Source organism: Ceratotherium simum, chromosome 24, assembly GCF_057802395.1.
Source record: "Ceratotherium simum simum isolate JZ-2026a chromosome 24, ASM5780239v1, whole genome shotgun sequence".
NCBI lineage: Eukaryota > Metazoa > Chordata > Mammalia > Perissodactyla > Rhinocerotidae > Ceratotherium > Ceratotherium simum.
In genome coordinates, this window is record NC_141923.1 from 4,496,721 (window position 1) to 4,618,616 (window position 121,896).

At 47.0% G+C, this 121,896-nt stretch overlaps 3 protein-coding genes across 3 annotated transcripts; 2 read left to right on the plus strand and 1 right to left on the minus strand.

Annotated features, from left to right (window-relative positions):
• Positions 1–14,815: 14,815 nt before the first annotated feature.
• Positions 14,816–20,860, plus strand: HSP90AA1 (heat shock protein 90 alpha family class A member 1). The gene is made up of 11 exons (XM_087447923.1): positions 14,816–14,962; positions 15,518–15,679; positions 15,770–16,136; positions 16,507–16,640; positions 16,958–17,278; positions 17,496–17,661; positions 17,846–18,036; positions 18,142–18,289; positions 18,509–18,777; positions 19,124–19,457; positions 19,727–20,860. The coding sequence occupies exons 2-11, from the start codon at positions 15,518–15,520 to the stop codon at positions 19,834–19,836; spliced, it is 2,202 nt and encodes a 733-aa protein (XP_087304049.1). The 5' UTR covers positions 14,816–14,962; the 3' UTR covers positions 19,837–20,860.
• Positions 20,861–40,158: 19,298 nt separating this feature from the next.
• Positions 40,159–45,559, plus strand: LOC101389474 (uncharacterized). Its single transcript, XM_004434382.3, has 5 exons — positions 40,159–40,233; positions 40,872–41,017; positions 42,113–42,163; positions 44,641–45,153; positions 45,399–45,559. The coding sequence occupies exons 2-4, from the start codon at positions 40,907–40,909 to the stop codon at positions 45,145–45,147; spliced, it is 669 nt and encodes a 222-aa protein (XP_004434439.1). The 5' UTR covers positions 40,159–40,233; positions 40,872–40,906; the 3' UTR covers positions 45,148–45,153; positions 45,399–45,559.
• A 1,927-nt stretch (positions 45,560–47,486) lies between these two features.
• On the minus strand, positions 47,487–121,530 carry DYNC1H1 (dynein cytoplasmic 1 heavy chain 1). The gene is made up of 78 exons (XM_004434264.3): positions 121,153–121,530; positions 112,878–112,965; positions 110,401–110,574; positions 109,910–110,165; positions 109,333–109,519; positions 107,466–107,737; positions 107,149–107,376; positions 101,381–102,457; positions 100,464–100,643; positions 98,649–98,798; positions 96,823–96,969; positions 93,703–93,843; positions 92,902–93,078; positions 92,655–92,765; positions 92,451–92,570; positions 91,671–91,910; positions 89,754–89,909; positions 89,498–89,611; positions 88,914–89,024; positions 88,625–88,834; positions 88,302–88,448; positions 87,925–88,091; positions 87,652–87,825; positions 86,887–87,052; positions 86,615–86,803; positions 86,327–86,521; positions 85,370–85,652; positions 85,018–85,118; positions 84,209–84,368; positions 82,821–83,064; positions 82,464–82,647; positions 81,967–82,179; positions 80,931–81,169; positions 80,574–80,730; positions 78,145–78,372; positions 77,406–77,636; positions 76,979–77,119; positions 76,512–76,745; positions 76,217–76,423; positions 76,004–76,125; positions 75,355–75,520; positions 74,044–74,207; positions 71,547–71,676; positions 69,901–70,034; positions 69,282–69,396; positions 69,019–69,180; positions 68,723–68,937; positions 68,416–68,620; positions 67,111–67,284; positions 66,882–67,001; positions 66,543–66,663; positions 62,750–62,945; positions 61,791–61,908; positions 61,490–61,705; positions 60,546–60,758; positions 60,278–60,405; positions 58,051–58,204; positions 57,338–57,484; positions 57,094–57,244; positions 56,446–56,699; positions 56,224–56,358; positions 56,040–56,134; positions 55,693–55,867; positions 55,409–55,484; positions 54,538–54,698; positions 54,230–54,341; positions 54,067–54,127; positions 53,849–53,972; positions 53,605–53,718; positions 52,746–52,916; positions 52,313–52,530; positions 52,115–52,218; positions 50,155–50,366; positions 49,502–49,655; positions 48,648–48,790; positions 48,321–48,489; positions 47,984–48,111; positions 47,487–47,847 (listed from the first exon to the last, which is right to left on the minus strand). The coding sequence occupies exons 1-78, from the start codon at positions 121,406–121,408 to the stop codon at positions 47,719–47,721; spliced, it is 13,941 nt and encodes a 4,646-aa protein (XP_004434321.1). The 5' UTR covers positions 121,409–121,530; the 3' UTR covers positions 47,487–47,718.
• Positions 121,531–121,896: the final 366 nt, after the last annotated feature.

The following is a 121,896-nucleotide window of genomic DNA, read 5'->3' on the forward strand; positions in this document are numbered from 1 at the left end:
AAAAACCCCAAGCCAGCCCTGATGGCCTAGTGGTTAAAGTTCAGCACGCTCCGCTTCAGTGGCCCAGGTTCAGTTCCTGGGTGTGGAACCACACCGCTCGTCTGTCAGTAGCCATGCTGTGGCGGTGGCTCACATAGAAGAACCAGAAGAACTTACAACTATACACAACCATGTACTGGGGCATTGTTGGGGGGAAGGAAGGGGAAAAAAAGGGAGGAAGATTGGCAACAGATGTTAGCTTAAGGCAAATCTTCCCCTGCAAAAAGAAAAAGAAAAAGCCCAGGGAAGGACTCTGATTGGTCTGATTTCAGACTGATCCTATCCTGAACCAGTCACATGGCCAGAGTCACAGGTTAGGATGGATAAGGAGCACGCAAAAGAACAAAGGTACTGACACCAAGAAGAACGAGGGAGGAAGGAACGCTGGGAGGACAGAAACAGCAGCATCCACCACGCTGGTGGGTGACTGTCCTCCAGGCTGCTGTCCTGCTGGTCTCATTTCCTCCGCTGCCTCACCATCACTGTAACCCTCACAGCCTGTGGAGGGCGGGAGGGCCGATTTGCCAAAGCTGTTGCAGAAGTGGGACACAGCATGCTGCAGACTCTAGAACAGTTTAGGGCTGCTAAGCAGGGCTCTGTCCTCACAGCTCTGTGTGAGCAGTGATTCCTCAGGAGGTGGCAAAAGCACCACTCCAGCAGGGCCACACCCCCACCAGGCCATGCTCAGTCTGGGGCCCAATCACACCCCACATAATCTCCCTGGGGCCCCAACGAACAGCTCGTTCGGCCCAGGCACATGCCATCCTTTCCCCCAAGGTGTGTCCCACAGCCACTTGCTGTGCCAAGAGCCAGCCCTTGCCCAGGATTCCCTCCTCTGATCCCCAGAGCAGAGGCCATCCCTTCCTCTCCTAGCCCTGAGCTCAGCTCTATTTCCGTTTTGTTTTGTGTGTGTGTGTGTGTGTGTGTGTGTGTGTGTGAGGAAGATCAGCCCTGAGCTAACATCCATGTCAATCCTCCTCTTTTTTTTTTGCTGAGAAGACTGGCCCTGGGCTAACATCTGTGCCCATCTTCCTCCACTTTATGTGGGACGCCGCCACAGCATGGCCTGACAAGGGGTGCATCGGTGTATGCCCAGGATCCAAACCTGGGCCACCAGCAGCGGAGCGCGTGCACTTAACCGCTAAACCACAGGGCCGGCCCCCGGCTCCATTTCCTAATCCAGGTGGCTTTTCGTTCCTTTCAGGAAAACCCCACCTTGTTACAGAGGCTTGTTCACAGGAACAACTTCCTTCATGATGAGAAGCAATAGTCCCTCCTAAGAGGTTGTTTGTGCTGTTTCGTGCTGCTTCGGAGCCTACGATGAATCTCAGACCAAACCAAATGCAGCACATTAACAACTCAATATCAACTCCCACTTCTTGAGCTTTTATTATGTATAGGCTTTTTCCCATACCTCATCTAATTTAATCCCCCAAATAATTGCAGGAAGTATCATTATTCCCATTTGACTGATGAGGAGAAACTCTCACAAGGTTAGTATGTGACAGAGCCTCAATGTGAGCCCAGGTATTTTGGTTCCAGGGCCCTTCAACAGAGTATATTAGTTTGTGATTCACAGGGCACTCACGTCATTGATGCATTTCCCTTACTGAAGCCCACGCACGCACACACAGCCGTCTAACTGTGCAGGAATCATGCCCACTGCTGTGCCCATATGCCCTGGTCCTCAGCAGCCATGCCCTCATGTGATTCCAGTGAGCGAACAGCCTTGTTTTTCTTACAAGTTGGCTCCTAAAATCAAGTTATCCACGCCATCCAGTGCTCAGAGAAGAACCAACACCAGTTTCAGGCTGGAGGAAAATCCGTTGCACACATCTACAAAGAGCCAACCTGCCAGGCTCCAGCGAGATGCCTTCCGAAGGGGCTTCAAGGGGGATTGTCCCTGAGCCACTCCCTCTGGAACCCAACCAGAACTTTATTTATTTATTTATTTATTAAATATTTATTTATTTTTTCCCCCCAAAGCCCCAGTAGATAGTTGTATGTCATAGCTGCACATCCTTCTAGTTGCTGCATGTGAGACGCGGCCTCAGCATGGCCGGAGAAGCGGTGTGTCGGTGCACGCCCAGATCTGAACCCGGGCCACCAGCAGCGGAGCGCGCGCACTTAACTGCTAAGCCACGGGGCCGGCCCCAACCAGAACTTTAGACCCTTCAGTTCAGCTCGCCTGCATCATCAGAAGCGAGTTCTGCACGGAGCCTGGAAGAATAAGCACTAGTTCTGGGTTTTGCTGTGGGTCCTCTAGGGCAGTCCAGGAGAGAGCGCCCCAGGGCAACATAAGTGCCACCTTCCTCAGTCACATGGGGGTCCAGGATGAGCCGACAACGTCCTCAAAGTCACCCGGCTGCCTTTACTCTGCCTCTGTCCATCTTTCAGATCCTCATTCAGATTCCCGAGGTGGCTCTCCAAGCAGGAAGAGAAGATAGCACGTATTTTAATCCACTTGACAGTTACCAGGAAAGTCTAAGGAAGGCAGGCATGTCCTTCTGGGGCAGGTCCGTCTTCATCCTGTCCTGCACATGGCACCCAGGGTCTGGCACATGGCAGGTGCTCAGTACTTGTGTGGTAAATGTATTTCTACCTAATACAGGAGGGTTCCCTCCCACAAAGCTTCTCTCACCCTTTTCCTTCAAGCCAGTATCGTTTTTTCTACTGCCAGCTTGTGTCTGGGGGATTGCTGGCCACAATCCCAAGGTAGGCTTCCAGGTGTTGCTGTTGTTTGGGCTCGAACACTTTTCTTACTAACACTTGGAGAAGTCCTGGCACCACCCTCACTGGGATCTGCCTCACCTTTACTGACAGATGATTTCATGGCTCTATTGTGTTTGGTCTGGGAGTCCAGAAGATTGTGTGTGTGTTGCCAGCAGGGCACTTGTTCACTCGTACCCAAAAAAGGCCCAAGTGTTCCCCGGGTGTCAGACGTGTGTCTGGATCCTCCGCTTCAGTCTGTCTCTGGAAACAGCCCTTCCAGGTTTCTGCATTCTGCATCAATGCGTCATTGGGCTTCAGCTGGAGCTAAGCACAGGGAAGTGCTCTACGAGGATCAGCAACCGTCAGTATTGTTTATATTGTTTCTATTGCTAATGGTAAGTGGACCAAGGTTTAAAATCACTATCCCAAATGTTTCTAGTTAAAGTTAACCAGCCATCCAAACCAGCTTCGGTGAGGGTCACAAAATGGCAAACAACGTCGTCATCTTTACTGTTCACTCCCTTGTCTGCCTGTTCTTTCATTGCACCAGCATCTCCTGAGGGCCCACTATGGGGCCAAGCCATGCCCAAGAGGGTACCAGGTCCCTGCCTGGAGTGCACCTGACATAATTGCAATACAGGGCTATAGTGCAGGCATGAAAAGTGCTGTGGGAGAAAGACGTCAACTCCCTGGGTTCCCAGAAGAGGTGGCTCCCAAGCTTCACCTTGAGCACCTGCTCACAGGGGAGAATGTAAGCAACAGCGAGAAAGAGCACAGATGGGAGTGGGGGGAGGAGTTTGGAGTGACTGGATCTTGCAACAGTGGTGGTGGCAGGAGTGGGGTGGGCAGGTGATGTAAGCAGGGCCCGGGCAGGCTGTGCTGAGTTTGGACTTGACCCTGAGGTCAAATGAACCACGGAAAGGGGTGAACCGTGGAGGGACAATCACACTTGGTGCCTTGGGAATGTCCCCCTGACCTCTGGTTCGACACGGTGGGTGGGACATTTGTATTCACCTCTACTCCTTCCAGGGCCCCACATATGGCAGTAAAGATTATACATGTGTATCTCATGCAGCCACAGAACAAAACTGAGGGAGGAGAAAGCACCAGGAGAGACAAGGGCACCTCATTTTGCATGCTGGGAAGCAGATGGACAGGCAGTAGCTAGCCTCTCCTTACTCATCTCTATGCACAGCCCCCAGCCAGTGCAGCATCCAGCACATGGTAGTCTGAATGAGAAAGGGAGGTGCTAATATACTGATCAGAACTTTTCTTTCTTTTTTTTTTTTATAGTTTTATTTATTTATCTTTTCCCCCAAAGCCCCAGTAGATAGTTGTATGTCATAGCTGCACATCCTTCTAGTTGCTGTATGTGGGATGCGGCCTCAGCATGGCCGGAGAAGTGGTGTGTCGGTGCGCGCCCGGGATCCGAACCTGGGCGGCCAGCAGCGGAGCGCACACACTTAACCCCTAAGCCACGGAGCCAGCCCAGAACTTTTCTGATTTGCAGGAAATACGGAGCAGTTTCTTGGAGGATTCCCACTCCCCCCCAATGTCTGAGTCTGGTCAGCTTCTATAGTGAGGAACTTTACAGGTGAGGAAACTGAGGCACACAGAAGTTAAATAACCTCCCCCAGGCCACAGAGCCTAATCATGGAGCAGGGATTCCAACCCGTGGCCAGTAAAAACATGAGAAGATATGATTACTAATCAAGGAAATGCAAATTAAAGTTACAATGAGATACTACTGCACACCCACCAGATTGGAAAAAAAATTTAATATGTCATACCAAGTGTTAGTGACAACATGGAGCAAGACAGACTCATTCTCTGCTGGGAGTATCGATTGATAACATCATTTTAAAAACAATTTGGCTATATCTGCTAAAATTGAAGAGTTTAATACCCAATGAAACTAGGAAACATTACTAGAATATCCACAGTAGCATTGTTTATAATAGCAAAAATGTGGAAATAACCCAAATGTTTACCAACAGAACAGATATGCAAATTATAGTCCAGTCATATAGTAGAATACAGTGGGAAAGAGGAATAAACTGCAGCTATACATACAAGTCAATTAAGAATAAATTTCACAAACATAGTGTTGAGAAAAAAATGTCACAGAATATGTGTGATAACCATTTAAGTTCAATCACATCCATCATTTAAGGACACACACACACACACACACAATGTGGTAAAACAGAGCACCTGAACATTATTTGTAGTGTTGACTCACATTAAGCAGGGTGGCAGTACACAGCTGCTAACATTATCATCTCTCTTTATAGTGATACGATATATGATAGATCCGAATCCTGAGAGAATTCACCGTGAGCCTGCTCCCCTCCCTGCTGCAATCCTCCATCAAAAAAGAAAAACGTTGGGAAGCTCGCTAACTCTTCTGTTTTAAAGGGGGAATTTTTAAATAATCATTTTATTTATAGATTTTAAAAAAATAGAAATTAGAAGAGGTACCATGAACAACAGGAACACCAAGGCCCCAGTGAGAACTGAGGCACAGGCTGGGGATCCATGGCTGGGTGGTGGGCACAGCAGCCATCATGAAGTGCCCAGCTCCTCACCTGTAAGAAAAACCCCAAGATTTGTACAGAACGTTATTCCTCACCAGCCCCTTCATACACTTGTCGGGTTTAATTCCCTAGTTGTTTTAATTTGGATTTTAGCAAGATTTAACAACACTGAATGTTGACTGAAATGCAGCGTTGGGCGGATTTACTTATCCTGTATTTTTAAATGAAATGCAAAGTTGTTGAAAGGGTTCTGAATTTATAGGCAGCGTGTTGTCTGCTGCTGTAGTGCTGCTCAGAATACTACACTGTGAAGTAGCTTAGAAATTGAAATTGCTTTTTCTATTTCCATTAGCAACTTGAACTACGAATTTAGCATTATGATTTGCCACAACATATTCATTGGTACACAGTCATTTAAGTAAAACATTTACACAATGCTTGTTGGCCCCAACTTCAGAGAAGGTACAGGGTATTGGCAAAGTGTGGAAGTTTCCAGTAGCTCACTTATTGCTCAGTTCTATTTAATAATGCACTTCTACCCTAGTTGATCTGTCTTTGAGTACAAGAATTTAGAGCCACATCAAGACAAATGGAACCTCGTCCAACTATCCTTACCCCTATTTTCCAAATGAGGAAACTGAGGCTTAAAGAGATGAGACGAGCCCCAAAGTCAACAGAGGAAACAAAAGAGGGACAAAGAAGCAGACATCGCCTCTCCCTGGAATGGCAGGGAGCGGGTAATGTTGATCTGGCTCTTAAAGAGGAGTGGGTGTTTTCCAGGCGGGACTAGAAAGGAAAGGCAGGAGCAGTCGCATGGGCGCAGAGCTGAGAACTAGCAGGATTTTATTGCAGGGTTTCGAGGTGAGGTGGAGAGGGGTGAGGGCCTGGGGGGCCCAGCTCAAGAGCCTATCACGGAGTCAGTGCCAAAATGACAACCCCATTTGTGGCAAGGTGGCCAGACCAAGGTGTCCATCACATGGTCAACTGGCCACATGGGCAGAGTCCTAACACAGACAAGTGATCCCTGGCTCAGTGCAGATGGAAAGGAACTGTCCGCTCCTAGGCTGGCCAGGGACATCGCTCCTGCTCATCACCCTGCCCCCAGTTTCAGTTTCTGACCCCCTCACCCCATCTCCAGGGCTTCTGAGCACCGAAGCTCCTCTGGGCACCTGTCGGGGCCAGCTGGGCCTGTTCTTCCACTGGCTGAACAAGAGGCTACATTTGGGTGGGTCTCAGCCTGACGGCCTCTGCCCTTGTGCTGGCAGAGACAAAGAAGGGAGTGGGGAGGGCAGAGCCGGCTCCACCGGCCCCGGCTTTATGGCCACCACCCTGAGGTCCCACAAGATCCCAGCAAAGTTTAGGAGAGAAACAGGAAGGGCTGGACACACCCCTAACTCTCCTTCTTAAGACTCAGACAATTCGAGTTTTGCATTTTTTTTACCCTCCCATCTTTCTTCATGTGTGTGGGGTTTTAGCAGGGAAATACGTATATATATTTATTATATATAATTTTATACATATAATGTATATTATATAAATATATGTATATATATATATTTTTTTTAATTTAAAAAAATTGCCTCCTGTTCTCTTACAGTTTCATTCCTACTCAATGAAAGGCTGGAAGCTTTGCCACTAAATTTTCAGGGTGAGATGTTAATGATGGTGATCTATACTGGATCTCACATAATGCTCTCTTTCCTAATTCTCCAGTTCATGAGAAATAAAGAAAAAATGAAATTCCTAATCATCAAAGCTATTTCCAGTTGGAGGCCCCAAACACAACCCACCCACTGGCCAGTAGATGGCACCAAAGGTTACTCACTGCCTTTGGGCAGAAGGGTCCAGTCCGGTGCCTTCAAACACTGCTCAGTTCTTCATTCTGCTCCTAGGTGGCCGCCTGCCACGTGCCTGGTCTTTTTTTTTTTTTTTTTTTTTAGATTTTATTTATTCAGTTTTTTCCCCCAAAAGCCCCAGTAGATAGCTGCATGTCATAGGTTCACATCCTTCTAGTTGCTGTATGTGGGACTCGGCCTCGCGTTGGACGGAGAAGTGGTGCCTCGGGGCGCTCCCGGGATCCGAACCCGGGCCGCCAGCATCAGAGCGCGCACACTTAACCGCTAAGCCACGGAGCCGGCCAACGTGCCTGGTCTTGAGCTGGGTTTAGGGGATAGAGATGAAAAAGACAAAGTCTAATTTCAATTCAGCCCCATGGGCTAAGAGCTGTGAAGGAGGCATCTAGAGAGAATTTGGCCAGAGGTGATTTCCAAGCTGAGCTGAGCTTGGTAGACAAGTGTCAGCCTAGAGAAGAGGAGAAGGGTGTTCCAGGAGGAGGAACTGCCCTGAGGTTCCAGGTGCGTTTGGGGAACAACTGAGAGTGGACAGAGAAGGGTCTGAGAGAGAAGATCAGGGCCAGATGGTAAAGTTCCTGAGTTGCTTCAATAATCTTTGGTCAGCGAATGGATGAAAGGGTGCCGTGAAGATGTTTCATCTGAGGGTGATGGGCCCTGACGTGCATTTAGTGGGATCATTGCCGCTGCCCAAGGAGGTGGGGAGGGGGCAGAGAGAATAGGGGAGGGAGGCTGGAACAAAACCAGAAAGCAATGCAGCAGCACATTCTCGGTGCACCCACCCCCCACCCCCACCACATTTTCATGATCTGTTCTTCCTCCCTCCATATGTATCTCTCTGCTATATTCTTCTCAAATTCCAGGTCACATGGTCAGGGCCGACAATGGTGCCTCCTCCTCAGACAGTCAGCAGCGTTGTGGGCAGGGCCAGCGAGGCCTGGGTGACGCGTGGGTGTCTGCAGCTAGCATTCTAGGTCTGAGAGCACCGAGGTCAGGCGTGGAGATGGGGAGGATGTGGGTCGACGTCACAGAGCGAGTGGTCGGAGGAGTGAGGGGCCCAGAGATGAAATGAGCTGGGCAGCTGGGCCCTGGGGTTTGAATGACTAGAGAGGGACTGCTGGCCTGGTATCCGGGGCGTTTCTGCACTGGGAGATGGGCAGATGGAAACAAGAACGTAGGAGAGATAAAGCCAGTGAGAGCCAGCTAAAGGTGGCCAGGACCTGGGGGACAAAGGCCTGGATCAGGGTGGGATCCTGAGCACGGAGAGAGAGCACATTTTAAAAGAAAAATTCACCAGACTTGGCAGCTGTCAGAATGTGGGGGCTGAGGGATGAGTCAAAGATGACTCACAAGGTTTGAAGGTGAGTTCAAGGGAAAATGACTGACCACCGACTCAGAGCAGGTGCAGGAGACACAGACCAGGGCTTCTGCAAGAGAGAGACTAAGGAGGGCAGGAGGGGGCAGTGAGCGAGTCCCTCATCCCCCACCCCATGGCACACTGGACCCGGGCACCCCACACTGGACACCCCTCGCAGGCACAGCCTCCTGTCCACAGTTCCCTGTCAGTTCCCAGCTCTTGGGCTGTACTGAGACTGCTGTTGTCCTTGGGACATCCTGTGCCTAAGTGCCATCTATCCCTTACTTGCCATCCATCCCTCTGCTGCGTCCTTGCCCACATCCCCAGCACCTTGTTTACTGGACGTCCATCTACTTGGATGCCCCACAGATGTTTAGGCCCAACACAGGTGACACTGAACCAGTCACCTGCTGCCCCATGGTGACCACAGCCCCACCCACAGAGGATCTGTGGGGCTCCTTCACCTCACCCAGCCTGTTATCTCGCTCTCCTTGGTCTCTCCCAAGCCTGCCCGCTCTCCACCCACCAGCTCTGCAGGTGCAGGCACTCCTCGGGTCTCACTGGCCCCGACCTTCATCCACTCCACAGCCAGAGGGGATGCAGGTCTGACCTGGCTCCTGGGAAGGCTTCCAATGCCTCCTATGATCCTCGGGCCACATTTCAAGTCCCCTGGCCCAGTGCACTGCACAGTCTGGCATCTGCCTACCGCTTGCTTCAGCTCTGCTGGCCACCACGCAGGCTCTGTGTGCCCCACCACACGGAAGGGATCTTCCAGCCTCCACTTCCTTTCCTACCCCACCTGCTCACTCTTCTCTAGTGACTCCTAGTCTTCCTCCTAGATTTCACCTTTGCAAACACTGTTCCTTCTCCGAGATGCCCTTCCCCACACACACACCCTGGCACCAGCGGCCAACACCTACCCACCTCAGCTCTCAGAGAAGCCTCCAGGAGACCTAACTCAAGTAGTGCCCCACACCTTCCTAGCACTCATCAGTTTATAAATGCATGTATTTGTGTGGTATTGGCTTCACCTCTGTCTCCACCATGAGGGCAGTGGCTGGATTATGTGCCCACTGGTCCTGGGGCCTGGACACGGGCTTTCAGTCAATAAGCATTAAATGAATGGTGCTCGTTAAACAATGAGAGACCATTTCCCCTATCAAAATGGCCAAACTTTTTTTCAGCCATACTCAGTGCTGACAACAGTGGGAGAGGATGGGGAGGGAGTGCTCATCGTGCTCCCTTCTGGTGATAGCGTGTGGCAAGCTGATGAGGAAGGGACCAACCCCATCCTGCACTTCCAGGAGTGACGGCCCAAGCTGGGCCTCGAAGGATGGGTTAAAATTTGTCAGGTGAAGAACAATTTTGGTATCTAAGTACCCCCAATTTTGTAGTTAGTCAATGGGAAGACTGGTTTGCTCTGCGGAAATCCACTTTCGGGCCAACTCTAACACACACATGGCCAGAAACACGGGGCTGGACACGTCACTCCCCCTTCCCTCGCTCACAGAGTTCATCATTTCCTTTGGGGCCCTGCTCTCAGCCGTCCCCTTCCCCCTCAAGCAGGGAGCCTAAGACCAGCAGATGGGCACAAGTGCAGGACAGCATCACGGTGGTTCAATGGCTGCCAGCGCAGGTCACCCTATCTCCCATCCTCCATCAAGAGAACAACAGCGAGTCCATCCACTGAGAGCTCACTGTGTGCCAGGCACGACAGGCTTCCCTGGGATTAGTTCACGGCATCCTCCCACATCCTTACTATGATCATCCCTACTGTGAAGATGAGAAGACTGAAGCACAGAGAGGTTGAGTAGCTTGCTCAAAGTCACACAGCCAGTGAGTGGCAGGGTTGACACTCACAATCCAGCTGAAGATCTCTACTTTAACCCACACCATCCTCCTCCGAGTCAACTGTGCCTCTTTCCAAAGTATGCACCACTTAATTTTCCTATATAGTTATAACTGGATTCTGAATATTTCTCCAAGGTCTTTGCTAAACATCAATTGTTTTAAAAACAGCTTTACGAGGTATAATTGACATGCAATAAACTGCACACGTTTAAAGTACAACTTGCTATGTTTCAACATACACTTACACCTGTGAGACCATCACTGCACTCGAGATAGCGAACACACTCATCACCCAGTGTCCTCGTGCCCCTCGAAATCCCTTCCTCCTGCTCCTGTCAGCCCTGCCTCCCACAGGCAACCCCTGATCGCCTTCTGTCACTATTAATTAGTTTGCATTTTCTAAAATTTTATATAAATTACTGGCATCTTTCCCTCAGCATAATTATTTTGCATACAGAACATGTACCAAGATAGACCATATTCTGAACCATAAAACAAAATAAAAATGAAAAGACTAAAATCATGCAAAGTATGTTTTCTAATCACAATGCAATTAAATATTAGAAATCAATAACAAAAAGATATCTGGAGGGCCTCCAAATATTTGGAAACTAACACACTTATAAATTACCCATGGGTCAAAGAAGAAATCAAAAGGCAAATGAGGAAGTTTTCTGTTTACTTTAATAAACATGTATACAGCAGTTACCTGGGACAGTTCCAAAAACAGAATGAGCTCAGTTAAGCCTCATAACCGTATGAGGAAGACATTTTCATACCCATTTTACAGATGCTGAAGCAGAGGCACAGAGAGAAGAAGTGACTTGCCTGGTCACACAGGTAGGCAGTGGCAGAGCTGGGATTTGAATCCAGGCCCTGGATCCAGAGTCTGGGCCTTGTATCCCAGCTTACTGGGAGGACACTGAAAGATTTCAAATGAAGGAGGAAAACTGTCAGATTCCCCTGACAGCAAGATCACTTTGGGACAAGTTCAACAAATATTTAGGAGCTAAATCTGTAGGACTTAGAGATATATTAGAAATACAGAGTTGAGGAGGCAGGGTAGGAAAGGAAGAGAGTTGGGGGTAGGAGAGCAGGGTTTGGAAGGCTCGATGACGTGGATGAGCAGGTGTGGTTCATGCCAAGAGGAAGAGATGCCCACATCCTGAGAGCCTGTTCATATCAAGGGATCCACTCGGGCCAAGTAGGAAGGGAAATGGAGGTGGGAAGAGGTCCCTGAGGAAATGTGTGAGCTGAGGGTCCACTAGGACATTAAATAGGAGAAAAAGAGAGAGAATGCTGTTCCAGGCGGAAGGAACAGCATTTGCACAGCCCTGTGGCAGTAGATCACGGTGTGAGGTGTACAAAGAAGAGTGACAGGGAGCACGGTGGGAACCGAGGATGAACGGGTAGGTAGGGGCACCCTGCAGGGCCTGGCAGGCCTGGTTAAGAAGCTCTTTTTCTCCTAGGAGTGATGGGGTGTTAGCAAGTGTTTGAGGAGTGTGTGGAGGAGGGGACTGACAGGGTCAGATCTGTGTTCTCACAGCTCCCCTTGGCAACAGGGGGGAGGCAGACCAGAGCAGACTCAGGAAGCAGTCAGCTGGCTATGGAGGTCTTCCAGGTGAGCTGATGGTTGTGTGGGCAGGGGTGAAGGGCCGGGGGGAGGGGGATGAGGATGGAGAGAAGTGGATGGATTCATAAAGTATTTAGGAGGCAGAAGTGGCAGGGCTCACGTCAGATTCCCTACGGGGTGTTTGGGGTTCTAGAAGGTCGTGGGATAGTCACCTGGCTAGTGAGCCCTAGAAGGCCAGAGAGGTGGGGGAAGTGAGCTCAGCAACCAGGTCTGGAGCTAGAAGAGTCCTGGCTGGGGCTTTTCTGTGCATCATCCGCACATAGGTACTCTCCCAGGAGCTCCAGCAACAGGCCAGGGAGAGGGGGCGAGTCTGGAGGAGAGAGAGGAGCAGCCAGTGCCCGGAGGGAAACCACAGCATGCTGATGGTGGAACCAAGGCAGAGGTGGAACCAAGGCAGAGGTCTCAAGGAGGGCAGTGGCGGTTAGTGTGGAATGTTACCCAGAGGTCACGGGGGACCAAAAACGTCCTTGTACTTAGTAACTGACGCGGGCAGGGCGGGGGAGAGCGGGAGGACAAGATTTGGAATAAGGGAGGGATATTGAAGTCGGAGCGTCCTGGAAAACAAAGGTTCCAGGAGTAGCCTTGGGGCAAGTTCTCTGGAGGAGGGGGGAGGTGAAGGCCTTAGAAACCGAGAATTTCACAGCTGGGGCTTTGAATGGCTTATCTTCAAGAAATCTTAAACCTCCTGGGCAATGGCGTAAGTGGGATAGAAAGGAAAAAGTGGGTCAGGCCTTCAAGTCTAGAAAAGAGGAGGGTGGCTGGTGGGCTACGGGTGGAGGAGGCGCCCGCAGCGGTGGAGACCTTGAACAGCTGATGGTGGCCACAAGGAACCCACAGCACTACTGCCCCTCCCCCTCCTCCGCCCGCCCCCCAACCCCCCCAACCCCTCCCAATCCCCGCGCCGAGGCGTCCGGACACAGCTGGGGTCAGAAACACATTTTACGTGCCCCAACAAATGCATAACAACCTTCACCTACCCTTACCATGTGGCTTCTAGTTCCCATTCAATTTTTCCCATTTTAACGGTAGTCAGGACGCCCTACGTTATTTCACACACTCCCAGTGGGTCTCAGGCCCCAGTTTGAAAACCCCGTTCCTGGAAAAGCTGGGTTTCCGCAGGGACAAGGAAGTGGAGGCAGCGTTCAGTCAAGTTTGTTTACATCGTAAGGAGCTTCCAGATTGTTCCCGAAGGCTCGGTGTGTAGCGGGGGGGGGGGGGGGGGGGAAGAGGAGGAGGACCAATGGTGGGAGGAGCTAGAGACAAAAGAGCCAGAGGAGGGCGGAGGGTTTCCGAGGGAAAGGCCGTGGGCGGGGCAGGGGTGCTCTGCGCGCTGGGCCTTAGTTTCTCCAAACGGGAAACACCCTGGTTCTTGAGCTGGGCCATGAGTAAGGACCCCTGTCCCTCCGAGACTTTTACAGCTTGGTCTGGCATTGTTCAAAACACTTAGAATTCCCATTTAGAAGGTGGTTTGGGGGCAAGTTAATCACCCAACCCATGAATTAGATACTTCATATAGAGATCTCATATTACGTAAAATAAGTAAAAAAGATGGGCTTTACAAAATCATGACGGGTGTAGCTAGGTGAACGCGCATTTGTTCACCAAATCTCCGAACTCCAGACTAAGGGACCCTCAAAACGTGAAGGATGTAGTTTTATGGCAAACCGAAGGTAGATAGAAATCCCCAAGAGACTGAACAGACTGCGCACGGGTTTGGAGAATTTGCGATTGTGTAAGTGTCCATTTCAGCATTTCCTCCTGTGTAGGCGTAAGGACGGCACCAGCCCCGCAATTTGGGCAGTGGCCAGTGTTTGGGGCGGGGGGGCGGACCTTCAGAAGTACCAGCTGGCGCTCCTCGCTCCCTGTCCCACCTCGGCCTCAGAACCAGCTGCCTGGAGCCCCACGACGCCCCGGCGGCTCCCCTTGTCCAAACGTGACTTCCACTTGCGTTGGGGGGGGGGGCTCCCATCTCATAAAGGCAGAAACCAAGGATCGGCCTTGCCTCCCCAAGCGCATGCCCTGGTCACCTCTCACAGCCCATCATGGACGGGCACCGCTGCACCCGCTAACCAGGCCAAACGTCCCGGGCCTCCGCATACCGAGGCTCTCGCAGGGGCCTGTTGCCCGAATTCCAGGGCTCGGAACCCATAATCGCTGCCTAGGGCGAACAGATGCGGACCCGTACCCCTAAACCCGGCCCTGGACCCCCCCAATCGCTACCCCGGGCCCTCAACTCCTAAACGTAGCCCTGAGCCTCTCTAATCACTGCCCTAGACGTATTAATGCGGCACCTGACCCCTCACGTCTGCCTCGAGCCCCTAAACAGGGCCACAAAGCCCTAAACCTGGCCCCGGGGCCCTGGTCGCTGGCACTGGACCCCTGACACTGCGCTGGCCGGCCCTCGTGCTGGGGGACCCGAAGCTTTCACAGCACCGGGACACTCTTTAAAAATTAAAAGTTGACTTGCGCGGATTTCATAAAAACACGAGCAGGGGCACTCAGCCCCTGGCCACACTCCCCGAGCCTGCACGGCGCCGACGGCGAGGGACCGCTAGGGGTGCCGTTCAGCACGTCCGGGAGCGCGCAGGGCTGGGAGCGCGGGCTCAGGGTTGAGCTGTCGGCGCGGGGACAGGGCTGGTCCCCGAAAGCGCGAGACCTTCCCGAGAATTCCGGACCGCGCAGGCGCACTGAGGCGGGCACGGCGGCGCGCGGCGGCCGTTGGGGGAGGGGCGCTCAGGCCGTTGCTGCGCGGGTCCGCGCGCGCCCGGGAGAGGGGCGGGCGGCGGCCAGGGCGCAGGCGCAGGCGCGCGGCCGCGGCGGCGGTTGGGGAGGGTGCTTCCGGAAGGTTCGGGAGGCTTCTGGAAAAGGCGCCGCGCGCTGGGCGGGCCCGCCTCTATATAAGGGAGGCGCGGGGGCGGCGCGCCAGTTGCTCCTGCGTCCTGGTGCTGCGTCGTCGCGGAACCTGTACGGTCCTTTAGCCGAGGTGAGGGGGTGGTTGGGGGGTCTCCGGGGAGGAAATGGGGTTCAGGGGACGGGCAGGCGGGCGCAGTCTGCGGGTGGCGGGGTTCGCTCCAGCTCTGGGAGCCCCCCGGCCCGCGGGCGTGGGGGCGGCCGTGGTTTCCTTTCCGAGGCCTCAGGCCTGCGCCGGCCCCGACCCTCCCGCCTCGGGAGCGGGCGCGGGTCGCCCCGGACGCGCTGCAGGAGCGAAGGGGCTGCCGGGGGCGGCGCCTCCCGCGGCGGAGGGCCGTTCTTCCCGCCCGGGAAGGCGGCTCGCCCAGGCCGCCTCCGGCCGGCCCGCGGGGCGGGGGCTTCGTGGCGGGGCCGGGCCCCCCGGCTGCGGCCCAGTCGCCCGGCCTCGGGTCTCCTCGAGGCGCGCGCACGCTCCTGTGATCGCAGCGCGAAATGAGGTCATCCTTTGTCGGCCGGCCGCCTGCTTTCAGTTTTCCTCAATTGCGCTCTAAAAATACCTGAAGGCGGGTGAGGCTTGCGCCGCTGTCGCCGTCCTGCGGCGTGTAACGTGGCACGGTGTCCTTTCCAGATGCCCGAGGAAACCCAGACCCAAGACCAGCCGATGGAGGAGGAGGAGGTGGAGACGTTCGCCTTTCAGGCGGAAATTGCCCAGTTGATGTCATTGATCATCAACACGTTCTACTCGAATAAAGAGATATTTTTGAGGGAGCTTATTTCAAATTCATCAGATGTAAGTCTCATTACCGTAGAACTGGGTTTTGGTTTCGGTATTAATTTCACCATTTAGGGGCTCGGTGTTTAACGATCTGTTTTGTAATAGGCTTTGGACAAAATCAGGTATGAAAGCTTGACGGATCCCAGTAAACTAGACTCGGGGAAAGAGCTGCACATAAATCTCATTCCGAACAAGCAAGATAGAACCCTCACTATTGTGGATACCGGAATCGGAATGACCAAAGCCGATTTGATCAATAACCTTGGTACTATCGCCAAGTCTGGGACCAAAGCGTTCATGGAAGCTTTGCAGGCTGGTGCAGACATCTCTATGATTGGCCAGTTTGGTGTTGGGTTTTATTCTGCCTATTTGGTTGCTGAGAAGGTGACCGTGATCACCAAACATAACGATGATGAGCAGTATGCCTGGGAGTCTTCTGCGGGAGGATCGTTCACAGTCAGGACTGACACAGGTAGGCACCTGATAAAGCATTTCCTGGGTGAGCCAGTCACGTGGAGGGTGGAGGGTGGGGTGCTCTAGGCGTGGGACCCCTGAGGATGCAGTGAAATTTGTGAAAACTTGTATCTGCCTGATATAATAGGAGGCAAACTAGTGAGCATGTGGTGGTGGTGTAGTGTGAGCTTGTGGTTATGTATCGTGGGCAAAGCAGTTAACTAGTCTGGGACTCTTCCTATCTATAGTAACGGTAAACCACGTCTCCTAGACTTGTTCACAAATTGTTAGGTATGGTGTCCAGAGCTGAATTGATTGTATGTACTCTTTGTTTCCTTGGTTTGGCTATTAAGATTAGAATTGAGTCAATTTCCCTATCTCCTTTTCAGGCGAACCAATGGGTCGTGGCACAAAGGTTATCCTCCATCTGAAAGAAGACCAAACAGAGTACTTAGAGGAAAGAAGAATAAAGGAGATTGTGAAGAAGCATTCTCAGTTTATTGGCTACCCCATTACACTGTTTGTGAGTTTATGTGTATCCTGTATGTAGAAAACTATAAGTGATTTAACTGAAATCCTTACTCCTTATATTTGCTGATAAGGAAAAGACCCAAACGTGTGTTTACTGGATTAGTCTGAATTCTTTTTAGTCTGACAAGGTACCAGGTACCCAGAGCCAGAGCTGTTAAGTTAGATCCATCAGATACTGATGAGTTTCCTGGCTTCTTAATGTTTCCTAGCTTGGCTGACTAATTTAGGCTTTGGTATAAGAGTGCCTACTCCATTTCGCTTTTTTTGGTTCTAGAATGCAGAGGTGATGTGATTTCGTGTTTTTTGAAGGTGGAGAAGGAACGAGACAAAGAAGTCAGTGATGATGAGGCTGAAGAAAAGGAAGACAAAGAGGAGGAAAAAGAAAAAGAAGAAAAGGAATCAGAAGACAAGCCTGAAATAGAAGATGTTGGCTCTGATGAAGAAGAAGAAGAAAAGAAAGATGGTGACAAGAAGAAGAAGAAGAAGATCAAGGAGAAGTACATTGATCAGGAAGAGCTGAACAAAACAAAACCTATTTGGACCAGAAATCCTGATGATATTACTAACGAAGAGTATGGAGAATTCTATAAGAGCTTGACCAATGACTGGGAAGATCACTTGGCAGTGAAGGTGAGTCACTGCTGAGTGCTTCAAAGCTAGTCTACCTCTGCAGGTTGTTTCTCTGAAATCGTTAAGGGGTGTTGCTGGCAGCTTTTCCATCCCAGCCCCTATTCCCTCCCCGAAAGTACTTTATGTTGTGTAATTAAGGTGTGTGTGTGTCAGGTTAAGCAGCTTTCAGTGAAAGTTGCTTGCACTGTGTGCTGATTTAGCGTGTATTTTATTACAGCATTTTTCAGTTGAAGGACAATTGGAATTCAGAGCCCTTCTTTTTGTCCCAAGACGTGCTCCTTTTGACCTGTTTGAAAACAGAAAGAAAAAGAACAACATTAAGTTGTATGTTCGCAGAGTCTTCATCATGGACAACTGTGAGGAGCTAATCCCTGAATATCTGAGTGAGTATGGTTGGGTATAAGGAATGATCACCGTCACTGGTTAAAGAATTTTATTCTGTCAACTCTAGATCTTCAGTATAAGCATGTGGGATGAAAAGTGGCTTATCTTTGGTTTTGGGGGTATATTTCTTTGTGAATTTTTGTCCTTAGAATGATTGAGTGCATTTGGTCCTTATTTTTTCAGATTTCATTAGAGGTGTGGTGGACTCGGAGGATCTTCCTCTAAATATTTCCCGTGAGATGTTGCAACAAAGCAAGATTTTGAAAGTTATCAGAAAGAATTTGGTCAAAAAATGCTTAGAACTCTTCACTGAACTGGCAGAAGATAAAGAGAACTACAAAAAGTTTTACGAGCAGTTCTCTAAAAATATTAAGGTTGGTATAAACACATTTGATCATTAGTAGCTGTAGTCACATAGGCTTCTCAAATTTCAAATGATTTTTAACACAGAAAATGTCTTCCTAAAACTTATTTTTCAGCTTGGAATTCATGAAGACTCTCAAAACCGGAAAAAGCTTTCAGAGCTGTTGAGGTATTACACATCTGCTTCTGGTGATGAGATGGTTTCTCTCAAGGACTACTGCACAAGAATGAAGGAAAACCAGAAACACATCTATTACATCACAGGTAACGGACAATAAATGGTACAATCACATCTTGGTTTTTTATAACCTCGTAGGAACTGTGGGGGTGTATTCTACCTATATAAGTTAGGTATTGATGAAGGCAAGATAGTTAACATGAGCTAGCCCATCTCTATGGTTAGATCTGACTTAGACAGGAAAAGATAAAAGGAAATGAAACCATTTCTGTCCAAAGTCTAAAAGTAATTTTCCACTTTCTCAGGTGAGACCAAGGACCAGGTAGCTAACTCGGCCTTCGTGGAACGTCTTCGGAAGCACGGCTTAGAGGTGATCTATATGATCGAGCCTATTGATGAGTACTGCGTGCAACAGCTGAAGGAGTTTGAGGGCAAGACTTTAGTGTCAGTCACCAAAGAGGGCTTGGAACTTCCAGAAGATGAAGAAGAGAAAAAGAAACAGGAAGAGAAAAAAACAAAGTTTGAAAACCTCTGCAAAATCATGAAGGACATCTTGGAGAAAAAAGTAGAAAAGGTGTGTAAATAACAATGTTTTAACCTACATTTCCTGATTGACTCTTCTTAGAAGCTGTTAGATGTTTTTCCAAATGTATCATACACAGTCCCTTTCTCCTCATAAGGTCTGAAATAGAAAACTGGAGCCTTTCCATTTAGTAATGGCTATAGCTTGTAGGATGGTTAGACCTGAAAAGTGTAGGAGAATGTACAGGAAGAAAACTGAATACGTAAATTTGCAAGTAGTATTTTTGATCCATGAATACTTGGGTTCTTTAGATTTATTTCATAATAAAGCTGATTAGGTGGAACTGAGAAGTTAGAAACTTCTTAGGCCTAGTTATCACTTAATTCTTTGATTATAGGTGGTTGTGTCAAACCGGCTGGTGACATCCCCATGCTGCATTGTCACAAGTACATATGGCTGGACAGCAAACATGGAAAGAATCATGAAGGCTCAAGCCCTAAGAGACAACTCGACAATGGGTTACATGGCTGCGAAGAAACACCTGGAGATCAACCCTGACCATTCCATCATCGAGACCTTAAGGCAGAAGGCAGAGGCTGACAAGAACGACAAGTCTGTGAAGGATCTGGTCATCCTGCTCTATGAAACTGCACTCCTGTCTTCCGGCTTCAGCCTGGAGGATCCCCAGACACATGCTAACAGGATCTACAGGATGATCAAACTTGGTCTTGGTAAGCCTTGTATAATACTATGTTATCAGGAAAAGAACCCTAAACATGTGGTTGTTGAAACGGGTGCTCAGCTATTTGAACAAGATTCGGTTATGTCATTTAGGAAACGTGTTAAAGGGGTAAATAGGCCTTCTCATCATAAGAGGTAAGGAATTGAGATCCGCTTTCCCTGTAATTGCTCAGCTTTGAAAGTGAATATAAACCAGCAATATTAGGCTAATTAGCTGGCTTTGAAGACATCTAGTAACAAAGGTTTTATTTCTTGAAAGGTATTGATGAAGATGACCCCACCGCTGATGACAGCGCTGCTGCTGTAACTGAAGAGATGCCGCCGCTGGAAGGAGATGATGACACGTCACGCATGGAGGAAGTAGACTAAACTCTGCCTGAGGAGTCACTTGTACACATGTTCAGTACTTTGTCTTCGTTCTCTCTGATAATATATTTGCAAGGATTTTTTCTTTATTTTTGTTAACATTTAAAAAACGTGTTATGGCATGACAATAACTACTTAAGGGGATAAGATTTCTTTCAACTTCTGAGTGTGATACTGTGATACTTTAGGCACTAAAGCAGAGCTAGTTTTTCTTTTCTAGTTTCATGTTGGCTTATTTTAACAGATTGAGGTAATGTTCGTTGTAAGACGTATGTAACCTAATGTTAGCTTTGTGGTCTGAAGTGTTTAGCTTCATCAAGCAGTTTCCTTAGTAGACCAAATCTTTTGTCGCTGAAGTGTTCTGAGATAGACTTTGATGTTTAAAGGAAAAACATTTGTTAAAACAACTTGCATCTTCTAGGATCTGCTTTTTAAACCTTCCATCCCCAGTAGTTATCAATTGCATGTACCAGTCCTCTAGAAATTAGTGTGTTAAGCTGAACGAACTTGATGGGAGTAACTATCCACTGGGCTTGTTTTCCAAAGAAAAGTATTGTGTAGAGTAGCACAAGTATAAGCTGCCCTGTGCGTGTGTGAAGCTGTTGGAAAATGACTCAGCAAGTTTTGTGAATGGCAATGTGGTGCCCAAGTCACATTTTGCTTTAAAATGTTGTAACAAATAGAAATTTAAAAAAAAAAATTGTGTTAAAACGTCTTCTTTGGGGAAGGGGGTATTACAGATGGCAGGGTGGCCCCAGAATGTAAAAACATTAGCAGATGTTAACACTGACTGCCCTAAGTCTTAATGTGCCTTTCCCACAGTACACACAGGTGGCAAGTGTGGGGTCATGAGCATGTTCTAGGAGATGAGAAGAGAGTGGATATGTCAGACAACATGCATTCCCTGTATCCATGTTTTGTATTCTAATAGACAACCATTCTCACTTTAGGGTTTTCATGTGCAAACTGCTTTTCCATGGTATTTGTAAAACAGTTTATGCTCTAAACATAGCCCCTTAATACTTTGGCTTTACGTCTCTCAATTCTTTACCAAGTCTACTTTATGCCATCCTACCTGAAATCATCTTGCCTTATTCATTTTGGTTCTTCGTTGACCCTCAGGCAAGATGACGTAGCAGTGGTTGGTGGTAGCTGTGAGCAGGAGATAACAGCTGGTGGCAGAGGGTGGGCATGGGTCTTACAAGATAAACAGTTGAATAGGTGAGGTCCCCACTGGGGGCAGTAATGGCTATTTCAGTCTTCTAATCCTAAAATGAAGTCATTTTTAAAGGACTTGGATCCTGAGCCTGAGGCCACATGTGAAACATGACAGGGATTAATGGGAGGGCAGGGAGAGGTCTCAGCATTCTGTATACTGTGAAAGGTGGGTCCCCTAGTGCTCAGTAGGTGTGAAGTGCTGGTAAAAGGCCATCACATTTAACCCCTAAAATCTTCTGAGGCAAAGTTCTTACTCCCCTTGGACAAATGAGAGGAATTACTTAAATTGAGGTGTCCATGTTTGAGTTCAGGTTTAACTCCAAAGTTGATTCTTTTGTGCTCTTTTGCTGCTTACTGAAAGATGTTCCCAGCTAGGAGGAAGTGTGAGATTACCTGGTAGAAGTAGGAATTGAATGGCAAAAAGGACAAAGGGGAAATTTCTATGTTTCCCGTGTCTAATAAGAATATTAAAGATTCTGTTCAAATCAACAGCAGGAATTTGAGGGAAACAACGGACTGAGGGTCTCTGTATAAATGATCTGACAACACGTCTTCCCCAAGTCGTTGGGAAAGCGTTTATGGCAAACAGGAGGGTCCTTACTGTGTATTTGGAACTGTCACCCATAGCCCTTATGGTACAGACTGGACCACCAAGAAGACATGCCCAGCCCAGGGGGTGAGAAGGTGAGCTAGACTATGTGTGAACAGCGTGCCAGCAGTGTCCTTCCACTGCTCAGACGTCCTCCGGGGGTCCCTAGCCTGCTTCACAATCCAGTGTTGCTTTACACCTTCCATAATTGAACCCCATCCTGCCTAGGAGGCTAGTAAGTGCTAAAAAGCAAAGACCTGTACAGACAAGAAAAGATGAAGACTTGATTCGCAGTCCTGGGATAGGAGATAAGTATAAAAAACCAATTGGGTTTATGTTAGCAACAATCATCATTAATTAAATCTTTAAAAATTCATTCACGGGCCAGCCCCGTGGCTTAGCGGTTTAGTGCGCGCGCTCTGCTGCTGGCGGCCCAGGTTCGGATCCGGGCGTGCACCGACACACCGCTTCTCCGGCCATACTGAGTCCGCATCCCACATACAGCAACTAGAAGGATGTGCAGCTATGACATACAGCTGTCTACTGGGGCTTTGGGGGAATAAAAGGAGGAGGATTGGCAATAGATGTTAGCTCAGAGCCGGTCTTCTCAGCAGAAAGAGGGATTAGCACGGGTGTTAGCTCAGGGCTGATCTTTCTTACAAAAAAAAAAATTTCATTCACAATAGCATACTAAATAGAAATGTCTTACAAAAGGTTTTGCAAGACCTGTACACTGGGAACTAAAAGACATTGCTCAGAGAAATTAGAGACGTCGGTAAAGGAGAGAGACACTGTTCCCTGTGTTGAAAGACTCAATCATGGATTCTCCTCAAAAAGCATCCTGCTAAGAAGCCAGACACCAAAGGCTATGTTCTGTATGATTTCATTTTAGTAAAATTCTAGAAAAGGCAGACAGAAAAAAATTTAGTAAAATTCTAAAAAAGGCAGATCTACGACAGAAAGCAGATCAGTGAGTGGCCTGGGACCACGAGTCCTAGTGGGAATTGGCTGCAGAGGGGCAAGAGGGAATTTTGGGGAGCAATGGAAGTGTCCAAAAACCTGAAGAGGTGATGACTGCACTGCTGTGTATATTTATTAAAATCCCTCGAGCTTAGTGCCTGGCCCGGTGGCGTAGTGGTTAAGTTCATGCGCTCCACTTCAGCGGCCTGGAGTTCACAGGTTCGGATTCCGGGTGCAGACCAACGCACCGCTCATCAAGCCATGCTGCAGCGGCATCCCATGTATAAAGTAAAGGAAGATTGGCAGAGTCGGAAGGTTGGCAACAGGTGTTAGCTCAGGGACAGTCTTCCTCACCAAAAAAATCCATCGAACTTAAAAATGGGTGAATTTTAATGGTGTGTTATATACTTAAATAGCAAATTAAAAAAAGCAAAGGAATAGAATCCAGTCTACCTGGGTTCAAAAGTGACCTTGAGCAAGTCACTGGACTTCCTGTGCCTCGTTTGTCAGTTAGAGATGATAATACCTTAAAAGGGCAATTCAATTTTCTAGGTGGTGGGCTTAGCAGGTGCCTGGAGTTTAACAAGTGCTCACAAACTGACAGCTTTTACTGCGGAGGACTCCTCCGTCTGCTCCGATGGGACCTTTCCTCCCTCTCCCATGAACTTCCTTACGCAGAATCACTTCCACCACATATATTGTTCTCCTGGAGTGTAATCTCCTGAAGCCCCAGCCTAAGCCTCACCCGCTCCAGGAAGTTTTCCTAGACGACTACTGCCCTCACCGTTTCTCAGTCCTCGGCACTTTTAGTAATTCCTACCAGGCATGTGGTCATCACATTTTTATTGTCCACCTACTAAAAACCCCAGTACAGTTCAGTGGGCCACGCAGAGGAAAACGGCCTCATCGGGGAAGGTTGGCAGAGTGAAACGAAGCAACAGCAGCCACAATGAAGGCCGGGAAGGTATAAGCACAGAGCAAGGAGGGGCTCACTCTGTTGGCGGGCAGGGTTTGGGGAAGCTTGACTGCTGACCTGATTTTAACAAAGAGGGAAGTGGGGAGGCTTCCCAGGACGAGGGAGAGGGCATTGCCAGGCTTGAGAACCTGGATGAGTTTGGTCTTGGGAAGGGACATGTGGGTGGTCTGAGTGACAACACAGAAAGCTGGAGGGTGAAAATTATTAACTCTGTGTGCCTTGAACATTAGTCACTCCCTCCGACCTGGATTGGAGACTGCTCAGCCACTTTCCTGGTGGGAAGGCGGTAGCCCATGGTCTGCTGTGGGTGGCCTCTTCAGTCGTGGGGCCTGTACCCACCCCTTGAAAAATGTCCTTCATACCAGGAATACTGAGGCAATTTCTAAGTCAGTTCCACCATCTTGTTCCATGAAATTGTCTCATCTTGCTGCCAGGTGGTCCCTTATTCCACTGTGGCCCACCCCATCTCATCTTACAGATAGGAAAAGCAAGCACAGGGAGAGTGGACACACGGGGCCACCTGGACCGAGGGAGGCCGGTACAAGGATGCCTGTACAAGGACGCAAGCACACCAGCTTCCACTGGGTCGTCTCCCCTGCACCCCCTGGGCTGGGGCCTGAGGACTGGGGTACACGTCCTTCGCTTGGCTCCGCCTCCAAAGACAGCAGTTTAGGAAGAGCCCATATGACCAAGCCTGAGTTTTGAGAATAGAGATGTCTGTCTGTTCACCAAATATTTATAACAGTGTCTGGCACATGGCAGGCACTCAAATATTTGTTAATAAATTAGCCTAAGTTGGGGGCCGGCCCCGTGGCTTAGCAGTTGGGTGCACACGCTCCACTACTGGCGGCCCTGGTTCGGATCCCGGGCGCGCACCGACGCACCACTTGTCCGGCCATGCTGAGGCGGCGTCCCACATACAGCAACTAGAAGGATGTGCAACTATGACACACAACTATCTACTGGGGCTTTGGAGAGAGAAAGGGAAAAAAAGGAGGAGGATTGGCAATAGATGTTAGCTCAGGGCCGGTCATCCTCAGCAAAAAGAGGAGGATTAGCATGGATGTTAGCTCAGGGCTGACCTTCCTCACAAAAATAAATAAATAAATTACCCTAAGCACTTCACAGTTTACAAACACTTGAACTTACAGTTTCTCATTTATTTTTTTAACTTTTATTTTGGAGATTTCCAAAACACATGCAAAAGTAGAGGGAGACAGATAATAACAAGTGTTGACAAGGATGTGGAGAAATTGGAACCCTCGTATGCTGTTGGTGGGAATCTGAAATGGTGCCATTTTGGAAAATAGCCTTGCAGTTCCTCAAAAAGTTCAACATAGAGTTATCATAGGATCATAGAGTCACCACAGGATCCAGCAATTCCACTCTAGGTATATACCCAAGAGAAATGAAACACATGTCCACAAAAACGTGTACACACATTTTCATAGCAGCATTATTCATAAAAGCCAAAAGGTGGAAACAACCCAAATGTCCATCAATAGATGAATAAATAAACACAACGTGATAATCCATACAATAGGATATTATTTGGAATATTGTATTATTGCCATAAAAAGGAGTGAAGTACTGATTCATACGATAATACAGATAAACCTTGAAAACATTACGCCAAGTGAAAGAAGCCACACAAGGCCACATATTTATTGTATGATCCCATTTATATGAAATGTCCAGAATAGGCAAATCCATAGAGACAGAAAGTAGATGCACGGTTGCCACTGGTTGTGGGGAGGGGGGATGGGAGTGACTGCTTAATGAGAATAGAGTTTCTTTGTTTTTTGTGAGCAAGATCATCCCTGAGCTAACATCCATGCCAATCCTCCTCTTTTTGCTGAGGAAGACCGGCCCTGAGCTAACATCCGTGCCCATCTTCCTCCACTTTATACAGGACGCCGCAACAGCATGGCCTGACAAGCGGTGCGTCGGTGCGCGCCCGGGATCTGACCCTGGGCCGCCAGCTGTGGAGCGCGCGCACTTAACCACTACAACATGGGGCCGGCCCCTGGAGTTTCTTTTTGAGGCGAGCAAAATGCTCTAAAATTGATTGTGGTGATGGTTGAATAACTGTGATTACACTAAAAATCACCGACCTGTACTCCTTAAATGGATGAATTGTATAGTACATGAATCATATCTCAATAAAGCTGTTATTTAAAGAATGTAGGAGTATAGTGGTCCCTCAAAAAATTAAACAGAATTACCACATGATCCAGCAATTCCACTTCTGTGTGTTTACTCAGAAGAAGTGAAAGCATGGATTCGAAAACAGATCTGTACATCCATGTTCATAGCAGCATTGTTTACAACAGCCAAAATGTAGAAACAATCCAAATTTTCATTAACAAATGAAAAGACAGACAAAATGTAGTATATTCATACAATAGAATATTATTCAGTATTAAAAAGGAAGGCGATGCCAGCCCCACAGCCTAATGGTTAAAGTTCTGCTCACTCTGCTTTGGTAGCCTGGTTTCGCGGGTTCGGATCCTGGGCACAGAATTACTCCACTTGTCAGCCATGCTGTGGCAGGCGTCCCACATCCCTTTTATCCCGTTTTGCCTCCCATCTAGCCTCCTGAAGTAGAGGTGACCTGAGAACACAGGTTGGCAACTCAAAACTGACGGATGCCCCTCTCAAGGCCTCCTCGCACCAGAGCTCCTCCGACTGGGATGGTTTTTTTTTAGTTGTGGTAAAATATGCATAACATACAATTTGCCATTTTAAGTGCACAGTTTAGTGGCACCAACCACATTCAAAATGTTGTGCAGGGGCCAGCCCAGTGGCACAGCGGTTAAGTGTACGCGCTCCACTTCAGCAGCCTGGGATTTGCAGGTTTGGATCCCGGGCGCACACCGATGCATCACTTGTCAGGCCATGCTGTGGCGGCGTCCCATATAAAGTAGAGGAAGATGGGCACAGATGTTAGCCCAGGGCCAGTCTTCCTCAGCAAAAAGAGGAGGGTTGGCATGGGATGTTAGCTCAGGGCTAGTCTTCCTCACCAAAAAAAAATGTGCAACCATCACCACTATTTCCAAAACTTTCTTTATATCCCAAACGGAAACCCTGTACCCATTAAGCAGTGACTTGCCTGGGATGGTCTTCATGCCCCTCTGCACCAGTGAAATCCTCCCGTTGTCTGGCCTCAGCTTACACACTGCTTTCTTCAGAAAAGCCCCACTACACTCCCTGCGTCCTCTCCCTTTCTTCGTGGCGTTTCTCTCCATTGTCTGGCACTGGTTAGTTTGCGGTCTGTCTTCCTGCCTCTCCGCTGCCTCTCCCCCTTGTGGGAAGGCGTGTGTCTTGTCTGCTCACTGTCAGCCAGCTGCACCTGACACATATTTGTGGCCTGAATAACTTGCACATACAACTGATATTTTACCCCTTCCTGTGGGATGGCAATTTGTTCAAGTAATTTTGTATAATTTAGGAGCTTTTGTTCCCTTTTCCAAGCCTTCAAGATCTGCTCAAACCTTTGAAAGTGTGATTACAGATTATTCTTGTATAGGAAAGAACATCATTTCAACTCCCTGGGAAGAACATTCCAGGAAGCAGGGCTTTTAGTGAGTCACGGTATATTAATAGCACCATCAAAATCTGAACAACAATTCCATGATGTTATTGCAGAGCCAACAAGCTGAGCATATTGTCTGCCAAGCGTCTGTGTCTGCTTGGAACATACATCATCTTCTTATGAAAGCACTTTAAGGCCTCAACACTTGACCAATGAAAGTTCTAGAGCTTGAAATGCGGTCTAAAAAGAAGCACTGTTGTTATTTTTTTAAGTTCTAGATTAAAAAAAAAACTAACAAATCAGAAAGAAAAAAATTGATAAATCAGCTACCCACTTTTTTTTTTTTTGTGAGGAAGACTGGCTCTGAGCTAACATCCATTGCCAATCCTCCTCTTTTTGCTGAGTAAGATTAGCTCTGAGCTAGCATCTGTGCCCATCTTCCTCTATTTTGTATTGGGACACCGCCACAGCATGGCTTGACGAGCCCTGCGTAGGTCTGTGCCCGGGATCCAAACCCGTGAACCCTGGGCCGCCCAAGTGGAGCATGCAAACTTAACCATTATGCCACCATGCTGGCCCCAAGCTACCCACTTTTTAAACAGTTGAATGGATGAAACCAAGAAAACATTTCATATTTGAATGCTATTCAATGCTATTCATTCATTTCTACAAAATTATGCTATTTTGCACTTCCCCTTGTAATAAAACAGATTTGTACCACCTCTAAGCAGTCCCTGAATCCTATGGATTCTGCTGGCTCATCCTCTCCCTTAGCCTGAAACGTCAGCAGACCTGTGAGAAGAGAAGACACCCAACCTCACTGCTGATCACAAAAGAGAAACCAAGCACAAGGAGATACATTTACACCCGTCAGAAGGGCAGAAATTTAAGTCTGACGATACTGAATTTTTGCTAGAGTCTGGCCAATGGGAATTCTCACGTACCCCTGGCGGGGGTGTAAATTGATGCAATTACTCTGGAGAGCAATTTGGCACATCTCATGAAGGACTTCCCCATCCTGGTGTGGACTAAAGTCTTGTCCACTTGTACAAGGAGAAATGTATGAGAACGTTCTTTGCAAGACTGTAGTGAGGGAAATTTGAAAACAGCCTAGGTGTCCAAAAACAGGAGAATATCTGGTAATTCTAGTTAATATGAAATACATAGGAAGAGGATAGAGGACATGCTAAACAACATTTTGAGGAAGCAGCTGGAAAAATCCAGAAGATTCTGCAGGATATTTGCCTTGGCTTCTTCCACAAATCAGTGCCATTAAAGTAAAACAAAGCAGTTCTAGGTTAAAAGAGACTTAAGGGACAAAACAATCAGCGTTAGCCTAAAGGCCTGTGGGTACCATGGGGATTGGGCACAGCCATGGCCGGGTTGGGGAAAGGTGTTTCTACCTGGTTGGTAGCAGGTACTCCAGCATTCTTGCCTGGGGTTCCAATTCCTCAATGGACCTTTCATTTCCCTTGATAGCCTACCCTTTGTTTCCTCAGTTCTTTCTTTTTGGCTCTACATATTCCTTATTGTACTTTTTTCTTTTTCCATTATGTGAATTTCAAAGGTACACAAAAGCAGACAGAACAGCATGGGACCCCATGTGCCCATCATTGTCCGCAGCCAACCAGTCATGGCTTGTTGTGCCCATCCACATTCCTTGCAATCTCCCTCCTTCCTCAGACATTCTGAAGCAATTCCTGGATTTCATCATATCATTTCATCTGTATTTCATCTTTTCCTTTCCAAACATACTCAAGGTACTTGGTACAACAATTAAATGCGCAATTAAAACCAAGACAGGATGTTCATTCTCGTCACTTCTGTTCACTACAGCAGGAGGTTCGAGCCAGGGCAGTTAGTCAAGATAAAGAAAAAAAGGCATCCTGATGGACAGAAAGGAGGAGAAATTATCTCTATTTGTAGATGACATGATGGAAAACCACAAAGAACCCACACAAACACACACATACCTATTACAACAAGTTCAACAAGGTTTTAGGATACAAGATTAACATACAAAAGTTAATTGTATTTCTATACACTAACAATGAGTAACCCCAAAACAAAATTAAGAAAGCAGTTCTATTTACAATAGCATCAAAAAAGTAAAATACTTAGAATAAATTTAACAAAAGAAATGCAAGACTTACATACTGAAAACTACAAAACATTGTTGAAAGAAATTAATGAAGACCTAATAAATGAAAAGACAGCCTGTGTTCATGGGTTGGAAGACTTCATCTTGTTAAGATGGCAATACTACCCAAATTGATCTACAGATTAAACATAATCCCTACGGAAATTCCAGCTGGCATTTTTGCAGAAATTGACAAGCCAATCCTGAAATTCACATGGAAATTCAAGGGACCCAGAAGCCATACGATCTCGAAAAAGAAAGACAAAGTTGGACGATCCATACTTCGGAACTTCAAAATTACTAAAACAATTAGTGACTGAGCAGCTAACATGATTTGTGGAATATTCAATTGGCCAGTTTTTTCCATCATTTGTTGAAAATATATTTTTTGAGCAGTTGCTGTGCTGTACAGTGTGGTGGAGCTTAGGATTGAAAGTCCCTAGGCTCACGGGATGACAGTCTAGGGAGCCACGTGGAAATCAATAGGCAACTTATACACAGGCTGGTCTTCTACACAGCGCAGAGGAGCAGCTCCTAACAAAGACTTGGGGGGGTCAAGGAAGGCTGCCTGGAGGAGGTGTCAAACTAAGACGCAGAGGTTAAGAAAGCCAGGGGTCAGGGCGGGGTGAGGGGAGCAGAAGACAGAGCTGCAGGTGCTTGGAAGGGGAGGGGGCTTGGAACTAGGAAGCAGAGGTGGGAGTGGCTGCAGCCGTGGGGCAGGAGCAGTTCTCAGGTAGGGACCGTAAGGATGCTGCTGGAGGGGAGCGCAGGGTGGGCTCATTAAAGGGTTTGAACATCATCCCAAGGCACAGGGGAAACATTCAAGGTTTTGTGGCAAAACTATGTCCTTAAACAGGCCTCTCTGGCCTCGAGTGGAGCCCGCGTGAGGGTGCCTAGCGCGGGAGGAAGGATCAGAGGACTTGGCGAAGGGGCAGCGGGAGCCGACGGGCCGGGCGATGGGGCCGGGCAGGCAGGGAACCGCCCGCTTCGTTGCCATGGAGATGCCTGTGACGTCACACAGGTCTGGCCCTCAGGACTTTCCTTCTTGACTCAGTGGTGATCACTCTGGGAACAAAATGGACATGCCATTCAGAAGGTAAGTGTGCAGCGACGGTCCTGTGCCCCGTGCACCCCACCCTGGCATTGCAGCCCCAGCTGCTCTGAATAAGCATCACTGCGGGGCCGACCTCACGGGAGCCGGACTCCTGGTGGCCCCAACTTAACAACAGGTTCCACTCGAGTCACCCTCAGGAACCAGTTCCTTGCTACACCAGGAGGCTGAATGGGGGCTGCTTTTCTGGGAGCTGGGGAAGCTGCGGCCCAGCCCCAGTCTCGGACAGGTGGGCGCGGAGGTGCGAGGCCAGGTGCTCCCGCCCCGCACGAGGTGCTGCCACCTGCGCCTTTCCCCGCAGCTGCTGGCCGGCAGATGAAGCCGCGTGGGCCTGGATAGGGCGCGGAAGGGCCTCCTCCAGCGAGAAGAGGCCCCAGCCCGCTAGGAGGGGCCCGAGGTGGCCGAGCCCAGATCCTGCGTGGGGGTCCCTGCCCCATGGGCGTGAGGACGGCACCCCCCCAAGAGGGTGTGTGGGGGCGCCCCTGCCTCATGGAGTAAAGAGTCCCCACCATGAGGGTGGGTGAGGCCCTGCCCTGTGGGAGCAAGGACAACACCCCACCCCCATGGGGGGTGGTCCCTGCCATGCAGAGTGAGGAGTGAGGATGGTGCCCAGCCCCTAGGGCTGGGGTCTCTGCCTCGGAGACCCTCCTTTCTTTCCTCCTTATGGAGGAATATCCCTCCCCCAAGGAGTCAGGCCTGTAGGGTGGATAGACCCTGGTGTGAGGTGGGGGCTGATACAGGGGTTACTGCATTTCCTCCAGGTTCACACCTGGGGGATTGGGAAGGGGCACCCCCAGCCAGCTTCCAACTGAGGTGGCCTGGGCCAGCTCTGCCCAGGGTGAGGGTGGGAGGGTGGCCCTGGGGCTGACCCTGCTTTGCCCTCCGTCGCAATCAGCCTGTGCTTCGGAAGTGTGGACAGTTCCCCCCTCCCCTGCCAGCCCACAGGAGAATTCTAGGACACCTGGGAATTAACCTGGGGTTAATTAGCGCCTGCATGCAAAGCTACACAGTATTTCTCCAAAATAAAATATTATTTTAACCTGTAGTTTCCTCTAGCACAAACTGGTTTAAAATGAGAAAAAAAATCCTGATGATCCTCTGCTCTGGATTTCTGTGGATTCATTTAGCCTGAACCACTGTTCTGTTCTGGTTGTAGACCTTTGTGATCTGATGGATTCTGATACCAGCCCATGCGCTCTGGAGGGGCTGACTCACAAGGTAAAAAGAGCATGCTGGCTGCGGCTGAAGTGCTTTTTCCTTTTAAAGCTTGGTCAACATGGTCTTGAATGGAGCTATAAGTTTTGACCTTTTTTTCAGATGGCATAAGGGCCAGGAGATTGCAAAATGGAAAAAAAGTTATTCCTTTTTAGTTTATTATATCTCAAAATAATTATACAAAAAAGTCTGATCAAAATAATACCAAATATGATATGAAAGTATCTTTCTTAAAAATTAACACTGGGGGCTAGGGGCCGGCCCAGTGGCGCAGCGGTTAAGTGTGTGCTCCACTGCGGTGGCTTGGGGTTCGCAGGCCCGGATCCCGGGCACGCACTGACGCCCGGCTTGTCAAGCCATGCTGTGGAGGCGTCCCATATAAAGTAGAGGAAGATGGGCATGGGTGTTAGCCCAGGGCCAATCTTCCTTAGCAAAAAAAAAAAAAAAAAAAGAGAGGAGGATTGGCATCGGATGTTAGCTCAGGGTTGATCTTCCTCACACACACACACACACAGAAAATTAACACTGGGGGGGAGAAAAAAGAAAGAAAATTCTGATTTGTGCACCAAAATACAGACCTTAACATTCCCCTTGAAGAACCTTACTCTGTAAGGGGCGGGACGTTTTTATTTGGAGCATCCATTCTTGTTCTATGGCAATTAGGAAAGGGGACGATTTTCAGTCTCCTAACTTCCCCACAGACTATTGCACTTGAGAAATTTTCCCGAGCACCTGCCCTGGCCCAGGGGCTGGTCATGGAGATGGTGAAGGCGTCCCCAGGAGGTGTTCACAGCCAGGATTGTTTCTTGTTAGAAGTGTGTCTAAAGGACATAGAGTGTGTGTGTGTGTGTGTGTGTGTGTGTGTGTGTGTGTGTGTGTGTGTAGGGGGGTGTTTATCCTCGGAAATGCGACCCTGAAAGGCTTCCTGCTCTCATGGGTTCCGGGTCCAGGAAAGGTGCTCAGATGTTTGAAGCCTGAACTAGATCTTGGTTTCAAGTGGTTAGAAAAATAAAGATACAGTGTCCTGTGAAACGACAGACCGTTTGAGTACTGCCTATCAACACTCGAATGAAGCTAATCCTCTTAGAAACCACTTTTGGGGAAGAGATGTTTGAGAAATCTTTCAGAACAAATTTATTTCAAGGAAAGAATGTCTTTTTAAACTAGAACTGTATGGGGCCGGCCCCGTGGCTTAGCGGTTACGTGCGCGAGCTCCGCTGCTGGCGGCCCGGGTTCGGATCCCGGGCGCGCACCAATGCAGCACTTGTCCGGCCATGCTGAGGTGGCGTCCCACGTACAGCAACTAGAAGGATGTGCAACTATGACATACAGCTATCTACTAGGGTTTTGGGGAAAAAAGGGAAAAAAAGGAGGAGGATTGGCATGGATGTTAGCTCAGGGCTGATCTTCCTCAAAAAAAAAAGAAAAGATGCCAGAAGATGCTGGGTCATAAATGCACTTGCTTGTCTTCCATTTCTGTTTTGCTGCTGAGCTTTTCCTCCTCCAGCTTAATAACTGCAGCTATGTGAAGCTGAGGGCCATGATGGGTGAGGAGGCGGGGCCAGGATGGGTGAGGAGGCGGGGCCATGATGGGTGAGGAGGCGGGGCCAGGATGGGTGAGGAGGCGGGGCCAGGATGGGCAAGGGGGCGGGGCCAAGGACTGGCCAGAAGTTGGCTTGCTGCTCCCTAACTTTTCCATTTTAAAACCTCAGGTTACCAGGTTATGACTTCCTGACACCTGTGAGGTCAGTCTATGAAAGTGACTTTTTCCCAGGTGGGCCCTGGAATTGATTGTGCTTTTTTAGTATAACGATACACCCCACATATACTTTATGTTCGGAGTCTTTCATAATGCATTTTAAAATTCAAATGTAGCATTGAAGGATGATATCTTTAAAAAACGGACCCATACTTCCACCCAAACTCCTTTCCTTTTTTCTGTGTTCCCTACCGTTTGGGGTATTTCTTCCCACGTATTGGAAATGTCACTTTAAATGATTGACGTCCTGGTGACCAAAATTGAATTCGGGATAATTTCATGTCTAGCCTGGTCTTTTTCTCATCCTTGCTGCTTAAATGTTTCACTACAGATGTCTCCCGCCCAGACTGGTGTGTTTCCCATTCTCACAGAGTAAACAGCGCCATGGTCTACTCTTGTTCTTCTGAACTTCAAATGAAAAGAACAGAATTCTTTAAGATCATGTCATTTTTCTCAGAGTACCAATCCTTAGACAGCATTCCCCCCTTATCTGTGGTTTCACTTTCTGTAGTTTCAGTTACCTGTGATCAACTGCAGTCTGCAAATATTGAATGGAAAATTCCAGGAAAAAACAATTCATTAGTTTTAAATTGCGTGCCATTCTGAGTAGCGTGATGAAATCTCTCGCCAACCTGCTTCTTCCTACCCGGGGCGTGAATCAGCTCTTTGTCCAGCGGATCTACGCTGTGCCCGATCCTTGCCATAGAGTCACTTAGTAACCCTCTCGGTTGTCAGATCGACTGTCGTGGTATCACAGTGCTTGTGTTCAAGTCACCCTTATTTTACTTAATTATGGCCCCAAAGTGGGAGAGTAGTGATGCCGGCAAATTGAATATGCCAAAGAGAAGCCGTAAAGTGCTTCCTTTAAGTGAAAATTGAAAGTTCTCGACTTAAGGAAAGAAAAAAAATCGTATGCTGAAGTTGCTAAGATCTACAGTAAGAACGAATCCTCTATCTGTGAAATTGTGAAGAAGGAAAAAGAAATCCTTGCTAGTTTTGCTGTTGCATCTCAAATATATATGTACTGCGGAAAAAACGTAGTATATATCGGGATTCGTACTATCCACGGTTTCAGGCATCCACTGGGGGTCTTGGAACGTGTTCCCCGCAGATAAGGGGGGATGACTGTACATACAGGGCATATTAGTTTCCTGTGGCTGCTGTAACAAATTAGCACAAACTGGGTGGCTTGAAACAACACAGATTTATTCTCTCACGGTTCTGGAGGCCAGAAGTCTGAAATCCAGGCATGGGTTGGTTCCCTCCAGAGGCTCTGAGGGAGAATCTGTTCCAGACCTCTCTCCAGCTTCTGGCGATTGCCAGCAATCCTTGGCCTTCCTTGGCCTGTGGTCGCGTCACTCCCGTCTCTGCCTTCTTTTCACATCACCTTCTCCCCTGGGTGTGTTTAAAATTTCCTCCTTTCTCTTATAAGGACACCTGTCATTGATTTAGGGCTCACCCTAAATCCAGGATGATCTCGTCTTGAGATCCTTAAGTTAATTACATCTGCAAAGACCCTTTTCCAAATAAAGTCACAGTCACAGGTTCCAGGCGTAAGGATGGGGACGAATATTTTTGGGGGGCCTCCATTTAACCCAGTACACAGGGCCTCCTCAGAGAATTTTGGACAAGACCCTCCCATCAAATAAGAAGCACTCTGTGCCGTGTGCAGACTTCCCCCACCCCTGTGGACAGGTGACACTCTGGTTTAAAATGTTACTTTTCCAGTGGCAGGGTGCCTTTGAGCCTTGTGATTCCCTTGGGTGGTGATTTGCATGGGGTGGGATGTTTAAGTGACACGTTTATCTCAGAGTAGCCAATGAAATCACAAACTGGCAAAGAGAGCAGCATGCTGACCCCTTTTCACATGTCACATCACAGACTCCTCATCTGTTTGCCCATCTTACCGACAGGGAAACTGAGGCTGGGAGAAGCTGCTTTAGACATCTGTGAAGTCATGAAGCCTGGTTGGTAGCAGACCTGGGTTTGGGACCCATCAGCCATTCAGCCTCCAGTGGTTTCTGGCTCGGGGGTCTTGGCTAGTGGAGACAGTTTAGCCACAGTGGAGGCTGCAAAAGGAGGGGCACGTCCGGGGGAAAAGCACTGGGTTTGGGACTTGGTAGGTGCGGGTCTTGGTGGAACAGACGTGCGTCCATCCAGTAAATATGTTTTGAGCACTGACTGCGTGCTCAGTGCCGTGCCAGGCTTTGGGGACACAGCTGTGGACAAAGAAGCAAAAAGCCCAGGTGATGGAGCGTGAGTCCCTTGAAGGGGCTGGTGATCCCGAGAGGCAGGAGGAGGACACAGAGAACGTTAGAGTGGCGAGGGCGAGGGAAAGACGCAGCAGGGGGGTGTGCGCATGCGTGTGTGAAATGGCAGTGTGAGGATGGGGGAGGTTGAAATGTGAGATAAGGGGCCTCCAGGAAGGGTGGAGGTGAGGGGACAGCCAGGTGGAGGTCAAGCGAGTCTCAGGCCTTGGGGTGGGAGCTCCCTGTGCTCCAAGGAGGGGGGGCGCGGAGCTGCAGGGGAGAGGAGGAGGCAGGGCTGTGTGGGGGGCTTGTCCTGTGAGGCGTCTGGGTGCCGCGAGGAGGGCTCGGGCTTTCTCTGAGGGACAGGGCGGAATTCCAGCTAAGCTTTAACGGCGCTGCTCCGGGCTGAGGATGAGCGCAGAGCCGTGGAAGTGGGAGAAGGGACTGCCCTCTGGCCTCGTTTGGAAGGCAGAGTCAACGCTGGCTGATCAACTGGGTGTGCGGTTTGGGAGAAAGGGGAGCCAAGGTGCTGTGCAGGGTTTTTAGCTTGAGCAACAAGACGCGGAGCTGCGCCCCCGCCCCCCGCTGAGCCGGGAGGGAGGACAGCAGTGGGGTTAGTTTTGGGAAGATCAGCAGTTTGATCTTGGAGATGTCAAGTTGGAAGAACCTATTGCGAGACCCCGAGGAGGCTGGGCAGTGGGGGCTGCGGGTGTGGAGCTGGGAGATGGAACCTGGGGCCGCCAGAGGTGGCGCGTGGAGCCTTGAGGCCAGATGATGTGTGGGTGTGGAGTGTGTGGACAGATGCAGGATGGGCAGTGGGCACTCAGGGTTCGAGCTTAATGGACGGGACTTGCTTGAAGGTAGAGATTGGTGGCTCTCAGGGCAGAGTTGGTGACCTCTAAATTCTTCATCAGGAAATTTTCAAACATACAAGAGAAGAGAATTGTCTAACATTGTCCCAGCCTCATGGATCCAGAATACACGGCCGATTCTGTTTCCTCCCCCCACCCCGGTGTGTCCCCTAGAAGGAAAGGCCTTTTTAGACACACACACAGCACCACCATCACACCTTCAGTGTTCGCCTGACATTGTCCCCGTCAGGCTGTGGGCTTGGCAGCGCCCCCTGGAGCTGGGGAGGCGAGAAAGCAGCTGCTCCTCCAGTGAAGGACCCTCAGCTGGAGCGGGAGGGAGGGAGGGAGGGTGTTATAAAGAGGCCAACGAGATAAGTGCAAGGTGAATTGGTCACTTAAAGTGACTGAGCCAAGAGGGGCAGAGAGCCAACTTCCAGGGGTGGAGGAGAGGGAGGAAGTGGGGTGAGGAAGGCTGGGGACCCACTTTGACCTTGGCTGGGAAGAAAGGTCGGGAGGAGTGGCCAGGAGGAATTGCAGAGGTTTGTGCAACAAGGTGACTTCAATCATAATAGGCTTGATTTCAAAGAATTCTCCAGTAAGTCTGACAAGGGCTTTTTAAAGTAACCTTTGAGGGTGGAGAGGGAGGGGGCACTGGAGGAGGCAGAGGGAGGAGGGGGAGAGTCCTGGGTAGCTTGTCTTTTCCCTCTGCTAGAGAAGCTGCCCTGCGAGGGGAGGTGGAGACGCTGGTGCCTGGGGGCCCAGGACGTCCCCGGGGTTGCTGTGCATGCGTGTGCGTGCATGCTTGCGTGTGTGTGGGAGCAGAGCAGCCACATGGCGGGGATTAGAACCAGCTTCTGGCCTCAGCTCTGTGCCTCTGGGCAAATCCGATGTTCTTAACCTCAGATTCCCAGCTGTAAACCGGCTGACACCGTCATGCCGCCGTCTGCAAGCTTCTGTCTTTTAATTGAGTTCCTACTGGCATCAAAACCGAGTTTTGGCCGGCCCGGTGGCGCAAGCGGTTAAGTGCACGCGCTCCACTGCGGTGGCCTGGGGTTGGCTGGTTCAGATCCTGGGCGTGCACTGACGCACCACTTGTCAAGCCACACTGTGGCAGCGTCCCATATGGGGTGGAGGACGATGGGCACGGATGTTAGCCCAGGGCCAGTCTTCCTCAGCAAAAAGAGGAGGATTGGCAGATGTTAGCTCAGGGCGGATCTTCCTCAGAAAAAAAAAACAAAAACGAGTTTTGTTTAACTCCCCAAACTACATGACTGGTGAGGCTGCTGGTTTGACACTGAAGTTCAGAGTGAATCCAAAGCGAGGATGCTTGGGATGGGCAAGTGCCTGTTGGGTCTTATACTCCGTATGGAAACTCTTCACAAGAGATTTCTGCCTCTGTGGGTATAAACGCTTGTGGGTGAGGGATTATAAAGGAGCCTGTGTGGGGAATTTGCACAGCGAACTCCTGGAGGATGTACGGGGGGGCCCGCAGCAGGGTCTGGGGGACCTCAGGTACTTACTGTATAACGTTTAATAGGACTTTTTGACCATGTGTGTGAAATGCCTTTGGATTAAAAGTATATAAGAGGTCCTTTAACCTGGTACCAACCAACTGGTCTAGAAAATAGGTCAGTGCTGATCCTGGTCCGCAGCTCCGGCAGGGAGGTGAGGAGAGAAGGGGGGTTGGGTTCCTCTACTTGTTATAATTTCACTTTTTTGGTGCATTTTTTCCTCAAGGTCACATTGGTTCATAACATTGTATAAATTTCAGGTGTATATCGTTATGGTTCACCTGCTGTATAGACTGCATCGTGTTCACCACCAGAAGTCCAGTTTCCATCCATCATCCTACACATGTGCCCCTTTGCCCTCCCCCACCCCCTTCCCCTCTGGTAACCACCAATCTGGTCTCCATATCTAAATGTGTGTGTTTATCTTCCACATATGAGTGAAGTCACATGGTAATTGTCTCTCTCTGTCTGAATTATTTCGCTTACTTTTTTGGTACTTTTATTTACACTGTTGATGCAAATAACCAATAACCATTCTATAGATAAGAAACATAAGGTGAGTTTTGTTTGAGCCACGCTGAGGACTAGCCTGGGAGGGCAGTCTCCACCCAGGAAGAAAGTGTTCCAGAGAAGTATGGTTTTCAGTACAGTTTTATACCTTTTTAGAACAAAGAACATACATCAAACATGTCCAGGATACATATCCCTCAAAGTTTCAAAGAGATATTTAGTTACAATTAGCAGATCAACACAACCCTGATGTCTGGGAAAGGAAACTTATCCTCAAATGAGTACTGGTACTGGCGTCGTAGGAAAGGAGGCATGCATCCGTATCTTCAGAGAGTGCACTCTTCATTCTGGGATAATGTTTAATTCATCCTTTACTTTAATGGTTTAAGTGGATGGACAACGTGTGTTTGACAGGCCATAAGTCAGGCTGGTTAGTTCACATACAGTTCAGGCAAAATCAGGTTTAAACCAGAATAGCTTCCCCATATACCTCAATATGTGAAAATTTCTTAAAATTCAGCCCAGAGAGAGTGCTAAGTACCTCACAGGACATGTTCCTTTGGAGATCAATATTAAATCATTTTGGGACACTGGACACAAAGGGACATGGGAGGCGGCCCAACAAGTTCCAGCCAAAGCTGGAGCAAAATAAATAATGTAGTATTTATTATAACCCAAGTATACAACGAATGTGAGTCCACGCTGATATGCGTGAATGGTTAAATCGATCAGTCAATGGGGGAGGAATCTTCCATGGCGAGGAATTTATGTAGCTGCTCGCCTCCAGGAGGTCCGCACAACTCGCTGCTCCCTGAGCATGGGCTGCGCAGAGGGGCTTCTTCCTACAGAGGACAGGATGGAAAGGGAGCCCGGCAGGCCCTATCTCAGCCAGGTGGTCACAGTGACGTGCCCTTGACACCCTTGCGATGAGAAGGGCACTCTACCTCAGTGGTCACCCTCCCAAAATCTGTAACCCCTGTCTATTCATAAGAAAAACATCAGATAAATCCCAATTGAGGGACAGCTTACAAGATGCTCCTCAAAACTGTCAAGGTCATCAAAAACAAGGAAGGTCTGTGAAAATGTCACAGCTAAGAAGGTGCCTAAGGAGACATGAAAGTAAGTGTAATGTGGTGTCCTGGATGGGATCCTGAGACAGAAAAAGGACATTAAGTAAAAACGAATGAAATTGGAATAAAGTATAGACTTGGGTTAATTCTTAAAAAAAAAAAAGGAGATTGTTTTTTGCTGGGAAACTTTCTAGCCTTTAAAATGCTAACTTGTGGGGCCAGCCCGGTGGCGTAGTGGTTAAGTTCAGTGCACTCCTCTTTGGCAGCCTGGGTTCATGGGTTCAGATCCCGAGAGCAGACCTACACCACTCATCAAGCAACACTGTGGTGGCATCCCACAAAATAGAGGAGGATGGGCACAGATGTTAGCTCAGGGCGAATCTTCCTCAAGCAACAAGGGAAAGATTGGCAACAGGTGTTAGCTCAGGGCCACTCCTCACCAAAAAAAAATACTAACATGTATTCTGCATAACACCCAGGATTCTTTAAGGTCTGGTTTGTAGCACTTCCTATTTCTCTGAACTTTGCCTTACAGGCCTGAGAACTGGTGTTCCAAGGAGCCCAGTTTGGGAAAGCCTGAGTTTATGGTGAAAAGCATGTCGCACGGGGGCGTGTGTTTATAACTGATGCACTTTCCCACAGGGTCTAGCGGGTGCCTTCCCAGGAGGATTCTTGAGGAGAGCAAGTGACATGAAACGCCAAGGAGGTTTGTAGCCTCTTGTTCTTAGTAAGTTTTTTTTTTGTTTTTTTAGAGTGGCTGTTCTCTCTCTCTGTTCTTTGGGTGCAGGGTTTTAAAAAAATTTTATGTTTTTAACAGCCTCATACTTCTTAGGAAAAGCTCTCTGAGTTTATGTTGCCTTGGGTGTGTCAGTCCCTAGTCTGGGATTAAATTTCTTCATCTGTTAAAAAACGAAACAGAAGGGAGGACATTTGAACCCTCCCCACTCTAATGTTCTAGAACTTTCAGTGTCAATGAATGTGTAATGTTTCCTGATGGGTTTTTATGAGAAGACAAAGGGGCTTTCCCCAAACTGATGTATCAATTGTGGGGTATCCTCCCACGCCACCAGCTGCCTGTGGGTTTTCTTTTAACTAAAAAATTTTTTGAAAACTCTCTAGATTTGGCTTACTGAGGTATAACTATTTGCAGTAAAATTCACCCCTTTGGGCGCACAGCTCTGACTTTTACAAATGCGTCCTGTGGAGCAACCACCACCACAATCAAGACAGAAGGGTTCCTTAGCTCTGGAAAGTTCCCTCCTGCCCTTTTGTGGTCAACGCCTCCCTCCCACCCCTTGCAACCACTGACCTGTGCTTTGTCCCTATGAACTTGATATTTTTTAGCCAAGTGAAAAGTCCATAGCTGGCCCCACTGAGCCATGGCCGGCCTGAGGTACGGCCGACCCAACTGCATCAGGGCAGCGTTCAGTGTGGCCAGCGCCAGGGCCGGCTTCCGGAAGAGGCAGAGAAACATGCTCCATCACTTCAAGGTGCTCATCTGCTCGCTGCCCCTTCCCTCTTAGTGGAAATGGGGGCGGGGAGGGGAGGGGTGGAGGGGGCCAATGGCCCAGAGCAGACCCTTGTGCCTGAGACCAGGAACCCTTGCCCTGGGCCTGGACCACTCCTTGGAGATAGTATTCTCAGTGGTTCTTAGCATCATTTTTACAGGTCTTTTTTCTTTTCCCCAAATTTAGAGGTGTTCAAATTCCTGTCCTTTGGGAGTCTTTCTTTTGATTAAGAAAAACAAAAACAAAAACAAACAACAGGCGCCAGCCCGGTGACGCAGCGGTTAAGTGTGCGCGCTCTGCTTCTGCGGCCCGAGGTTCGCAGGTTTGGATCCAGGGCGCGCACTTACACACCGCTTGTCAAGCCACGCTGTGGAGGTGTGCCATGTAGAGTGGAGGAAGATGGGCATGGATGTTAGCCCAGGGCCAATCTTCCTCAGCAAAACAGAGGAGGATTGGCATGGATGTTGGCTCAGGGCTAATCTTCCTCACAAAAAAAAAAAAAAAAAAGAGTTGCTTTTCCCATCAGGCTGGGTGTAGTGGGAAGTGTTCTGGAATATCTGATGCCAGCCCTGGGTTCTTCTGAGGGACCCTGAGCAATGCCTGGCCCCTCTCTGGGCCTCAGCTTCTGCATCTGTAAAGGAAGGGGTTGGGATGGATGATCTAGTATCTTCTGTGATCTTTTCTGGCTTTGGGTCCAGAACAAGTGCCAGGGTGCCATGTAGGTTCGATGAGTCATTTTTGTCTCTTCCTGGCGCCATGGAAACCAAATCTAGCTGGGGAGTCTGTCTCCTTGCCACATTCCTGGCTCTACTTTCCCCGGTTACAGTGGCCCAGGTTTGCGTTTTAGTCCCTCAAAGCAAACCCCCTGAGGGGTCCTCTACCTCCACTCAGGCTCCTGGGGGATGCTTCTCCTTGTCACCCCCGACTCTGCCAGGGCCGCCATCTGCCCAGTGTCTGGGTGGCAGGAACCGCTGCTGTGGGCAGTGGGCCCCTTTGTCCTTTGCCTTGGGACATGAAGCTGCTGTCTGCCTCCCTTCATGGAAAGGGTTAGTCAAGCTGTTTTTTCTTTTTCCCCAGGCCAATCACAAAAAGAATCACATGGACTTTTTTGAAGGCATCTGGAGAGAGGTATGTACTAGAATGAGCCATCGGCCGCCCTTACCATTTAGGGAATGGCAGGAGCCCTCCCGAAATCCGAGTTCCCAGATGGCAGCCAGGGGCCAGCCTTGCGAGTAAACCTTTCTAAGGAGAGCCGTCTCAGGACAGCCGCCTGCTGTGTGAACTCTTTTCTGCACAGTGGTGTAACTGTATTTTAGAAAAAACTTCACTTTGATATTTAAATGTTTTCCTCTTTTAAATTTTTTTAAATGAGAAAAAAAATACTCAGAGTAGTTTGCCTGGAAGATTACCAAGACCATAGGTTTGCAATTAGTCTCAAAATTAATCTCAATCAAAATTAAAATCAATCTCAATAATTAATTCAGGTGTAGTTAATACCTGGGCTCACGGGGTTTTAAGACGCCAGGTAATGTTGCAGAGCAGGGCACGTGCAGTTAAATCCTTCTAACCAACCCAGGGGTGCGTCACCCGCCTGGCATCTCTTGGTTTGTAAGAACTAATATGGCTGGTTTCTTTGCAGTGTGAGCCTGTTACCCCCACTACACACACACACACACGCACACCCACATACCCGCGTGCACAACCCCAGTCTGGGCCTTGGGGCCCCGCAGGGAGGCTCACTGCTCTGTGGTGGGGGCACAGAATGGGGGCCGGCTTGGTGAATTCCAACAACTCTGACCAGTGTTTGAATCTGAAATGATTACAGTTGCCTAGAGATTATGGTGTTTATTTTCATTTTTACCTATTTTTGGAAGAGATAACAGTATCAACTGTCCAAAGAGGAAATGAGCTCTCTTGGGAGGTTTTCCGTACCCAAGTGAGATGACCCCATGGCAGGGTGTGTGTGTGTGTGTGTGTGTGAGGAGTGGAATGACGGTGTGTGTTTAAGGAATAGAACGCCTGTGTGTGTGTGTAAGGAGTGGAATGCCTGTGTGTGTGTGTGAGGAGTGGAATGCCTGTGCGTGTGTGTGTGTGTGTGTGAGAGAGGAGTGGAATGCCTGTGTGTGTGTGTTTGTGTGCAAGGAGTGGAATGCTTGTGTGTAAGGAGTGGAATGCCTGTGTGTGTGTGTGAGGAGTGGAATGCCTGTGTGTGTGTGGGGGTGTGTGTGTGTGTGTGTGTAGTGGAATGCCTGGGTGTGTGAGGAGTGAAATGCCTGTGTGTGTGTGTGTGTGTGTGAGGAGTTGAATGCCTGTGTGTGTGTATGTGAGAGTAGAATGCCTGTGTGTGTGTATGTGACGAGTAGAATGCCTGTGTGTGTGTGAGGAGTGGAATGCCTGTGTGTGTGTGTGTGTGTGTGTGGGTGTGTGAGGAGGGGAATGCCTGTGTGTGTGTGAGGAGTGGAATGCCTGTGTGTGTGTGTGTGTGTGTGTGTAGTGGAATGCCTGTGTGTGTGAGGAGTGGAATGCCTGTGTGTGTGTGTGTGTGTGTGTGTGTGAGAGGAGTGGAATGCCTCTGTGTGTGTGTGTGTGTGTGGAGTGGAATGCCTGCAGCTGCACCTACATTTCGCCGTCTCTGCCGCCGGGTTGGTTTCCGGTCCTCACGGTCCTCTCGTGTCTGGAAGGACGTCTCCGCGTGGCACTGGCAGTCACTGAAGGCGCAGCTCGTCCGTTAGTGCAGGAAGGGACAGTGACAGACAGTCGCAGGGACTCAGACTTCGGAGACCTTCGCGGCAGGGCCACTCAGTTGAGAGCACGGGCAAGGAAGGTGGAAGGAAGAGGAAGGAATAGGAAATTGTGGTACAAAGGCCAGGGGTGAGGAGAGTGTTACTAGACGTCCAGAAAACTTCACAAACCCTCTTCAGCCAGGGTCTTAGAGGGAAGAGGCGTCTGGCTGCCCTGGGGTGAGGGGGCTGCATGGCCGGCCGCTGCTGCTCAGACCTGCTGCACCCCAGCCTTCCAGAACAGACCACAGACACCTTTGAAAACAGTGAGCGATTGGACTTGAATGCTCATTTCAGTTCCTTTTAGCCAGCTTGGGCGGCCCTCTGCGCGGCAGCAGGGGACACGTTTGCGCTTTCTGCCCAGGCTGGCCAGAGTCTGTCCTTCAGCAGGGACGTGGTGCTGTGCTCTTTGAGGGGACGTTGGGACGAAATGAGCTCAGACGCCCCAGTCCCCAGCGCTGGGACAAGGGCTTCAAATGACAGGACTCAGGCTGAGCCCCCAGCGCTGGTGGACCCCTCAGGCTTTTGGATGCTATGGGATATTTGTCTAATGCATTTTTATTTTTTATTTTTTTCCAGAAATAAACATTTTTTTAGATGAAGATGCTCACATTTATTTTAGATTTTTTTAGTTTGTTGAATTTTTTTTTAATTTCAGGCATACCTAATTTCATGTAATGCATTTTTAAAGATTTATTTGCAAGGCAGAGCATGCAAAGTTTACCAACATCAGTGATGAAAGGAATAATGTATGCATATAAAGGGTATGTTATACCCGTCCCACTGCTAGAAATTTCTAACAGGCTCAAATACGTTTGTCATCAGTTTTTAGATCCTTATGGCGACTCAGAAGACACCCCTAGTCACTCCCCCTACGGCTTCAAAGACGGCTCTCTGGGCAGCGTGCACTGTAATGTGCCTTTGCATACACCGAAGTCCAGGAGTCCAGAAGAAGAGAACTTGGAAGACCCTCTCTTGTTGAAAATTCCAGACAGTGTCATGAAAGCTGCCAGCTGGGCCCCTGCATCCCTGGAGGCCAATGATGTGGACATGCCGCCCGTGGAGGCCAGCAGCCCCGAGATGCGAGGGTGGGCAGCCAGGCCTTTTGGGTCTCCAGAGGACTCGAGAATGACAGGGGAAGACCAGGGCCCCAGGGCAGCCAGCCCCCTGCTCCCCGCCATGGGCCCCCTCAAAGCCAGAGCATCACAGCCACCACCCAGACTCGGGAGTGAGAGGGACAAGGGGCCCAGGCTCTCACTGTCCAAGAGGAAACTGGAACTGTTACTTGTAGAGCCTGAAAAAAGCAAGAGGAAGAGGCAGTACGTGGCCTAGAGTGAGGTGAGCAGTTAGCTCAGGATGGGGGGGGGCGGGGGGGGCGGACCCGCGACGGGGGCCAGCGGGTCAGAGCGGACGTCGATGAACATCCAGGTTCAGTGAAACCCTTGGCCCTTTTTCTGTCTCAAATAATAAACACCTGGGTACCCACCACTTCGCTTAAAGTGGGGTCCAATGCAGGGCAGGCCCCGTGTGGCCCTCAGGGACCCACCCCCTGAATCTCAGAGAATTTCTGTCCTTTTCCCTAGACATTCCTGTAGCCGGAGGACTGCCTGGTTGACCTGGCTCTGTTGTGGTTCTCATCCTGCCCCCATTGCCCCCCAGGTTGTCATCACAGCCACCTCCAGGGGGGCCCAGCTCTCGGAGTTGATGGTAAGACCACGAATAAAAATATTTAAAACAAGACAAATGGGCCCAAAATCAACGTGGAGATGGAGGCAAGGCCACAGAAGGACCACTGGGGGCGGAGGACAGGTTGTGAACAGTCCTGGCCCCCTGGGCGTGTCGCCCTCCGCTCTGTCCTCATGTCCCTTCCCGTCAGGCTGTTCAGGAAGCTGCAGATTCTGAGCGGTTGGTTTGGGCTCAGTCTCCACATGGTAATGTCTAAAAATAACGGGTGGCAGAGGCTCTTGTACCCTTTTCCAGGTTTCGCTGAGCTTTTCACTTCCTCTCAGGCATGACCCGAGCGTGGGTCTGGAGTCGGTGGCAGTGCGTGGCCGCCATCTGCAGGCCCCAGGCCGGTGCTGTCCTGATGAAAAGGGTCTAATAAGAGAGGGGAGTTTGGGGGTGGGTGGGTGGAGGGGCTGCCCCAGGCGGGTCTCTGTTCACACTCCCCTCCTCTGCCACCCACCCCCGGCCCCCTAGGCCCCTCTTCTGCCAGCTCTGTCCGGTGAGGACAAGTCAGGCTGGGGTCCACTGTCCAGCCTGACCCTCCAACTGCAGGGTGAGTGGGTGGTCCCAGAGGCAGGGGGGGTCCCCCTCAGGCCCCATGGACTAAGCTCAGTGTGGTGGCGGGGGCAGGGTAAGACTCCAGGGGGCTCTAGCCCCGGGCGCCGCCCCATGGGCGTCAGGAGTGAGGCAGCAAGTCTGACCCCCGTGGGGTCCACACGGAAGCCCTGGACCGGGGGAGCATCAGTCCTGGACGTGCAGTGACCTGCCCCCGTCCCCCAGGCGGAAGGGGTTGGACAGTGTCTCAGTGGCGTCTGTAGCTGGGCCCTTGCCCTTCGGGCTGGAGTTGGCTCCCCCAACGTGTTCCCGGAGCTTACTTGGCACTCCCTCCACTGGGGCCTTTAGGGTTCACAGGACTGCCTTCCTTCTCTTGGGCTCCAGAATTCTCACTTGGTGCCACCTTAGCCTCTGTGCTCCGGACCCTCACCTGGAAACGGGGCGAGCAAGGAATGGTCAGGCGGGAACACGCATCCACGTGGCCTTTCGTGGGCTCTCCTGGTCATTACCAGGGCCTGGCCCCAGCTCTATCTCAGGGGAGAGCCTGCAGTGCTGTTCAGCACTCCCACTGTAGAAATGCCCAGAATCCTTATTTATTGGTTCAGAGAAAAACATTTAAAATGGGCCCTGATTTTCAATTGAATACAGCCTTGCACTGCAATCAAGCCACCTAGGGATCCCTGATGGAATGTTCCAGAACTGGGTAGGGAGGCAGCTCTGACTCTAGCGCTTAGGCCCTGCAGACGCTTAGGCCCTGCAGACGTCTGGGGCCTGGCAGCTCATAGACGCCCTGGGGGTTGGGTGGGGGGGGTAGGGCTCCCACGTCCAGTCAGGCTGACTCACACCATCAGTTGCTGGTGGGCGGGGCATGGGGCATGGGCCGCCCACAGCAGGATGGACAGGTTTTGATCACAGGGCCTGTGTGAACGCCTGGGCTGATCACCACGAGGCACTGAAAGGCCAGACACCTGTTTTCACAGGGAGACCACACCCATCACTTCCACGTAAGCAGCAAGCAGTCAGCCAAGCCAGACTGCCTCTGCGTCCACTACCTCAGATCTGTGGGAATGAACTTGCCAGGAGGGGACGGGGCAGGTGGCAGAGCCGGACGAGGGCATCAACCTGTGACCCAGGGTCTCTGTGCCAGGCTCCACCACGAGGGGTTGCAGGCCAAGTCCAGGCGCCACGTCCCCCAACTTGGTCTGGCCTCAGGAGGTGTCGATTATGATCCAGGATGGACCAGAGCTTTCCTAGGAGCACCGGCTGGTTCTGCGTCCATGACGGGGTTGCCAGGATCTTAACTCAAGAACCGTGGCTGCTTTGGGGTGGAGCGGCGCTCACTGGTGCCCGAGGCACTCAAGAGAGCCGAGACAGAAGAGGCGGGAGCCAGCTCATGCTTAGTGTTTTATTTCATAAAACAGCCACACTAGCGACCCTCTAAAAACACGTGCGTGCAGCCTTCCATCTCCACCTCTGCCACCGTCAGCCATCCTTCAGTGTCCTCCAACCTCAGACCAGCGACTTTCCTTTGACAAGTCCATACCTTCCGAACATTTTAATAATGAATACATGTTAAATATTGAATTTTACTATTACAGAAAGGGGTGCTAGAAAATTGTAGGTTCACTCGGTGCAGAGGACTGCCACGCCGCGCTCGTAGAAGCTGCGAGGGTCTTCCTTGGTGGCGATTTCAAAGTCCACGGTGAAGATGAGGTCTGCCCGGGTGAAGTTCAGGTAGACGGGTAAGGTCACCTGCAAGAGAGGGCAGGGCTCACTGTGGACTCAGGACAGGTGAGCAGACTGCCCAGAGACGTTGCAGGCGGCCTCGGTGATCGAGCGCTTCAAACTGAGCGCACCCGGAGGACGGAGGATGGAAGGAGCCACTTACCACGTTAGCCTTTTTCTCTGCATTCGTCTGCTTGACCCAGCGCAGCTGTGTTAGGGGAAGGACCGTGGAGATGGCATTGGAGAGCGAGAGCTTGTTGTTATTGCACGTGGCCCCCTGGAGCTTCAAACCTGGGAGGAAGAAGTCAAAACCCATCTCAAGTGGAAACAGCCGCTACGCCAATCCATTGGTCCCGGGGATCTCGGGGCTGACAAAGTGCATAGCTCTAACTTGCCGCCATCTGCCCACCTTCAACATTTGTTTAGGAACCACTTTTGAGGACCCAGGCACCTGAGAAGGTGTGCTGGCTGAGTCTGCATATTCTGTGACCCCAACTCACCCGTGACCCCAAAGCTGCAGGCATCGAGGGTGGCACTCTGGGAGGTGGTGACGTTGACTTCCAGGCAGAGCTCCTCCAGAGACCAGCTGTTGGCCTGGGCCACGTACTGCCTGGTGGCGGTGATGTAGGCCTCGGGCACAAACAGGCCGCCCAGGCACACGTGGATGTTCTGTGGGAAGAGACAGCCCCAGCTGAGGAGTGAGCCCACTCACTCTCTCGGGTCCGACCCGGGCCTCTGCTCGTCCCTCGGGCTGCCCGGGTGCTGCTGATCCCAAGCCCAGGACAGCTGCCCCCCACTCCCCTAGGCTTCCCAGGAGCGTCCTTCACCTTTAGCTCCTTGGCGCCGCCAGATGCAGCTGCCAGGGAGATGTTCTGGAGCTGTTTGATCCTCTCGCTGAAGTCAGACACCCACTGGATGACGGTCATGCCGGCGGGCACTGTGTAGTGGGACCAGCTCCGAGGCAAGATCCCTGCAAGCCAGGAGACCCCAGGCGGCGTCAGTTCCCGCGATCCCCCCACAGACGGGGCGAATCTGTTCGTGCTCACTTGCGTCTCCAGCTGTGCCCACACCTGCGAGCCCTGCCCACCTTCCCCGCCTGCACCTCACGTGCCCTGGACGGCCCGCCATCACCTCTGCATCTGCTCTGTGCTCAGTCCCGTGTAACTGACCGGGGTGTGCCTGGGGGGGCCAAAGTCACTCCCCAGGGACACCACAGCCACAAACTCCCGTCACACAACTGGCTCAGCGTCACCAGCAATTCAGGCTCTCAGGGCCCACGGGAGACACCTGGGGGCCCCTTGTGCTTTTGGACCCAAGCCCCCCCATTTTTCCTTGGTCCTGCTCCCCTACCCCCTCAAAATTGTAGAAGCTGTGTAAAGATTTTAGTAAATGTTCAGTGAACCAGCATTATGAGAAAAACAAGCCCTTGGGCACTTCTAGGCCTGCCCCCCAGGTAAGGGCACCGAGCTGCTCTCAGAGGCAAGTCTGCAGAAGGAAATGCGAGCGAGGCCTGGCCTGAGACCTGTCAACACTCTGAAGAACTGCGGCCGTGGGCCCCAAGCACGTCCTGCACTAAGCGCAGCGAGGGAGACACAGCTGCGGTGGGTGAGGCTGGGGGGCTGAGCTCGCAGGTGCACGTGAGAGGACCAACACCTCAAATTCAGTCCCACTGAAGGCACACCTTTCACCAGCTCATTGATAAGTGTACGCAGGTAGTTGGTCTGTTTCTTCTTTCCTTCACACACTTGAACGACATCAGCAAGATCCTGGCGCACATCCTGAAGTAACTTAGCTCCCATCTTCACCTCTCTCTCAAAGAATCTGAACAAAGGATCCTGAAATTGTTCAAAGAGAAGAGAAGGCCAGAGTGAAGGGAAGAGAGTCTAGGACGAGGTGCCTTCTGCAGCAGAAAAGAGCATCAGACAGACAGACAAGACAGTCAACCTGGGGAGCCCCAGAATCCACAACCTGGTCCAGGTGACTCACAGCTTCACCTGAGCACCATCTGGGACTAAACCTCGTACAAAGCTGACGGAACCCTGTTGTAGCCCCTGCCTGACCCAGCAGCTCTGGACAATTCTCTAAAGAGGAAGAACGGCAGCTGCCACTTCCTCTTGGAGAGTCATTTACCTAGCTCAAGGAAGACGGATGGCCTGCTAGGGTTTTTCTGGCCAGTTGAACGAGGGTCAAGCCCTCTTGCCTGAGCCTGGGCTCAGACGTGCGCCTGCTCTGAGACAACACTAAGTACGGCCTGTCTGCCCAGCTGAACTTTCTAGGACCATCCGGAGCCCATGGACACCGCAGATGGCCCCGCCTGCGCCCCACCCTGGCCACCTTGATGTTCTCCACTGTCCGTTTGAGATGGCTGAGCGTCGGGGGGATGAGGTGCAGCCAGTTGGAGGCAGTGGTGTGCAGCGTCCTCATCCAGGCGGGGCGCCCATCGGACGTGGAGTCTGTCCTCGTCTTCTTCTCAGCCTCCGCGTAGGCCAGGTCGTCCTCGTCTTCCAGCATCTGCATCTTCAGCATTTTACTGATCATGTCCACGCCTGGGCCGCAGTCCCACCAGCGGCAGATGGAGGGAGGGGGTGGGCAGAAGATCAGAGGGAAAAAGGGCTTGAATGTAAAGGCCACATAATGAGTCTACCCACAAGGTACCAAGGGGTACATGTGTCTACAGCACAGAAAATGGCCTGGCCAGAAAGACGAGGAGGGAAAAACAGAAGAAAAACTGCTACCAGGTCAATCATGACTGCTGGGCCTGCAGCAGCAGCCTTAGTGCAGACAAGAGTGAGGCTGCTCCAAGACTCTTGTGTTCACCGTGGAGCCTGGTGCAGCCCGGAGAGGGGTCATGAGGGAGGGGCTGGGGCATACCAGGCCCCAGGCGGGGAGCCATCTCTCCTGGTAACGTGGGACCACTTCCACTGAGACTACACTGAGCGACACGGCAGCCTCCCGTGTGCTCCAGACTCCACCCACGACCACCTGCCCCCTCAAACACCTGTCCCCATTCTGTGTAAGCCTTGGTGTGCCTGATCTCACCCTGTCCTTGTCCCTTACCCGCTAGTGGAGTGCTGAAAGTCCAGTACAGAGCAGCGCTGCTGCCTGGAGGCTGGACGGAGAGACGGGGCTCAGCTCTCCTACAGACAGGCTCCCGTGGGCTCAGACCTGGGGCAACCTGTTAGCCCCGGGCCCTCAGTGCTGCCCAGAGAGCAGTCACTGTAGTATCGAGGGGGCATTCACAGGGACCCAGCAGCTATTAGAGGGCAGTGAGTGACAAATCCTGCAAACACTCCCCTGTCACAGAGGCCAGGTTGGGTCACAGCAGTCGACCCCAAGTGCTGATTAATACTCTAAACGGTCTCAGTACACACTCTTGTACAAGAGAGTGCTCCTACCCAACCCTCCGAAACGTGCCTAGCATCCAGGCCTCAAACTCTCAACTGTGGACCAGCCCGACGTTCATTCTGGTCGCCTAGGGGCTACTGCCGCCTCACGATGGCAGGCAGGATCTGGCAGCATCCAAGGCTGTCCGCAGGCAGAAAGCAAGCCCCGTAAGAAGTGGTTCTCGTTACAGAGCTGAAGAGACAGCCTGAAACGAATCGTCTGGTTCTGTCCTATCAACTAGTGGCGAGAGTTTGGGCCACTCGCTAGTCCTTTCTGGGCCTGTGTCCCATAAAGAGAAGTCTCGTTAGACCAGCAGTTCTCACACTCGCATGTGTACCAGCCAGCGGGAGGGCCCCCAGCACCCCCAGTTCTGATTGAGGAGGTGTGGGCGGGGCCTGAGAATCTGCATTTGTACGAAGTTCCAGGTGAGGAACTGGGGACCACACTTTGAGAAACACTGGATTAGATGATACCTTCAAGAGTCTCAAAGAAAAAAACATGTTGTAAGTAAAAAGCAACAAGTTCTAAAAAAAATGTATTCCAGTAAAGAGACTAATGTTTTTAAAACATCACTTAATACCAAATACTTTTCAACTTTTTAAAGAAGAAAAAATTAAATTATTTCTGAATGTAAGATGAAATCCTAAATGCAACTTCCAGACCTCACTGATGTAACTATCAAGTCTCTTGCCCAGAACGCAGCCTATACTGCAGAAACCCCCGCTGGAGCCGACTGTTCTCTTTGCCTCCCCTGGGGGCGAGTTAGGAGCAGCTAGTAACGGGAACGGGGCGGGGGGTTGGTGGTTGGAGGGAGGGGGAAGTTGAGGCCGGACTGGACTAAGCCACAAAAGGGAGAGGAAAATGGCCCAGCAAATGCAGAGGCGGAGGACCGGGCGAGTGGGGTACCCACCCTGGGTGGTGAGGAGGACTCGCTCGGCGTTGTTGGGCAGGCCCAGCCAGGAGGGCGTCTGGGTGTCAGGGAGCAGCTCCACCCACTGCACAAACTCCTCTCGCCTGGAAAACCAGCACATTGGGAAATGCTGTTACGTGTGACACCAGAAACTGCCTGGTGCCTTGACCATCTCAGTCATGGGAGGCAGGCTCATACCTGATGCCATCTGGCATCTGAATGTCTTTATGCCCGTCGACCTTGCAAGCCAGTTTAAATTCACTGTCGAAACTCTTCGTCGTGAACAGACGCTCCAGGAAAGTGTTGAGCAGACGCTGGTCAAATTCATTGTCCACACGCCCGCCATAGATCGACTGGGCCATCAAGGTCTTCAGTGCCGACCACGGGATCTTATCTGGTGAGATGTTCTGTCTCCCCTGGGTGAGGACAGGCTGGTTACGTTTGTGCAGGTTGGAGGGGGCATCAGCACACTCGGGCTCTCCACCTTGTGGGGTTCCTTTCCTTCACCCACATCAAATAGATGAGACTCGCTGTCTGCTGTGTATGTACAGCTGGGCACATCACCTTGTACCATAACCAGGGATGTTTCTAGGTGTTTCCCCATCTCTGACACGGCCCAGCCCACACTTGCCTTTGCTGTGTCGTCCAGCCACGTGTCCACCGTGTCGCAGGCTGACCGCAGGTCAGATTCCCCAAACTCATACTTCTTTGACCACCCCAGGGGTGCGTATCGTAAGCGTTCCTGGATGATGGCATGGAACCAGGCCAGCAGGAAGTACAAGCGAGCACGCTCGTTGGGAGACTACATCGGGAAAGTTACCAAGGACAGAATCACCAGACAGCAGTGCCCCTTTCTAGCCAAGAAAATAGTGCAGATCCTGTCAGAATCAGAGCTTTAAAAAGAGCTTTCCATGCACTAACACTGGAACCACCCTGACCTGAGTAAGACCAGGGCCTACTATGCAGCAAATTAATACAAATATTGTTGCTAGGCAAAAAGTATGCCAAATTTTCTATTAATAAAGATGTGATTCAATGACAATGTTGAGATAAATTATTTAGGAGAAGACAAGTTTTCTAGAAATGTCAGGAAAGGTGGATTATGGCACAAAATAAAATAAGATTCCCCTTCCTCCTGTCCACGAGCCTCAGTCTCTGGCACCCAGGAGAGCACTGCTTGGCCTCAGGGTGGCCCGTGCTCGGGAGAGGAGGATTCCCAGATGCCTACTCTGGGGTACAAATCCGGGTTCTGGCCAGAGCTTCCCCGCAGGCGTGTCTGCTCACCCAGGAGCCTAACCGTCACAGCCATGCAACAGAAGACCGTGTAGAGTACCTTTCAAACCGCTCACGGGGGGACGTGTGCTGCAGTTAAGAAGTACAATTACCTGTACCATTAGCCATTCTGTGTTGCTGGGAAGCATGGAGACCCGCCTCTGAACTCAGTGACGGGACCCCACCTCTTGGGCTTATACAGAGACCACCGTCTTTACCTTGCATATCCGCGAGACAGGGATGCTGCTGAACGTCCTCAGCATGTTGGCCTTCACCCCTGGAGGCGGCTCAAACACGAAGATGCGGCCTGCTCGGAGCAGATTCACAGGCACCTGAAGAAGACACGGCTCCCGTCACCACTCCTGTTCCACGTGCGCTTCAGCTCAACCACACACACAATCTGAACAGAAAGACGTCAAACCAGCATCCAAAATCAACGCCCCACACCCTTGAACCACCCACCTTGGGGTTGATCTCCATGGTAAGGAAGAGTCTGAAGCAAGCGTGCGGCTGCAGGGAGTGCAACTTCTTCTCCAGCTGCATCAGCCACCCGGGAGCCAGGTGGACGTTCTTCAGCATCACCCACCTGCTCAGGCAAAGAGAAAGCCACGGTGGCACTTCACGTTTCCTGTCTCAATTTTGGGGACCAAGGCTTTCTGAAACACAACAAACAGGCCTACCTGCCTGACTTCACGGCTGTGTTTATTGCCTTATCTGCTTGGTTGAAGCCTTCTGCCGAGCCTGGTGTCAGAAAGCTTCGTGTCAGCATGGCAGAGTTGGACTCCAACGCCCACCATGAATTCTGTGGGGCTTCAGCCCGTGAAATTGATCAAGCACCCTTACCAATTGCAATCGAAGTGATCTGTGTGTTCTGTTCAGCTGCAAGGTCTTCAACATGCCCACTAGCATCATAACCAGGCACAGAGCACATGAGGACAGGAGTATTTGGCTTTACCTACAGATGAGGACATGGAATTAAGTTAGCATCCCACCAGACTGTGTGCTTGTTAAGTGAGAGAGCTCTGTGGGTGGGGCCCGTGAAGGGGGGCAGGTTTAGAGGCTACAGCGGGCGCTTAGCCTTGGGAGGAGACTGCAGCTAGGAGTCAGGGCAGATGAGACGTACTTGAGTCTGCAGGGGGCCAGAGCTGTACCTCTGTGTCCACAATGTGGGTCAGGTCGAGTGGCTGCTCCATGATGGACATGAAGGACTCCCCGAGGTTTGTGGAAACAAACATGTGGGCCATGGCCAGCAGGCGGTCGGGGCGGAAAGCCTGAATCAAGAGCAGGCGGTGGATGGCTTGCCCGATGGGTGCTGAAATGAGGCGAGTGAAGGGCTGGGGTTTGGTGACAGCACAGGCTTCGAGACGTCCCCCCGCCTGGAATGTTCTTGTTACAAGCCTCCACTCAGCATACAGTGTCCAAGACTCAGCTCAAACGTGTGACACTCAGAAATCACACTACCTCCTCTGATTCTCTGTCCCCAGGACAACTGCCGCCCCCTTCTGTGTCTTCATGAGCCCTCTGGACACATCTATGACCTCACCCACCGCTTGGGTCTCTTCATGGGTACTGCGGCAATTACTGATTTTAAATGATTCCACTAATACCTGGAATCTGCAGGTAGAACACCTGAAGGTTCTCAGAAACGTCTGAAGAAGATCACAGTAATCACCGGCCCCACCACTGTTGACTGGCAGTTGGAGACCACCCTCTTCTTCCTCTAGGAGCCTGGCTATCCGAGGGCCTCGTGTAACACACTCAAAAACAGCCAATTCCCCCTAATGGTGGGCAAGGGCCTTTCCTCCTCTCTCTCTTTTGGTCTTCAAGCATGAGTTGGAACAGGAATTAGGAATTCTTTGCTCTCCCACTTCTAAGCCAACTCCTAAAGTTTTAACACTGAAATACTTTCTCAGGAATCTGTGACTTTATTTCTTGGAAGCATCCCTTCATTGAACCAGCAAAACCCAACTTTACATGTGGGTCCAGAATGAAAACGACAGGGGAGCCCTGACGTGGGCTTACTTGCAGGGGTCTCTTCACTCCAGAGGTAGGGCACTGTCTGCTCTGGGGAGCTGCTGTCCAGCCAGATGCCAAATTGCTGTGGAGACAATAGCGGAAGCATCAGCACGGAGCAGAGCCCAACTTCGTGGGCAGAGAGCTGGAGACTGACGCATCAGCTGTCTGATGCGAGGGTGCACCAACACAACATTCTGGGTTTTACACCACACACACATTCCTTATTGCCAGTCTCCTGGGAAAAGGCCAAGACGTTTTTTTCCACTGGGAGTGTTGAGAAGAAAACTTACCTCATCAGCCTGAATCTTTGCAATCAGATCTTTAAACGCAGGGAGACAGCTCAACCTCACAACCGCTTCGGCCTGCTCGACAGTCAGGCCCTGGATCTTGGGCGTTGAACCAGCACTCAGCACGATCTCCTTCCCTCTCAAGAAGTGCTGGAATTCGGCATCGTAGGTGGGCTCTCTGGAAAAGGGGCAACGGATTAGCTAGGGCCTCTTAGATTCATTTCTACCATCACGAAAAGAGAAATAATGGCTTAAAGAAAAAAAAGAATTTATCCTATCCTAAAACGCTAGTAGGCACCCTACAAAAAGACGATGTTCTAGGATGGACGTTAGACGGGGCAGGGCCTTACCCAATGGTGCCCTTCAGTTTGATTCTCGCCAGCAGCATGGCAAAGGTGATGTGGTCCTGATGCAGCATGCCTCTAGCCACCCGGTTAAATGCCACCTGGGGACAAAAGCAGGACACACTGCTGTTCCCAAAGAACTCCCTCCGAATCTGCCCTTCCAGAAACAGCTGAGCAGTACGCCCAGTACCTGGAAGAGATCCTTGGTTATGATGGAGAGGCGCTGCGTGTGGTCGGTGATGCCCTTCAGGTTTGGGTTCTCATATAAGACGTTGTGATAAATGTCCAGGAAAAACTGGAGGGAGTACTGGTACAAGAAGTGTATCTGAAAGCGAGCACCAGACGACCATTAGACACTGTCACGGCCCACGGCGCAGCGCGCCTCGGCCCGGCTGCATGGCCCCTGAGTCACCTGTTTCAGAGACTCCATGGTGAAGTAAATGCTGCTGCAAGCGGTGGAGAGCGGCAGGTACTGCTGGGACACAGTCTCCACCTCCTGCATCACAATGTCCGTCTCCTCCACTTTTCTTGTCACCTCGGCGGCCTCTCTCTTGAGGTTCTCCAGAGTCGTTATGATTGTGTCGTCATCCAAAATGCGTCCTTTCACTTCGTTCAGAGCTTGCAGCAGAGATTTTTCTAGCTGACGTAAACGGAGCTGAAATTCCCCTTAAACGATCAAACATCCAGAGTTTGCCACAGTACTCACATTCTTTCAAACGGAAAACTCTGAAGTGCTTGACATAAACCTGGAACATTCTAGTCCCTTAAAAGTTCAGTCTCCTAAACTGTATTGTGGTTACCAGGGGCAATGGGGGTGGGGGGTGGGCACAAGGGGTGAAGGGAGACATATATATGGTGATGGACAAACAAAAATGTACAACCCAAAATTTCACAATGTTAAAAACTATTAAAATATCAATAAAAAAAAAAAGAGGAGGGTTGGCAGATGTTAACTCAGAGCTGACCTTCCTCACACACACACAAAATATATATATATGTATATACTTGATGTAAAAAAAAAGTTCAGTCTCCTAACCTGCACCAAGAATCGAAAACATACCTTGAAGTTTGAGAAGATCGGAGCGTTTTTCATCCACATCAGGTCTCTCTGCTTTGAGTACTTCATTTAGACACTGGCTCTGTAAACTGCTTCGGGTGACTGTGAAGTTGACAAAAGTAACCCGGGAACACAGATCTGGTGGGAACTCCACCTGTCAAAAGGGTAACAGAACAGTCTGTTTTGTCACTTCAGCGGCAACCCCAACACGGCCACATTTTCACACACCAAGTGCCTCTTTCCTTACAGTTGGGTCTCGGGTGGACAGGAAGATAACAAATGATGGCGACAGGTCTATGTCCTGGTCACCGAGGGTAATCAGCACTCTCCCCCCCGTTCGCCGAACTTCACGGTTCAGTACTGGATTCAAAACTGGATCGTAGCTTTCCACGTCCTATATATGTGTATATATATAAGAATTTTGATGGTTAGACTTTTATATTTATTTTCATCCAAAAAATGGTGTATTGACATTGACTTCCTACTCCGGATAAATACACCTTCCCAGAAGCCACCTAGCCATTTAGACCCGCACTGTCCAATGTGGCAGCCACTAGGCACACGTGGCTACTTCGGTTAATTAAAATCAAAATTTCAGTTCCTTAGTCACATTAGCCACATGAAGTACTCAACAGCCACAGCTGTGGCTACCATAGTGGACAGCACAGATTACAGAACATTCCTATCACTGCAGAAAGTTCCAGTGGACAGTGTTGATCTAGACACTCTAAGTGGAATTTTAAGTGCAAACACTGCTTTTGTTGGATTTATTTTTTATAGAGCAATCTCAAAGCTTTATCCTTGCTTTGATATCAAATGAAGTCTTAAGTTCCAAAATTATCACTGTATTATGTAATTTACTTTTATTTCACATCAACTGTGTTTGATAAAAACTCAACGTAGCCCTAAAAGGAATCCCATCTCAGAAGCAGGATCTGAAGGATTCAGATGTCTACACACCTGGACCAGAAGGGGGTTCCCAAATCTCAGTGCGCTCTCCAAGTTCTTTCTGAAGGCGTCATCCAAGAAGCTGGTCCTCGTGATCTTACGGTCCTTGTACTCATTCATGATGAATTCTGTGGCCTGTCCAGAGGGGTCAATGATCAGCGGGTACCTGAGGGCGGGCAAGAGAAGAGCAGCGTAAAGAAACCAACGGCAAGAACAACCACGTGGTAGGCAGAGCCCCGGATGACGGCGGAAAGGTCGGCCCCACCATTCAAGTGCGGTTTCCAGATTCACCAACAGAAACCAATGTGACAAATGCTTAACGCTAACACAGATCATCTTTTTTCTGAAGAACTACCGTAATGAGGAGTAACTACGTCACAGACAGGGCCATAGGTTTTTATTTAAGTTAGGGCCATAGTTAAAACTTCTCTCTCTGGGACACAGGATCTCTCTCAGCATCCTGCATGTGCTTTTCCCCAAATGCCAAGCACACTATGCTAGAACTGTTGTTCTGTGTATTATTTACTCCCTTCTAGACAGTCACCTCCTAGAAAGTGGGTATTAACACGGATGCTGCAGCAGCGCCAAGAGCTAACAGTTATAAAGAGTTTAAATTGCCACGACCCTGGCAAATCACAGACACCACTGCATTTAATTCTCACAATAACCCTATGACATAGGTACTGTTATCATGTCTGTTTTACAGATGAGGAAACTGAGGCACAAAGAGCTAAAGTGATTTGGGGGGATGGTGGTCACACACCAATTAAACAAATGTTAACAACAGGTAACACACACATTTGTACAAACTTCAGAAGCGATGAAAGGGCGTATGGTGAGAAGAACCCCCCCACCCCCATTCTTTGGTCACCAAATATCCCTCCCCAGATGACTACTGTCATAAGTTTCTTTACAGAGAAAGTTCAGGCGTTTATAGACACGTGTGCGCGTGGCATGAGCGTCCACGGGGGAGCACACCACCCTCGCCTGGCACCTGCTCTTCTCACTCACTGTCTGTCTGTTGGAGCTGCCTTTGTACACGGCCTCCGTATGAATGGCCTGGGCTGTAGCGACAGCCCAGTTTCCCACTGTGGAGACGAACGGCAATCAGGAGCATCTGTGGTGCCCCCAGTCACCTCCGAGGATACACTCAGTTCTCATGAATATTTTTAGACTTGTCATTCTTCATGTGTGCCAGGCTACTGCTGAATAAACACCTACAAGTGGGTATACTTTTCATTCAGTCAAATCCAGCTGGGCACACAGACTGTACCAAGGGGTCAATATTCTCATCAGCACCATCTGGTGAGACACCTCCTGGGACCTGAGGCTGCTCGTGAAATCAAATGACATCTGGAGGAGGCTTCATCATCTTTGTGTCCCAGGGACAGTGGCATACAGCAAGGGCTCAAAGGTTTCAAGATGTTTAGGTGAGGTTAAAAAGAAATCTGGGAATTAGTTTTTTAAAAAAGAAAACACGAAGGGTGTTGGGGTTTAAGAGCTGTCACAGAGGGAGTCAAGCCTTAGAGATGCAGGTGACCCTTATGTGGGGTCAGTCCTGAAGACGCCCCTCGAACTGCAGTGTCTAACCTACCATCAGAGCAGTCACATTCCATTTCTTACTCTGGCCTTTTTTTATTTTTCGGTGAGGAAGATTGGCCATGAGCTAATATCCATTGCCAATCTTCCTCCTTTTGCTTGAGGAAGAGTGGCCCTGAGCTAACATCTGTGCCCATCTTCCTCTATTTTGTACATGGGGCGCTGCCACAGCATAGCTTGATGAGTGGTGCATAGGTCTGCACCTGGGATCTGAACCTGCGAACCCCGGGCTGCCAAAGCGGAGCATGCGAACTTTACTACTACGCCACCGGGCCAGCCCCAACTCTGGCCTTCTTAAACTGAAAAACTGGTAACAATTTCCCCTTTAACTCTACTTCTAGCGAAATATTTTCAGTTCTTACAGTATTTTAAGAGAGAATCTGTTTTAACGTCCACCCTAACACACAACCTTGTCTATCAATTTCAAAAGGTTACACAAAAAACATTCACTGCAGAACAATTCAGTCAAGATGTAAGACTAAAAGAATCGTGCACACCCCACCATCAGTGGTGAGCACTCAGCCTGTCAGCACTGCATGCCCGCTCCCAATTTTTGGTGTTTTGAAAAAAAACTGAAATGAGATCACTGCACATAAAAACTTCTAACTTGCCCTCTTTTTGTGTTTAAATAAGCACACACCTGTTGAAGCGTTTCAGCATGATGGCGTTCTCTGTGCACAAGTCATCCGCAGGTAAGGAGCTGGCTTGCCAGCGAAGACGCTCATCAGCGTTGGAAAGGTACTCCGTCCTTGCAATATCTGTGCGGAACTGAAAGGGGAGGGCGGTTATCTCCCTCTTCTTCAAAACTACGGCTGGGTACAGTTCTCAAGTGAAGACTGTAAGTTTACTGACCATCAACGTGGCTCCCACCTCTGACACATCTTTTGAAATTCCCTACGGGTTGTTACCTGGATGTTGGCTTGCTGCAAGTGATGGGACCAGGTGGTAAACAAGTTCTGACGCATCTGCTGGTCAAAATAACCCGCGTAAGCAATAAAGGCAGCTGACAAGAGACAGTCCCCAGCGATGGTGGACATCTGGTTTTTGAAAGTTTCACTTGTTTTTTCCCATCGTTCACGCTCAGCAGACAAACTCTTTAGAAGAGCAGTGCTCCGGTTTACCTAAAAGGAAAATAAAACAAGATTTTACTGAAAAGTGCAAACCTGCTCCTCCACATGGTGCGCAGGGTTTTGGGTGGGCTAGGAATAGGAACACGCTGAGGCTGTTCACAGTCCCAAAGCAGACGGGACCCAGGTCACATACAACTGATGACGACACACGTCTTAGCATCTAATCAGGGCGAATCAGTGGGACGAGTTAGAGAATTAAGTGTCAGCCTAGAGACTCGCGCAGGAGCAGAGACGGGAGCAAGAAGGGCCTCGGAGGTGGAAGGAACAGCCAGGTGAGGGTTGGCCTGGAGGGAAGAGACACTGGTGGCAGGAGATAAGGGAGTATTTTGAGGATTCAAGAGGAGTGCAGGCACGAGTGATGGAGACAGCAGCGGACCCTGACAAGGAGGCCCTCAGCGACGCCACTTAGGAAGTCAAGGTGGGAGAGCAAACAGGTTTGGAGCGGGCTGCGGGGGCCGGGGGTTCACTGGCTTTAAACTGCCCAGCTGGTTTCTATCTATCCTAATTAATGCCACTCAGTAAACACAGGAAGAGTCATCAGGACCCTCTCAGACATTAAAGAGCGAATTCGCTGACATGAACATGGTACGTGCAGCACATGTTAACGTGTGTTAATCTTGGCTTCCACCACATGAGGCCAGCACCTCCTATTAAACAACGCTGAAAGAGAGAACTCCAGGGGAGTCAGCAGCAAGACTGCAGATGCCTGATGACGATCTTACTTTTGCTTCGACAGCGGCCAGGTCCGCTTTGATGGCCTGGGCCTCCGAGATCAGGACAGCGTACTCCTCCTTGTAGCGGGCGATGCTGGCTTCCAGATCCCGGATCATCTGCTCCACCTCGTTGGCCTTCTGCTGGTTGTCCTTGGCGTCATCCTCCAGCTTCTGCAGCTCATTGCGCAGAGGCTCCACTCGCTTTAACATGTCTGCATAGTTAAGCTGAGGAGGGCAAACGGGTAGCTGTTGTTTAAGAGGCCTGGACAAGAGGTCACCTCTCAGTGGGAGCTCCCAGCTGGCTAATTACCTGTGCGATTGCCCATTTGACCATAGGGCCGCAGGCCAGGGAAGCCCTGTTTACAATTTCATAATTGTAGCTTGGATTGGACATGTAGTTTTTCTTCATCTTCTCCCTTATGGCATCACTGCAAAAGAGAAACTGCATCTCTGAGCACATGTAGGGCAAAAGTAGAGAAGAGTGTTAGAAAGTCAACGTGTAAAGGCCAGTCCCATGTGTCGCCCCAGTGACTTCTGAGGACGAGCCAGACCGACCCTGGTTCTAGGTGACAGTGGACACTGCTGCTGAGAAGGACTCTGACCTTCCCGCCCCTTGCCCCATCCCGACAAGAGAGAGACTCCAGGGCCAGCTCTGTTGCAGCAAGGGGCTGCGTCCTCAGAGAACTCACAGCTGGCTGTGGGGACAGAACGGGATTCAGCTTGCCGGGGTTAAGGGATCAGAAAACTACTGCCAGGAATGTGGGGAAGAAATCTGACTACTTCTGGGGCCGGCCCCGTGACTCAGCGGTTAGGTGCGTGCACTTCACTACTGGCGGCCTGGATTCGGATCCCGGGCGTGCACCAACACACCGCTTGTCTGGCCATGCTGTGGTGGCGTCCCACATACAGCAACTAGAAGGATGTGCAACTATGACATACAACTATCTACTGGGGCTTTGGGGAGAAAAAGGGAAAAAAAAAAGGAGGAGGATTGGCAATAGATGTTAGCTCAGGGCCGGTCTTGCTCAGCAAAAAAAGAGGAGGATTGGCATGGATGTTAGCTCAGGGCTGATCATCCTCACCAAAAAAAAAAAAGAAAGAAAGAAATCTGACTACTTCGAGTGGCAATGGCCTAGAAAGACATGCGTGTGACTAACAGAACTGACACTGCCTTCTGGCATAGGACATGTCAGAGACGACAAGGCCATGAGAAAACAGGAAAACTTCTCCCCTCCTCAACAATGCCTCTCCCTTCTCGGCAGTGCTCACCTGATCTCCTCTGCAGAGAAGTTCACGATGGTGGGGATGAAGTTCTCCCGCATGATGATGGAGCGGATCTGCTTCCAGTCGGTGGTGCTCTCGCCCAGCAGCAGACAGATGGACTCGAGCGCCAGCTTCACGGCGGCAGGGGGGTTGGCCATGGAGCGCACCTCCACCAGGTGCTGCTTCTTGATCGACTTCACGGCTGCGCAAGCGCAGCAGCAGCAGCAGCAGCAGAGGGGGTTGGGGGGTGGGAGGGAGACAGCAAGCTCAGTGAGCAGGGACCCAAACCACAGACACCGACTCCAATTAGAAAAGCGACAGCTGCTCAGAAGACCTAAGCGAATGTAGGATTTTCTGCCTTAAAATCCTCCAGAATAGCTTTCAAATAATTCTAAAGCTCTTACTGTACTAAGCCCAAACTGCAGCGTCCCGTAAAAAGCAGGATATGATATAAAAATGTCTCAGAAATCCTCATTAATTCCCTTACTTCCATAAAGATTAAAAATTTTTTAAAAATTTACTTGAGCATTTCTTTTATATAATTTAAACAGACATTTTCAACCTGTCACAATTTAGAAGTTGTCTGACTGGCTGGGTGAAGATATGGAATTAGCAGTTCTAAAAAAAATGGCCAAGCCTTCCACAAGCTGAAATGTACAGTTTTCCAGGCTCAAGTTTTATTAAAACACTTTTTAAGTAATTACTCAGCAAGTGATAGCTAAATTAAATTCTTATCTAAATCCAACTCTGAATGAAAATCTACAGTTTGGATGGTGCATTTTACTTCATCTTGTGGTGTAATGTGAAAACTACACATAATTAGGTTATTTGAAACAAATTAAATGCTAATGGGCAGGAAGGGAGCACAAGGTTAACGCTACGCTTTTTTTTTTTTTTTTTTTTTAAAGATTTTATTTATTCAGTTTTTCCCCCCAAAGCCCCAGTAGATAGTTGTATGTCATAGGTTCACATCCTTCTAGTTGCTGTACGTGGGACTCGGCCTCGCGTTGGACAGAGAAGTGGTGCCTCGGGGCGCTCCCGGGATCCGAACCCGGGCCGCCAGCATCAGAGTGCGCGCACTTAACCGCTAAGCCACGGAGCCGGCCCTAACGCTACTCTTAATTACCGTGTAAACTGCCAACTAAAATAGGGTGACAGGTTACATCCCTACTTCTATAGTATTTCACAGGCACATACGAAGTGGAAAAGGAATAAGAAATGACTGCTACCAATACTTAAATTAGTAATCATTGGCCACGGCCAGAACACTATCAGAAATAACTACACTGGAGGGCAACACTGGACATTTTATAGTATTTCTGGGTGAAATTCAAGTCAGGAATTTATAAATAGAATATTTAAGTAATTATCACCAGATTTTTAAAAAACATCTATCGACATAAAGCTTATTTTGTCAACTTCCTCTTAGGAGCAGAGTTTCACTATGGTGAAAGCAGATTAGCTTTAGAGGAACTTTGCTTTAAGAGATAAAAGCACTCAAGCATTTAGAAAAGCCTTTAGATATTTACCAATACAGGCACACCTTGGAGATATTGTGGGTGTGGTTCCAGATCAGCACAATAAAGTGAGTATCACAATAAAGCGAGTCACAAGAATTTTTTGGTTTCCCACTGCGTATAAAAGTTATGTTTTAGGGGCCGGCCTGGGGGTGTAGTCGTTAAGTTTGCATGCTCCACTTCGGCAGCCTGGGGTTTGCAGGTTCCAATCCCAGGTGCAGACCTACGCACCGCCTGTCAAGCCATGCTGTGACAGGCATCCCACATATAAAGTGGAGGAAGGTGGGCAGGGATGTTAGCCCAGGGCCAGTCTTCCTCAGCAGAAAGAGGAGAATTGGCAGATGTTAGCTCAGGGCTAATCTTCCTCACCACACACACACACACACACACACACACACAAAACCCTTGAATGTCAAAAAAACTCCTTGATCCATGGGGTGCAGAATGGATGTTCTATTAGTAGGCATGAAAACAACATAAATCTCATTATACATCTCCATCAGAGCTCTTGAGTGACCAGGCACTTTGCCAATGAGCAGTAATATTTTGAATCTTTTTTTTTGAGCAGTAGGTCTCAATAGTGGGTTTAAAATACTCAGTAAACCATGTTACAAACAGATGTGCTGGCATCCAGGCTTTGTTGTTCCACTTATAGAGCACAGGCAAAGGAGACTTAGCATAATCCTCAAGGGCCCTAGCATTTTCAGAATGGTAAATGAGCACTGGGCTTCACCAGCTGCATTAGCCCCTAAAAACAGAGTCAGCCTGTCCTCTGAAGCTTTGAAGCCAGGCACTGACTTCTCTTTAGCTATGAAAGTCCCAGATGGCATCTTCTTCCAATAGAAGGCTATTTTGTCTACGTGAAAATCTGTTGTTGGGGCCGGCCCCGTGGCTTAGCGGCTAAGTGCGTGCGCTCCGCTGCTGGCGGCCGGGGTTCGGATCCCGGGCGCGCACCGACGCACCGCTTCTCTGGCCAAGCTGAGGCCACGTCCCACATACAGCAACTAGAAGGATGTGCAGCTATGACATACAACTATCTACTGGGGCTTTGGGGGAAAAAAAAAAAAAAAAAAATCTGTTGTTTAGTGTAGACCGTTGTTCGTTATCTTAGCTGGATCTTCTGGATAACTTGCTGCAGCTTCTACATCAGCACTTGCTGCCTCACCTTGCACTTTTATGTTATGGAGACGTTCACAGAATTGAAGAGAGTTAGGGCCGTGCTCTGGATTAGGCTTTGGCTTAAGGGAATGTTGTGGCTTGTTTGATCTTCTATCTAGACCACCAAAACTTTCTCCACGTCAGCAATAAGGCTATTTTGCCTTTTTATCATCCCTATGTTCACAGGAGTAGCAATTTTAATTTTCTTCAAGAACTTTTCCTTTGCATCCACACCTTGGCTAACTGTTTGACACAAGAGGCCTAGCTTTTGGCCTAACTTGGCTTTTGACATGCTTTCCTCACTAAGCCTAATAATTTCTATCTTTTGATATAAAGTGAGAGATGTGCGACTCTTCCTTTCACTTGAAGACTTAGAGGCCGTTGTAGGGTTATTAATTGGCCTAATTTCAATATTGTTGTGTCTCAGAAAATAGGGAGGCCCCAGAGAGGGAGAGAGACGGGGAACAGCTACTTGGTGGCACAGTCAGAACACAACACGTATCAATTAAACCCATTGTCCTGTATGGGGCTGGAGTGTGGCACCCAAACACAATTACAGTAGTGACATCAGAGACCCCTGATCACAGAGCACCATAACAAATATACTAATAACGAAAAACCCTGAAATAATGAAAAACTTTGAAATATTGTGTCACTGAAAACGTGACAGAGAAATGAAGTGAGCAAATGCTGTTGGAAAAATGGCTCTGATAGACTTGCTTGATGCAGGGTTGCCAAAAACTTTCAATTTGTAAAAAATGCAATACAGTTATGTGCCACACAATGACATTTTGGTCAACAACGGACAGCATATCTGATGGTGGTCTCATAAGATAAGTACCATATAGCCTAGGTGTATAGTAGGCTATACCATCTAGGTTTGTGTAGGTTCACACATCGATGATATCAACTAATGATGCATTTCTCAGAATGTATCCCCGTTGTTAAGCAACACATGACCATATTTGTGAAGTGCAATAAAACAAGGTATGCCTGTAAAGCTTTCGGAAACAGACACAACTGCAACGTTTGAGGGAAGCCCATGTTCAGTCCTCTAAACTCTACAGTAATGTGTAGGGAGAGCATCCTTTCTAGAAAGCCAGGCCTCTGATGTATTTACATACCATTCTGGGCCTCAATGACAGCAGGCTCCACCTTGTCAAGATCTTCTTTGACGCTCATTTGTTTGTCTGCAATTACTTCCTGCTGCTTATGCAGCTGTTCCTGAATTTCTTGGCTCATAACCTAGAAAGGAAGGACGGTTTAGCTATGGGTTAGGCATTGGTTAATTTGCTGAGTGAATCCTAAAACACTCCTCACCCCACCCCAAACACATACACACAAACCTCACCACTAACCCGTTAAACCCTAAAACGCATCTCAGACTAAACTTCCTACTCTCTCATTAGAGGCTGGAAACGCCCAGCCCACACAGGCCACAGCTCTGAAATAAAAAGAAGCACCTTTTTCTTTTCGGCCTCCTGTTGGTCTTTCACCATCTTTTTCAGCTTGTCGTTGGCCGCCGCATTCTTTACCTCCAGCTCTTGGCTCTTTATCCTCAAGTCACGACGCAGCTCTTCTACCTAAAGAACAAAAACCACATTAGGAAAATAGAAACATGTAGAAATCACCTCAGAAGGGGTCCTCGCTCCAGTGCACTCCCAGTAAACGCAGCTTACGCCTGTGATGTACCTGGTCGACTGTCTCCTTGATTTTTCTAAGCCCAACGTTCAAATGCATCTGCTGCTCCTCCAGCTCGCTTCGCTTCTCATGGAACAGGTTGGCGTAATGATTAATGAAGTCCAGGTAGTGGCGAGGCGTGATGGCCATCGTTCTGCCTCCTCGCTTTGCCAGCCGAGCATTAGCCTTTTAGAAAATCAAGTTAAATCTTTTCACTTCTCAAGATGTTCTCTGTGATTTAACCTCAAGAAACTCTCTAATTGTTCTGCCTGTTGGACCACAGTGTGACAGGGTCCTGAGACCCCGTCCTCAGGAGTCACGACACTCGAGTTGGGGTCTTAGTTCAGCCTCTTACGAGATCTCAAGAAGCTCCTTAAACCTCTAAACTTTCTCCTCAAACTTCTCCAAGATGAGGAAGGCAATTATGGCAACCTCAGAGGAGTACTTCCCAGGAAAAGGCTCCACAAACTGGTAATTACTATGAAATGTTAGTTACGCCTCCTCTACCTTCTCCTGGTTGGATACCAAAGCAAGACACAGCACTAGCAAGAGACAGGCAAGGCAGCACAGCTGCTCTGGTCCCCTCAGGCTAAAGGGAGACGTCTGAAGCAGGGCAGCGAGAGAGGAGAGCAGCACGGGAAGCCAGGGCTGGGCTACACTGTGGAGGCCTGCAGGTGTGGTGGGGGTGGTAGGGCACCCACAAGATGGAACGCCTACAAACTCAGGGTGTTTGTTACAAAGCTTTTCAGGTGAGAGCTGACTGGACTCTTCTATTAGAGTCTGAAGCAAGGGTCAGCAAACCAGGGCCAGCAGGTCAAATCCTTCCACTGCATGTTTCTGAGAATGAAGTTTTAGTGGTGCATAGCCACACTCACTGGTTTCCGTATGGACTATGGAGGCTTCTGCACTACAATGGCAGAGCCGAGTGGTTGTGCCAGAGACCTGTCTGGCCCACAAAGCCTGAAACATTTACTATCTGGGCCTTTACAGAAAAAGTGTGCTGGCCCCTGGTCTGGAGGAGAGAACAAGGGCTTGGACACAGGGGTAGTGAGAAGAGAGAAGCAGAGAAGAACGCTTCACAGAGGTGGGATCATGGGGCAGTAAAAGGGTTAGAGGACTCCAGAAGGTGCAGCCCATGACAAGAAGGATGAGATGTCATAACAGGTAAGGACACAGGCGAGAAACAGAGACCTCCCTTGCAGGTGATGGAATAGCGTCAAGTATGAAGTACCTTAGGGTCTACTGTTGCATCGGTTTAGTTTTATGTTAGGACGATGGCTAGTTTTGCTTTTTCCATGATCTCAAAACTGAACCCACCTGGTGAAGAGTCTGATGAACAAACACACAGCTATTTACAATAGCTTCCCGATGTGACGGTGGCTGCGGTAGTTTGTCATACACAACTGGCATGTAATCAGGCACAATATAATTCGGCTTCTCCAGGTCCATTTTACTTGTGAATTCTTTGCCAACTTGATACAGTGCTTCCGTGGACCAGTCCCCAAACCAATTCAACACACACCTGGAAAAGATGCCCATATCTCAAAACAGCTACCAAGAGCCGGGTTTGCCCTTTAGAAGGAAACCAGCTGTTCTGACCAGGGCTGAGCGGTGATCAGTGCACCTGTTGAAAAGCGCCGGGGAGGTGGCTGCGCGGTCCTTGAGTCCCTCTGAGGACGGGTTCATGGTGAAGACAACGTGGAGGTTGCGGATGACCTGGCTCGTGAACCATTTATACAGCTCCTCGTGTGAGTCCAGCATCAAGCCCTCCTTCTGGGCCCCCTCTTTACACTGGGTCATCAAGGTAGCATACTCATCTCCTTCAAAGAGACCGGGAACCTAGGAAATAAAACAGCATGATGACTGATTGGTCCTCATAACACGACACCAGGTAAAATGCAACACAACTCACTTAATTACCTCTCCATTGGCCAGAAGGGTATTCATTCGCTCCAGGAATCCAGAGTCTAATACATTGGACTCATCCATTATAAATGCTATCTTTTCATTTTTACAGCCAGAACGTCTCAACACTGTCCGGAGATCTTCATCAAAGTCTTCCCCTGTGTACTTCCTATGGACCTACAGAAGCAGTTGGCAGGTTAGGTACCTTCTCATTCAAGGAGCTATGTGCAAGAATCAAGAATCCATTGTTGGGATTAAGAGGCTACGATCAGACCCACCTTAATCTGATACACACTCAGACCATTCATCCAGGCCACAAAACGGGACAGGGTGGTTTTTCCCGCTCCACTGACACCAATCAGAAGCAAGTGGCCTTGAGGTTGACGGAATATTCTGAAACATTAACATAAAAGATAAATTTTAAGGCTTTTATGCTCCATTCCCCTTTTGACCCTCACGTGCCAAACTTTTTTAGGATTTTATCTACAACATTTTGAATGTGTTTTAACTTGAATTTGTACATTAAATGTTTGTTGAGCAACTGTTATTTGCCAGGTCCAGTGCGGATGCAAAGATCAATAAGACATGGTCCTGTCTCCAGACGCTCAGATGACAGGAGGGAGACAGACTCAATTCTAATAGGAAGTTGAAAGGCTGTAACCACCGTAGCTGTAAAGTGCTAGGAGGAGCAGAATGAAGTTCTGCTTAGAGGAAAGTCCAGGACAGTGAAACTGGACTCAGAAAGAAGAGAAGGGGGAGTCGCTTGGAAGAGAAGGCTGAGGAGGAGGTAGAGGCAGGTCAGTTGGGAACAGCATGAGGCCTGGCATGAGCCCCCACCCCACATTAAGTCAAGAGCAGTTTAGGAGAGTGGTGAGGCTGTAACAACAGAAAGCCCACCGGTCAATCCTGAGCACGTGGTCTAACACTTCATTAAACAGGACCAGAGGAACATCAAGTTCTTCTTCATAGAAGACTTTCAGCCTAGCTTTGACATAATCTCTTAACTCTTCTTGGTCTACTGGGATGTAATCCTGTAAAAAACAGGTAAGACCCAAATTACTAAGAAGAAATCATCTTAATTATTATACCAAAGTCAATTATATTTCCATATACTAAGAAACTGTTAAAAATGCATTAAAAGAAAATATGATTTACAACACATCAACAAAAATGTAAGTTAACTAGGACTGGATGTAAAAACATGTAAAATCTTTACAGAGAAAATCAAACTTCACTGACAGACATCACAGAAGACCTAAATAAATGAAGAGATATACCAGGATCATTGAGAGAAAAATGCACTATTGTAAAAACACCAGTTCCATCCAAACTGACATCTAGAATCAATGTAATCCCAGTCACTATCTCAACAGTGGAGGGTGGTGGTTGTTCAGTGCAACTTGTCGAGCCAATTCTGAATTTCATTTGGAAGACGAAAGGGCCAAGAATGGTCAAGATCCCCCTAAGGAAGAATCAGGTGTGAGGGCCTACCTACCAGATAGACTTATTACTGTCATCAGGACCATGTGGTTTTAGCACAGGAAGCAACAAACAGATCAATGGAACAGTACAGAGCTCCAAAATAGACCCATGTGTACAGGGTGACACTGCAGAGCAAAGGGTTATCCAATAAACAGTGCTGGGACGACGGATGTCCACAGGACAAAAACTGAAAATGGACCGTAGCTCACTCTATACACAAATTTAATTACAGATGGATTAAGGGTTTAAGTGATACATCGTTAAGAAAGTTTATTCTTCAAATTATAAAGAGAGTGAAAAGACAAGTCACTGGGAGAAGATACTGCCTACAAATGAAAAAGAATTGATATCTAGAGTCTAGAAATAAATAGAATATTCTAGCAATACTGAACCTACCTACCTTGCTATTTCTTGCTTCTGTGCATTTGCTTCTGTCAGGTCCTTGGCCTGGCATGCCCTTCCTGACACTCCTTCCTGAAAAAGGTCTACGAACCACTTTAAGACCCAACACAAGGGTCAGCTCTACCACAGATCTCTCCCCAGACTGACTCTCTCCCATCTGTCTTTCTCCTATTAAACTGAACTCCTGCATGAGAAGCACCTACTGAATGAAATGCACATTGAGAGAGCAACTTACTAAAATACCCTACTCTATTTTTCAGAGAAAAGAACAACTCATAGCTATTCTGGAAATATCAGCTTTGTTTAGTATTTTAGTAAATGAAACATTTTCACACAAATTATTCACAATTGCCCTGTTTTTAGTGAGGAAAGTGAAAGCAAAGACTTCTTTCACAGCAAACACTGAAGCCACATCTTCTGCTCGTTGGAAATGCAATGCTCTTGTAGCAACCATCTCACAGGAGAAAGAAACACACAGGTGGCAGCCAGCCAGAGCCACCTCCTGGGATTTTCTACCCTAAATTATCAAAGGCTGCAAATAAGTAGGGCATCGTGCCTATTTACAGTGTACTTCAAGACAGACATTTTTGATTAGAAGATAATTCTAACTAAAAAGACAGAAGAAAGGAAGTACTTCTAAAACGACGTAAATTCGTTACCTTTGACAACCAGTTGCTATACAGGATGGGCCGGCTCACTGCCTTCTCCTTGTCTATGTTAGGGAAGTGCTTCAGAGCTACCATGTCGATGTTCTCATCCGTCCAGCGCCTCTCCTCATCTTCTACGAGTCTATTGGAAGAAGAGCACATATCTATCTGAGTCTAGACAGAGGCCTCGGTGAGAAAATACCAGGTTCTGTAGATGTTGTGGGCTCCTCCAAGGGCTGGAATTAGTCTTCACTAGAAATTCTCATTTTCTACAAATGGAAGAACCTAAGAATCTGAACTCAAGATGGCTTAAGTGATCTGAAATTTTGATATTAAATATAAAACCCCTCAGAACTAGGGCACCACTACATTTTTAAAAATTCCTCTAAAAATGTTTAATTACACTGAGTTTTGATTCTAGTGCCTAAGCTTGCTTAATATAATAAATGCTCCCAATATCATGGGGGCATTAAGGGAACAGAAATAAGGAAAATAAGAAAAAGCTGTGGGCCAGCCCGGTGGCTTAGCGGTTAAGTGCGTGCGCTCCGCTGCTGGTGGCCCGGGTTCGGATCCCGGGCGTGCACCGACGCACCGCTTGTCCGGCCATGCTGAGGCCACGTCCCACATACAGCAACTAGAAGGATGTGCAGCTATGACATACAACTATCTACTGGGGCTTTGGGGGGAAAAATAAATAAATAAATAAATAAAATTATATATATATTAAAAAAAGCTGCAATGTGTACAGCCTTGGCATCACAGGGCTTATTAAAAAAACCACAAAGCAAGCAGGGGAGACTGTAACTGTCCTTACAGGTGTGGGGGTACCTTAGAGAAGCTGAATATATGGAATACTTAGCAGGCGACCAGGGGAAGGTCCAGTGAAAGCATGCCATGTAGCTACTGCAGCCAGTCAGAATTTAAAAGCACAGTTGCTATTGCTACATTTGAACCTAAACAAAATTATCTCTGGTTATTTTGTAAAAGCTGTGAAAATTATATTGCAGTTCAATTTTTTTTTTTTTTTAATTAAAAAAGGGAGAGTGAAGGTAGCTCACGTAACAACAAAGACGACATTTTTAAGGTGACAGAACTGCAATACAAGAGAGAAAAACAGGGCTGCCAGGGCTGCTGTGCTCCTCACTCTGCCTTGGTCAGCTCATCTCCTTCACTGGCTCTTCGTGAGGCAGCCCTGTGGAACCCCAGAACTTCAAGGAGCCTGTTTGAAAAGCAGTGATCTACAACGATGCAATATTCCGAGACTCCTTGAAAGCATGGATAAGAAAAGCTGTTGCGGGCAGGAATAACTGGTCCGGGGGGATAACTGCCAAACGCTGAAGGATTTCTTGGTCTGGAGGGAATCAGCTGCCTTGGGTTCTCCCAGGGGAGTAACTACTAATTAACTACCCACTACCCACAAGTAACTACCAACTACCCACAACTGAGCCTACGAGTGGCCAGAGGGGCTTGTCCTGCTGGGACTGTGTCCTCTGGCGATGGGCCCCAGGGGCTCAGAGGACCTGCCCTGCCACCGGCGTCCTGCACCCCTACTTTTACTCTGCTCTGAGTAACCTGGTTCATGGGCAGGACGTTCCCCCAAATAATGTGCAACAAGAAACTGTGGTGCTGCAGTAAATGGTAAATCAGTTAAGATATCTTGTTTATTAGAAGTTTAGAGTTAAAGCAACACATATTTAGCTTTTTATCACTAACCTGAGTCTAAAGGACTGCAGTACTAAACCATATAAAATTAAAAATAAAAGAGAAAGAAATAAAAAATAACAGGGCAGGGGCTAGGAAGATTATGAATTTATTATAAGACAAAGATTGTACTGAACTATAAAGAATGTAAGAAAAGGGTCAATAATCTTCAAGACTCCTTGAAAAATAAAAAGACTCAACTTTTTATGAGACTTACTGTGACTCAAACCACAAAACCTTCTGCGATCAATGCTGATCACTACCACTGTTAGTAATTCTTTCCCTTAAGTCCTGGTCACTTAACTAGAAAAACTGAAAACTTACAAGGCAAGACTTGATACCAGTGGCCAACAAGTAAAAGAGAAAACCAGTCCCAGAGACACAGCTGCATATCCTTTGATGGGAATGAAGACCGAGGATAAGGAAGAGGAGTGCTGATTATGGCAACCACACACGAGGTACTTGCAGGAAGGCATTTTAGTTCACCAGTGAACTACATGCTTTGACAAGGTCATTACAGGGAACTACCTTGTGTGGTGCCCACTAGACAGTTAAAGAGGTTAACTGAAGTGCCTTGCCGAGGTCACACGGAACCAGTGGTGGGCAGTCACAGCACACGGAGACCCCCTTATATTGGGGGTGGCTATGATCAATTCCCAGATGCAAGGCTGCCCCCACCGCCTCCGCTCCCATCACCAGCTCAGCCTGGCTCACCCTTGGGCAGGCCAGCCTCGCACAGACCATAAGTGGGAGAGTCGTAAGAACTCAAAGTGGGGGAACACGGAGCTAACCGGATCCTTGGCTTTACCTGTCTTGGAAGAGACGGAGGGCTTCGTGTGCCCAAATCCGAATGAGGCCTTCCACAGGCAGAGTCTCCAGAGGTCTCAGTGCCTCAAAGATACCTCGCACCCACCTAGTCATTTCACGGGGTGAATAGATGTAGTGGGGTTGGGTGTCCTGAGTGAATCTCTCCTGTGGGATTCAGAAAAATGCAAGTTACGTGTAAATATTTTTAGACATGAAAAGTGGTTAAAAGGTCAAATGCTGTATAACATTTTTATTTTAAAAATGAAGAATCTAGACCCTGGAATATTTAAGAATGAATTAGTAAATAATGTTGGAACAACTGGACATCTGTCCAGAACAAAGTTAGATCCAAGTTGCTCACTTTATGTTGAAATGAATTATATTTAAAGATCTAAATGTTTAAAAAAATGAAACTACAAAAAAATTCTTTTGAAAATACTTTAAAAAATGTAATTCCTAAGTTGAGGGAAAGCCTTCCTAAGCATGATTTCAAAAGCAGAAATAATTAAAGAAAAAGAAGATTTACAATTGATAACATTAAAAGTTCTGTAGGAAAAAATCTGTAATTATACAAAGTCAAAAGCAAATTATGAAGGGGTGCATTTATATGGTGACTGACAATAATGTACAACTGGAATCTCACAATGTTATAAACTATTATGACATCAATAAAAAAAATAGTCTCAAGTCAAAAAAAAAAGCAAAATAAACACCATGGAAAAGATTTGCAATATTTAACAGGCAAGCACTCATAAAGCATTACGAGTAAGATAGATTATCAATGGAAAATCAGCAATTCTCTTACATCACCTCTTGTTAAAGGGGTAATATGGGAAGGCTTCAAAAAGAAATGCAAATTAAAACCATGAGGGCACTTCTGTTCATCCAGTGGGCAAAGACCTTTTTAAATAAATTTTTAAAAATGTTCATGAGGGGATGGGGAAAGAGGCATTGCTGGTGGGAGTGTAACTGGTCCAGCCCCCTGAGAGCAGTCTGGCAACACGGAGTCACTACAAATGTTGCAGAATAATAATTACATACATGCACATGTTTGTATTGTTAAAAGTGTACATCTGCTTTTAGAAACTGCATAGTATAGTCCCAATTTCATAAAGGAAATTAACATATGTAATGTGTACAGACAAGGACGGCAAGGGTAAGCATGAAAATGCTCACAGTTGCAGTACCTGGGTAGGAGAATGATTTGATGACAGACTTTGGGGAGTCTCTTGGCTCAACAGGAGCTCTGGATAAAGCTCAATCTTTTAACAGAGTTCTTCAGTTACTAAAGGAGCAGAGAGATCCTGCGTACCTGAGACATGGTATAGAACTCCACCATCGCAGCAGTGAGCGGCTCTGCATATGTGCGCAGGGATGGAATGAGCCTCAGCATAGCGCGGTTGAAGGTGCCGTAAATCTGCGTCAGGGAGGCAGGTCCCGGGTAATCCACATACACGACAGGCACATGGCGCAAGAACCTGGGCGGAGACAGCCCAGCTCAGCAGCTCTAGGTGAGGAGCAGTGTGCCGAGGGGAAAGCCACCCTGTCCTGGGCATGGACCTGAAGTGGATTCCTAAATCACCTAGACAGGCTTCATATCACAGTTAACTGAGACCACACACACACTGCTCGAGTTTGGGTCTGATACATAATAGCAGATGCAAAAAACTGGAGAAAGAATCAAGCAGTGATGGGAAAATGATTCAGGCTTACTTCAGTCTCGTCTTGGCCCTAGAGACAGGTCTGGGGCAGTTCACTACTGCCCCGGAAGTCAATGCTTTTATGTTTAAGTGTGTTTCCTAGTACTACCGCACAGTGCAAGGAACCCAGGAGGGAGCCTATGATAAGAAGTATTTTGTTACCTTTGTAAAATTAAGATCAGATTTTGTTGTGTTATGTTTAAAGTGATCCCGGCACTGGTGTGTGGGTAAGGCCAGTGAAGTCTACAGAGCTGCCGTTACCTGTGAGAGAGGGGCTTTCTTCCAGGGTCAGTGGGCGGATTACAAGCCCCGACAAACTGGATTCTCTCCAGCTTCACCCAGGTTTGATCTGAGGTACGGTAAAAGCCTCCATGCTCCACCATCTGAGGAAAGCAGGAGCGTAACACGTTAGGAGCAAAATGTGAACAAGAAATGCTGAGAGAGTGAGGGGGGGACTTGTGGCTATAAACGAACCTGTCTGATGAAGGATATGACCCTCTGTGTCCCGTATTTATCCATGTCTGGCAAGTTGATTTCATCACAGAACAATACCAGCCACTTTCCAAGTTGAACAGGAGCCAAAACGACCCCGTTGGGTGTGCGTCTGTACTCACAATAGTGATCAAAAGTCTTCAGCAGGAGCTCCGGAGTGGTAGCGCTTGAGAAGTTAAGACCCACAACCTTTAGACAAGAAACAAATGAAGTATGGTAAGACCAATCCCGTATTTGAACACCAAAAGGCCTGCAGCCCACCTCCTGGCCTCTTTACCTCCATGTCGGGCAAGGCCCGGAGGGCGCTGAAGAGCGTCATGGTCTTGCCGGACCCGGGAGGGCCACACAAGACCAGCGGCTTGTGCTCGGCCAGCCAGGTGTACAAGAGGGCTTCGTGGCGGACTGTGTCCAGAGTTGGCACGACGACGTCAGGGGCTGCCACCTTGTGCGTCTCCACTTCAATCTGAGGCACCTTGGCCTGCCATGGCGACCACTCTCCGCTGATGGACACCTATACATGGAGACAGGGTGCAGGTCACCCTGGGACCCATGAGCCTCCTCACTTACATACAAATCAGAGCTTTTGGGTTAGTCTGCATTCCTTACACTGCATAAAACTAGAAGGACAAAATCTTTCTAGGAAATGGAAAGATTAAGTGAAAGTCCACAGTGAGGCTGTTCCAGGATGAACTGAACCAAGGTGGCAAGAATCAAGGAGGAAGCCTGCGACCTCCACACACTTACTTCATAGTCAATAATAGGTATGTTGGGTGCAGCGGGCAGCGGCACAGTCGTGATTCTCCTGATGTATTCACCCAGCTCTGCTCTCATTTTCAGCCGACTGTCTCCAGACAGGGACCAGAGAATGGCATAAACCAGATACCGCTATTGAAAGGAAGTAAAATCTCGTTTTTTATAAAATTTCAACAACGACAATAAAAGAAAGACATTTATAGCATTGTTAACCTTACAGAGAGCAGCTCCTAACATTCTTGGATCGTGGACGCCACCTGCACCTTTCCCAGCCCCTCATGAAATCCTGACCCTCTTCCCAGGGAAGAGGACACACCCAAGTGGGCACACCGTTTTAGGAGGTTCACGGACCCCAAGGCCACCCGTGGACCAGCGCCCCAGTAAGCTCTGCTTCCCTGCGGTGCAGGCACTTCCTGACCTGAATGTAGCGCTCCAGCTGCTCGATCTGCATGGGGAAGTCGGGGTGGTTGGCATTGTACTGGGCCACGTTCCGGCACGCCTGGTGCAGCATGGAGAAGAGCGAGCCCAGGCAGCGGAGACGGGTCAGGTCCATGATGTGCTCCAGCTTGAAGGCGTGCTCCAGGGCCTTGGTGACCAGGCCATTGGACGTGAAGTATGGCTGCATGATTGTTGCTGCATCCCTTTGAATCTACAAGAGGGAGTAAATGACGCTTAATTATCATTTCAAAAAGCCTGGAGATTTTCATCTATTCTAAATGAGGCCCAGGAGAGGGTTGCATGACCTCTGAGAAATAATTCTGTGGATTGGAAAAATGAAGAATGAAGCTTCAATGACCAATCCTTATTCCTTCATCCTGGTGGTTCTCAAAAATCATGCTTCCTAGGATCACTGGTTTTCACCATTGAAATGGAAAAGGGCAGTCTCTCATCACCTTGCAGAGAAAAGTAAGATAACAAAGAATTCCTTAAATTTTCCCACGCACGTCTTAACGTTGGCAGCTGCAGCTGCTGGGCTTCCTTAGAAGCTGGTTTAAGACAACACTGATTATGTAAACCTCTAGTGAGTGCTTGACTTCAACTGTGAGGAGTGACCATCCGTGAACACGGCTTCCCAACACTCAACGCATGTGAAGGTGCCAGCATCCTCAGGTGCTGATCTGTGGCCCCACTCCGTGGAGTGGCGACGGCCCATGTACCTGCAGCATTGGGGAAGCAGCCTCTTCTCCCTCGTCTTCTTTGCCCTTGCGCCGACGCTGGGCCTCGTCCTCCCCCTCATCCAGGGGGATGCTGCGCAGCCTGGCCAGGAAGTTGTTGAAGATCATGTCCGTGCTCAGCACATCCTCACTAAACCAGACCATGCCGCAGCGCGACACCGTGGCCAGGGTAGCATATTTCAAGTCCTGTACTTCAAACATTATTCGCACCTTGAGAGAAAACATCAAGCAGATTTAATGAGTTAGGTTTGGTAGAAACGTGGATGTTAAAATTCTTTTACCTATACCTGTATATACATTGAAAGGGTGATTTAAATCTAATTTTTCTGCACTTACTTTAAAAGCAAAATATCTTCAATTTGCATCACTCTGCAACATCCACCAACCTCTCTCCACAAGAATTTGGGCAGGAAAAGTGGGTGTAGTGGGAGAAGAGCAGGTGAGACCATGAGATGAGCTCTCGGTGGGACAGAAGCAACAGCTCCCTTGAAGGGGGCATCAGCAGTGAACACGCACCCGGCGCTTATCCTGGGCCAGGTGCTGTTGCATGCGCCCGTGCCTGAACCCACACAATCCTCACACCACCCCTGGAGGTAGGCATGCAGTGTCTCCATTTTACAGTTGGGGTTGGGTACCCTGTCCAGGTCCCACTGCCAGTAGATGGTGGGGCTGAGATTTAAACCAGAGGGTCTGATTCCAGAGCCTTAACCTCGGTGCTAACAAGCCTCACAAGATCAATCTTCTTCAGACAAGTTAGAATCTACTGGATAATGAGCTACAAGGAAAGAACCTCACAAGTCAAATCAAGACATGAGTCTGAGTGAGCGCACATTTTCAGACAGGCACTAAGCACCATGGCTGGTTTCTGAAGTGACAACGACCACCAATGCTGACTCTTTGTGATAAAGGCTCAAGTTCACCAGCTGCTCAGGCCAGAAGCCTTGGAGTCATGCTCGACTCCTCCTTCCTCTCACACCCACCCCTAGTCCATCAGCAAATCCCATCAGCACACGCTTTAAATTACACCCACCACTCAACCACTTCTCAGCACTTCCCCTGCCGCCAACTCCTCCAACCTACCCCCACAGCTGGGCTGCCACAGACTACAAATGGTCCCCTTGCTCCCACTCTGCCCTCTTCAACTACTCTCCAAACAACAGCCAGAGGGATTTTTTTTTTTTTTAAAGATGTTTTAAATTTTTATTTATTTTATTTTTTTCCCTCAAAGCCCCAGTAGATAGTTGTATGTCATAGCTGCACATCCCTCTAGTTGCTGTATGTGGGACGCGGCCTCAGCATGGCCGGACAAGTGGTGCATCGGTGTGCGCCCAGGATCCCAACCCGGGCCACCAGCAGCGGAGCGTGCGCACTTAACCGCTAAGCCACAGGGCCGGCCCCAGGATTTTTGTAAACAAACATGCTACATTGCCCTTGAGCCAGACTCTCCCATGGCTCCTGACTTGCCCAGGGGGCCAGGTCTAGGCCTCAGAATGACCCCCAGGTCCGCCCTCATCTGGCCCCCATATCCTCCCTACTCTCACCCCGACTTTTCTCCCCTAGTTCTCTCTCCACACCAGCCAATGCCCCTGCTCTCCTCGCACACACTGGGCACACTCAGACGAACCTCCTGCTATCTGTCCCTCCACCTAGGATGCCCAGAAGCCCAGAGGGTTTACTCCTTCATCCCCCCGAATCTCTGCTAAAACCACCACCTTCTCAATGAAGCCTACGGGACCCCCTTTCTGACAGTGCAACCTCCACCTCTCACCAACATCAACGGCTCTCTTCCAGCTCATTTTCTCCTTAGCACCATCACCATTTATCTTGTTTGTCTGTCTTCCACATCAGACGTAAGTCCCAGGAGAGCAAACACTTTGTCTACTTTGTTCACTGCTGTATCTTCAGCATCTAGAACACGGTCCAGCACGTGACAGTACTCCAAAAACGGTGGGTCAAAGTACGAATGCAAATCCATGCCAGACCTGCTCACGTTTCCCGATCTGTTAGGTGGTATGTACAGGACCTGTACCAGATGCTCATTTCCAAGGGACAGCCTTGAAAGCTTCCATATCTAAATTCCTCACCCTGTCACTTCCCAGATGTATAATAACTTCAGAAATCCTAACTACAACCCTTACAGGGTTGTAGGAGGGTTAATGAGAATTACGGAGTGTGCTTAATAGCTAATAAATAGTGTAAAGTTATTAATAAGTCCCATGAAAATATTTCTCACTTGCCATAGGAATAGAAAAAAATTTAGTAAATAGAGACTCTGACTTTGAAAATTATTTACACAACTGACTGCTACTCTATGGAAACTGGAACCTCACCTCCAGAGCTGTACTTCGCTAGCACATGAATTTCAGTTAGAACAGAATATTAACCCATGACACACAAAGAAGGCTATTTACATTGGGGGGAAGGCTGAGGCGCTCTCCATTTGGCAGAGTTAGGAGCTTGTTGTCATCCAGCACCGAGTTCAAGTTCTCAACCCACTCAGGATCCACATCGCCGTCAAAGACAATCCACTGGCGCTTCTGCAGCTCGCCTCTCACGTTGTCTATGATCCTGGTTTGGAAGGATTTTAAAAGAGCTGTTGACTACCTCAAGATTTTAAGATTAAAAATGCTCACTCTATAATGGTTTCTCAGTGAATTTTTAATTTGTTCAGACTTTAGCTGGAAAAATAACACATACTGTTGTTATAAGTACAGAGTAGCTAGGTCCCATATTCGCTGGAATGCAAACACTGATCAAAGTGAACTTACTTTCTCAGAACATGTGTGAACAGCCCATCTGTCCATTCCCTGGTGTTGGGGTCCAGGGTTCCGTAGAGGTGGTCTTTGCTGATGGCCTTGGGGTCAATGATATGGGCCACACCTTCCACACCCTCAAGCCTCTCCAAAGCCTTCAGAAGAACACGCCAGGCCATGCTCTTCCCACTTCCCGAAGGCCCCACCATCATCAGGCCATGGTTGATCTGGGTGATCTGATAGAGCTGGAGAACCTGCAGCGCCAGAGAGACCAGCATCACAACCATTCAGGGAAAGACCAGGGAAGGCTCTTCAGCCACTTTTCATGTCAACAAGCAAGAAACGTGTTCTATGAAATCTTAAAGGCAAGTACAAGAAATTTTTAACCAGAGAGACATTACACAGGCCATATCTACAATAATATTTCAAGAAAGGTTTTAACTAAACTGTAGGGAGTTCTTTGATAATTCAGGAAGGCTGGGAGGCAGAGTAACAGGAGACGCTTACCAAGCTACCTCAACATAAGATCCCCTCCAAGGAGAGGAGAGACCAAATGGATGAGCCATTTGTTTAATCCAGTTACAGCATCTCTCAGGCTCAGTATACACCACTTGTATAAATAATAAACTTTGTCTTAAATGAATCTCACAGAGGAAGGAAAGAAAAGAAGCCAATATAGAATGTAAATCTTGTATTGATTAGCAGATTTATGTTGCTAACCTATGGTACTGGAAAAGTTTTGTAGATAGAACTTTTACAAGCATAATCATTTTCTATTATAATCCCATCTTTAGTTAGCATTTTCAGAGAATGAGGTATACCACATAAGTGAACTGTTCAGGTAAGTTTTGCTATCTCTACACTTAAGTTAAGAAAAAATTCAAATAGGCCTTGGGGCAAATCTTCATAAACCAGATGATGCACCTCCCTGGCCTTCGTGGAACGATTTCCATCAAACGTGGTTCCCCCCAGTGGCCCACGTCCATTATTACTGCACACTGCAGCCAGCAGGGTCTGTGAGGGCGCCAGCCAACAGAACAATCCAAGGTACCTTTTCAACCCACGTTCCACCAACTTCTTCTCCATCTCCATACGTCAGATACATCTCCTGGCACACTTTCTTCAGCTCTTCTCGAAGTGCCGTCATTTCACCCCGGTGGTACTGGACTCCAGGGAACACATCCGACAAGAGACTGAAGAGCAGCGGGATGTCTTCTGCCACCAGCTTTGGCACCATCGTCTCACAGACGCTCTGTATCAGAATCTACATGGGGAAAAAATCCTGAGCTCTGAGGGGCAGGGCACCCGACTCACACATTCACCGCTCTATTTCCAGAAGGTATATGATACATGACTGTTAAGTGAACAAAGAGTGTGATTCAGCACTGTCCCACATTCACTCACTCAATTTACTGTGTAAATGTAGTCTCTTCTATTCATTCCAGTACATGTGAATCGCAACGAACTCTCCAGTCATGACTTAAATGTTGAAAAGGTAAATTTAAATAATGTTTAAGGTTTGACTGATTAAAAAACATCTGTACAAACCTCTTGTTCAGGTAGATTTTCTGCAATTTCTCCTTCATCAACTGCTTCACCTCGTTCTTCTTTCTCCCTCTTTATCTTCTGAATTCTCTCCCTCTTCACGTTACCAGCACTTACCAGCACACTCTTCAGAGCTCGAAGACCAAAGTCATAATGGCTTTGAGAAGAGAGCTGCTCATCACATAGTCTAGAAAGGAAAAGGTTTTCTTTAAAAAGAGTAAACTTCAAGCAATAAGAGCATGTGTCAAGACATCAGAGATGGATACTCTGAAAGATGTGCCATAATTACAGACATACACTCTAAATGGCACATTTAACACTCGCTAGAAACATGACCACGAATAACCCTAAGTCACTCACTTAAAGAACGGGACGATTTTGTTGGCAAGAACTTCGGCAGTGCGGAAGCCCTGTGAGTACAGCATGACCTGGGCAATCAGCTGCCGGTCGGGCTTGGTCATGGCCAAGCTCCGGAACAGCTTCTTCAAGTTGTCTGGAAGGTTCGACCTGCCTGCGTAGCCAGGGTTCATGGTGATGAAGATGGCCATGTCTGGGCTCACCTTGACTTGTTTGTTTAGCAGCTCACAAGTAATGGGGGCAGAGGCTGAAAACCAGACGATGGTGTTAAGACTCATCACGTTCAAAAACCATTCTAAAATCTCCCTAAAATTACAAAGCACCCATTTTCACGCCAACCTCGTAAGCCCAGGACTGCAGGGAGCTGCTCTCTGGCCTTTCTGCAGGCACTCCCCAGGCACGTGTATCCACCCTGACCGGGCAGGCCCCTTTTCATACACCTTACTTACACAAAAGCTGTCAGAATGTGGAACAGAATAGGAACAAACATCCTATTTGTGCAATATTGTGCGTCACAAGGTCAACGCAAGAATAGAAATGCAGTCCAACAATAGTTGCATAAATAGAAACCAATGTTGTGACACAACTGATTGGCTTAGATCATAAGAATTACCCTTTCCTAGGACCATCCCAAAACAAACAAACCCCTCTGCAACTCGGAACCACTTAGGGATAAAGTGTGTTTACTCCATAAGACAACATCAAGCACACGGGTAATTGCTTTCTTTGAGACTCCTTTTGTTTTTAGGAAGTCTGGCAAGTTGTTTGGTGAGACAAGTTACTACTATTATGGAATAAAAAGGAACATTATGAGTTCAACTGTGCACATAACCTATCCCCCATCGATGTATCTACTTCCTCCAGCACCCCCCTCTGCCACCACCTCACAAGCCTGGGCTTTGTGTGGAACAAGGTGGGTGAAGCAGCCCTTGGAGCCTCTCAGAACAGGTACTGCTGTTGTGACAGAGGGCTCATTCCCAAAGCTCCACGGTAGAACACTCTACTCTGGCCACACAGGTGGCTCAGAAGGCTGGCTCTCTGGGGAGGAAAAGGGGAGCACCAAGGGCCCACACCAGCCCAAACAATGCATGGCAGACACGGCAGGAGGGAGCACAGAAGCATAAGGGAGCACAGGGACTCTAGTCTACCTGAGGAAGGACTGCTCAGGTTGGGGCTGCTCCAGGACGAGGAGTGAAAATTGCTAATGCAGTATTATCCTGGGTCTTACCTTCCATCTTCAATCACAACTCACCACCCTGCCTGCAACAGTGAGTCCTGGGAGCTAAATTAAGTTCTTGCTCATTTCTAATCAAAGAGGCGGCAAATCAGGCCACAGTGGAATTTCCCTCCCTGTCCTCTAAATAACTTTTAAAGAAAAAGAGAAGTCTTACTCTTATCATAGTTGGGGTTGGAATGCTCGCGCAGCGCTTCCTGAATGCACTGCACCTGCTGGGACACGGCTGAAAGCATCCGCTCCTCCAGGCGGTTGAACTCGTCAAAGCAACCCCACGCACCCACTTGGCAAAGCCCCACAAAGATTCGTCCCATCGCCTGAAATGGAAAGAAAGAAGGAAGCTAAAAACTACCTGCCTCAGTGCTGGCTTGACAGGGCTCAAATCCTGGCAATCTGTCTGACCTTGGGCAAATCACATCTCGAAACCCACGTCTCCTCATCTTTGAAGTGAGAATAATACCACCTCCCCCTCAAGGTGATTGTGAAGGTGAAATAAGATTCACAGGTGAGATGAGCGGCCTAGCGCCTAGATGCAGCAAGTACTTCATAAACAATAGGAATTATTAGCGGACAGATGTATCATACTTTTTCCTCCTTTGCCAATGAAATCCTAATGACAAAGCTGTTATTTTTCTTCTATGGCTTTTTCTTGATTTAAAAAAACCTTTTCCATAACATTTATTTATTCCCAGACCCAGGCACTATTTCTTTAAGAAACTGCCCTTTAAGAAAAATGATGTTACACTAGAGAGTTAACTTTGAAAATAGGAAGCTCAAGTCAACGTCAAAGCACATATGCTGGCTACCTCACACAGTTCAGAATAACACCCATCCCTAAAGGTCTCAGAAGGCCAGATGAACCACAGTGAGCTACTGGGCCAGCGGCTTTGAGAGGTGCAAGAACTGTCTTCCCAACCTGACCCTCTCAGGCCATTAGATTTTAGTGGATCCTGCAAAGCTTCTCACCTGGAAATCAAAGGTTTCATCACAGTTGAAAACTAAAACAAAGCGTCCAAGCTGATGGCCAAGAGCTTTGACAGACTCGGTCTTCCCAGTCCCAGCAGGCCCTAGTATTTGAAGAAAAGTAACTGAGTACTTGAGTCATTACTCAATTAGGAACATATCTTCAGCTTTAAGAGAATTATAAAAAGCAATTTGTTTATAAAATCAAAGTGGATGTAATAAATGCAAACAATTTCGAAGTAAATTAGAATGTAGTAGCCATGTAATTAAAAAATATATTTAAATCATTCACTTAATTTTTAAAAATTACATTTACTCTCTGATTCCATCTGTCCAGGTTTGTGGAGTAACTCACCGAATGGGGACCCCCCCAGCCTGGCCTCCAAGGCTTGTGTCATTGTCAAATAGCAGCGGTCGGTGAGGGGGGTCTGGACCAGCTTGTCCTGCACACCGAGGTACTCAAAGCCATAGTTAAATTTGGCATTTGCCATTTGAATTGACAATTGCTGCAACACGTCAGTTTGCTTAGGGTCAAAGTAAAATCGCATCTGGCTCAGCCATTCAAAAGATTTGGCATTGTCAATCTTGCTTTTGATCAAGGACCTCGTAACATCTCTCTGGTGAACTAACTCTGTAATCTGAAAAAAAAGTCACTTTCAGAGTTCATCCTAAACTCAAGTAATACAGTGCAGTCTCTAGGTGTGTGGATTATTTGGTAGACTTAAATTGAGGTTCTAGGTCCAGTTCCAGTGGCTTTTAGAAAATACTCGAAAACGCAAATTCACTTTTAAAAATGTTATTCATGCAATGCGATTAAATAGAATTAAGAGCTGCAGCAAAAACAAAAGAAACAACAAACAAAAGTAAAAAGTTTCACTTTAAGTAAAAACTCTGCAACTAGCATAAAACGTGACAGGAGAACAGGTGTCTCCATCTTAACAGTCTATCTCCTGCACACTGGGGCGCAAAGCCCAGTAACAAGCAATACTGGCTCAGAGCCATGCCGAGCAAGCCGGGCCTCCTGGCACCGCCTCGGGCACCTCTTTGGGAAGAAAATGATGAGAAAGAGTAAAGACTCTGACCGAGGCTTAGCACTTCCTTTTTATCAGGCTGATGTATATATAACTCCTGTGTTCCACCAAGATTATCTTTCAACAGAAACAGAGAGCCAATACCCACCCCAGAGTTTATCAATATGACATCTCCTTTTCCCCCTAACACCAATTACACTATTTTTCAAGCATGATTTAACTGCTTGAGTTGAAGGCACAAGAGCCTAACTGGCAAGGAATGAGTGGGGCACAGGACTAACCAAGTGCTCCAGCTTCCGTCGTCGGAGTGGGGGCTGCTCCATGAGGACTGAGTCGGCCAACACGTTGAGGGTGACCTCCACATTGCTCAGCACAGAGTGCAAGGGAGCCGCATCGCCGCTCCCACCAATGCTGCTCAGAGCCGTCTCCACGTTTTCAGACCAGGCTATCTGGGCTGACAAAACCACAAGCTGGGCCTGAAAGACACAAGACATGAGATCCAAAAGGACCATTTTAGAGATCAGTCTGTGCATTTACCTTTAGACTATCTCACGTCTACCCTACATTACCTGATATTTATCAATCCAAGTGATGTAGGTATTTGGGTCAATTGAAGTTGCTTTACCAAAAATCTCAACTTCTGTAACAGACTCAGCAAGAAGTTTAGCCAGCGTGACTCTCATCTCCTTTTCTACCAGTGTGAGCCACTCATTGATTTTGGGATGTTCGGTAATTGACACAGGAGTTTTAAACATAACCTGAAACAAATAAAATTTAAGAATTAATATGTGCAAAAAACGGGAGAGAAGTCTTCTTAAGTTCCAAACATAAATTTAACTACCTCCTCTCCTTCACGGGATGAAATGCCCAAGACAACAGAGTTATCCTCATTTAAGATGATGCTTGAAACTCCAGCAAACATTTTCTTGAAATGTTTCTGTAACTTAGCTACATTCTTGCTGTTTCCAATGATTTCAAGCAAATCTTCATCACCCACAAAATAGAACCTAAAAAGAAAGCAGCATTCAACTTGCTAAAATGTTCTATATACACAAATGAGGTGAATCAAGGCAAAACTTCAAATTGTAGGAAGGGAAGGTGGATGTGGATGGTGGTGGACAATCTCCAGCCTGAACTCAGATTACATTCACATTTCTTCCAGCCTTCAGCAAAAGATACACACTTATCTAATGAAATACTGCAGAATTCAATGGATTTCACATCATTAGCCTTACTTCACGAATTCATTTTTTTAAAAATCTGTTTGATTCACACTAAGCAAACTATTCAGAAAGGAAGAGATGTCACTTAGAAAATAACCAGAGCTAAATATTTAAGAGATGGAAGCTGCCTGAGAGGGTGGATGATAGTTTAAATGAGGCTTAATAAACACATCCAAGGTAAAAAACTAAGGATTATTCATTATAATTAGGAATTAATGCATGAAATGGAAATGGTATTCATTAAATGGACCACTGGTAACAAAACTGTTGATGTCAAAAGTGACCAACACAGGCGCCCAGAAGGGGAGAGGAGGGCTGGAGGAAAGCACAGCTGAGACTGAACTTCCTTCCAGCTCGAGTCAGCGATCTCATAACTCCCTTACCTGGGGAAAGACGACCGCTCTCTCTCCAGGTATTCTCCCAGTGCTTTCTGGATCTTTCCTAGCAGGTCTGCCAATCTTTCCAGAGACCTCTGCACCCCCTGGATGTTCAGAACATCCATAACAAGGGGAGACTTGGATACTTTTTTCATTAGAGCCAGAAACTCCGTGCTGATACTATAAATCAAATGAAGACCGACGTTAGCTGTTGTGTAAAGAGTGGTTACCAGCCATATCTAATCTTCAGTTCTTCAGCTCCCTGGCTAGAGGCCATACCTCTGGAACCGCTGGGTTTCCACTGGCAGCAGGTGCTTGATATCCGCACTGCCCGTAAAGATGCCTTCCAGGTAGACCCACCGCCTCTGCACGTCGATCCACACGTCAAACAGAGCCATGATCCGATTCAGTTTGTCTTCCCAGCTCAGGGCATCCTCTTCAAACACCTAATGGGCAGATGGAAGGAGAGCCCAACCACTGAACTTTTTATTCATAGATATGCCAAAACTCAATAAAAATGCAGATTAAGATCCCATCAAGTTATTTGACTCATTTTAAAAACCAGGCATCTGATAACGCTGAGTCAAAAAGTATTATTACAAGGAAAGTGCAGGAGAACGCTCTGATCAGGGAGGGAGTGGCCCCACCAACGGTACCTTGTAGTACGGGGAGAGCTTCATGGCGGAGACACTGTTGATGTGCTCCTTGACCTTGTTGAAGAGGTCATCCCAGCCGCGGATCAAGCGACACTTGTTCTGATAGTTAACCAAGTCTAACTCATAAGTATTCCATACTTCTCTTATCTGAATGGAAATCAGAAAGAGGTGTGTTATCAATATGTGGGCATTCACCAGCTGCACAGCGACTAAGTGTTATGGGGACAAAAAGGACCACAGATGAGGCTGTGTTTTTACACAGTCAGATCTATGTTACAGCCTGAAAAATGACATAAAAGTGGCTGTCAGTCTAATCTAGTTACCTGCTTCAAAAATTCTTCCAAAGCCATCTCTCCTTGTGCCACAAGCAGCACATCCTTGACAACAGCTTCATTTTTCTGCAAGTCAACGTCCCAGATTTGGCCAAGGGTTAGCTCAGAAACAACCCAATTGACATGAAGCCTTTTCATCAACTGTTTCCAATGGCGATCTTTAAGTGCTTCAGATTTCAACTCGATCACCAACATATTTATCTGTGGAGAGAGTACGCAAAGTTACCTATGCAGCTGTGTTTCTAATGGACATCCATGACTGCAGCACCAAGTCACCTACCTTCAGATAACCTTTCAGAAGCCTCTGGACAAACTCATAGGACGCATACTGCCGTAATCGTGCAGGGAAGTTTTTCAGCTGATTCAAGAGGCCATCCAAATTTTGTCGAAGCTGTCAAGAGAAACGCAAGATGATATTCAGTTTGCCAACACTCCTTTAAATGGCAAAATATTTTTTTCTTTTTTTTTTTAAAATTTTTATTTATTTATTTTTTTCCCCCAAAGCCCCAGTAGACAGTTGTTATGTCATAACTGCACATCCTTCTAGTTGCTGCACGTGGGACGCGGCCTCAGCATGGCCAGAGAAGCGGTGCATCGGTGCACGCCCGGGATCTGAACCCGGGCCACCAGCAGCGGAGCACGCGCACTTAACTGCTAAGCCACGGGGCGGGCGCGGCAAAATATTTTTTAAAATGGGTTTAAAAGAAATTTTACATTAGTCTGGATGAATAATGTAAAATGACATGCAGGACATTAAGTGACATTTTGTGAACTTACAATAAAGTTCCTTGTTTGCCAAGTTTCTAAGTCTATAACCATTAATACATGAAGATATACAGAAATGTCCATTTTAACTTGATGTACCTTTCGAGGCTGTACCGAAACCCATGGTTGCTCCTTCATCTGATCGATTTGCTCCCAGACCTTAGAAAGTTCTGACCAAACACCTTTGAGGTCCTGTAATTCTTCTAAGGCCACCTGTGATTAAGAACAGTAAAGCAGTTAAACTTGGGAAACAGAAATCATCTCAATCAGGCAGGGCCCTTGAGATGGCCCAGGTCAAAGGCAGAGTCAGGACGAGGAGCCACGTCCCTGTCTCCCCAACTAGTGGGGTTCATACCTGGACTCGCTCTTCGCTGCCGCTGAGAAGCCCTGTATCTGTCAATTCCAGCGCCTCCTTGGCCTTGGCACACTTTTCTCGGTCATCCTTCAGTCTGCCAAACTTCCCTTCATATATGGTGAGAGCCTGAAGTGCCTCCTCTGGGCGAAGATTGCCCTGAAAGCAGGCAAAGCGCAGAGAATTGCAGTGCCAGGTCTCGGGAGAGATGAATACTTTGGCCCTGAGGTTGGGGAGGGAACCTGCTGGGCTTCTGGAAATGTGTGATTCCTTGAATATGTCAACATTTGTAAACATCTAACAAGATGTACACTTATGATTTGTATACATTACTGAACGGAACTTTCACTTCCATATCTTGACATAATAAAAATATAAATAAGAAAGATGGAACACCTCTTGAACTCAGTCACTGTCTCACTAAAAATCTTGGGAGATAGGAAGAGACGAGTCAGGGCAGACCTGGGCCTGGAGTGGGACACTCCTGATCCAAGGGGACAAGGCTCTTGTGGGCTGCCAGCCACACCCTCCCTGATATACACAGTTGTTACATCAGTTACTGAGAGAAGAATGAGAAATGAAGCACTGTTCTCACTGGAGATGGCCTCTACGTCAGCATTAACACTGTTTACAGACTTCCTTTCCATTTTAACAACTTGCGATAATGACTACATAAAACCTCACAGTTTTCTACCAAAGCAAAATAGCAAGTAAAATTTCAAATAAAACACATTACTAGCTAGGTGAGGTAATGAGAGAGACTCAATTTTGGTGATCAGAATCTTGCCTATTAATCAGTACTCACTCCCCTGCTAGAGCCAGCATTCTGCATAACCCACGGTAGTGACGTTAGTAAAATCAAGACCTTCTTAAAACAGGGGTCTAAAAGCAAAATTAAACACAAAGTAAGACCTTTGGGCCCTGCAGCACAGACAGGACTGAGAGCAGGACGGAGCCCTGACCAGTTGATCGTGGGAGGCTAAATCTGCCACGGGGCCTGGTATGGAAACTTACATCCCGCAACAGGAAACCAGATTAACATTCAGAGTACTTTAACATCCTTCTCCTTTTTCTTTTGTCTATGTTTATATGTAAGTCTCAATAAATACAATTTGAATTCTGCCCCACTAAACCAACTATGCTGTTCTCTACTTGCTTGAGCCTTCCACTCTCTGTCCCCTTTGCCTCAACGCTCCCTCTGGCCATGTGCATGACCCGCCAGCCCCCTCCTTCAGGTCTCCACTTCAATGTCACCTTCCCTGCGGCCTTCCCGACAGAGCAGTAAACCACTAACACCCTTCTTCCTCCCGGCCCTCCTCACTCTTCCCCACAGCACGTATCACCATCTGACTCAAAATACACATTTTCCTTGTTCATCTTTTATTATGGAGTGTAACTCCACGAGAGTAGGGGCTCCTGTCTTCGCTGTTCACTCCTGTATCCCACTGCTTAGAACACAGTCGGTGCTCCATAAATACTTGAATGAACCAAGAAGACTGGCTGTGGCAAGTCCTGGGTGCAGAAAGGTTTAATAACTGTAGCGACGATGACAGAGCCTGCCTCCCCACAGCACAGAGCAGCAGCTGCAGCGTGAGGCTTCCTGTGTCCATGAGAAATCGAAGTCTAATTTTTGAGCATGTTTAAGAGAATAACTTAAGAAAGGAAAAACTTTAATTTTAAAAACCATCTCCTGACTAAATTTCAATTGTCACAAAGGGTTCTGGGTAAAAGAGGTCTAAGTTGGCTTTCATATTTTCAAATACACTATCTGTAAGTACTGCTGTTTTAATTACAAAAAGGAAAAACTTTCTTTCTTGGAAAGCTAAGCCACAGCAAGGCCTTTTACATTGGAAACAAAAGACACCACACTGCACTGCTGGTTTAGGAGAAACTCCTGGTGCACAGTGGGGCGAGACTCACCGTGACAGGCTTGGTTTTCTCCCAGTCTGTCAGCAGGTCAGTGGTGCGGCTTTCCACAGCTCGGTCCTCCTGCACGATCTTCATTTGCAGGTTTGCCACCTGCTGCTGAATGGCAGAGTCTTTCCGCCGCATGATGTCATTGAAGGCCCCCCACTCTCCCTCGATGTTGTCAATATACAGCCAGGAAGGCGGGAACTGGAACCTCTGCTTTTCCAGCAAGCGCTGACCATTGCGGTAGAGCTTGGAGAGTTAAAAAATAAACTGAATTATTTCTTCTATAACAATAATAGAAACTACTGTCAAATTCCCACAAAAGGGAAGACACTCTGTGGCTACAGAACACATAACATCAATACATTTGCTCTTCTCCAGAAACCTTCCATCCTGAGAGTACCATGGTCAGAACGCAGCACATCCGAGAGCCTGCCACAGCTAGTCCAGTTATTGTGAACTAGTTATTACAGCCCAGATGGCCCTGAATAGGAGCTACGTACACTGGAGCTGTGTTTCACTCCCTCATCGCAAATCATAAAACGGAAATTCAAGTCTGATGACTTGAAGATCAACAACTAAAGTAAAATACTTCAAAAGACAAAAAGCAGTGGTTCTCAAACCTTGATGTACCTAAGAATCACCTGCAGAGCCTTTTAAAATGCAGATTCCCAGGATGCACTGGAACAAGCACAGCAGGTGGGTACGATTAGAGGATCTACGGACTGTACCTGAGAAACAGTGCCTACAGGGCTGATGGTGAGAATTTTAACCCTTCATAGAGCTCACCTCAACTTGTTTTTCAAACTGCTTGATCTTCCGTTTCAAAGACTGCACGTAGGTGATGAAGGTCACCGCGTCAGAGGTGCTGGCCGTGTCCACCGAGTGCTGCTCCAATTCCTGGCGAGACTGTTCAAAGAGAGCAGAGAATTTTAACACAGAGCCAAGGTTTACCAGTAGACTAGTTGTGCCGGCAGAATCCTGCCTCCTCACCTTTGAAATCTGGGAATGGAATTCTGTCATGTTGGATCCGAGCATCTGCCCAAATTTGCTGAGAACCTCCTTATGCCAGGAGTCGTACTTCAAGTTCACCTTAGATTGTACCTGCAGGTGAACGAGCACACGACAGATCATCAGTTCTTTCACGCTGGAGTGTTTACGCTTCAACTTCATTATAGTCAAACAGACATGCTGCCTGTATTGCTACCTCGACGTCTTTCACTAAAGCAGCAGAGCTCACCTTGCCGTAATCTATAACCACTGGTCCAAACTCTTTCTTGGTTTCCGCATTGTCAAAAGTCCCCCTGGCCTTCCTTATCTGAACCAAGAGAGCTTGCCATTTGTTGAGATCTTCCCCAAGTCTGTTGTAGATGTTTTCAGCTTGCATATCCCATAAGCACTGATACTGAAGCCAAACCTGCATATGAAAAACGTAGTTAAATAATATAGTTTGGCCTTTCGTTTTGTAGAAAATTAATATGTATTTGCATATTCTGTTAAAAAGGTTCATGTTCTCTCATCACCATTAGAAAAATTCTCACTTCAAATTCTCAAAATTCTCATATCAAAAAAGAATAAAATGTACTGTTCTCCAAAACAATAGTTAATACCCCAGATGATTTGTCCTACTATTCATTCACTCTTGCTTTAAAATAAGCAAACGTGGGGGGGGCCGGCCCCGTGGCGTAGCGGTTAAGTGTGTGCGCTCCACTGCTGGCGGCCTGGGATCGGATCCCGGGCGTGCACCTATGCATCGCTTGTCAGGCCAGGCTGTGGTGGTGTCCCATATAAAGTGGAGGAAGATAGGCACGGATGTTAGCCCAGGGCCAGTCTTCCTCAGCAAAAAGAGGACTGGCATGGATGTTAGCTCAGGGCTGATCTTCCTCACCAAAAAAAAAAAAAAAAAAAAAGCAAATGTTATCTAGTGAATCTTATTACACATAGTCAAGACCTTTTAGCTCTATGTTCACTGTATCTCATACTCCTAAGTGTCTAAAACAGACTTATACGACATATTTGAATGAATTCAGAAGCTTCTCACCTTGACATACTGCTCGACTTCAGTGACAATGCCCATGACTGCAGAATAGGACTCCTCCAGGGCAACGGGGCCATCCGGCATCCGTGTTAGAGCATTCCGATAGAACTTCTCCTCTTCAGTTAACTCGTAATGTACGCCCACCTACCAAACAATGCCGCAAGTGAACACAAGTAGTTTGTTCAAAAAGGTTAACCTCAGAGTCACCTTTCACTTAATTAAATGAACTGAAAGAACAGCTCACGATAAAAATGGCAGTTAAGGGATAACGTCTACTCACGCCAGTCACAAGTAACCAGAAGCCTACTTCTATTTAACTCATCAAACCAACAAAAGGAATATCAGATCAACCACAAGCTGGAAAATGTGGTGTCACTAATGGCACAATGCAAAACCAGTTAAAGAGCACACGGAGTCTACGGAGCAGAGGGCACGGCGCGCCAGAGCAGAGGCCTCGCAGGGCTTAACTCTCCTCTGAGAGGGGAAGACTAAGGCCATGTCTAACAGAACGTGAGATTACCATGACCAAGTATTTACACCAACGCGGATGATGGAACTGATGACTCAGTCATTCATTCATTTCAACGATTTGAGTGCCTGTTATATGCCAGGCACCTTTGTAGATACAATAAACAGACAAAAATCTCTGCTCACAGACTTACATTCTATGGGAGGAGAGAGACAATTAAGGAAAAAGCAAAACATATAGAATGTCAGATGGTGAGAAGTACTACGGAGAAAACTCCTTTCGAGTATTAGGGAGTGGCGGGTGGAAGAGGCTGTATTTTAAATAGAGAGGTCGGCAAAGGCCTCACTGAGGAGATGACATTTGAGCAGAGACCAAGAGGAGGGGAGGGAGGGAGCCATGTGAATATCAGCTACCAGGGATTCCAAGCACAGAGATCAGCAAGTGCAAAGGCCCAGGGGCAAGAGTCTGCCTGGCATGTTTTTTTTTTTTTGTGAGGAGATCAGCCCTGGGCTAACATCCGTGCCCATCTTCCTCCACTTTATATGAGATGCCACCACAGCATAGCTTGCCAAGCAGTGCGTCGGTACGCACCCGGGATCCGAACTGACGAACCCCGGGCCGCTGCAGCAGAGCGCGCGCACTTAACCATTTGCGCCACCGGGCCGGCCCCTGCCTGGCATGTTTGAGGAGACCAGGAGTCCAGTGTGGCCAGGGCAGAGCCAGTGAGGGAGAAGCAAGAGCTGAAGTCAGAGAGGCCACAAGCAGCATATCCCGTGGGGCCCAGCAAGCCACTGTGGGACGTGGGCTTTCACGCTGAGTGAGACGAGAAGCCGTTAACGGGCTCTGAAAAGAGCAGTGTCAGGACTGACATACAATTTAAGACTTACTCTGGCTGCTGTGTTGAACATAGATTTTAAGGAGCAAAGGCAGATGCAGAGGAGGGAACTTTAACAATTCAAGTGAAAGATGATGGTACCATTGGGCAGGGGTGGTAGCAATCCATATAGTAAGAAATAGATTGGGTTAATTTTGAAGATAGAGACAATGGGAGTCAAGGATGATGCCACGATTTTTGGCTTGAGTGGGTTGAAGGACGGGAAAGGAAAGACTGGGGGAGTTGCAAATTTGAGGGAGGGGGATTGGAGAGACATGTCCAGTTTGACACGTCTATGAGACAGTCACGTGGAGATGCCAAGGAGGCAGCTGGATAGACAGGTCTGGAGTTCAGGATAAAGGCCAGGCTGGAGACATGAACACAGAGTTGTCAGCAAACAGCTGATATTTAAAGTTGACAGCCTGGACAAGACACGGAGAGAGTGCGTGGCTGGGTAAACACTGAACATTTAGAGGCTGGGAAGAGGGAGAACAAAAGAGGAACCAATAAAGGAGACTGACCAGCGAGGTGGCAGGAAAATCAGGAGAGCTGAGCAAAAAAAGTGTTATCAAGGAGGAGGGCGTGCGCACCCCTGCCAAATCCTGCAGCTAACATTCTCAAGGGCTGAGAAGCCCACCACACCAGCAGGGTGGAGACCCGGTAATGGTGAGCAGACAGCGCTGGCTGAGCAGTGGGCACAGCCTGAGGGGAAGGGGCCCTGGAGCAGCCCTGCAGACAACTCTCCACGTTTGCTACCAAGCAGAGCAGAGAAATAAGATGGCTAGAGGGGAACAGGGGTCAAGTTTACTTTCTGACAGGAAGACTCAGAAGAGAGGGAAGAATTGCTGAGCAACACAGTGAGAGGGAACGGGATCCTGTGCACAAGAGCGGCTGGCTTCAGTTTGTTAAATTTGGAGATAAACAAGAGAACAATGCAAATAGAAACACAGCTGGTTAAAAGCTGGAGAAATATGACAGGAAACATCCTCAAGATTGCAAATAGACTCCTTGAGGGGCAGGAACCAGTACTCACACATCAGTTCTGATTAGCTGGACATTGCCAAGTTTTTGGCTAAGCATTGCCAAGACTGAAAGTCTACAGGTGGCTGCTACCTTGAAAAAACCTGAAAAGAACTGAGCTTATGTTCATAGTTAAAAGAGAGATATTTCCTAATAGGATCATTACTTTCCAGAAGAGCCTGTTTTAACAGTTTGCAGAAATGTTGTATTTGAAAACCACTGGTCCTGTTTAGCAGTAATATTGCCTAGTGGCCAGGGACTAAATGGTCTTTTGAGTTTTCCCCTTGCTCTAGAAGTACATTAATCCAAGTACATTATATCTTGGATATGCTTTAAACTAATCTGGTGGTGGGGGTGGGGAAAGGACTATAAATTAAACAAAATTGGCCACATGTCGATAAATAAAACTGGGTGCTGTGAGCTCGTGAGACTCCTTTTACTTTTGCGTACATTTGCAAATTTCCACAATAAAGAGAGGGGAAAAAAGAAGCACGAATTAAAATTCCCAAAGAAGTTCATGGAGGGTATTTCTAAGACACTACTGAGACCAAAGCTGCAAACACAACTATTTGGAAAAGTAACTATTGGAAAAAAAATGTGAGGTCACATCAAGCTTCCTCTTGCTTTCCCTTAGAATGCTGAGCCTGTGGCCTGGAGTTTGAAGACTCGTCACAAGTTTGTTTAAAGATGCATAGTGGAGAGGTGGTGTCCCAGAGCCTAGAGGAGGCCTGGTCATGCTGTGAGTCCCTGGAAGGCTCACCTGGTATCTCTGACTCTGGATCCTGGGGAGAGACAGCACAACCATCTTCCAGGCAAACATCTCCTGATACAGCTTGTACCTGCACTCTTCAATTGGCGGATTCAAATAGATGACCTGATTGGTTATTCTTAGCTCATGAACGACATTCTGTAAAAGAAAGATTTCATCTCTTACTCAGCAACCTATTTCAATAAAATGGTTTTGATATATAACACTTTCTCTAAATTATTAAACTACTTCAGTCTAAACCACAAGGTCTATTACTTTATTATTAGACACGGTCTTCTGCAATTTCATGTTTGTGGTCTGTGGCCCTCCCCAAAGGATTTTAAGAGGGCAGGCACCGCTTAGGTTCCTCCTGAGTCCCCCGAGCCTGGGTGTAAAACACACAACAGGTGCTCAGTGAAGTCCCATCTGATTTGATGCGCATGATGATCTCTCGACACGATGACTTTCAGATCCGAGAGACCAGTGACACGAGGCTGGCGGTAGCTGGCAGACATGCCGCACTGATGTAGGTTTACAAGTCGAGCTAAGTCTCTGCCACCTGCTGGTGCTTTAAACTAACCAGGAATTCCAACTCAGTCTCCACCACAGAATTGTGTCAACGTAGACCCACTCACTTGCTTTTCTGCATCTCAGTATCTAAAAAAGTATGCTCTGGGGATGAATATCTGTAATACTCGAAAGTGAAAACATTTTTCAAGCATTAAGAGAAAAAAAATGAAAAGGTAAAGTCTGGGTAGAAACAAAAAAAGCCAATTGTTTCTCCCAGATCAAAGTTTTTATTTGCACAGTTCTCTTGGGCTTCTGTTTTATGAGACTTTTTTTATTAATAAATGTAACACAAATACCGTAAACTACATAAAACAAATGCCTGGCTTAATGAATTTCTGTAAAGTGGACACCTTTATAATCACTGCCCACGTCAGGAGACAGGACCTATTTGCAGAGTTTGAATTAACAGAATTACTGAATTTTCTAGAAAGCTTACTAAGCTCCCGTTGACCACTCCCCTTCACAGAAATGGCAACTAGGTGGCTTGGAGATGAAGACTGCTGTCCAATGTATTGACCACTGTGCTACTGCAGTCTTCCATGAGACTTCAATTTAGATTTTGGTGAAAAGTTACATTTTAGTGCCACAGTCTGAACTTTTACTTATAGATTATATTCAGTTCTTGAAATGATTTCTTACATTTGCTCCGTAAGCAGAGACTTGTTTTTCCACCGTAGGTTTTCTTCTAAAATTTATTTTGCATTTTTAAAAAACTTCTGTCTTTGAAATTATCTTAGACTTATAGGAGAATTACAAAGAAAGTATGAAGTTTCCATATACCCTTCACCAGCTTCCTCTGATGTTAACATCTAACGTGGTACAATTATCAAAACAAAGAAATGAACACTGGCACAATGCTAGTAACTAAATATAGACATTAGTCAGATTTCCCAGCATCTAATCCAGGACACCAGGTGTCACATCTCCTTAATCCCCTCCAATCTGTGACATTTTCTCAGTTTTTCTTTCTTTCTCTCATGACCTTGACACTTTGGAATAGTACTGCTCAGGTGTTTTGTAGAATGACTCTCAATCTGGGTTTGTCTGATGTTTTTCTCATGGTTAGAATGAGGCTGGGAGATCTGGGCAGAGACCACAGAGGTGAAGCGTTCTTCTCATCACATCGTACACACAACACCGCGGTGACACTGACCTTGATCACCTGGGTAAGGTGGTGTCTGCCAGTTGTCCTCACTGTAAAGTGGCTTTGTCCCTGGTACTTTTTAAGGGGAGAATTTCTTTTATTTCCTAGCATAGGAAACACTCACTTTGATCTTGGGCTCTCCACCAGGCTTGTGACTGACTTGCGGTGCATCCGTATCCATGTCAACTTCTGCTTTATCTTCTGCTTGTCCAAGAAGTACCTGGGTCCAAGCTCTTAGGCCAGCTTGTAGGCGAACACCCAATATTCTTTCAATCTATAAAGAAAGTAGTGGCGAAGATCAGTGTTTCTTCCAAAAGTTAGCTCACAGAGCACGTTAAACAGAAGACAGATGTTTCAGGTCAAAAATAAACAGTCACTAACTATAACCCTGCATCTCACTCTGTTCTCAGTTTCACTCCTGTCCCTTTTGCACAGCCTCATATAACTCGAATCCATTAGGCTGCGTTCTCCAGCTGTGGGCTAACTGAATCACCAACCTCCTGACTTATAAGTGACAAGAAGACTAACGCAAATGCAGCAGATGCAGTTAAGGTCTGGATATTTGTTTAATATAACAGAAAATTTACAAAACAAAAGCATTTTCCTGGCAGCCTCAGAGATAAACCTAGAAAACTATAATTTGGAGAGTAAACCATTTTCTTTTAACAAGTAAAGAAGAAAGTCTTCTCTCTGATCTCGAAAGAGAAAAGTAAATCTCCTACGACTAGAACCTCTGTACATCTTTGTGAAGAGTCTGCCTTGGGCCACACAACCACCCTGGGTACACTGTGAGGGCAGCTGTGAGGGATACTGTGAGAAAAATTGGGGACTTTTAGTGGATTCTGAAGAGTGGAATTTGTTGACTTTCTGTTAGTGTCCCACTGCATGGATACACTGCAACTTATTTATCCATTTTAAAAGGGAAAGAGAAAATCTGTGACCCACAGCTTTGGAACTGACCAACCACCACTTGTCCACTGAGTGACCTCTGCCATAAAATATCCTCCTTCCTGAGACTGTTCATAGATGTACTCTCTGATGTTCACCAATGAGAAAGCCATATGGAGCGGTAAGGATGCTTCAAACACATGCATGCACACATGTGCACACTTGCCCTTCCTCTCCCCACACACCTCTACAGGGGTGAACCAAGGTTCTCTACATTAGAAATAAGAGGTATTTTGTTGCTGGGTATTTCTTTTTAAATTGGATGGTGGAGAGGGGCAGGGTGGTCAGAGAAGGATGCCTGGAGGGGAGGGCCAGGAAGGACAACCTAAATTATTAGAAGTGTAGGGAAGAGCAAATAGGAGGTTGTCAAATATCCAGAAAATAAAGAGGGCTCTTTCTCCTCCCTCAAAGCTCCCTGCCTCCAACATGGAACGAACATGAGTACCAGTGGTATCACAGTTCAGCGCTGTTGTTAAATGGGATTTCTGGAGGGAAAACTGGACTATTACTGATGGCATCTATGGAAAAATGCTGTTCAGCCACAAACTAATACAGGCATACCTTGTTTTACTGTGCTTCACAGACATTGCCGTTTTTTTTTTTTTTTTTTTTACCAATTGAAGGTTTATGGTAACCTTGTGTCGAGCACGTCTTTTGGTGCTATTTTTCCAACAGCATTTGCTCACTGAATTTTTTAATTGAGGGATGTACATTGTTTTTTTAGACATAGTGCTATTTTACATTTAATAGACTACAGTATAGTGTAAACATACTTTTATATGCACTGGAAAACCAAAAAATTTGTGTGACTCGCTTTATTGTGATATTAGCTTTATTGCGATATTAGCTTTATTGTAATATTCGCTTTAGCTGGTGGTCTGGAATGGAACCCGCCATATCTCTGAGGTATGCCTGTAAACTTATGAAACAGAGTCCACCCCTATGCTGACAGTAGAAAAAAGAAAAACACTATAATAAACCCAGCCCTTACCTCCATATCAAGCTTGTTGACCCAGATGGGCAAATTGGAATAGGAGTGCAGATTTAAGTCGTCCACGGCCTTCTGGACTCTGTTCAAGATCTCTGAGAAAGTCTTATGATCATACATACAAGTTTCCAAGGAACGGACTTCCAGGTCTATTTTTTCTTCAATAATCAGCAGATCATCCACCTAAAGGAAGGTATATTTAATATTTAAAACACCCATTCACTCTATTCCTTCATTTTTATGTACATTCTTCTTAATTAATTAAGAAATGTTTGATGCAGAGAAGTTCTTCCATAAATAGCTAACCCTATTTGCTGGGGTGAGAACACTTATCCCCATTCCCGTGTCTTCATAGAGGAAAGGGAAATGTATGGAAACTATCAGTTTCTCCTCCTTACTCCCTCCTGCTCACGGGAAGGGCAACCGGTGATTGTAGGTCTGAGAGCAGAAAATAAATGGGCTCTGCTCAGCGCCTTCTCTGTCCTCAGAAGCCAGCCAAGGCACTAGATGCATGCACTTCGGTTTGCGCGCAGCGGCAGGTGCAGGGCCAGGAGGCCTACAATTGTGCAGCTGCACTACAGCCCGGGAAGGAGGCAGGTCTGGGTGGATCCACATCAAGCGCCATGGCTGCAGATCTAGAGCCTTGTTCTCCATGCAACTTTATCAGTAATAAAGCTCTCATTTCGCTCAGTTAGACTCCTGTGTCATCCTTCTCTCCATTGGTTTCTAAACTCAGGGTGTTACTTAACAGCCTCCCTAAAGCCCCAACATCATCAAACAGCCCGGGGAAGTAAAACAGCTGCTTCTCCCTCTCAGCTCACATGGCCTCATCCTATATCAATCATGCACATGCCTTCTGAGTTAGCTATTACTGTGTTTAGTTCACTCCCGGGACACGCAAGGACTAAATTACAGCACACCTTTTCTTGGAAGTTGAAGACAGTCTCTGCTAAGCGTTGTACATAGGGATCAAGTTTGTAGGATTCCCACACCAACGCAATGCCCTCTGCAATCAGAGCCTGCACTTCCTTTTTCAAGCCAGCTACCAGAAGTGAAATGGTGTTCCGCTCCTCCACTTTTTCACAGGTCCTTTCGTAAGTCCGGACACTTTCAATCAGTGAGATGGCAAAGGGGTAGAGCTGGTTTGCTTGATGAGCCTTGTTCACAATCGCCAGTGGGACGCGGAAACCAAGCCACTTGAGGTTTCGAACTTCTTTGGAAAGTGTGATAATCTCAGGAAGGAAGTTAACCTTTAGCTTAAGTACATTTCCACTTCGGCCCCGAACCCGAGTACTTTCAATGGTGAAAATGCGCCCCGAGACGCCGAGGTTCCGCTGCTGCACCTTCCTTGCCCAGTCATCAAATATCTCTTGAGTGTTGAGCTTCATGCGGAAACTGTCTCCATCCTGCTTCAGCTTCTGCCCCTCCACGTGGTTCTCCCATCCCTTGCCCAGGACGTCCTCCACACGCTTCATGTAGGCGGTCAGCTGTCTGTCGATCTGTTTTGCCCAGATGATAGACCCTGACACAGGGGGCAGATCGCGCACATGGCTCATCTTACATGCCTGACTTTGTGGGTACTGGACCTTGAACTTGTCGTGAAGAGACTCAATGTCATCTTTCACACGTTGGATTAGCTGGGTCTGATATTCACGGATGGCCCCACGGATGTGAGGCCTGACAAACAGTGCATTGAACCTGGAGAAAATCCTAAACATCTCGTTAGCATTCTTGGCTGTGCCCAGCTGATCTCGAAGGCGAGCAGTGATGCGGGTCTCCACTCTGTCAATTCTCTCATCATATCTCTTCATTGCAGCCTCCCAAGCTTCCGTGCCTTCCTTGGAAACATCTAGCCCGTCCACTTCCTTGACATTCTCGTAAGCAAGGTTTACTTCCTCAATAGCATTCGCATCAGCAGCATCAAAGAGAACCTCAGCTACTTTCATATCTTGGGGTTCAGGTACCTCTCCTTGATTCTGTTGTGCTACTGCTGTGACCTAGAAGAGAAGGATTTGTAACAAAAAAGGTTTACCACATGAAGATTTTTATTTTGTGGCACACCAGCAGTACACACCACACAAAATTACCAGTCAGCTATATAGGTTTTTAACTTTTAGTCCAACATTTTATAACCACAACTCAACAAAGCCACGTAAAATACCATAGAGTATATTTTAACTCTGCACTGTAAAGATCTGACAATGCAGTTTCATTGCTTCAGAAGCTAAAATAACGTGTTAAAACCTGGGTTTTAGGTACTTCCCTTTTCAATGTTTAGTCTACGATTAAAATTGCATTGGAAAACTCAGTAATCCACAGCAGTGCTACGTACACACTCAGTATACAAACTCATAAATAGTCTTCCTTTTTGATTTTTAAAACCTTAAATTATAACCACCTTGCAAGTTACCACTTACTGTAAATACCACAACAGAGGGACACATAAAGTGTTATAGTAACAGAGAAGAAAGCCCCACTCAGTTCCCTACGTACTACTGGAGAAGAGCACAGAGCAAATACGTGATCTTTAACTCAGGAAGTGTTAGACTTCCACACACACCTCATGCCCACACTCCCACAGAATTATAAAGCTAGGCAGGGGTCTTGATTTGGGGGCCACAGATGTGTTGGATGAAACTCACACAACCTGGGAACTGGTTTGGGGGAAATTATAAACACCTAACTAAAATTCAGCATTTCCTGGGGCCGGCCCGGTGGCGCAAGCGGTTAAGTGCACATGCTCCGCTGCAGCGGCCCGGGGTTTGCCGGTTCAGATCCCGGGCGTGCACTGATGCACTGCTTCGCAAGCCATGCTGTGGCGGCGTCCCATATAAAGTGGAGGAAGATGGGCACGGATGTTAGCCCAGGGCCAGTCTTCCTCAGCAAAAAAAAGAGGAAGATTGGCAGATGTTAGCACAGGGCTGATCTTCCTCACCAAAAAAAAAAAAAATTCAGCATTTCCTACAATTATGAATGTACGCAACAGTCACAGTTGTTTGTGGTTCCACAACTTTGTCACCAATAAATACTTCCCATCACATTACACTCATACATATCCTGAGATCTTATGTTCATCGTTATTCAAAATTATAGTATTAGGCCTGTCACTAAATCTTGCTATTTTATTTGTTCATGGAGAAGCACATAGATTACTAGATCACAATTTCAAAATTGTTAACTGTTTCTTTGTAAACTGTATATTTTATGCATTTAAATTTATGTATTTAAAACATTCTGAAGACTCCTGGTAATTGTAGTGTGAGGGGAAAACTGGAAAAAATTTTTAAAAATAGCTACTTCAGGACAATGGCAAACAACCAAAGGCAGTCCACAACTTGAGACGTGTTTACTCATGACAAAGTGCTACCACGTCAGGTAAGAACACTGAGTTGATGGCCTTCCTGCCTGGAGAGGCTCCCATCCCCCAGCTCAGGCAGTAAAAACTTGCAGCTTTGCTGGAAGGAGCAGAACAGCAATCAGTTTAAAAGAGAGATTCTGGAAATGAGAAAGCCTGAGAAAGGCCAAGATTATAAATCACATACACATATAGGAGACCCCAGGGAGCCCTAAAAGAATGAAAAGTCTGGGGAGATTCACAAATTGCTGTGCCTTTGAGTGAGTTCCTCAACCTGCACACAGCTCAGGCAGCAGAGGTGGAAGCCTTATTGGCTTGAGGCTGCCAATAATGCCCTCTGTCCAAATCATAGGCTTACTGCCGCTGAGGGACCACCCCTGGGAAGCCAGGCTTAAACATACAAACAAACAACACTGAGCAGGGACGGTGATGGCTACACACCAAGGAGGAGACAGACTTCACCTTTTCAGTATGAGCCCAGGCAAGCTGACTGCTCACTGAAACAAAAAACCAACACTCAGAAGAATAAGGCAGAATTCAATACTGTTTCCACATATTATCCACAATGTCTAGTTGTCAATAAAATTACTAACTATGTAAAGAAACAAAAAAAGTACTAGACATGCAAATGTGACCTATACTCTGGGAAAAAAATGCAGTCAACAGAAAGTGACTCCACTGGGGCCTAGATCATGGATTTAGCAAAAAAAGATTTCAAAGCAGCTATTATAAATACACTCAAAGAATTTTTTTAAATGTTCAAATAAAAAGACAACATGCAAAAAATGAGTGAACACATACGGAATCTCAGAGAAACGGAAACATAAAAAAGAAACCACTGGTAATTCTAAAGCTAAAAAGTACAAAGGTTTAATTTAAAAAAAATTCACTAGATGGTCTCAAAGAACAAATGTGAGATGACAGAAGCACCACTGAACTTGAAGATAGATTTGAAGAAATAATGGCTGAAAACTCCCCAAATTTGGTAAGAAACATTAAGTTAGGCAGCCAAAAAGTTCAACGAATCCCAAGTAGGGTAAAGACAAAGAAAACTACGTCTTTGACTACACCACAGTCAAAACGATGAAGAGAAAATCTTAAAAGCAATAAAAAAAAATGACACATCACATATAAAGGAACAATGATAGGATTTTGTCTGACTTCTCATCAGTAACATTGGAGGACAGAAGACACTGGAATGACATCCAAAGGATTAAAAAGAAAAAAAAACTTGTCAATTGAGAATTCTACATCCAATGAAATTATCCTTCAAATATGAAAGTGAAATATTTTTCCTGATAACCAAAAAATGAAGGTATCTGTTGCCACAGACTTGTGGAACAAGAAATACTAAAAGAATTTCTTTTGGCTAAAGGGAAAAGACATCAGAGAGTAACTTAGATCCACTGGAAGGAATGAAGAGAACTGGGAAATGTAAATAAGTGGACAAATGTAAAAGATTATTACTTTTCTTCTCCTAATTTTTCTAAAATGTATATGACTGTTTAAAACAAAACATAATACTGTATCGTTAGGTTTATAACATATATAGATGTAATGTATATGACAAGAATAGCAACATTTTCCCTGTTGTATATATGACAGACAGGAGGAAATAGAGCTATACTGGTACTGGAAGTCAGTATTAAATATATCATGATAAATTGAAGATTGTAATCCCTAGAGTAATCATTAAAAAAGAAAATTCAAAGAAATACAGCTACAAGTCTACAGAGGAATTAAAACGATATACTAAAAGTAACACAAAAAAGGCAGAAAAGGAACAAAGGAACAAGAAAAATGAGACAAGTGGAGAACAAATAGCAAATGGCAAATCTGAATCCAAGCATATCAATAATTATATTAAATGTAAATAGACTAAACACTGCAATAAAAACATTCTGAGAATGTATGCATGCAAATACAAGTTTAGTATAAATTTTACTCATATAAAGGATGTGTACCACATGATTTACAGAGAAAATGGTATCCAAGAAGAGGGATATGGCAAAAAAGGGTTAAGAAACCCTAAGCTAGAAGGAATCAGCACTATTCTCAAATTTCTCATGTATAAAATAAAGGGTTAACATTTAAAACCAACAAACACACATGTAGGTACACAAAAATCAGTATTGCACCAAGTAAAAAGATGCAGAGGATTCATTGTTAACAATTTACTCAACACCAAATAGTAGGCACTCTTAATCAGTGAATGAAGCTTCCTAAACGGCATGATTTCTAGATTGGATCCCGCCCCCAACATTTTATTACTAAATTTTCAAACTACAGGAGGGTCGAAAGAATTATAGACTGAACATCCATATATCCCCAGCTGGAGTCCATAAGGAACATTCAGCCAATTAACATTTGCTATCTATTGGCTTTATTATATACCTATCCATTTATCAATTCCTCTACCTATATCAATCCACCTTATATTTCTGGACTGGATTTTTTTTGTGTGTGTGAGGAAGATTAGCCCTGAGCTAACATCTGTTGCCAATCTTTCTCTATTTCGTATGTGGGATGCCGCCCCAGCATGGCTTGATGAGCGATGCGTCAGTCTGCACCTGGGATTTGAACCTGCGAACCCCAGGCAGCCGAAGCAGAGCGTGTGACCTTAACCACTAGGCCACTAGGCTAGCCCCCTGGACTGGACTTTTTAAGGGAAGAAAAGCATTGGTGAAAAAAAAGTGAGAAGAGAAAAAAAGCTGTACAAAGAAAAGGAATCATCTAATTCTTTTAATAAATCTCAGGCATATATGATTATTATCCACATTTTACAGAGGAATCCAAGGAAAAGGTTAAATAATGTGTGTAAGTCACATAGCTAATTAAATAGTGGAATCAGCATTTAAAACCCAGGAAGTCTGGCTCTAGGGTCCGTGTAATTTGGGGGGAAGGATGAATGGATATAGAGAACATTAAAGATTTGGATTGAAACAACATAACACCGAATCACTAGATCTAAAGATGACAGTGACAAGATGAAAATGGAGTTAAAGTACTTAGTGCAAAACAGAAACAAGTAGTTAATTCTAATTCTAAAAAAAAGAGGGAGGGCCGGCCCCGTGGCTTAGCGGTTAAGTGCGCACGCTCCGCTGTTGGTGGCCCGGGTTCGGATCCCTGGCATGCACCGACGCACCGCTTGTCCGGCCACGCTGAGGCTGCGTCCCACATACAGCAACTAGAAGGATGTGCAGCTATGACATACAACTATATACTGGGACTTTGGTGGAAAAATAAATAAATAAATAAAATTTAAAAAAAAAAAAAAAAAAGAGGGAGCCATGAAAACAACGCACGTGCAAATTTTTAGAATGTGTACCATACCTGTGGCCTCAGGACCCTGACAATGACAGCTCTCAGCTGTTCATGCTGGCGCCTAAATTTTCTCATCTGGTCAAGGCGAGCCTGAAGCTTCCTGTGAGCAGGGTTGATTCGCCACACCATCTTCAGATTTTCCTCCCTTTTTCTTTTGACAATGTCTCTCAATAACACCTGAAGTTTCTCATATTCATCATCCCAAGTCTGGAAAACTTCAAAGCATGCTACCATAACCTAGGATATAATTTAAGAAAAGAAGTTTATTATTAAAGTATATTTTCATCTCAATGCCCTGAGGTTGGTTTTCTGATATTAAAACTTACTTTTTCAAATTCTTCATAAGCAACATGCATCAGTTTTCTAGTGCCCAATACTTTGAGTAATTGAGAACTCAAGTCTCTTGAAATTGCCTCCACTAAACGCAGTGCCCTCTGAATGGGATATTTTGTGTTTCGGATCTTTCTCAAATGGGTGAAAATGGCAACAAGTGCCTGCCTTATTTTGTCTAGCTCAGTGGCAGACAGCAAATCATTCAGAGGAAAATCTTTCATCAGAGGATTGTAGTCATTCACAGTTTCCAAAGCCTGTTTTAGACCTAGATTAAGAGAGAAACAGTCAATGGTTTTTATGGAAAGTAAAACAACTAGACAGATACTCCTTACAGGCTTAATACTGGGTAAGTAAACTAAAACCTAACCTCACAATGGGACATTTGATGTTGCAAAAGATTTAATGACAAAGAAACTGTTCATGATATTATGAAAATATCTAAAAAAAAGAACATGTATTAACAGGATGATCCTAGTGTGGTCTCATTTTTGCTTTTTGCTTTTTTTTTTTCTTTTGGTGAGGAAGATCAGCCCTGAGCTAACATCTGTTGCCAATCCTCCTCTTTTTTCCTAAGGAAGACTGGCCCTGGGCTAACATCTGTGCCCATCTTCCTCTACTTTATATGAGATGCTGCGACAGCATGCCTTGACAAGCGGTGTGTCAGTGCATGCCTGGGATCTGAACCTGCGAACCCTGGGCTGTCAAAGAGAAGCGAGCGCACTTAAGCCTGCGCCACCAGGCCAGCCCCTCATTTTTGCTTTTTTAAGAATATCAGTCAATTCCTACATACTCTAAAGGCTGTGGGTGGTAGCCCCACAGATTTCATCTTTTTTTGCTTTCTATGTTACCTAAATGTTCTACTAATAACAATTAAGTTTAGAAAAACCAGAATTTTATCACCCTTAAGAAAACTAAAATTTAAATTTTACACCCATGGTTCAAATCAGGTGAGTGTGTTATGGACATGGATCATGCAAGCACCTTGGTCCTAGTCTATTTTTTGACTTCCTCTGCCATAAGATAAAGAAAAAAAGTATTAGGAAAGAAATAAGGATTTCAGAGGTATTGAAAAAAAAAATTCAAGGTATACATTTCAACATTAGTGAACACCTAAGTAACATGTGCAGTGTGGTCAAAGTAACTGGAAGATTTCGGCCTGGAATTTCCTCTAACATGTAGAATGTAGGCACCACACCTTTTTTGAAGGGGAAGAAAAAGAACATGACAACCACTGCATCCTAACTACTCATTCTAACATCTCTTGTGGGCAGAGAGCTGTAGAGAAATGCCCAACCAGGCCTGGTCGTTCAAACAATTGTGTGCCGTGTGTGTGCTAGCGCAACATGACCCACGCTGCTGCTCACTCGGAACACTAAATTTATCTCAACCACTTTTCCCAACAGGGAGGAGGGCAGAGAACAGGAGAAAGGGGCAGGTAAAAAGAGGAAGAGAAAGCACTGACTAGCTCTCCTTCCACAGCCCCGTGGGCAAATAACTTCCGCTTACCTTAAACCATCTTCCTGGATGGTCAAAAGCACACTTGACTTTATACTAAAAAAGTGCAGCCTGCTCAAGGAACCAAGTAACTGAGAAACAGGCGGGAAACTCCCAGGGCTCTCTACACTCAGGCCTAGAAACTAACTGGCTTATGCTCTCAAAACGCTTGAAGGGAAAGGGAAGTATGTGGGAAAATCATTTTCATTACCTAGAACTGGGGGAAAGATGAGACAAGATTCAAGAGAGGAAATAGTCAGGAAAGACGGCGCACCTATTAATTTTTATCTAAATTATCAATAAGATCTCACACAATCCAGATCAACAACACAACTTATCAACCACATTATCAGTTCTAGCTTTTACCTGTGTCAGTGTCGAAACTGACAGTGGCATGGAAACGCTTGCCATGTTTCAAGATGTCCAGAGTCAGGAGAACTTCTGGGCTCTCGCGTTTCTCCTGGATGCGGTATAATGCACGTTCCAAGTTTAGCCAAAAACTAATTTCCTGTAAGGCAGTTCCTGAGGCAGGATCTCGATCAAGTTTGGTCACCTGCAAAGATAAAATAACATTCAAGAGCATTACTATTTAAACAAAGGTAGAAAAAGTACCATTAACTAAACACATGTATTACAATTTAATTTTTATATTTCAACTAGATTTCCTTCCCTGTAAATTATAAGCTGTTTAACTTGAAATCAAAGGTATGAGCCAGCTGAGATTAACACTCTCTCAGGGTTGCTATTTAAACAGCCTCACACTGTACCCCGACCATTCCACCTGGGCCAATGTTAGTCCTCCATTAGCATTCCCAGGACCAGGGGGAGGTACTGCTAATAGTCATCACAGAATTTACCTCATGGACAAAAACTCAGACCAGTTTTCTCACAGATATTAGCAAGTCAAGTGTTTTACATGATACTTTCAATACTGTGATCTTACTTTTTGAATTTCTCGGATCCAGCGGTTAACTCCAGATTGTAACTGATTGAGAAAAGTTGGGTCTTCAACCTTATCTCCAAAGTCTGTAACTTTTGGCTTTTCGCCACGTTCATAACACTGTTTTGCAACATTTGTAATAATTGGATGAATTGGCAGGCTGATCTCTGGAATTTCAATATTTTGCTGCAAGTGAAGGAGTCCCATTTCAAGTTCTGCAATCTTTTTTTCAACTGAAGGAGCCATTTTATCACCATCCCTAAAACGGCAAAAAATATCTTATATTTTAGTGCACTATTGGTCTCCAAAGAGAGTCAACATTTCAGGTCTGTCAAATACTAATAATATATATTTAATTAATGCAACAGATTTATATCCGCTTGGTTTATTAGCTTTACCCCCCAATTCCTGAATTTTACATCATCTTCCACAGTGTCTTGTGAACAGTAAGTGAAATATTACATTCAAACCAACGAAGGAAAAATGGTTTTTACCTGTCTGCTTTGCCCGACTCTCTGATATAGGACTTGAAAAAAGGAGCCACTGCATTGCTAATGAAGGAATGCAAGGTTTCATACGGTGAGTCTTCACTGAGTGTGAGGACTCGGAGCTGAGAAGATACTGGTTTGTCTGCATCAATTACTGGAGTACGTTTAATGAATGCCAAGCTAAAGGAAAGGAAAAGAAGAAATTAGCACAAAGAGTCTCATTCCTAATCAGTCTTAATAACTATAGTCTTCTTTGTGTTGCATACAAATTAAAAATTCATTTGAATGTTTTAATTTAAAAATAATATTAATAGAATAAATTGTTGACTTTCTGATACTGAAATATACTGCTCATTTTTCTTTACTCACTTAACGTGAGAACTATCAAGTCAAGGTTAAGATTATAGCATGCAACTGTGAAACCAGGCAAAATTAATCTGCCTCATAAATGGGTTGAGTTCATAATCTTGGCCTCACTGAAACTGACCTGCAACTAGCAACTGCAAGTTACAAGCCAAGATGTACTTAAATCTGATCTTATACTTTTTTTTTTTTTGTGAGGAAGATCAGCCCTGAGCTAACATCCATGCCAATCCTCCTCTTTTTGCTGAGGAAGACTGGCCCTGAGCTAACATCTATTGCCAATCCTCCTCCTTTTTTTTCCCTTTTTTTCTCCCCAAAGCCCCAGTAGATAGTTGTATGTCATAGCTGCACATCCTTCTAGTTGCTTTATGTGGGACGCGGCCTCAGCATGGCCGGGGAAGCGGTGCGTACTGCAGTGCGCACCCGGGATCCGAACCAGGGCCGCCAGCAGCGGAGCGCGCGCACTTAACCGCTAAGCCACGGGGCCGGCCCCTAGTCTTATACTAATTTGTACCATTCATTTATGGCACTAAGTCACATATCGACTTGAATAAACAAGTCACCCACAGGGTAAGGTGACAAGAGGGCATCCCAGGCTCCCGACAGCCTGGCCTAACCAACTCTTCCAGTTTCACCTTCTAGTACACACCTCCTTCCCCACCCCAAGACACCACTTAAGCTAGATGTCCCATTCTCTAAACATCATGTGATTTTGTGTCTTTCTTAAGAAGCCTGTATTACCCGCTAAAATCTAAGTAGCCCCCAAAACCCAGTTCCAGCATTATTTCCTCCACAGTGCCTTCCCTAATCAGAAGATATCTCTCCAAATATCCATGTTTCCTGGTATCTTGCACCTCTAAAATTTTGCCAAGTATTACAGTTAGTTATGTATCTGCCAGTCTTCCTCCAAAAAGACCGCAAGCTTCTTGGGAACAGAAACCAGGTTTTACTTCTTTTTGCCATTTCTTATACATAATAGGTGTTCAAAGGTGGCTGAATTAACAGCTTCAAGAAAATTAACAATACTTTAACTTTCCAGTTCCCAGGCCAGTACTTCATACATAATTCTTCATATTATCCTAAAAAGTCGATGAAGCTTCCTGATGTGACATACTGAGAAGGAACAAAGTCACAATAGTATTCCTGCCAAAAACATACAACCTGAATCTCATCATGGAGAAACATCAGACAAACCCAATTGAAGAATGTTCTATAAAGCCACTGGTCTGTACTTATCAAAAATGTCAATGTCATGAAAGACACAGAAAGGCTGACATAGAGAAAAAGACAGAATTGGATTCTGGATCTGGGAAGAATTACTTTAACGGGCATTAATGAGACAATCTGAATATGTACTGTACCTAGAGAGTGGTATTATATCAAGATACCTTGAATGAGGTTATGAACAAGAATGTCCTTGTTCTTAGGAAATACACAGAAGTATTTAGGGATAAAGGGGCAGGTTGTCTATAACCAACTCTCAAACAGTTCAGGAAAACAATGATAATTTGCCAACGTGGCAAATGTTAACTGATATCCAGGAGTTCAGTATCGTATTCATGCAACTCCTTTGTAAGCCTGAAGTTATTCAAAATAAAAAGTTTTAAAAAGCCAATGTAGAATCAATGATAACAATTATATATGTAAATTTCGATATGTCTATTGGAGTGAAATTGGCACAACCTTTCTGGAAGCTGGGAAATCCAGTAACATGCATTAAAAACTTTTATAATGCATTGCATCTGAACCAGTAATGCTATCTTTAGGGATTTATCCTAAAAAGAATCAGACCTAAGAATGTTTACTAGTTATTTATGATAATGAAAACTCAGATATAATCTGAACATAATCTGAAAGTACTGTTAGATATGTTAAGTACATTATGGATCAAACCTAAAATGGATGCCATGACATGGCAATTAAAGTAAAAATATTTTAGAATTTACATTGACTTGGAGATTCTCTTCATTTGAATACATGAAATCAAAGATAAGATACTGAATTTAAAGAGCAGAAATCTTCAGAGTGTTTCCTTACTGTCTTTGTCTGAGTCAATTAAGACTTACATTTAATTCTCACAAGTTTATAATCCAAGATAATGGTACACTCACACTACTCACCTATTGGACTTCACTCCATAATGAATGTCTATGTTGATATTATAGGAAATGAATTCTTTTTCTTCTTCTCCTTCATCACCAACATCCTCTACAAATTATAATAAATATTATATCAAATTCATGTCAACATTTCCAACTTTCAATTCATCAACTGCTTAGAGAATGATCAGCCTCACCCCCCGCAACAAACCTCTCTGTGACTTGGCTCTACCTATTTTTCTATTCCTACCCATTTTTTCTGACTCTTGACCCAGTCACTTATTTGCTGTGTGATCTTGGGCAAGGTGGTTAACTTCTCTGCACCTGTTTCCCTGTCTGTAAATCGGGGCAGCACTGGCATGTCTGGGTTGCTGGAAGGATTAACCGAGTTGAAGCCTATAAAGCACTAGAGCTGGGCCTGGCCCCAGGCAGAGCTAGGTAGTGTTCGCTACAGCCTGTTCTCACCACCCACCCAGCAGTCTCAGTCCCTGCACTCCAAACACAGAAGTCACTTTCCATCCCGCCCCTGTGTATTCTGCTCAGTTGTTTACTCAACACTTAGCACACCACAGGCATTCTGCTAAGTACTTTAGGTATACATACATTTAACCCTCACGACAACCCTATGGGGGTTGGTATGACTATTATGATCCTTGTCTTTCAGGTAAAGAATGTAAGTAAATTGTCCTCAGACACGAAGCTGGAAAGTCTGCGATTCCAAAGGCAGAGCTCCCCACCAGTACACCCGTCCTCCAGTCCCTCATCAATGCCCCACCTCCCAGAGCAAACCCCCTTCAAGAAAACTGCTATCAAGAAACACCCCCAGGGGCCGGCCCAGTGGCACAAGCGGTTAAGTGCGTGTGCTCCGCTGCGGCGGCCCGGGGTTCGCCGGTTCAGATCCCGGGCGCGCACCGATGCACCGTTTGTAAAGCCATGCTGTGGCGGCGTCCCATATAAAGTGGAGGAAGATGGGCATGGATGTTAGCCCACGGCCAGTCTTCCTCACCAAAAAAAAAAGAGGAAGATTGGCAGATGTTAGCTCAGGGCCGATCTTCCTCACAAAAAAAAAAAAAGAAAGGAAGAAACATCCCCAGGTCACCAAGAGGCATTCACCTACCCTGCCCCTCTGCTTTTATAGCACTTATCAGAGCCTGCTCAGGGTCGACTTATGAATGCATCTTCCTCCCCAACTGTGAGCTCTTGGAGGGCAGGGATCATGCTGGATTCCACACAGCAAACACCGTGCACAGTAGTCATGTTAAGAAGTTTACTGGAATTTAATAGTAAGATAGCTCAAGATGCATGTGAACAAAACTTCTGAGTACAGACATGTGCCCCATAACAACGTTTTGGTCAATGTCAGAGTGCAAATATGACAGTGGTCCCATAACATTAGTACCATATAGCCTAGGTGTATAGTAGGCTGTTACCATCTAGGTTTGTGTAAGTACACTCTATGATGTTCACACAATGACGAAATTGCCTAATGACACATTTTTCAGAACATACCCTTGTTGTTAAGTGACACGTGACTGTAGTTAAAAATCAAAATTGAAAAATTAAAATAAAAAACCGGTACAAATGGGAAATAATCCAAACCTCTAGATCTAGTATTAATCCACTAGATGCCTAGATGCTCTAGCCGAATTATCTTTGCAACGACATATTGCACGGAATACCTGCGTTAGCAAAATCATTATCTAAGGACTAATGTAACGTGATGTGTATGGTTCGTCTGCACTTTTAAGCTGTGATGGAATAGCAAAGGCAGTGACTTAGCTAAGTGACTGTGGGAAAGTCATTTGTCCTCCTCTAGGCTTCAAATTCATGAAATGTAAAATGGGCAGCAGAGCAGGGGGTGGGATATAAAATTAGGTGGTCTGTAAGGTTTTGTAAGCACTAAAAACTATAAAATCTGGGTGTATTGGGTCTGAGCAAAAGCTATTTGCTGAGTTAGCTTTAAGATGAGACAAACAGGGACTGGCCCGGTGGCACAGTGGTTAAGTGTGCACACTCCGCTTCGGCGGCCCGGGCTTCTTGGGTTCGGATCCTGGGTGCGGACCTACGCACCGCTTATCAAGCCCTGCTGTGGTGGCATCCCACATATAAAAGTAGAGGAAGATGGGCTCGGATGCTAGCCCGGGGCCAATCTTCCTCAGCAAAAAGAGGAGGACTGGCAACAGATGTTAGCTCAGGGCTAATCTTCCTCATCAAAAAAAAAAAAAAAAAAGATGAGACAAATACAAAATTCACACTAAAAGAATATAAAATATTAGTCTATCTATCAAGAGGACAATAACTCAAAATACTCTTTTTAGTATAATTTTAGGAAAGGGAGGCGGTGGTAGAACATTCTACTATGCCAGGTATTTCCTAGCTATTTTGAAAAATGACTACTTAAAAAAAAAAAAAAACAACCAACTAAACAAATCAATCAAGTTTTCTAACTACTGAAATGTGGATATACCACAGGATAAGATAATCATACTGCCTGAAACCAACCACGTATATGATCGCAACCTGTAAAATGCAAGCACATGGACAGAGCATAAGGAAACACCCCCAAACTGAAACAGTTGTCAAGGGAGCGGGATTATGAAATATCTTCTCCCTCAATTTTATGAACTTTCCATCATGCTGTTCCATGATTTATATAAAATATACATCATCAAAATAACATCCAAACAATATATAGAAAATAAAAGTTACATTCCACAATCACCAAAGGAAATTATTGACATAACTAAAAACCCCATAGGTTAACTTTGTATCATTTCTTTCTCCCAGATAAAGATTCATCATCTATACAAATAAAATCACGTACAGAACATGCCGCCTGGACGCAGCATCTAACCACGTTGCCTGAACTTCCTAATGCAGACAGGGTTAAAGGAACTGCACAGCTTGCCATGCGATGAGTCACAGCTCTGCCAAGAACGCCCAGCCCCACACTAGGAATACTGCAATGCAGCACAACGCTGCTCCGGCTCAGGAAGGCACACCCAATGACATAATCCTCAGACGAGGACTGCACATGGGTATCCTCTACTGCTTTGTAACATTCTAACTTCTCTTGATGACAATAATTTATGGAAGTCATTACTAATCAGTCAGAGAATACATTTTAGATTAGTTTTTAAATGCTTCTTCCCCATAAATATAGAGATCAAATGAAGTCTGATTATGTCTGACTCCCATTGTAAAGAACCCATGCCACTGTTTTATATAAACTGCCATCAAGTAATTTCAGCTTTTTGCCTCTCTGTAAATTATTACATCTTCTAAATAACAATAATTTGACATTTTACCTCTGCAGAAACGTTTTTATAAAAAAACTGTTCAGAGGAAGACAGACACTTGATAGTTACTTCTTAATAACAAAAAGGCTATTAATCCTGCTAGACTTAGAAGTTTACATACCAACACAACCTGCATGTTTTATCAGGTAATATCACTTTCAGTAAAGTTTAAATCAGTTTCCTAATGCTGATGAAGCTATTGGTTAATACATAATGGACCAATACTATATCGCCTGTTAATACATTCAAAGAATCAAAGGACCAGTACAGAAAGTGTTGGGTCTGCCTCATGAGTTCCTTTGCTGCAAGCCATACCGATATACATGACAGTGACCTGTGACTGTGGACATTTCTTCAGTTAGCTTCTGAGAGTTTCTCCAATTTCTAGAGATGTTCAAAATGTCATTTAGCATTAATCTGTGTATACTTCTATTGAAAGACTAGTTTAACATAAGTCAAACTATAAGTGATTCGTGTCATTACATTGTGAATTAGGTGAGCATTATGCCTCGTTTAATGAAATATAAAAAGATGCACATTCAATACTACGTCTCCTAGCTAGACCAGGGACGTTTTCACAAAGTCTGGTGAATGTGCAATTGGAAAACGGATGAAGCAAACTGGTAAAGGAGCAGGCAAGGGTGCCAGGCCCCTGTCCCCTTGGTCCCTTCCTCACACTCTTCCCTCCGACTATCTCCCAGCCACAGGACAAGCCGCTTCTCTATCTAGCAAACAAAGCCAGCCATTTTCCTTGGCCCCCACAGACTACCAAATTACTTGTTACATGATCCTGGTTCTCACTATCTTTTAAAATCCAAAACATCTAAAAGCACATTATTCTGGTCGGTCACTATCACACGTGTCATGTCCTCCCCTCTTTTTCTCATGTGGTTTAGTTTTTCCCCTTTCCCATCTCTGGCACTTTCTCCTGTCACCTCGACATTCACCCACCCTTTCGTCCTTCTTCTAAGAGGCTGTGACTTCGTTGCCACAGCCACTCCTGCCCTGGCACAAGGCTAAGAGTGTGGTGACAAAGTCTGAGTTTTCTCTTCAACCTAACGACTTTGATTCATAACATCATAAGAAATATGAAAGGAGGGTTAAACTCCCCATAGTACTTGTACATAATGTAAAACTGGGGTTCATTTTGGTATTTCCAGAAAAAGAAGAGAAATAAGGAACTGAAATAAGTTATTAATGCCTAAGGGACTTAAGACAATACTTTTTAAGGCTAATACTAACTCAAAAAAATAACTGATACAAAATAAATGAAAACAAACACTCCTATTTTAATGGATACCAAGGAACTGAACAGAGAAATTAGTTTTTAGGTTTCAGGATCCTCCTTAAAACATCTTTTTCCCAGTTGGGTCTTAAAATCCTAGGGTTTCGGTTTCCTCACTCATGACAGAGGAAGCTGGGCTAAATGTCTCTGGATGCTCCCAGCCTGATACTCTACTGATAAAGAATTTCCATCTTTACTTTTTAAAAAGAAGTGATGACTGTTTTCCTTTTGCCGTACATAAATTTCATTTGCTATGTGATACCACACATTCAAACTTATCTTGCTGCAGACTGCTCTGTCCTATGAAGGGTGGAGGCCTCGCCGCAGCGTGGCAGCACAGAACAGTGAGAACCCAGTTGGATGGCCTAGTGCTCCCAGACAGTAAGGTGTCATAGAAAATTCTTCCTGTTAGTTTATTAACCATTTTTGGGGCTAAGCAAAGGCCATAAATGAATACTTTTTAGTCATCAATCTATTACATTTCTTCATTCTTTAGGGAAATTAAGTCCTCAGAAAAATAATTTTTAAAAATCCACAAAAACATCCCGCATAAAACTTTCCACACTGTTAGGAAGTTGAGTACCATAAAAGTGCTAGCTTTTTTTCACATTCCAGTCCCTTGCCATCTCTGCACTAATTAAGAGGAGGTGAAATCCCCTAAATTACATATCTCAGGGAAACTAGAATTCTAAGCTTAGGATAAGTACTGACTAAAGGGAGCCACTATTTTGTCTCAAAGACAAAACTCAGGGCTAAGAGACCTGAGTGTAAAAAAACAAAAACCAACCTCCCAGCACCTGTTCCCAGCCTGGTCACCAACGAGCTGGAGTGCAGACAAGGCCTGGAACCGCCAGCTCCACCAGCCACAAACAGAGCCATCTGTTACCTGTTCTCATCTCTGCCACCCAACCTCTCACGGGTTAAAGCACAACCAAAAATGCACTTCAGGTAAAAAGTGCTACAGAAACGTCATTAACACTGTAAAATGCCTACTAAGTAGTGAGATAGATCATAATTTTAGCTGGTCATAATTTTAGAAGTACACTATAAAGAAAACAATTTTCTACAGGCCAGGAATCCCAGAAAGATTTCTCTTTTTAAAATGAGGAGCTATAATTTAACATTCTCTTTCCCATCAACTCTCCAATTCTTCACTATCAAAAGAAACAGTTAAATTTTACTTATTCTACACTTTAAGGAATGCTGTACTTTAATAAAAAACGTTTACAGCAAGCTGGGGCACTTAAAAAAATATATGTAGAGAGAGAGAGACAGATCTTCATATAAAAAATGCTTCTATATTCAATACAAGTGTTTGGAAAATTCTTTCCATAAAAGGGGGTGGGGGTGAGGATAAACTAAAAGCAATTTCCTCTGTTCATTAAATAAGTTATACAACCTCACTGTTGCTGGTGGTCTTTATTCAGTTTAAACAATTCAGATTTGATTCCCATATTGTAATGGAAGCCCACTTTTCACTGTAATTAACTACTGGATGCTCATATTTGATTAAATGTACAAATGCCAATGCTAACTCATAAAAACCACCCAGAAGAAAGCCCTCCTACCAATGACCCGAGTCTGCACTTATACCTAAATTATGCTAGTGCAGCCAGGATGCTAATAAGACTGATGGGACCATAAAGTCTTCCTTGGATTTCTGTAAGTGCAAGATAAATTACAGACAGGTTGAATCACTAGAAATACTTCAGGGATTTTTATAAATACAGGAAGGAGGTAGGATTTCAATTTTAGGCAGTCTCATTCCTTAGTCAACGTTCAAAAGTGCAAGTCATTATGGAGCCAAGATTTGGATGCCTGGATATTCGCTTTGCTAAGAGAGGAAACTGCACCCATCAAGAAAACAGAGAGATGAAGAAATAGGGTTTCCCCTCAATAATTTTAGCAAAGTTCAATTCTAAGATGTTTGCAAGAAGAATTACTGATGAGCACTCTAGAAGCAAAGAACAAAACTTACAAATTTTTTCCACAAAAAGAAATTGAGACCCAAGGTAGAAATCACCAATTTCAACACATAAACTGTACAATATGATCAAGAATTAGCCAAGGTCAGACTACTCAAAACACAATAACTTAATGCAGATTAAAATATATTTTAATAAAATAATGTACATTCATTGAAAAATGACCAGAAAGACAGACACCAAAATGCTAAAGTGGTCATATCCGGGTCGAAAGAGTCCAGGCAATTTTTATTTTATCTGTATACTTTCAAATTTTCTACATGACTATATACTCTTTTTAAAAAGGAGTAGATGAGTGAAATTTTTTTTAAACACTAGCGGTTTCCATGTGGGAAAACATAACCACAAACATGACAGAAAATCCTAAACAACATTAATACTCTAAATATGCCCGACCTGCTTATTTGCTTTGAACATTCCCTGTGGATCTAAGAAAAATATTCTTTCACACTCTTGACCCTCCCACCCTCCAGGAGAAACAGAAGCTACAATGAAGCATCTCCTGAGTAAGAACAGCGTTTGAAAGAAACAAACTATCAGAAAGAAACATCAAGTGTGTGTTGGGGGGTGAGGGAGATAGTATAGGTTCTCTTACTGACAGAACCATATAGCTTTTTGAGGTTATAAGAAGCTCGTTGGCAAACATTTTCAGACAATGTCCAATCCCTTGGTACTAACACCAAAATCTGCTTGGACATCATCCCTGGGTTCCCAGGTGGACGGTGCCACGCCCATAGTGCTCTGTCAAACATACTCACCACGACTTCCAAGTGCTCTTAGAGAACCCTGAAGGCAAGGCTGACTCGCAAGATGAATCTAGCCTTGCTCTTGAGAGGTCACTATTGGAGGAGACTGCTGGGATACGCAAATCTTTTGCCCTCTCCCCCCACTAGGTGCCTAACCTCAGTCTCTCTTTTTTAAATCTGTAAAATAGACTCCAGTATCACAGGGTCACCATCAGGATCATTTAAGCATTACACAAATATAACGTATGACTAGTAAAACAGGCAGTGCACTGGAAACCGAGATGTGGAGTCTAGTCTAGGGAGTAGGATTAGCTGGTGACCTTGGGCCAGTCACTTCACCTGAGCCTGTTTCCTGCTTGTGGAATGGGGAGATACACCCATTCAGCATGGGCGCAGTGAGGGCCTAGAGGACGACCTGCGTGCGAGCATCCCCCCTGAACAGCGATGCTCCGCTCGCAGCCGGGGCTGCCCTGTCATTCCTGGGCCTCGGCATCTGGGTCGGCACCAGGCAGGGGCCGGATGGCCGCCGGCCAGGGCTTCCCCAGCTCCACCCGCCAGGACCTCCCCCTACACCCAGAGGGCGGAAGGGCCAGAATCCAGGCTGCCCCCGGCCCCGCGGGTCGGCCCCTGACACATCCCTCCCGAGGCTGGCCTGGCCGGGACACAAATCGAAACCGTAAAGCTCATGTGACATTGGAGGCCGGGATGCGGCCTCCGCCGGCGCTCAGCCGGGGAGACGCTGTCTCCACCCAACTCGGCCATCTTGAGGCCCGAGCAGACAAAGCGATCCCATTGTATCGGGTGACGGCACGACGGGGCACCCTCATCCTTCCCGCGGCCCGGAAGGGGGCACCCCCGGGGCTCCGGCCTGGCGAGGGTGTGGCGGGAGCGAGCCGCGCGCGGCGCCGCCCCCCCGCGGGGCGTCCGCAGCCCGAGACCCCCGGCTCGGCCCCCGGCCCCGGCGCCGGCCCCCGCCCGCACCTTTGAGCGTGGAGCGCTCCACCAGGACCGTGTGGACCTGCGGGTCGGACAGGAACTTGCGCATCTGCTCCAGGGCGCTCTTCTCCTCCAGCGCCGCCTCCAGCGCGGCCGGCGCCTCGCCGCCATCCTCCAGCAGCAGTGGCACCAGCTTGCGCAGGTGCTTCTGCAGCACCGACACGTCGGCCACATTCTGCACGGCCGACACCTCCAGGCCGGCCGAGCCGTCCTCGCCGCCGCCGCCCCCGGGCTCCGACATGGCGCCGCGCTCGGGACCGCGGGCAGCGCTGAGAGAGCGGCCGCGACTCGGCGCGAGAGCTAGCGGGCAGACGGGCGAACCACAGAAACCGGCGGCGGAAGCCGGACGGTCAGCTAGCCCGCGGCCGACTGAGGAGAGCGCACACCAGCTCCGCCCTAAAGGCCGCCGCCTGCCGGCCCCGCCCCACCCTGCCCGCCGCAGCCAGTGGCGCCCGCTCGCCGCCCAGGCGACACGACGTTGCGCATGCGCGCGGGCGGGCTCCCGGCGCCGCCGCCGCAAGTCTTCTGGGACTTGTAGTCCCAACGCTGGGCGGGGCCCCGCTGTCTCCGCATCTCAAGCCCTAAAGATGAGAACTTGACTTGGCACGCTTATCTGTGGCGGTTGGTCAGGGACCAAATCTGTCTTGCTCACTGTGGCCGCGGCGAACAGCACAGAGCCTGAGACACTCGATAAATGTCGGATGAATGAATGGTGGTAATGACGAGAGC

Excerpts from the sequence above, each read along its gene's own strand:
- LOC101389474 (XM_004434382.3), top strand. The coding sequence starts at position 40,907 with ATGGCCGGCCTGAGGTACGGCCGACCCAACTGCATCAGGGCAGCGTTC. Across the intron at positions 41,018-42,112 it reads ACATGCTCCATCACTTCAAG|GCCAATCACAAAAAGAATCA; the intron begins GTGCTCATCTGC and ends CTTTTTCCCCAG. Across the intron at positions 42,164-44,640 it reads TTGAAGGCATCTGGAGAGAG|TTTTTAGATCCTTATGGCGA; the intron begins GTATGTACTAGA and ends GTTTGTCATCAG.
- HSP90AA1 (XM_087447923.1), top strand. The coding sequence starts at position 15,518 with ATGCCCGAGGAAACCCAGACCCAAGACCAGCCGATGGAGGAGGAGGAG. Across the intron at positions 16,641-16,957 it reads GCTACCCCATTACACTGTTT|GTGGAGAAGGAACGAGACAA; the intron begins GTGAGTTTATGT and ends TGTTTTTTGAAG. Across the intron at positions 18,037-18,141 it reads AGTTCTCTAAAAATATTAAG|CTTGGAATTCATGAAGACTC; the intron begins GTTGGTATAAAC and ends CTTATTTTTCAG.
- DYNC1H1 (XM_004434264.3), bottom strand. The coding sequence starts at position 121,408 with ATGTCGGAGCCCGGGGGCGGCGGCGGCGAGGACGGCTCGGCCGGCCTG. Across the intron at positions 96,970-98,648 it reads GTGGAGAGCCCAAGATCAAA|AATGTCGTTCATGAGCTAAG; the intron begins GTGAGTGTTTCC and ends TTTCTTTTACAG. Across the intron at positions 84,369-85,017 it reads ATGAAACCTTTGATTTCCAG|GCGATGGGACGAATCTTTGT; the intron begins GTGAGAAGCTTT and ends TTTCCATTTCAG.